Genomic DNA, 144,179 nt, shown 5'->3' with positions numbered 1-144,179 from the left:
GCAGCGGCCATAGCAAACACAGCATTGACCACATCCAATGTTGACGGTGCCACGTTCTATGATAATCCACATGCCAATGAAATGGTAACAATACCGCCCCGTGCCAGCAGTGATAGCTCAACGCCTGGCAGTGCACATCTTTATACCAAACGACAGTCGGCTACATCGGATTCGGTAGATTTGCTGTCATCACCTTCTCCCACATCGCCACAGTCTCCAGCTGCTGCCCTTGAGTCATCATTGGAGCTTCTAACAGCGCCCACAACAGCCAGTGAAACGGAGCTGTCTCCCGACACGGAAGCATCGCTGCCGGACAGCATTGTGATCATTGCCAGCAACGAAACCTCAGACAATGCCGAACCTGATGATGATGACGACGACGACGACGACGATGATGATGCGCCAGCAGTTAATTTGCATGACGATCAGGATCATGCGGTGCAGCTTAATGGCAAGCTTTCTAATAATTGATTGAAATGTTTTAATTGTTAATTTTCTATGGCTTTGCAGACTCAACCAAAACAATGAAGGCCATGGCATTTAGCGACACACAAACTGCCATTAATGTGAGCACGGGTACGGCCACGGGCACGGGCGCTGACTCGGACTCGACGCATAGTTTTGAGGACATACAAATGCAGCTGAGCAACAAAATCAAACCAGAACCAGCTGGCAGTCCGCTTAGCACTGAGGCGCCAGGCAAAACATTAGATACGGTGGATCAGAGCTATTCGTCGACATCGTCAGATATTGAAATCATTTCCAATCCCAACGGGGATTCCAGCACGAACAGCACAGCGACGCGCACGAGTCCTCAAAAATTCAAGGAGCTATGCGGAGCTGCGAGCAAAAGCAATACGCATGGTCTGCATATTCAAAAGAGCAAGGGACACAATCGGGAGCTGTCTGAGATATCGCTGCTCTCAGAGGACTCACAATCGGAGCTGGACAAGCTGGTGCAGCGCATCAGTGAACTGAACCAGGTGATTGAAGCACGTGAACAGCGACTGCTGCAGTCGGAGCGTCAAAATGCGGAGCTGCTGGAGCGCAATCAGCAGTTGAACGCGCATGTGGAGGCGGCCAGGAGCAGCGCCAACAGCAATGAGGCCAACGAAGCGGTGCAGCGTCTCTCGGCGCTGGAGAAAAAGTTTCAGACCAGCATACGTGAACGGGATGCATTGCGCATACAGATACGCAGCCTCAAGGATGAGTTGCTCAACAAAATACCCAAAGACGAGCTGACCGAGAGCAATGAGATGATCGCAGCGCTGCAGTCCGAGGGCGAAAAGCTGTCCAAGGAAATACTGCAGCAGTCGAACATTATAAAGAAACTGCGCGCCAAAGAGAAAACTTCGGATACGCTGCTCAAGAAGAATGCCGAACTGTTATCGTCGATGTCCAGCGAATCGGAGCGTTTGAAGAAATCGCTGGCAGCCAAGGAGGAAATGGAGCGCACTCAAATCGAGGCCGTTGGCAAAATGACCACTGAGAAGCGACGGGTGGATGAAATAAATGCGGAGCAGCGCAGCCGCCTGGAGGATCTGCAGTCGAAGCTGGCGGCACTGCAGTCGAGCTTTGATGGCGTCAAGGTGGACTTGCAGCAGCGCCAGCGTAATGAGCAAAATCAAATGCAGGCAGAAAATCAAGAGTATGTGCAACAGCTGACGGACATGCGGGAAAAGCTGCGCCTAAGCGAGCATAACATGGCCAAGCGGGAGCAGCAGCTGCGTGAAGAGAATCGCGAGCTAATGCGTCGCCTTGAGGCGGCCGAATCGCGTGCCGAGAGCAGCACACAGGATCTAAGTCTAACAACGACGCCGCTCATACGGCAAATCGAATCGCTGCAAAAGACGCTCAATCAACGCAGCGCCAGCTGGCAAAGGGATGAGCAGCAGCTGTTGCAGAAAGTCGAGGACGCCGAGTCACAGTTGCGTTCGCTGCAGCAGCTGGAAACGGTGCAGCAGGAGAAGCAGCAATTGTTGCACACACGTTGCAATCTGCTGGAGGAGAAGCTCTCCAATGCGCTGCTGCAAGCCGAGAGCGCCAAAATAACGTTGCAACAACAGGAGCTGGACGCCAGTCTCAAGGAGAGCGATGCCAAAAGGTACGAGCAATAAATCAGAGCATTTAGCAATTTAGATTTAATGCAACTTTAATTGCAGTCAACTGCAGGCACTGCAGCTACAGCTGGAGCAGCAGCAGGCGCAGGCAGCGGAGTCAACACTTAAGTGCCAGCAGTTGGAGCTGGAGCTGCAGCGCAGCAAGCAGCGCGCATATCAGCCCAGCAGTGAGTTAACCATAGAGGCGGTCAAAGCCAGCAGTGAGCTGTTGTCCAAGCCAGCGCTGCATGCATCACCACCACTTAGTCTAGTGGACGACAGTGCTTCCAACGAAGAAGTGCTTGATGGCATAATTGACTGGCAAGGCGTAAGCTAAGCTTAACATATTCCAAGCAATGGCTAAGCTAACATTTTGTCTTGCAGGATGATTTGGAATGCATCTCAAATAGCGGACGCCAGCCGTCGTCGGGCATTATACAAGGCGTGCACTTGAGCTTCATGTCGGGCAACACCAGCATGCTGGAGCATTTGCAGTCGCTGCTGAAGCAGCGCGATGGTGAGCTTACGCATTTGCAATGGGAGCTGGCACGGCTGCAAGCCGAACGTGGCGTGCTCGATGGCGAAATATCCAATCTAACCATGGAACTAGAAACGGTTAGTCCTATATATTATGCACTATATATATACTCACCCATTTATGTGTCTTGCAGCTCAAGGAGAAAATGGTAACATATGAGGCCATGGAGAAATGCTATGCGGAGCTACAGCATCGCTATGATGCACTGCTGCAGATGTATGGCGAGAAGGTGGAGCGCACCGAGGAGCTGGAGTTGGATTTAGTTGAACTTAAGACGGCCTATAAGCTGCAAATCGATGAGTTGCTAGCGGCGCCGCCACCAAATTTAAATCCAACTCCCAAGCGCACATGATTGTCAAGATCGCTGAATTGTCTGTGGCGTTGAGAAGACATTTGGAGCCATTCCCCCGTTGCAGCCCGTTTTTACTTTTGCTTATTTATACATCAACTTAGTCCATAAAAAATAATTATCCATTGTCGTCACAGCGTAATTATTATTTGCATGTTAAAAAAATTTCTAGTTATATTATGAATATTGATCGATTGTGATAATTTTATTTATATACTTATGCATACATAAATTAAATTATATATACACACACACACACACATATAAATATATGTATAAAACAAACAGTTAACGGTACAAGGTCAATGAAGGTAGTGAAAGCAGATGCACGTTATTATTTATAAATAAATCGTATATAGCAATCAATATGTTTATTTTCTATGTAAAATAGTTGCAAATAAAACTATATATTCGTACATAATAATACTTACATTTTGTTCCAAGACTGAATTATAAAAGTTATAGCCAATCGTAGGCAGTCATGACTTCCTTGAGTGCTTTTCTCACTTATATATAAACATTTAGTTGCTACGTTCACAACATTTGGCTACAATTGTGTGTTCTCATTGAGGGTTTTTGAGGCACGTGTTTATATTTTTTTTGGGGCCAATGTTAGACCATTTCTCCGCAGCATCGCAGCTGCTAAGGGAGTGCGATGATGAGCTTGCTCATCTCAATTGGACACTCGCGCGGCTGCAGACCAAACGGGATGCGCTCGATGGCAAAATTTGCAACATGACCAATGATTTGGAAACGGTAAGCATTAAACTTAAACTAATCTATGCAACTAGCTATGTACATATATTCCCATCTTTGCAGCTTAAACAGAAATTTGTGGCCTACAAGTCAATTGAGTGGCGCTATGGCTGCGATCCACTGCAAGAGGCCAACGTTGATACCTTGATAAAGCAGGCCACAGTTGATACCTTGATCTAAGGATTTTTTATTGCATTATTAACACGTATTGATATCGTATATATATATACATATATAGTGTATTATGTTGTAGTACACATAGAGAATATTAAAATTTGTTGTTGGTATTATACTCTGTACATAAAACTCCGTGCGTGCTTAATGGTAGGATTGACTAAAAACAAATATAAAAAATAATACAGCCATATGCGTTATGCGTTTTATCTAAACTAAAAACTAATACAGGATGGGAGGGGCGGGGCGGGGGGGGAGCAGCATAGCCTTGACTTAGTAATGCGGCAATAGAATGCGCTTGGCGGTCTCCACCAGCGGAAACGCTGGCGTATGAGCCCGCGGACCCATGTAGCCGCACTTGTTCTTGAGATCATCCGTGTTGAGTGAGAATACCATAATGCCGCCCAAGTTCATTGCTTTGATATAATGAGCCTTGCAGGAAATGCTTGCTGCATTCTCATACGAAATCCATTCCATTATAGCGCTCAAATAGGGTGAACAGGTCTGCCTATCGAAGTACAAGTTCGGCGCAAAGAACGTCTTGATGCATTCACAGGTCGCTGTCAGTGTAGTGAAGCCAGCTTCGCCGCATTTGCCAATGCCACGGGCTGGTGCACCCACGCGACTATTGAAGGGACTGACTAGACTGCAAAACATATAGACAAAATGTGTTATCCAAAGCCAAATCAAACATTTTCATTGGTGCTTACGTATAGGAATGTCCAAATGTGGGCAGGCCTACTACCAAGCGTTGCGGCTCTAGTCCATTCTTTAGCCACCAGTTCACCGTATAGTTGATGTTAAAGGTGGCCATAATGGAACTCTCCTTGGCGCGTGCAAAGAGCGGGGCATTCAAGCCGGTAAAGGGCATATCCTTGCGATAGAAATGAAAATCGTAGGCCATTAGATTCACATAGTCCACATACAAATTGATCTGTTGCATATCATAGGCAAAATAGGCAATGCCCTCTGGCGCTGCCACTGCCAAGCTAAGTATATTATCGGGTAGCTTCTCGCGTATCCACTCCATGCGTATCTCATAGAGCAGCTGTGAAAAATGCTGGCGCTCTTTATCGCATGCGCTGGGAAACTCCCAATCCAAGTCGATGCCATCTAAGCTGGGATACTGCTTCAGCACGTCACGTACTGAGCGTATAAACTGCTTGCGTGTCTCATGATTCACTACCATTTCGGCAAACTCATGTCCGCTGTCGCCGCCACCAATCCATAGCAATAGCTTCACCTGCGGATTCTTTTCGCGAAACAGGCAAGTCTCGTTCTGCAGCACTGCGGCCAAGTCCGGTGGTATTTCCAACGTAGTATTGGACAAATTGGCGATGCCAATGTTAATGTGGGTGCACAAATTGCCGGGCACATCCAAGAGGCTTAGCTTAGCAGGACCTGCGCTAGAATAGTAGCAAACTAGACGCTTGCCTGCTGATGCGGCGATTTCGGCATCGTCCGCTTGCTTTTTAGTTAGCGCCAATAGCCCAAACGTGTACAATGTAATGAAAGTAAAAAGCAGCGCAAGGAAACAACAATAATGAAAATAACGATGCCTTTGTTTTGGCTCCGGATGCACTTTTTCGTAGGCAACCATTGTTATTATTATTTTGCAAAACTGATCAACTGATAAAAGATAACAATAACAATAACAAAGCCAAATGCAAGCAGTGTTGTTGTGGCCTTATTTGAAAAAAAAAAAAACAAAGGGGAAAAATCGATTGTCTATCGATAGTGCGCACTGCGCAGGCCCAGACGATAATACTGAGAATATTGCTGCGTTGCAACCCTGTTTGCATGTGCAAATGCGTATCTGCGTAAATTAATTTGTCTGTCTGTTGATTGTGGCTGCGAATTTCTGCGTTCTATAATTTTTTTATGCGTTTTAAGCAAATTTGCAAGTGTCAAAAATGCAAATACAGTGTGTTATAAATAAATAGCTATTGCTGTTGTCAAATCACGTACGTGTGCAGCTCAATTAAGCTGTGTGTAAGTGTGTGAGAGCGTTCGTTACTGTTTTTATAATTTGCCCATGGTTTTCCAAGCATATATGTATGTATGTGTGTGTACGCACATGCATACGTATGTGTGTGTTTGTGTGCGCAGTGTTGTTGTTATTGTTGTCGCCTCGCTTGCGGTGCAAAACAAAACACACCCAAAAGACTTGATTGCTTGTTGGTCCAAATATGTGCACACATACTTATGCATATGCGCATATGCATGTGTGTTTGTGTGTGTGTAAGCAAAAAGGCGCTTAAGGTGTCTCTTGTGCATATGCATGTTCGATTGGGTGTTTACCACCCCACAAATGCACGCAGCCTAAAGTGTGGGGTGCTCAAAAACCGGCGAAAAGTGGAAATTGCCACTTTTACTCATTTCATTTTGGTCGCTCGCCACAATCACGCCCATTTGCATATGTAACGCAATGATATTTGCAAATGTGTATGCATATGCAGAAGTCTGCGTGCGTGAGTGTGTGTGTGTGTGGATGAGTCACTAGATAAACTGCCGGTGGTTCGACTTTGGCACCTTGCATTCTGATGCTTTTTGTATATAACCTTCGGTTTCAATTTGACTCCACATACCGGTTAGAGCGACGGCGCATACATTCTTTGGAGCTCGTTAAAAATGCTAACTAACCTGCTTTTGTTTTATGGTCATTATTATTGCAGTTACAGCTGGCTAGGCTCCCAGGCAATTTCTATACATGAGAACCATGACAAAAGACTACGACTATTTGTTAAAGGTGCTCTTGGTGGGCGATAGCGATGTGGGCAAACATGAAATACTCTCCAATCTCGAGGATCCATCCACAGAGAGTCCCTTCTGCAGTGGCAATGGTAAGTAGCAAATGAAACTTATAAATGAACTGCTCTAACGCCTGGCTGAACTTAACTGTGCAGACTGTAACTCTTATATATTTCAAACGTTAGCGTATAAGACGACAACAATATTGCTGGAGGGCAAGCGTGTGAAGCTACAAATCTGGGACACTTCTGGTCAAGGACGTTTCTGCACAATTATACGCTCGTACTCGCGCGGCGCTCAGGGTATTATTTTAGTATACGATATAACAAACAAATGGAGCTTCGATGGCATCGATCGCTGGCTGCACGAAGTGGAGGAGGCAAGAGCTAAACGCATTCAGAGTGAAATATCCTTAGCTAAATGTTTGTTTTGCACTTGTAGCATGCGCCTGGCATACCCAAAGTGCTGGTGGGCAATCGCCTGCACTTGGCCTACAAGCGTCAGGTGGCAGCCAAACAGGCAGAGATTTACGCCTCACGCAAGAACATGTCCTGCTTTGAGATATCGCCGCTCTGCGATTTCAATATACGTGAATCGTTTTGCGAATTGGCGCGCATGGCACTGCATCGCAACGGCATGGAGCATATATGGCGCAGCAATAAAGGTGGAATAGTTTAGTAATCATATAATAATCAATTATTATAGTATAGTATTCTATTTTACAGTGCTGTCGCTGCAGGAGCTCTGCTGCCGCACCATAGTGCGTCGCACCAGCGTCTATGCAATCGATTCGCTGCACCTGCCGCCCTCAGTGAAGTCGACACTCAAGTCCTATGCTCTGACCACGTCACAGTGCTATAATTCGTTAACACAAAACTCAAAGAGTCGGAATCGCTGCAAGACGCCGACCAGCAACAGTCGCAACAGTTGTGCGATCGCGTGATTGCCGGCTCGAAGGCGGTTCTCGGATCTGCCTACGCAGCAGCAGCTGCGTAAAAAACTATTCTACTTATACTTGTAACTTTAAGCACACACACACACACACACACAATCAAACACACATACACACACACCAAAACATAACTATTACAACTTACAAATCTTTTGGTCATCAGCATTAATATTTATTACCGTTTGAACGCGTTGATTATTAATATATATATTTTTTTACAAAGCAAGTTCTTTTTACACACCACACACACACACATACATACATATTTTTATATATATATCTATATAGAAAATCAAGCATATTTTTATTCTTTAAAATGTTTACCTTTATCACTAAATTTAAATTCCCCCCTTAACTGTAATGTTGTTAATATTATTATATTATTATAATTCTAATATTTAATACACTGATATACTGATACAAGATATTTTTTAATGTCAATTTTTTTTTGTTAAACAATATTCAGAGCATTGTATGTAATTAAAATCAAATCAAAAACGCATACGTATGATATTATGATAATAATGAAGATGAACAACTGCAACAAAAAGCAATGCATGCTATCTCTGTCTTATTTTCATATATATTTCTATCTCACTCTATTTCAGGGAAGCAAACAAGTTTAAAGTGAAAGCTAGAGGGTACATATATATTTATATGCAAATTTAAAGGAATTATTGGAAAGTTTAGAAAGCAGTTATATATTATCAAAAAAAAAACATATAATATAAATTATAATTGTAGTAACGATTTTTGAAATTGTTCTAAATTCAATATATAATCAAGAACTTATAAGTTAACACTAGCATTCAGCGCATTTTGTATATATATTTTATAGCATTATTTTTTTTGTATATATATTTAAATGCTTTACTGGCAAAAATAATATATACCAAAAAGAAATTATAATTGTAACAGATTTAACCAATTGATCTAAATTCAATTGGTTTGTCCATCAATCAACAAACACTTAATTAGCATAAGCAAATGAAAATGCAATTTGCAATATATTGCATATGTATATATATAATTTTATGGCATTATCCAATCCAGGGGCTACCTTGGCGCTAGCTCAAACTGCTCAAAGTTGGAATATGTACATAATTATGTAAAGTTATATTGGATTAGGAATGAATATAAATATGTGTGTAACTAATATTTAAATGGGAGTAGCTTAGAAATATTTTTTTTTTGAGATGTCTATGCATTAATTCAATTATATGTAGGGGAGCTTAGAAATAATGTTATGTCGATGTCTATGCATAAAATAAAATTTGATAACTACTAAAATAATATTTTATTTAAGACACATGTCTTAAATCGAAAATAATGAAAGGCAGCGGATTAAAGTAAATTTAAAATTAATTTCGAACCTAATTGGTCGATTTTGATAAGCATTACGTTAGGTATTAAAGGATTTCAATTACCACAAAAGTATATACATATATATATATATAAATAAATTGTTTTATAAATATATATAAACATGCTTATATAAATAGCTTTGATTTGCTAATTGGTAATCCTCTTAAGCGCATTGTCATAGAACAAACACGAACTAACCGCAATAAAAAAAATATATATATAAAACAATAGAAATTGGCTGCTTAATTAATTAACCACTTGTTAATGTTGTAAGCTGAATGTGCATTTTAAAATTCGCATACTTTTACACAATAGTTAACAATAAAAAAAAAATAAAATCAAATGTTGGTCAATCAGATTAAATTAAACATAAGCAGCTGCTCGACTTTATGAGTGTTATAGGTTAAACCGATCAGGTAGAGAGCATACAACAATAAAATAAGCAATAAAAGCAAAAACAAAAAACTAATCTATGCATAAATTTTTCCATAGTTTATATTGTTGGTATGTAAGCTTGCATTAGTTATTTATTTATTTGCTTTGCTGAAATTTTGCTTATGCTATTTAAGGTGTTGATATTTTGTTTTTGTTGCTTTCTTTATTGGCAAATTACAAATTCGCTTTTAAGTGAATTTAAATGAGAGCTGTTAAAAGCTTTTTGATACAGACAAAACGAAATTAGAAATGTATGCATACATGTGTGTGTGTGTGTGTGTGTTTGTGTGTTTGAGGGAGCTGCGACTGCAGCGCTAAGAACGAGAGAATGGCAAAGAGCGTGAGCTGCGCTCTTAGCTTGGCAGCTGTTATTACAGTTAGCTTAAGATAAGAGAGTAAACTTTGCTATGCAGAGAACTTTATCAGCAAATTAGCTGCTGCGCATTTAATCAAATTTAATGTAAGTGTTATGCAGACTTCTTGGAAATATACCAGAGATCTTTAATAAGCTGGAAGGGCAAGCCATAGAAAGTGATGGAGTTTTAATAGCTTGTTGTCGGCTTTGGCATTGACATGACCTACCTAATCGCACCGGTTTGTCCACGCCTGGCGTTAGTCCATCGCTCGCTCTTTCGGGGTTTTTGTTTTTAAATTTTTTGTTGCCCTCATTATGAAAATGCTGGTCAACGGGTTTTAAAGCCTAATTTAAATTTTTTGTCAATTTGTTGCCAGTTTTGCGGCTAAAATACATTTCAGCCAACAATCACCCCTTCACCCCGTCCGCTCTCTGTGCCATTTCCAATCCGCGCATTAGTGACGAAAGCAAAACAGCTGCGCCGCCGCTAGCGAAAGCCAATAGCCAAAGCTCTAGCCAATTGGGCAAGGCCCTCTCCAAATAGACTCATAATCATAATTGAGCCAACGCGCCGGCTCGTATATAAGGCAGCCAAAGTGTTGACCAAAGCATCAGTTCACTCAACTCCGTTCAATCTTCAGCTTCGTGAAGTTCCACAGATTTCGTCCCCCCAAGCAAGAAACTTCCAGCTATGAAGGTAAGCGCTGCACGCAGCCCAGCACAGCCTTGGAATATATTGAACTAATCACTTCAATTCATTTCCAACTTGCAGACCTTTGTGTGTTTGTTGGTTACCCTAGTTGCTACCTGCTCCGCAGGCATTCTGAGCGGCGGTGGAGGTTACAGTTATGGCATCGGTGGTGGCCATGTCGATCATCACGATCATCATGTGCATCACGAAGTGAAGACGGTCAAGGTCATTCATGAGGAGGCTCCAGTGGTGCATCATGGCATCTCGCATGGTCACAGCTTTGGCGGTCACCAGGAAGTGAAGACCGTTAAGGTCATTCACCAAGAGGCTCCAGTTGTTCATCACGGTTTCTCCCACGGACACGGTTTCGGTGGTCATCATGAGGTTAAGACCGTTAAGGTTATCCACCAGGAAGCTCCAGTGGTGCATCATGACATCCATCACGGACACGGCTTCGATCATCATCAAGAAGTGAAGACCGTTAAGGTTATCCACCAGGAGGCTGCTCCAGTTGTTCACCACGGTTTCGCACATGGTCATGGTTTCGGTGGTCATCATGAGGTGAAGACCGTTAAGGTTATCCACCAGGAAGCTCCAGTGGTGCATCATGACATCCATCACGGACACGGCTTCGATCATCATCAAGAAGTGAAGACCGTTAAGGTTATCCACCAGGAGGCTGCTCCAGTTGTTCACCACGGTTTCTCCCACGGACACGGTTTCGGTGGTCATCATGAGGTGAAGACCGTTAAGGTTATCCACGAAGAAGCTCCAGTTGTGCATCATGGCTTCTCCCACGGCGTTGAGCACGGCTTCGGTGGTCATCATGAGGTGAAGACTGTTAAGGTTATCCATGAGGAGGCACCAGTGGTGCACCATGCTCATCATGGTCACAGCTTTGGCGGCCATCACGAGGTGAAGACCATCAAGGTTATTCACGAAGAGGCTGCTCCCGCGCCCGTTGCCGTGCACACCGAGTACTTGCCCCCTGTGGTGTCTGCCCCAAGTCACAGCTACTTGCCACCAGCACCCAGCGCCTGGAAATAAGCGCTCCCAGCTGTGCACTACAGTTGCGCTCTGTGATTCGAACTGTGTCATAACTGTGACCTCTGTTGTTAAATAGTTTTATAGTTTCAACATTAATTTTTTTTTCCTACCATATAACAAAAAATCATTTTTTTTCCTGTTAAAAAACAATACAAATGCATAATAAATTAAGAAAAAAATTTATATATTTTGTGTGTTTTGCATGGTGGGGAACAAAAGTAAACTAGACAATGATTACGGCTAAGAATTTGCAACTTTCTTTTTTTTTTTTTTGTGTTGTGATAAATTAATAAGCAAATTAATTGTTATAACTGCAAATGCTACACGCGATAAATATTTCCAGCGGGCAGCATAAATTAAGCATCGAGGCTTATTATATAAACAGCTTAATATTTAATATTGATAAATGCATAATTTAATAATTGATATATGTGTGCGCCAGTAGCTGCTTATTAATTATGCATGCTTATTAAACATAAACATAAACTATTGACAAACAGTTGCAGTTGGAAGCTGCAGGCGAGCCTAAGCCTAAGCCTAATAAGCGATTCCATAAGCGATAAACAGCGGGTAGTATTTCAAAATTGTGTGTGTGTGTATTATAAATAAATAAATAAATAGCTGGAAAACTGGAATTGGATTTACTCGTAGCGCCAATGACGTCGCTCCAGACTATTGCTGCTTAGATATTGATGCAGCGGCAGCGGACGTGGTGAGCTGGATGTCACCAGCGTGCTGCTGGGCGGCGTCGGTCGCCACTTGGATGGACGCCAAGCTGTGCGCTCCAGCTGTGGCGCCGTCAGCAGTGGCTGCTGCTGCTCCTTGTGCACACGCAGATTCAGCAGCAGCTCGCCATCATCATCAATCAGATTATACATTTCAATGCCAGCTGCATTATCGCGCAGTCGCGCACGCTCCAGTCGCACCTGTTGCTTTGGCTTGGGCTTTGGCTTGGGGCGCTGCGACCTGTCGTAGGGCGTCATCAGTCTGGAGGCACGATCTTGTGCTTGCAGCTGACGCAGTATGCCCAGTGGCAGCAGCAGATCCGATTCGAAGGGCAGAAAGCCGCTGGCACGCACTTTGATTATGTTGCGACGCAGCGGTGGCAACAACGACGCTTGTTGCAAGCAGCAAAGCCACAACGACAACCAAAACAACAACAGCAGCCGCATCACTCTAGACACTGCACATGTTCGCTTTAATTTAATATCACAAATTGCACTTTGTTTTTATAATTAGTTCAACGTTAAAAAAAAAGGAGCGCTTATCAAAAAATAATTATGGAAAGACGAGCAGCTTAGCTTAGCAGCTTGTTCTATGGCTCGCTGGCATTGCACTAACTGACGCTGACCGACAGACGCATTGCGCTAGAGACCTACAACTGACCGCCGACCGCTGTCAGAGAGTCAGTTCAGCTCAAACACACACACACACAAATGAATTAATTAGAGAAAATTTTCGACGCATGCTTTTCAAAGCGCTCAACTGCACACTGACGCAAAGTGCAATAAAACGAGCGCAAATTTTGTACACAGTGTCAAATAATATGAGAAGCTGCATTTAATTCATTTAAAATATTATTACAAATTAGTAAATTAAATAACTGCATTTAAAATCTTATATAAAATTTAATCAAGTTTTGCAGTTTTTAAATTTTCAAAAGTTAGCAAATTGTTTTCTTTAATATGCAGCTATATATATATATTTGAAATCTATTATAAAATTTTATTAAGTTTTGCAGTTTTTAAATTTTTAAAAGTTAGCAAATTGATTTATTTAACATGCAGCTATATATATATATTTGAAATCCAATATCAAATTTTATTAAGTTTTGCAGTTTTTAAATTTTCATTAGATGGCAAATTGTTTTATTAAATATGCAGCTATATAAATTTTAAATCTAATATGAAATTTAATCAAGATTTACAGTTTTTAAAATTTCAAAAGTTTGCAAATTGTTTTATTTATATGCAGCTATATAAATTTGAAATCTGATATAAAATTTAATACAATTTTGGAGTTTTAAAATTTCAAAAGCTGGCAAATTGTTTTAATATTTAATTTTAAATCTAATATGAAATTTAATCAAGTTTTGCAGTTTATAAAATTTAAAAAGCTGGCAAATTTATTTATTTTATGCGCAGCTATACAAATGTTTATTATAAATTTATATAGTTACTTTTTATATAAAAAATAGTGCATTAAAATCATATATATATTAATAAAATGTATGTAAATATTTTTTTTGAGGTCTTGTTAACCACTGTGCATTTAATAGTCTTGTCTTTGTAATGAAAATACAAAAAAAAAAAGAATTTATATAGTATGTGTATAAACTAACTGCTATGTTTATTGTTGTTTATTGTTTGTTTGTTGTCTGTTGCTTTTTGGCTAGCATTTCAGTTCTTCTATATTATTTTTATAGTCAACACACATGAGTGCGTGTGCGTGTGTGTGTGTGTGTTAGTTTATAAATGATTTATGCTACACTTAGCAAGAATAATTCTTTTAATGTTAATGCCCACAGGTCGCGGGGCACTGGCGCTGCTTTTGTTGACGTGTTTTCGGTGTTAAACTGGTTCACAGCTAAGAGCTTTGGCTCATTATGTTGGCCATAAACGTGAGGCGGCTACTAGCGCTACTCAAAGCCGAAGCGCCGCTGCTGCTGCTGCTGCATCTTCTGCATATGTATGTGTGCGTGTGTGTGTGTCAATTGTAAGCAGAAATCAGAAAATCTGTTTATGCAAATTAGCAATGGAAATGCCAACGGCTAGTGGCATATTGTTTATTGTCTTGCCACAATGGGATAGACAATTTTCACTTTTGCCTCTATGCGCGCCAGTGAACTTTAATAGCGTCACTCTCACTGCATGTCAACAAGGGGTTAAAAGGCTATTATCATAACTAACGGCATATTCATAGCATGACAAGTATGGTCCACTAAGCCTATCAGCAGATCTCACAATCAGTCGATTGCTTAATCATTAAAATTCAATAAGAAAATTTAGTAAGTTTCCAACTGTGGCAAGTAAATTTAGACATCAATTCAAATAATTTAGTTTTTTATCGAAAATTAATTGGGAACAGTCTTGAAGTGTGTTAAATGCATAAAACTTGTTGAATTAATAAACATTTATTCGTTAATTATAGCTGGCAGCTTTGTAATGTAAGCACTTGAAGCACTCGCTGTTCGCCATAGCAGTTAGCTTTGTAATGTAAGCAGGTGCTTAGTGTTGTTTAAGCCAAGTCGAATGGTTCTTGCAGCATCTCCTGCTGGTTAATGCCGTAGTGTATGACGCCATCGCTTACATAGCCCCAGGCCATGCGGCGTGAGGTGAAACTAATGCCGAGCTCACCCTGCGGATCAACAACAATGGCGCCGCCAGTGCCGCCCAAGCGTGCGGTCATGCGTTGGCATTCCTGCTCTGCAGCCGCCTGGGCAGACAGCTGCTGATGCTGCATGGCGGCTAAAATGCGCTGGGCAAGATTATAGCGCATAAGCGTCTCGCCATGGCCGGTGGTGGAGACGCCCCCCATCAGATTGTCCGCATAGGTGCCGCTGCCCAGCACCGGCGTATCGCCAATGCGTCCCGGCCACTTACCCGTAATGCCGCCCGTCGAGGTGCCCACTGCAATGAGTCCTTGCATATCTAACGCCACAGCGCCCACAGTATCACCGCTGGGATCTGTGCGCAGTGCATCCAGCTCGGTGCGCGCATAGGTTGTATCCGCTCCCTTGGCCTGTTGCTGCTTGAACTCGGCCAGCGCCTGTTGCGCGCTGGGCGTAACCAAGCTGCCTGGTGCTAGCTGCTCGCTGCAAGTGCTCAGTGCTAGCTTGAGCGCCGCCTCGCCGCCTAGAAACACATGACGCCGCTGCTCCAGCAGGCGACGTGCCACAGTTATGGGATGCATTATATCGCGCAGCAGCGTAATGCAGCCGGCGCGCAGTTCGTGGCCTTCCATAAAGCTGGCTTCCAGCTCCACTTCGCCGGCAGTGTTCAGGCAGGCGCCGTAGCCCGCATTGAAGGCTTCGTCCAGTTCCATGCTGCGCACTGCTGTTTCCACAGCATCCATGGCGTTGCTTTTGCCCGCCGCCAGCTGCGGCCAAGCTGCGCGCAGCGCATCCTTAATGCCCTTGAACTTGCCCGCCACTCGCGAGTCGCCTATATCTCCTGCTCCACCATGTATGAGTAGCACTGGACGTGGCATTGTCTGTACGTTGCGTTGTTAATTAACTTAAAAAACTTAACTACACACAGTTTCTGCACTTTGTTTACTTGCTTTGTTTTTATGGCGCTTATCTCGCTCTTTTTATTTTGCACTTGCTTATCCGCCGCTGTTGCTCTCTCACGCCAGCGCTGCGCTTGTAGCTTTTTGCTAGCGCATAGCAGCAGATTTAGCTATTTATGGCTAGCTTTTAGCTTTTGTCGCTAGCGAGCTGGCAGCGCTGCTGATCAGGCTTTCGATTTTGTGCAGCGATTAATCGATCTATCGTATTTCAGTGGCCGTTTGGCTATCGTTGTGTGGGTGTATAGAAAGGATCGCCTGCGTGCGTGTGCAATAAATTAATGAATATTAATACAAAAAAGCAGTTAACAAGTGCGTCGCGGCTAACTTATGTATTAGTAATGTGCGTGGTTATTAATTTTTGTGTTAAAGCTAGTTTTGCATGCTTTTAAATGCGTGTGTGTAAAGTGGCGCGCGATACAGTTTGAGCTGCGCCGTGAATGGCAAATGCGCGTGCGTGTGCAATAAATTAATGAATATTAATACAAAAAAGCAGTTAACAAGTGCGTCGCGGCTAACTTATGTATTAGTAATGTGCGTGGTTATTAATTTTTGTGTTAAAGCTAGTTTTGCATGCTTTTAAATGCGTGTGTGTAAAGTGGCGCGCCATACAGTTTGAGCTGCGCCGTGAGTGGCGAATGCGCGTCGGATCGCCGGAGTGCATGTGCAATAAATTAATGACAATTAATACAAAAAAAGGCAGTTAGCAAGTGCGCCGCGGCTAACTTGCGTATTATCAATGTGCGTAGTTGTTATTTTTAGTGTTAAAGCTAGTTTTGCATGCTTTTAAATGCGTGTGTGTAAAGTGGCGCGCGATACAGTTTGAGCTGCGCCGTGAATGGCAAATGCGCGCGTGACAGTTTGAAAGCTATTACTGTGTACTTTTTTTTTGCGTGTGCGCGAGCGCATTGCTCTTAAAGAAAGAGAGCCAGACTTAAAGCAAAATGGCGACTGCTGCGCTGTAATTAAGAGAAACAAGCAAATAGCTTTGAATTTTTTTGTATTTTTTTTGTGCGTGTGCGTGTGCGTGTGCGTGTTAAAGTGTAGTGAAGTGAAAGTGTTAAAGTGAAATTAATGGACTGAATCGAGTTGCAGCAGCTGAAGGCGTTTGATTTTTGCTACAGTTATATGCAAAGTGAGTAAATCAAAATTTGCTTATGTGCGTTACAGTTTTGCGGAAACTGTGCTGCTTTGGTTTCTTGCTAAGCGGCTTGGATCTAGCTTATGCGCATTAGTTCTGTTGCCAAAATCAGAGCTCAGCCTTGCCTAATTAGAGGTGTTCCGTTTGGCAGTGCATGAACTTTTGTTTGAGTGAGGGCTGCGTTGGATGCAATGCGTCCCAGGTCCAGTCGCTGGGGCTGCTTTGTTTGCTTGTTTGTTTGCATAGAAGGCGTCGTCGTCACACGAGCCAAGCCAATTGCAACGGACGGACGAACGGCTTGGGGTTTTGCATAATGGCCTAGTTGCAAGTACCCCCTCCCCACAACCCAACAAACTGCGGGCTCTGACTGTAGCAGGCAGCTTCTCCACTGGCCTCATCGTCGTCGTCGTCGTCGTCGTTATCGTGGGCTTGCATGTACTTATGTCAACATGGTGCATATATTTGCATTGCCTTGGGTGTTGCACATGGACTGCGCTTTTCAACAACAATGACTGGGCCATGCTCTCAGTCTCCATCTCTCTGTCTATCTGTCTCGCTCGCTCTCAGATGCAGTGACAAAGGCGAAGGCTGCTGCCTGCAGCGTTTTCCATGCTCCACTTGCATTGCGCTAAACTTCCGTTGCCGTTGCCGTTACCATGGCCGTAGCCAAAGTCGATGCCAATCTGCATCAAACTACAAACAAGCCGTAAAGTCACGCACGGCCCAGGACACGCCGTTGCACGCTGAACATGGCCATGTCCTGTTCTCCAACAGCAACAAGAGCGACAACAACAATTGAAGTCGTAACAAATCTACATACATTTGTGCCTTAATGATTACAGCCAGCCAGCCAGATAGCCAGACAGACGGACGGACAAAGCTTGAGTTGCTCTTCCAAAGGAAATATCGCTTCAAGTAGATTTTTGAACTAGTAGTAGATTCTACAGTTAATTTAAAAATATAAATTAATTTTTTGTACATTTTATTTCACTTTGACATGTCAATTGCGCATTTCAACTATTGAATTTTATACGCAATAATTTTTTGCGAAATTTCTTTTTATTTGTTTGATTGTGAATGTTTTGTGTTCGACAACTAATAAATGCGCGCATAAACATTTATTATTTGTATTGTCAGTGTGCTTGGCCATTGGGCTTATTTCTCAATTACACAAACATGCCCGTGAGTGGCCACATGGATATATAAAATAAATATATATATATATATATATATATATATATATATTTATATATATGGATACATGAGCGTAGGCAGAGGACTTAACTTGATTGACATTGATTGTTAAATTCAAATAAACACTTTGTAGACTGTCACAAAATAATAAATTGTTATTAACAAAAATTTATTTACATACCCAACAATAAACACTTTGTAGACTGTCACAAAATAATAAATTGTTATTCACAAAAATTTATTTACATATATTGGTATTTAATATAAAGCGACTGCTCGCTAGGACGTTTCGAAGGCGACTGACTGAAGCCTCCTGATTGATCGTTCAGCATTGGACTTTTGCTTGCTTAGAGCGAGTGAGATCAAGAGAGAAAGAGAGCGAGCAAGAGAGAGAGAGAGCCAAGAGAGAAAGAGCGAGAGAGAGAGACAAAAGACATAGGGAGCAGGAGAGAGAGAGAGAGAGAGAGCAAGAGGGAGAGAGCAAGAGAGGGAGAGCAAGAGAGAGAGAGCAAGAGAGAGAGCAAGAGAGAGAGCAAGAGATAGAGAGAGAGAGACAGTGAGATAAAGAGATAGAGAGAGAGCAAGCGCGTGAGAGTGAGACGGAGAGAGAGAGAAAGAGACGGACTCTTGCTTACTAGAGCTCACTTTATATATTTTTTCTTTTATATCCTTCTCTATATATCTCCAACCCCTTCTAAGTTACATGCTGACTACGCCCATGGCATAACTAACATGAGTTATATTGCTCGATGCCACGTTATTTAATTTGAATGGAATTTTTGTTGGCTGCCTCGCACAAAAACGCAAAACTAGTTAAAAACGGCAAATTGCTGTCATTAGCAAAAATGCCAAACACTTTAATACACTTTGTCAAAGGGTATTTTAATTTGTGCATAAACAAGCATTGATTAGAATTCAAATTTAATATATTATATAATTTTTATTGCTGTCAATTTTAAGTAAGCGTATTTTATAGTTTATAATGTTTTTTTGCACCTGCAGCGCTTTTAAAATTTATAAAATTGATTGTAGCCATGTTCTTGCTTTGATTTGCGTTAAATGTTTGTATGACAACTTTTGAGTGCTAAGCATAAAAAACAATAAATTAGAGCTGTACATATATATATTTAAATATTATGCGTACATAGCTTTTGTTTAAACTTATGGCTCATGCTGTAATGAGCGCTCAATTCAAATTGTTGGAATTTGAATTGGCATAGTATGCAAACTTAATGTGATAGGCAATATAATTCGCTTATGTGTGTGTGTGTGTGTGTATGTGTGTGTGAGGGCTGCACAGTTTACAAAGACAAAGCAAACATGCATTGATTGTCCAATGATTTGGATTTGGAGTTGACATATTTCTAGCTTATGCAGTTAAAGCGCATAGAAGTATGCTACAAATGCACTGAGCAAAATGCAGTAGCTGCAATGTAAACAAAGCAAAACAAAATAAAGCAAATAAATGTTGTTAGCAACTTACACTTAATTTATTTAAAGCAGCAAAAATTTCGATTTTCTAGCAATTTACTATGCATTTTAATTTACATAATATAAGTGCAATTTATTTGTTGATAAAATATAATTTATAATTAATAGCTAACATTATAGAAAATCTAAAAATAACACAAATTTCTAAAATTAATCAAAAATAATATTTTTAGCAGTTAGATTTTTGTATTATTATTTTTGATTTTTTTATACATTATTTCTGACTATTTTTCACGACTTAAGCAGTTAGATTGTTTTAGATTTTTGTATTATTATTTTTGATATTTATTTATTATTTTTAGATTATTTTAGATTTTTTCTAACTATTTTTGAAGACTTTAAGTCTTAAACAAATTATTTTTCACATAGAAGCTTATTATTATATATGTTTATTTCTGTTTATTTTTACAAATTTGTTATAATTTAAGATTTTTTGTTATCAAAATGCTGCAAAAACGAAACTAATCGTAGTTTCAACATTAGTTCAGCTTTTAAACAAAAATTAATTAATTGCTAATGGCAACGATTAATAAGAATTACTTAACAGCTACGCAATAAAATAATCATTTATATATTTTTTAAATAATTATTGGGCGTAAAAATTTTCTAATCTATAATCTTCTTATGTTATATATATCTATTATATGCTAAAATTATTTGCTCATAATTATTTGTCTGCAATAAATTGCTTGGCATTAAAGACTGTTGCTTCAATTGGCTTTGCCGCAGTGTGGCACGCAATTTGAGCTTAAGCAATATATATATATATATCTCATTATCCTTACACGTACAGGATTTAAGGCAGGACGATGAGCAAGGCGCGCGCGAATTGAAACAATGAATGCGTAAATCTGTCACAATTAATACCTTAAATCGCGCTCAAGCAAACAGCTCAGCTCAGCCGAGTCGAGTCGAGTCGAGCGATGGAATGTGGCAAACGCGTAGGCGGTTGGGGCATGTGGAGCTTGTGGCGGCGGCGGCAGCGGCAAAGTCAAAAGGAAGCTGGGGCCAAGGGCGTTAAGTTGTCTCTGTCGCGTGCTGTGGCAAGCGGCATGAGGCAAGCGGCAAGTGCGGCATGCCTGTTAGCCGAGGTTCGTTACACCAAAGCGCGTAAAAGTTTGTTGTGCGCTCATTGTCAACAACATGTTGTTGCAATTGCCAAGTGCGTGCGTGCGAAAGAGAGAGACAGAGACAGGGCGTGTGCATGGGCGTGGCACACTGAGAGTGCGAGTGGCTTAGGTGGCCTATTAGGCGTATGGCGACCATTAAAGCCATGTTAATCGATTTTCTCTTGCTTTACACGCACCCACCCCCCCCTCGAACCCAAACGCAACGAGCTGAGCCTGTGCCTCAGCCTCAGCCTGAGCTGTTGCTGACACCAGTACATGCCACGCCCATCAAACTGTCTCTGTGTGTGTGCAAAGTAGAAAATAATCAGCAATGGGAGCCCCCAAGTGCTTTTACTATGGAAATAAGTTCGCTTGTGCCCCTTTGATGACGCTGGGGGTTAGAAAAAAATGCCTTTAAAGAAATTAATCATACGCCTAATAAGCCATTAATATTCAGTCAACTGGAATATCACGCATAAAGCATATGCAGCATATGAAAAAATAACAACAACAAAGCTTAAATAGTTAAATTAAATGCTTACTAATTAGGTGCAACTTTAATTGAAGTGCAAAGAATTTAAATCGATTTTAGTTAGCTAAAACTTTGCGCTTTTAAATATTAAATTAAATTTTTAATTTTTTAAGAATTTATAATACAATTAAATATTAAATTAAATGCTAACTAATTAGCTTTGTTTATTACTGCGCACAAATAATTTGTAAAGAATTTAATAACTTTAAATATATTTAGCGTATAATTAAATATTCAATTAAATTAAATGCTAACTAATTTGATTTGCTTATAAGTGCAAGCAAATAATTTTTTAAGAATTTAATAACTTAAAATATATTTAGCGTATAATTAAATATTCAATTAAATTTAAATTCTAAGAATTTAATAACTTAATATATTTATTTATTTATACAAAATATAATATTGTATATAAATTGTTAGCTTAGTATTTTATTTAAAAAGCTACAGTTTTATTTAAATCCAAACAATTTTAAAGATTTTTTAATCAAGTTAATTCAACAGCTTAGCTTAATTTGTATGACAACAACAATTGTAAGCTAAAGTTTATAAAAAACTTTATTTATTTCTGAGTTTCAAGTTCTTTTGTATTTAATTTCGTCAATTTGTTTTTGCTTGATTTAATGCAAAGCCACAAAGCCCAAAAAGTAACTAAACTAATGTCTGTTGCTTAATACACGTACAGACTGTAGTTATTACCACCCCACACACACACACACACACACACTTACACTTTTTTTTTTATATACAACTTGCTCACATTGTGGCAACTGTTTAAAGTGTTTTAGCATTAAGCTAAAAAACTAACTTGCACCTAACTAAATGACAAAGTTTTGTAACACACACACACACACATGTATACACACACACACACACACACACATATGTTATGCGTGTGAGTTAGAGTAACGACTGCATGGCGGTAATTTAAGGTAAACATTTCTTTCTATGCGTGTGTCTGTGTGTGTGTAAAAGTAACTGTTACCACATGTAAAGCAAAAGGCACGCGCTTCACTCACACACACACACATATACATACATATGTACTGCTTTTTATGTGTGTTGCAAGTCAACTGAGCTCAATAGGCTATGCCAGACTAAAAGCAACAGTTGATAACATTTTGTTTGATTTGCTGTTAGCGCTAACTTTAAGCATTTTTAAGCTAACAATTGTTCAAAAAAATTAATTTTTAGCATTAGTACATTTTAAAACACTAATTCGTTGCTTTAATGCTTTAATATGAGCACAACTTGTAAATATTTCACGATTTTAATAAAAATAATAAAAATTATGCATCCATTTCAGGCTCGACATTTCGTACAGTAAATTTTGCATAACTTTAAAATATTATATTTATTTTATTTTTGAACTTATGATAAACATAATCAGTTAATAAGCTTTTAGATTAAAAAATAGTTAATGGTTTTGTTGCTTAATTTTTGCTACAGTTGAAGCTTGTTTTTTAATATAAAAAAAAATTTTATTTTGTTGGCACGCTTATTTTTTGCAATTAATTAATAAATAAATGATTAAGAACAATTTAATATAATAATATTTTTAAAAAGATTTAATTAAGCAACATTTTTAAAGTAATTTAATTAGTAAGTAATTTACAAATAAATAAATTGATGATAAAAGTATAAAGCTCAACATTTTAAAACTAAGCTCAAGCCAAGCTGCAAATGTAATTAAGCATCTAAAACAAAAATTTGTTATTTAATTTAATGAAATACACTAAGCTATAGCGTATTAGCTAGTTGTGCTGACTATAAAGTTAGTCTGGCTGCCTTAACGATTTGTAGCGCAGTTTTTTTTTTTTTTGCATAATTTTCATTTTTCTTGTTGCTTTTAATTCGTTTTCTTTTTTGTGTAGCATTCGACGTGTGTGTGTGTGTGTGTTGGCTACTGCTTTTGCCACTACTTTAACCACATTTGCGTATGTGTGTGTGTGTGTGTGTAGGCGTAAACGTGCAATACGCTGGCAGTTACAGTTACAGTTAGCTTTGGCACTAGCTGCTGCTTTTGTTGTTGTTGTGTTTTGGTTTTTGTTGCCACACACACACGCACACACACCTACATATCGCCACACCCTCTGTCAGTTGTAACTGGCACTTTACACATTTACAAGTTGCCACTTTATATTGCATAATATTACATGTGCCACCTTTTACTTTTTTACGAGCTAACACCCACACACACACACACACACATGCAACATGCTTGGCGTGGCAAGTCCTTTGTGTGTTAGTGTGTTACTGTGTGTGTGTGTGTGTGCAAAGTAATTCAATAATTACGCTCTTGACATCATATTCGTATTTCTTTTTTCTCACCTCTTCTATGCGTGTGTGTGTGTGTGTGTTGAAGTTTCACTTTGGCTCTTTGCGCAACAAACACATTTTGAGGCAATTAGTTGTTTGTTGTTAAAATATATACATGCATACTATTTTATATACATTTAATTAATAACTATTATGCTATATTAATGTTGAGTTTGTTGAATTTAAGCAAAATTTCATTTTAATAAATTTTAATTCACTTTCATTTTCAACCCACTGTTTATATCTATATCTATACCTATATCTATATCTATATCTATATGTATATCTATATCTATATCTATATCTATATGTATATCTATATCTATATCTATATCTATATCTATATAAAAAATATTTCTTTAACTTTTATTTGTATATTATATACATAAATTGTAAGCAATAAAAAGCTTTAGAAATATTTATTAATTAAATTAATTAAACAAATAGAAATGCTTTCATTTAATTAATAAATATTTTGTAGACTTTTGTATGCTATTTTATATATATATTATATATTTTTATATATGCATATTTTTATTTTATTATTATAAATTTGATTAGAAAGTATTTGTTGTTCTTAGCTACATTTAAATTAAAATTTTATATTAAAAAATTGCTTTTCGTTTCGTTTCCGTTCTCTCACTCTCTCTCCCTCTCTCTCAGCAATAATCAAAATTGTAGCTTTGCGATCATAAATATGACCAACAAATTTTCAATTACGTGTTTGCGATAATATTTTGCGGGAAATTGCAATTTGTCCGACTAACTTTATTCATTCATTTTGGTCTGAAGTTGCTGGCAACACACACACACACACACACACACCCACACAGTCAAACAGCAGCTATGAATGCGCTTTTATGTTCCGTTTTCTTCCATGTGTGTGGGTGTATGTGTGTGTTTGCTTGTGTTTGTAGTTGCTGAAAAAAAAAATAGTGAAAACATTAAAAACAACCAAAACTTTTACAAAGCGCACTGCATACTGAGCAATGCTACAATTTAGTTTGAGCACGACTTAAGATACGCTGTAAGTAGATTTAATAGGTATTCGTACGATATATAGTGATACGAAAAAAGTTTATATGGATGCTATGATATTGCAGCTTAAGAGCTAGTCCGATGATATTAAGTATAAGAATATTCAACTTAACGATATGCAGTTTTACAAATCCTAGTTTTACGATATTCAGTTAATATTCTTATAATATTCAGTTTTACAATTTTTTATTAAGCTTAGAAGTTATAGGTCTAGTAACAAAGCTAATGCTAGTGCTACAATACTCAGTCTTACAATATTTAGTATTACGATATTCAGTCCTAATGTTACCATTGTCAGCTTTACGATACACAGTTTTATAATATTCCCTTTTACGATATTCAGCAGCTTTAGGCATACGCTAGTCAAGATTGCAATTTGCAGCTTTACGATATTCAGCTTTACGATATAAAAATCTTACGATATTCAGTTTAAGCAGCTTTAGGCGCACGCTAGTCAATGTTGCTATTTGCAGCTTTACGATATTCAGCTTACGATATTCAGTTTTACGCCATTTATTTAATTAATAGCGCACATGAGATAAAAACTTGTGCTACTTAATTCATAATTAGCTGACTTTACGTTATTCAATGCTACGATATTCAGCTGTAACACTATTTATTTGATTGACAGGGTATTACTAAGCAACTAGCTGTGGCATCGAGAGCGAGCGAGCGACATCGCGTTAATGGCGGCAACTGCTGCTTGTCGCTCTTTAAGCTATACGCCTGTCTGTCTGTCGCTTTGTCTGTCTACTCATGTGTGTGTGTGTGTTTGAGTGGGTGGTTGCCACTTCACCTGTGTGTGTGTGTGTGTGTTGGTGACGTGCATGTTCTCTTTGACGCTTTGCACGTGTTTTTGCCCTGTTTTGAAATTGTAAAAGTTTCGCGCAATTTTTTCTAATTTTTTTTCGTTAGTTCACTTTACTATATTTCTTTTTTTTTTTTCAGTGTGTTACAGGGCGACCTTTGGGCGCGCTTGGCTGCGGTGCCGTCGCGTCTAATTTTGGGTTTTAAATGCACATAGTTGGGGCTATACAAGCTCATAGAAAATGCAATTAGCTGAAAGTGCGCTAACTTGTTTTTTTTTTTTTTTTTTATAAAATTTGTTGATTTATTCGTACATATTTGTAGAGGCTTAAGGCTAAGAACAGTTGGACATAATTTCGCTTACAAACTATGTAAAAAAAAGCGGCACACAAAGTTGAACAAAATTGAGAGGCAAAAAATGAAAAGAAATGCAAATTTTGGAAAAAATATCTTTCTCTCTCTCTCTCTATCTCTCTATCGGTTTATGTTTGTTACTTTCGCTTGGCGCCATCAGTTTCTTCCTCTTGAGTTTGGTCTCCATCGGGTCCGAAAATATAACTGTCGCGTCCCTGAACTCCTGTGCCGCCGGCATCGCCCAGCCAGGGATAGACATTGGGGCACTCGCGACATGTTTCCATATAGCGTGTGTCGGTTATGTTCTGTTCGGGTATCTTGAAGGGCAGCGCACATGTTTGCCAAATGTTGCAAGGCTTTGGTGCCACAGCAATGTTCTTATCGCATTTCCATGCCTCGATCTGGTTGACATCGCGCAGCTCCTTGGGGTCGGTCATATATTGCAACATCTGTGTTACGGTCAGCACATAGACGTCGGGTCTGCAAGAAGCAAAAATAAATAAAAAATAAATAAAAATTAATTAAAAATTAATTAAAAATTATGCACTGCTTGTGGGTTAAGAAGCAATTATATTTGATTATTATATTGAGTTGGATTTTTGCGTATGCATATGAAATTTTTATAATTAATTTTCATAATTATTGCATAATTAATTTGCATAATTATTATTATTTTCATAATTATTGCAGAATTAATTTTCATAATTATTGCATAATTAATTTTCATGTATTGTGATTTGATATTAGTCAAAAATATTCATAAATATATTACAATAAATTAAATTTTTGTTGGTCTTTAATTTTTTAATTAAATTTAATATTTTTGTTGTTGCTTATGTGCTTTCAATTTGAACTATTATTGATTTTATTATATATTTTTAATTTTATTTTCTATATGTTTTGTCTATAACAAATTATATTCTAATTTTATTTAAATTATTATTGATATAATTTACTATTTTTAATTATTTTTTTTGTATGTTTTGTTTATATTTTCAAACTATATCTAATTTAGATTTTAAGATTGCTTAAAAATAAAACGAATTAAAATATTTTTATATTTTCAGGGTATGTGCAAATAATTTCAAATTTATACACATTTGAATTTTGAGTTTTCTAAAGGGTATGTAGACATATTTTTTAATATATTTAACTATATACTTTGCTTTAATGTAAAGATTCAATGTAAATGCAATTATTGATAAATTGACTGGCTGTAGCTTAAGCGAACAACTGCTAAAGAGCAGCAATAATAAGAAGCAAGTTAAAAGAAATGCAAAAATATCTTTCACATATGCACAGTTTCCCATTCGTATGAAATGTTCGCTCACAGGTGTCTGACTGACAAACGGAATTAACAACAACAACAACAGCAATAACAATAACAAAACAAAGCGAAAGCAACTTGGCTGGCAAAAGAAAACTTTACGGCATTCTTTCTCGCTCTATAGCTATCTCGCTTGCGCAGACTAACGCTGCTGCTGCTGCTGCTGTCAGTGCAAAGTCCTTAACGTGCATCATTCTGGCACGCAAGCAGTTGATGGTTCGCTCTCTCTCTCTCTCTGTTTCGCTCACTCTTTGCTGAGCGAACGTGTAGCGTTTTCAATGTTGAGCGTTTTGTGCTTGGGCGTCGACACCAGCTCAATGTTGAAAGTCATTCACACTAATTAAAAACTTCGCACAATTGTGCGAGAAATAGTTTTGCAGCTGCTGCTACTGCCGACGCTGCTGCTGTTAAGCTTTATGCTGTTTGAAATCTTCTATATACATAAGCCACAACTTTTACACACACGCACACACGCATATGCATATTATATATATGTCCGATCATAATAGCCTTGCCACACTCTGCAGCACACACACACACACATGACAAAACTTTTCATTCTGAGTTGCAATGCAGATGAGATATTGAGCGAGTTACCGCAAGCGGTTTCATCATTTCGCTCACTCTCTCACTCTCCCATTCGCTCAGCTGCAACTGCAACTGCCACCTGTCAGCTTGAATTGTCTGCTACTTCGTTTGTTTTGCAAAATAATTACTGTAGTCATTTTAATTCACTTCAAATACGCATCGCATCGCATCGCATCGTTCTCTCTCTGCTTTAACTTTGACAGCGAATTATTTGATTCCCTTTGTCTGCTCGCTGCTATTTTTGTTTTCAACTTGAAGATGCTGCTGCCGCCGACGCCGCCGCCTGTTTTTGAGGTTAGCTTCAAGTTGTATTATTTAGTTAACTTTTGCACAAGTTTCGCCCAAAATATGTTTTAACAAATGCTTCGAAAACTTTTGAGCATAGTTGAGCTTGTTAGCCGACATTTCCCTTTTCGCTTTAAATTCGATGTGTAAAACGCATTCTCAGCTTTTATTGATAATTTTTTTGCAAACTGATTGATTTTCATTTTAATTTAAGCTATAAATATTGTGGGGCTTAGCAGACTCTAAGCAGAGCGCAGAGCGTACATTTATTTTATGTATTAAATTCGTTTGATTTTTTAAATAACTTTTTTTTATTTTATATATATATATAATATATATATATGCAAGAATTGCATTTCGATAAATTCGTATAAAAACTAAGCATATAAATTCAAATTAAAATAATTGATAGCTCAAAATTAATATCAAAGAAATCGTAATTAAAAAATATCTAATTCGAGAAAGCATTTAAATTAACAAAATTAATTGAAACTATTTATTTAAATTGCCTATTAATTCTATTCTCAAATTCAAATAGCTTTGAAAGCATTTTAATTATTATTATTTTATATATTAGAGTTTAAAATATACATATGAATATAAATACAAGTATTATTATTACACTGGCAACTTGTTCACTCGCCTCGAGTTCAAGCACAAACTGGTCTGACTGTAGCCCCCCACACATTGAACAGAGTACAAGAACTGAAGGAGAGAGCGCAAGCCTCATTCAGAGCGAGAGAGCGAGAGAGCAGCGCTGCTTTCGTTTGTATGCAGTCGATCGACTGCGCTGCTACGACTAAACGAGAGAGCAACGCCGCCGTTGCTTAGAGAGCATTTACCGTAGCATGTGCATGTGTTTTACTTTGACTGCTGCTAAAAACTTTCCATTCAAAGCATGCTGCATAGCAAAATCAAAACATCGGCTGATTTAAAAGCACAGTTAGGTTCACAGCACTGAGGCCATTTGCACATTGGGGCAATTTGTATTGAATATTGCAATTGAATAGTTTAAAATTTAATATTTATTTAAAGAATTACGCAATTGTTGCATAGTTTTGACCCACTTGTCTAATAGTATTAATTAAATAAAATAAGTAAGAATTCTTTTAGTATTTAGCTCCATTGGCAGCTTATTGACATTATTTGTAATTTTTTATAATTAATTTGCTGACAACTGTACTGCTCACTGCTTGTTTAATTAGCAAAAGTTCATGCACAACTGAAGTGCGTGGCCTACGTGACTTAGAACCTGCCAGCCTCACACACATACACACATTGATCTTAGCGCAAGAACTGAAGCTGAAAGAGAGCGCAAGCCCCACTCAGAGAGCGTCAATGCTTGTGCAAATGCTTGCTATGGAGAGACCGCCTTTTGCTGCTGCAGCGCCGCCGTTGCTTGGAGAGCATTTACCGTAGGATGTGTAAGTAAGAGCGCAATACTTGCTCAGAGAGCGATAGTCAATGGCTGGGCTAAGCTTGTAAGCAGCGCTGCTTTCGTCGATCGACTGAGCGGTAGCGTCGCTGCTCTACTGCTTAGAGAGCGGAGCGTCATCTATCGTATGATGTGGCTTGCTTTAGTTTTAACTGCAGTAAACTCCCTTTAGGCTAAGCTGGGGCTACTATTGTGTTTGCATAATTAAATAAAATGTGCTTATTTAAAGAATGTTGATTGGTAGCATAGGTTGCTAACTGTTAGTCTATTGATAACTTTAGTTTATTCTTTACAAACAGTAGCTGTCAATACATTTTTTTTCTGGCAGCAGAACTCATATATATATTTTTTTTTATAGAAAAATTAATTATAATAATTTAATAAATTTATAAAATACTTGTAAAAACACAAGCAAACTTGTGTGAACTTATTTAAACCACAACTAGTAATTGCGCAAATTAAATGTTTAATTCTGAACGCTTAAACAATTTTATATAAAATTGTTAAGTTTCATTGAAGCCTGCAGAGTCTGCATATCGATTTAAACTAAAATCTAACTAAGTTTTGTGCAGTCAAAGCAATTTGTATTAAATACTTTACATATACAAACGTATACATATATATATATATATATTGTAATAATAATACTATTACAAGAGACAAAGTGCCAGTGGAGAGCCATTCAATAGCCGCGAGCCTGTTGTGGCAGAAGCTGCGGCGTATCATGTCTCCGATGACACACACACATTAAATGGCATACGTGTGTGTGTGTGTTGCGTATTTGCGTAGCTCAATTAAGTTGGGAAAAATTATATACTATATATGCAGGCGAACGAGTATTTTGATTTCATTAAAAATTACATACAAAATAATGCAGCGATGCTTGACTGTTCGGGATGAGAGAGCGCTGAGGGGTGCGGCAAAAATTAAATGAGTATACGCAGCGTTGACCGCTTGGCAAGCGCTAAATGCTTTTGCTATATGTATGGCATATGTTAACCCCCTGCGCAGTCTATTAACCCCTTGCTGACAAAATGCGCAGCTATCATCAGCATAACTTCATTACAACGCAAGTATGTGTAGCGCTCTCTCTCTCACAAAATTGCTATCTCTGTCTAGCATTTTTATATGTACAGCGCTTTTTAGTTGTCTTGCTCTGCTGCTGAGCAGCTATATTTTATATATATGTATATATCCAAAAACGAAACTTTAACAAAATTAAACTTTTCTCATTAAAACGTGCGCTGCTTTTTTTTGCTGCTGCTTCTTCTTGCTTTTGTTGTTATTGTTGTTAAACGCTGACCACAGCCGTCGCCTCATTGTTGTTGGCCTGAGATTCGGCGAGAGTTTGTGCATATGGTTGACTGACTAGCGCCACAGTTGGAATTCAGGCCTCTCTCCAACATGTATGCCCCCCCACCACTCCCCTTTCCATTAGAGCATGCAACATATGCCTGCCCTGGTCGGCCGTTTGGCCTGGCCGCTTGTTCAAGCAATTTTTATAGCAATTGCCAATTTTTCGTTGCCTACTTTTTTGCGCTTTTTCATTTTTGTTAAAATCTCTCGCTCTTCACTACACTCTTCTCAGCCTCAGCCTCAGCTCATCTCTTTTTTATTTTTGTCTGTTGCTCGTTTTTGTTTTTGCTTTCTTTTAATTGAATATAAAACTTGCCAGCGGCAAATCGGAAGCGAACTGCAGGAAACGCCAGCTGTATACATGTGTGTGTGTGTGTGCCGGCCGGCCGACTGCTCTGGCCGAGTTTTGGCTTTCAATTAAGCAAACACCAACAACAAAAGGTCAACTCTTCCTCTCAATCTCGCCATCTCGCTCTCAAGCTATCAATCTATGCATGGAGCTAACAAAATTGAGCTACAAAATTGTCTATAAATACAAAGTCAACAAATTTTCTTCTAACGTTGTCACACACATAAAACCAACAAAAAAAAAACACAACTCAAACTTTGTTGTAAATCATATGAAAACACTTTCTTAAATATACGTAGACTATATCTCCAGTATGCTGTTGGAAATTTGTTCAAGTGCCTCACACTTTGTTTGCAATTTCCAAGTACTTTTCGAAGCTGAGCTTAACAAAATTGTGGCAGCAGCATTTGTTTATGCACTAAATACTGTAGAGTTAGCATTATAAATTATAAATAATTTAATTTTGAAATAAATTTAAAATTAATCAGAGCAGTTGGTTGTAGGAATTAGTAAACGAGCAAAAATCCAATTAGCTTGGATATTAACAAAAGTTATTTCGAATTCGAATATGAAAAATACTCATTAGTTGTTGTAAGAATTAGGAAAAATGCAATACCCAATCAAGTCGAATACTGCTGTTGTTTCGAAATTCGAATTCGAATATGAAAAATATAATAAATTACTCATTACTTGTTGTAAGAATTAGGAAAAATTCAAATATCCAATCAAGTTGATTACTAAGCTGCTGTTTCGAAATTCGAACTCGAATTCGAATATTAAAAATACAATAAATTGTTCATTACTTGTTGTAAGAATTAGGAAAAATGCAATACCCAATAAAGTCGAATACTGCTGCTGTTTCGAAATTCGAATTCGAATATGAAAAATGTATAAAATATAATAAATTGTTCATTACTTGTTGTAAGAAATGCAATACCCAATAAAGTTGAATACTAAGCTGCTATTTCGAAATTCGAATTCGAATATGAAAAATGTATAAAATATAGTAAATTACTCAATACTTGTTGTAAGAATTAGGAAAAATCCAATAAGCCAAACAGATTGAATACTAAGTAAAGCTGATGCGAAATTCGAATTCGAATATGAATATTAAGTAACTAATTTAAGATTGCTTTTAAGCTTTGGAAACTTGTTGCCTTTTCAGATTTTTTTTGAGCAAACTATCAACTGATAAAATTTAAAGCACCCTATATATTACCCTGTATACTAAGAAACTGCATGCCTAAAATTAAAATAAATAAAGTAAATCAACATTTTGTTCTACTTACAATTCGAGAGCCCAGTCAATGAATTTATGCAGTCCATTCTCCAAGGGCTTGGTCTGGAACCAGTTGGTGTGGAAGGGCATCATGTAGGGCGCCTTGTTCTGTCCGTAGTAGCGTGAGAAATCCTCTTGGAGCCATTCGAAGACCTCCTTCTCATCGAGATTGTGTAGGACACACTGATCCATGTAGGGGCAGTGGCCGCCCTCGAAGCCATCAACATAGTGCGTATTCAATGGCACCTCCCAGACGCCGGGGAAGGTGCGTGAGGGGCAGGTGCCGCTCTTGCATTCGTGCGAGATCTTAAAGTCGAGCGTATAGGGCCAAACGGGCACGTCTACGGGTGGAACGGTAATGGAGCTATCGTAGATGTAGCCAAAGTCTTCCAGCACCTAAGCATACAAATATATATATAAACATATTTAGTTTAAATTAGCCACGTGTCTGCGCTCGTGTGTGTGTGTGTGTGTGTGTGTGTGGGTTGATAATTGGATTTCCTTTGTTTTCTGCGCTCATGTCAGACGCAGCGAGTGCGAGTGGAGCTGGAGCTGGAGCTGGAGCTGTCCACTTACCTTGTATTGTGTATTACGTCCTGGTTTGAGGAATGGGGCACGCATGCCAACCACATCGTTGGCGGACACATTGGCAAAATGACGGAGAATTTCACGCATGCCAATCATTTCGCCCACCCACTCCTCGTAGCCCTTATCCTGCAGTCCCAGCTGCTGTGAGATGCTCTCTGTGCCAATTTCGTGACCGGCATAGCCCAGATGCTGTATTTGTTGATAGTTGCTGCCCAAGCAAAATCGAAAAAAAAGGACGTTAATGTTAACGATAAACGCAAAAAGAACAAGAAAACAAACAAAATTAAATAAGGGCAAACAATTAAATCGAACAGTGAACAGGAACTATAATAAGGTCAAAGGTTCAAATGAAAGTTAAAGCTGCATTTTGTTTAAAATGTAAAACGCACAAAGCAAAGCGTTGACTGCAGGCAAAGCAGTTAACTAACATATATAATAAATATTTATATACATATGCATAAGCAGTCTAACAATAGAGAAAAATATATGCATGGAAATTAAAAGCAAGCAGCACACTTGATGAACAAGCACAAAGACACACAGCGAGAGAGCGAGAGCGAGAGAGAGAGAGAGAGTGAGCTCAAAATTTTAGTACAATGCGCAGGCAAAGTAACTTTCCTAATTCGAAAACTAACCAACGCACCTGCCCTGCCACACACACACACACACACACACACTACAGTCTTTTGTGTCTATATATTCTACAACTATTTTATATATTTTTTTTGTTTTTTGCCAATTAGAAGAAAAATTTTACAACTGCTACACAACGTTTGAGTTAAAAAACTATGCACAAGGCATTGCCAGCAAAGCCTGCAAGGCAATAAATGCATAAAAATACACACATAACATATGTACTATATAGTAGTATAACGCTTGTTAGCGTAACTTACTTTTTCTCTTTCTCTGCTCTGAGCGCTGAGCTCGGCATGAAAAGCTTAAGCAAATCTACAATTAAGCAATCAATTAAGCAATTAAACAAATTAATATAGCAATAAAAAATTAATGCGCGCAATTTAGCAATTTAGCTACAATAAAAATTAAAGTGACTGAGGAAAATATGCGGAAGTTTAAACTTTTAACCTGAGCAAATTCAAATTTTTGAAGCCAGCGACCTTTTCTTTTTTTCACAATTTTTTAATTCATAAATTTTGAAAACGTCACTTTAAATAGCTTTTTACGTTAACTAGCCAGAATTCCCGCTAGCCGCTAGTTCAGAATTCATACTGCATTCAACTTTTCAAAAAAATAGCCAGATTGGCAACTTTGTTCACTGCTAATTAGTATTTAGCTATTAGTAGTATTATTCTCATTTTGTCATAACAAAAATTTTGAAATATTTCAGCAAGCATAATTTAATTACAAATTGCATAATTAATGTTGTAAAACAAATTTTAATGCAATTATTTAATACATTTGTATGCTTTGTAGCATTAATGCAAAGCAGGCAGCAACAAAATTATGCATTATAATAAATAAATAATTAATTTTCGTTGAAGAAAAAAAAATAATTTAAAAAAGTGCTGTTTATTAACAATTAATTAGTACATAATTATTTGATTTATTTAGCATGCCATAAAAATAATTTCAATGCAGCAATTAGAATTTAAATAATTTGAAAAATTATAAAAAAAAGTTATAATATACAAGCTGAATATTGTTTGATTTACATATTGATATATATAAAAAATTTATAAGAAAAATTACGTTTAAATTTTGTAGCACAAAATGTTGTATGAAAAATATTTTTTATTTTATAATTAACTATTTACTTTATTATTATTTTACTCTTTATTATTATTTTACTTATGCTATATGTTTGAGCTTATAGCCATTTATTTATATGAATTTTAATGTTGTAGGCTTGACGCTGGCAACTGGTAACGCAACAAAGCTAAACAGTTGGTAAAGCGTTAGCACAAATATGTGAGCTGTGCATATGTGTGTGTGTGAAAGACACAGCACAAATAGTTTTCGAGCAAAGAAAAACAAAAACATAAAAAAAGAAGAAAATAAAATTACGAGTTGTGAGTTGTAAAATAAAAAATATTTACGTAAATGCATAAAAAAGATGTAAGACAAAAAAAAAATTGCATGTATATTTATTAAGCATTTGTGTCGCTCGCTCTCTCTCTCTCTCTTATGCAGTGCCTGCCACTTTGAACAAACAAACTGCGCAAATATTTCGCAATGAAATTACGCCCTAAAGTCAAAGTTTTGAGCTACTCACACACACACACACACAGCAACGAAAATGAAAACAATGAAAATAAAAAATAAAAATTGTAAAAATTATGAAAAGAGTAGAACAAAAACAAAAAAAAAAACGCAAAGTAGAAATAATGAATGCGTTGCTGACGCACTTTAGTCTATGGGCTGACATACTGAAGCAGCCACACACACACACACACACAGCGAAAGCACATGCATAGTAACACAGAAAGAGTGTGTGAGAGAGAGGGAGAGGGAGAGTGTGTGAGGGGGGCATACAAACTATCTGACATCGTCAAAAAGTTCATGCAAAAATGTGGAAATGTGAAAAGTTGTTGAAAAGCACGGGCTCAGAAAAAAGACAAACAGACGCACACACACATACGCATAGTGTCGACAATAAACGCATGTGTGTGTGTATGTGTGTGTGTGTGGGGTAGATTTATTGCATGACATTTCAATTGTTAGACAAACAGCTGGACGAGAGGAAAAGCGCATGAGAGCTGGCAAAACTGAAAACTGAGCCGAGGCTATAACGACAAACAGAAGCTGCTGCTGCTGCTGCTGCTGCTGCTGCTGCTGCACTTGTAGCCAAGGCCAAAAGACGCTGCAGCAAGCCACAGTCAACACACTGTTGGGCTCTTGCCCATTGCCAAAGGGACGCTTATGAGTGGGTGAGTGGGTGGTGGCTGCTTGCACCACAAAATGTCAGCAGCAATTAACGCATACGGCCAAGCCAAAGCAGCAAAAGTGTGCTCAAAAATAACTGACAAAACATGACATGCACAGACATGCACACACATGCACACGCACACGCACACGTGTATGTTTGATGTATTTCCTTTTGGCCTTGTCGCGTTTCAAGTGTCAAGCGCCTAGCTAACTTAACCTCGGACTCGGCAGCAGCAACTACACAGCGAGAAATTCTGCTGTTGTTGCTTGAAAAATTGCCACATGCGCTTGTCCGATTATGCGTTGCAGCCACTGTACATAATTTGTAATTTTAATTTAATTTAAAAAATCGTAAAAATATCGAAATAATTAAAAAACGCTGAAAAATTTGAAATAAAGCTGAATTCGCTTTTTTCCCTTAGATTTTCACCCCACACCAATTAGAAAAAACCTCAAATCTGGGGTATAAAACCCCAAAACGGCTAAAAAAATTAAAATAAGTTAGTTTTCAAGCTATTTGCAAATTCTTTAAGCTATTTCACTTTCAAAAAAAAGCTAGAACTAGCTTATAATAAGCTAATATGGCGCTACTGTATCTGATCGCTGTTATGCCTTAAATTGCAATTCATGCTATGTTAATTAACAGTATTGGACAATGTTTTTATAGCATTGTTAACATATGTAGCTGAAATTTTAGTTCGTCATGCTTAGCGCTTTATTTTTATTTATAAATAGCAGCTTATTAATTAAGCGTCTGTGCGCCACAGTGTTGCCAGATTGTTGAAGTCACAATCAATGTAAAAATAAGCTAGTTAGCTATTTAATCTAGCCAGGCTAACTAGTTTGCATGTAATTTTTGATATTTTGATCTCACAATTCGCTCGCTTAGAAATTAAATTTTCTTTCAAGCTTATGTAAAAATCGAAAAAAATAACAAATACATTTATTACTAGAATATGCTAAATTTTAAGCTTTTTGAAAATGTTCTAAGTTAAATGTATAACTTTAAAATGCTAAGTAGTAAGTCTGGATTATGTCAACATTAAATAAAATAAAATAATTATAGTGTCTTGTGTTTTGTTTTTGACTTTTTCGCTTCATAATCAAAATTAGTTTATTGCTTGCTTATATACAAAAATTATTAAATAAAAGCTGCGCAGCTTTTTAGAATTGGCAATGAGTTTATAAAAAAATACATTGGTAGCAAGTTTGCACTATAAACATTTCGGCATTAAATAAAATTAAAATAATTATGCAGTCTTGCATTTGTTTATGACTTTTTCGCTTCATAACCAAAATTAGATTATTGCTCAAAAATTATTTAATAAAACGCAGCGCAGCTTTTTAGAACATCTCGTCAATAAATACAATAAAAAAAAATAGTAACTTGTCTTTGTGTTTTTTTTGGTTGATTATTGATTTATATGCACTTTATTTAAATAGCAAGTTATGTTACGATTTGCGAAAAGCTCAGTGCGGCGCTTTCATTGTTTATGACATTGCTCATACGCAACGTTTGCAGCGCACAAAATGTCAACAGGCCAAACGCCCCCACACACTATTGATAGTTAACGTTTGTCCGTTTCTTCACGTATAGCTGTCCGTCCGTCTCGCTGTCTCGCTGTCTGTTCGTGTTCATTGGTTTTTATTGCAAATTGCAAAAGTTCTGTTTGCTGCAAAACTCTCGCTCGTCTACATTTCTTACGTCTTAAATTCTTTTTGCACGCTTTATATGCACATGTTTTATATGTATGTGTGTGTGTGTGTATGTGTGCTTTGGCCTCTGCTCTCTGTTGCGGCTGCTAACAAGTTCAATTTGCATTTAAAAAGGAAAAAACACATGTAATCTCAACGATTAGAAATTGTTAGCATTGAGAGCAGCCGCACACACCCAGACACACACACACACACACACACACACACACACACACCAGTTGCCATGTGCTGTATATAATACACATGCCCTATATATAAATGAATAACGTCCAGTGCAAAAAGACAAAAAAAACAACAGCAAGCAAAAATAGTGAATTATAAAAAATTCAAAACTTCAGCTGTGCCCTGTGGCAACATCGCAACTATATATATGATATAGCTAGATAAATATTAAGTTTCGTTATTATTTGGCAAAAAGCATAAAATAGTGCAAGTAAATTTTAATTGCTTAAAGTTAAGTTGTATTCATATTCATTGATTGTTTCAAATTAAACTAAAAATATATATAAGCAATTTATATTAAAGCTTAGCTCTGAGTTAAAATTTTTTTTAAATTGAGAATACCTTTACAATATTTTAACATAATAAAGATAAAATTTTTGATTTTGAAATTTATTTCATGATAAAATAAAATAAAATTAATTGAAAAATTTATATAAATTAATTAAATAAGCAAAGCGCCGACGACAACAATAAAAAGTTTAATTAAATTTTAAGTATGTTTGTATAGAGTTATATGCATAAAAATTTAAATATTTAAACGTTTTTTTTTATAAAATTTTTTTATAATAAATTTATTTTCGTGACTGAAATTAAACATAATTTTAAAAAAAACTTACCCACGCTCGACAACAATAAAAATATTATATTATATTTAATTTTATTTATTAATTTTTTTAAATATTCATTTATTTATTTAATTATATTTATTTTATATTTGCGTTTAATTATTTATGTATTTTTTATATTTTGCATGCTTTTATCATAATTTTAATTAAATTTAAAAAAAAGCATTTTATAATTTAAATTAATTTATTTAATTTAATTTAAATTTTTTTATTTTAAATTTAAATTTAATTTATTTATTAATTTTTTTTTATATAAATTTATTAAGCAAGCAGTTTGCACAGCAAATAAGATTTTCTAATTTAATTTTCTCAAATATAAAGCAAATGACGTAGACAGACAGTTATGGCCACGATTAAGCGCATTAATTTTAATACGAAGCCAGGCAGCTTAAGCTCAGACACACACACACACACACTCAAGCACACATACGTGTATATTTTTCTTTAATTTGTTTCGGCCGTTAACAGCTTACTGAGCCGCTGAGGCTGAGGCTGAGGCTGAGCCTGAGCCGTGTGCGCTATATAAAAAAAAAAATAAAAATATGTGTGCAATGACCGCATGCGGCAATTTCTTTTAATGTGCTTTTAAAAGCTAAAAATCTACAGCTTCATTATTGTTGTTGTTGTCGTTGGGCATCGAACAGAGCGAGCGGGCGACAGAGAGAGAGAGAGAAAATTTTTCATAGCAATGAGCTTTTGTTTTTATTATGCCTTGCACCAAAAACTAACTTCATTTGCATGTGCAGCATATTGTGCGTGTGTGTGCGTATACGCGCGTGTGTGTGTGTGTGTGTGCCATGACCGTGCCTAACGAGCTGCCTCTGACTTGAGGCAGCAGCAAGCAAAAAAAAAAACTAGCAAGTCGCTATAGCTGTCGCACTCGCTCTCTCTCCCTCTCTCTCTTTCTCTCTCTCTCCCTCGCATAACTACTAGCAAAAGTCTGCTTTTCAATAAAGCTCTCCACGCAAAGTGTGCGGCATGCTACACTCATAAAGAAAATTGCAAAAGCAACAAGAGAGAGCTGCAAAATAAAAAGCAAAACAAAGTGCAAAAATTGCTGCCACCTCAGAGTGGGTGGGCGCTGGGTGGGCGCTGGCTGGCTAAAAATTATGGCTAGTCGCTGCTGACTTTGGGGCTATGTTGTCGAGCTATGATCATCGTTATTATCAACACCAGTTAGGCAATAACAACAACAATTTGTGGGTGGCTGGGCTGGCATTGAATGGCAGCCTGCAGTTGGTAGTTTGAGCTGCGGTAGTGATTACACGAACGACTAATAAAACTAGACAACTAAAAACAGTAACTACACACACACACACACACACAGACATTGTGCAACACTAGAAAGTAACAACAAAACAAAAGAGAGAAAAAGAAAACAAGGTCTAGTGCTTAGTGTTTAGCTTTGGGTCGAGGCTCAGAATGTAACAAGAGTTTAATTTGTCTTGGCATAAAGGCGACTATGGCATGCGCTAACTTAAGCAATACTTATCGATAACGATAACTTTTATTGCCTTAGCAAAAAGCGCAATGTATGCAAATGTTATAAATATTACTAATAATCGATCATCGATAGCTCAAAGCTGCTGCCACCTAAAGGCAAATTTATCGTTGCTTATCACTTATTGCTTATTTTTTAAATTAAGTTTGAATTTAAATTTATTTTGTTTTATTTTTTTTTTTTTTATAATAATAATAATGCCAATGCCATTTGATAGTTAATTTTTTTCGATTAAATTATGGGCAAATTTATCGTTTGCATGTTTTGAAATAAAGTTTGAACTCAAATTTATTTTGAATTATTTGTCAATGTTTTATAATAAAAAAATGTCACTTGATTGTTACGTTTTTCGATTAAATTAAAGACAATATATCGATTACACTTATTGAGTGCTTAAATGTAAATTTATTTTGAATTATTTGCAACTTGATTGTTACATTTTTCGATTAAATTAAACTCAAATTTATCGTTTGCACTTATTGAGTGTTTGAATTTAAATTTATTTTGAGCTATTTGCTATTGTTTTATAATAAAAAAGCTCAAAAATGCAGCTGCAGCTAACATTATTTAATAAAAATTGAGATTAATGGTACTAAGCAATTATTTCAATGCAAAATTTAAACAAAAATAATTTTTTACATGCACAAATTTCATATTTTGTGCTAAGAATTTAAATCAAAAATTGTTTTCATTAATCAAAAGTAACAATAATTAAAAAAAAAAATAAAGAATTCAGTTTTATTTAATAAAAATGAACGTTTTTATTACTAAGCAATTATTTAGATGTTAAATTTAAGCAAAAATGATTTTTTACATGCACAAATTTCATATTTTAGAAGAATTTAGATGAAAAATGCGTAAGATTAAATTTGTTTTTTGTTAATTTTTTTGCCTGCTGGGCAACAATTGTTTGTTTGCTTAGCAACAAACACTAAAGCCACAGGGAAAATGATTTTGAAAGCACTTTAAGCCACAATCCAGGCATAAACTTGATGCACAGCTGATGTACACCAAATAAACACAGTTATGTGTGTGTGTGTGCTAGTGTGTGTGTGTGTGTGTGTAGTGGGGGCACCTGCAAGTGCTGTTAAAGTGTCGTTGGGCTTGTTGTCATAGTCATTGTCAACGTTGTCGTTATCTTTATTTCACATCAACGACATTGTCATCATCATTATCATCATTACGTTTGCCCATTGCCACAGTTAGGGATGAGAATGGACGACGAAGGCAACAAGACTCATCAGCATTGCAACAACAACAACAACAGCAACAACAACATGAATGCCTTCATCAACAATTTGCAGCAAGAAAAACATGAAAACGCCCCAAAAAGTGTAACACACACTCACATAGTTTGGATTGGCTTTAAAATTTTGGCTTTAAGCTACAAATTTATGTATTGAAAATTGTTATAAGCCTAATCAAGTGTAGACTCAACCTTTGTTTAAATAAATTGCACTGAATTTGGTTACTTTAAGCTTGCCACTTGAAGTTGCGTATACGCAACGTTGAGCGCAACAAGCCTAAATGACAATGAAAAGTTATGCACTTGAGGCAAAGCTTAAGCAGCAGCTGGGATGCTTTACGAGCTCTGCTGGCTGCAACTTGGAAAACTTTAAGGCGTATGGCATGTGGCATGCCGCATGCGGCTGCCTCCCCCTCCCCCCAAAAAACTTGAGCCACACAACTTTAAAGCTAAAAACTGACGACGTCGCCGATATTAGTCTGGCCTAGTCAGCGGCACAGTGGTACGAAATGCATTTTTTAACAGCTAACTTAACAGTCTGTTATGCCTACATAACGCTGTTAAGTTTACACTTTTAGTTAACAGTTTAATATTTTTGTTAGCAAAAGCGTTAATATGCCCCACTGTGCAGCGCTGCGCGCTTAACTGGCAAACTGACAGCTGCTTAGGCTTAGGCAGCGGCTCTTGGTCGCTCTCTCGCTCTTTAGCTGGGGCTAGCCGCTGTTCAGCGTTATTAACTTCCAAGTGTTGCAACAATAATAAAAAAAGCAGCTATAAAAAAAAGTTAAGCAAGCTGCAAAACGTCGCCAGCTAAATGCTCTAGCTTATTAAAAATCGCTTGAAATTAATTAAAGTAACAAAAATTAATAAAATTTTAAGCAAAATTTATATTTATGTAAGAAATATATGCAATTAAATTTAAAAAAAATTGCCACATACCCAAATTTGAATTTATAGCGCATAAAATTTATAAATTAATTGGCGCAACTTATTAAAAATTCTTTTTTTTTATGCTTAGACATAAAATGCTTGTTAATTTGCATTTGTTATCAAAAAAATTGTTCTACATTTTTAAGTGCAAAACTTTGCAAACTCATAAAATGTAGACAAATTGAAAATTAAGTTAAATTTGTAAGTTAAAATAAAAGAATATAATGCGCAAAATTAATGCAAAGAAAAAAGCGCAAAACAAAAATTTTAAATACAATGAATTAGTAAAATTGTAAAAAAATTATTTATGCGAATTTTCAAGTGCCTAGATTTGATGTATTTTGTTTATGCTTGTTAATTTGCATTTGTTATTAAAAAAAAAATTACAAACTCATAAACAAAATTGTGCAAAAATTAAAATAAATATGTGAGCAGCTTATGCGACTTTGCGTTGAGAAAAAATAACAAAATATTTTAACAAAATAAAATAAAATAATAAGCAAATTTTTTAGAAGTAAATGCAATTAAAAAAATCTTAAAACAAATATTTGGCTATATAGTTAAATACAATTAATAAGTACAATTGTTTAAAAATTATTTAATCGAATTTTCAAGTGCCAAGTATTTTGTTTTTAAAATTATATTAATTAAAAAATCTTAAAATAAAAATTTGGCTGTATAGCTAAATATATAAATAATTAGTACAATTTTTTCAAGTGCCTAGAATTTATGTACTTTGTTTTTTTTTTATTTATTAATAAAGAAATTAGCTATTTAATATTTTAAGTGCAAAACTCTGCCAACGAGCTTATAAAAATTACAAACTCATAAAATATAGACAAACAAAATTGTGTAAAAAATTAAAATAAATATGTGAGCAACTTGGGCGACGCGACTTATGCGTAAGTAGTAAAGACAGCAATTGGTTTTAGCAAGACGCTTGCATCATTAGCAGAGAGAGTGGGGGGAGTGGGGAGCGAGCCTTGGGGGCGCGAAGCAGACACAATAGGTAATTTGATAAAGGAAAACTCATGTTGTGGCATGTTGGGGGCTTGAGCTGCGGCTAAGCAGCGCAGCTGATGTCGCTAAACTTTTTTTATTGAAGCAGCGAAGCGTTGCGAGCCCGCAGCGCGCAGGTCACAGGTCACACAGGCAAATTGCAAAAGACTTTAAAGCCTTTGTGCAAAAGAAAAAAAAAAGTGGCAAATGTCAAGCGTTATTTGTTGAACGTTTAATAAGTTGTTGTTGTTGGCTTAGCTGTGGTTGCTGCTGCTGCTTGTTTGATGAGGTCACAGCTAATGAAATGTAAGCTCAAGCTACGCGCCTCACTCGCATGTGGTTAACACTGCGGCTTTTGTTTGTGGCCTGCAGCTTAGCGCCATTAGCCATTAAATATGCAATCAGCTTAAGCTGCAATGAATTTTCTTAGTTTTTTTTGCTGCTGCTGCTCAAAATTATGAATGCAATTAGCGGCAGCATTGTGCCTAAAAATTCATGCAACACACGACTCAATTTCAATTTGGCAGCCCTAACCGTTTATGTCTCTCTCTCTCTCCTGCTGTCTGTGCCTCATGTTTATGCAACAAAACTGTCTGGCACAAACGAACTTGCCACCGAACTTTAGCTGCAAGTTCTGTCTCTTCTGGCCTAAGATTTGCGGCAAGCAGTGCATAGTTTTTAGTATATTGTTAACAAGTAAAATGAAAACGTAAATGTTTGAAAATTAGATTTGGCCCAAGTCGCTTTTGTTTAGACTCTGTCTCTCTCTCTGTCTCTCAGTCTAGTTGCTTGGCTTGTTAGTTAGTTAAAAGTTTTTGCGTGCAATTAAAATGCTGCGCAAAAAGTTTACACTACATTGTTCTTAATTTTTTTTTTTTTTTTAGCTTCGAAACTCTCTTTAGATTTTTGCAGTTTGCTTAAGCCAAATACAAATAAACTGCTCGCATGTGTCGCTCTCTCTCTTTCTCTCTCTCTGTCTCTGTCTCTGCCCAAGTGTTGCAAGTCCTGTGGCAATTGTCTGATTGTTTTCTTAGCCACAACATCATCGTATGGCAAAAGTAAGTTCGTTATCAGTGACATCGCTGACTTTGTTGGCTTAGACTCAAATCGAAGCTTTAACTTCCATTTCATTGTTACTGCAATTGCAATTTAATAATAATTTGAAGCCTTAAGCTTGTTAAGCAAACAGTCAAGTTAAGTTTTAAATGCTAGTACTAAAATTTAAATGCAATTAAAATAATGTTGCAGTGCTTATAAAATTTGTATATGTTCGAATTCAAATCATTTTTGAATTTAATTCATATTGAATTAAACATTTTTTGAAAGCATTAATTTTTTTTAACAATCTGTATTCAAATTACGCGTAGAATAATTTTTTAAGTATTATTTTTATTTAAAATTTACAAATTTCATTGCTAAAAATTAATTAATTCAACGAGCTGCTGAATTTTATAGCAAAATTTGTGTGCACAATTTTTATATTTATTTGGCAGCTTAATTATTGTACAAAAATAATATAATAACTTTAATTTTATTCAAGAAATGTTGCTTTTATTAATTTTGCATTTTTAGTAGGCAAATTAACAAAGTTACAGCTGCTGATGCAATTATTTATACAAATGAGTTGACAAATTTGAGCGCAACGAAATTAAATGAAATCAATTTAAGCAAAGTTATAAAGCTATTGTTGTTTGTAAATAAGCAACAGCATAGCTTGCTTAATTTAAAACAAACAAAAATGTGTAACTTTGATTTTGTCATTTATTTTAAGTCTTAAGTCTGCAGCAAAAGTTCAAAGTAATGCACTTTATATTTTTTGTTGCATGCAACGGAAATGAATTTAAATTGAGCGACTGTCATAAGCAAATAGCAGTACATAAATATCAATGCACACACACACAGACGCACACACATGCGAAGCAGACAAAACTAATTGGCTTAATAGAAAGAAAAAAAATGCATTGCATACTTTGTGGTGCCGAAAGAAATCAAAATCATCAAGCAGCAGCAAAAAAGCAACAGAGACAAAGCGAGTGTGGGAGAGAGAGAGAGAGAGCGCGTAAGCCGCGCATAATGAGTAATAGAAATAAAAGAAATGCTTAACAAAATAAGCTCAAGAGTTGCGAAGCACATTAAATCATTTCCGCACTAAAGAGTTTGGTGGCAATGGCTGCTGCTGCTGCTGCTACTTGTGGCAAGCTCTTTGGCGCGAGCGAGCGAGCGAGCGTGTGTTGTAGTTTACCACTATTTATGTGCAGTTGCTGCCATTTTGTTGCAAATATATTACACACACACACACACACACACACACACACACACACTTGCATTTTGCAAAGTGTATCTCGAAATTTTTTCTTTTCGTTGCTGCTGCCTTTTCTTTTGCAACACAACTCAGCTCGCTGGCTGGCGCTCTCAGGCAGAAGCATAAAAATGATTTGCCCAAAAAAAGGCACACACACACACACACAGAGACTAGTGCATTCATGTGTGTGCATGTGTAACATATTCAGGCAATTACTGCCATTCAGCGCATTTCAATTCAACTTCAAAACTGCCGCCATTTCAGTTGCAACATCTTCAGCTAGTTGCTGCTGCTGCTGCTGCTGTTGCTTCTTCTACTTATGGCTGTGGCAAAAGTTGCAAGCAGCAAAAAAAAAAAGCTTTTAAACTTCACTCAGGATTTTTGGTGTTCACGCTCAGTTCGCAAATTTTTTGACTGTTGCCGCTTACTTAGCGTTTTGCCTGCCACACAGTGGCACAAATTAGCCATAACAACATAATTAGTTAGTAGTGTAGGTTAAGCACTTAAATTAAATATTTTAGCAAAATATTGCAGCAAACAAAATAAATTAATGCAACTTTAATAAGACAAATATAAATAATAATTTTTAGCAAGTCAACTAAAAATATTTAAGAAATGATGACACGTAAAAAATTAAATAAAAAAAATAGCTACATATTTTAAGTTCAATATATAAATATTTTGCAAATTTCGCAACATTTTTAAAATTCAAACAGAGCAATTGAGTTGTCGATTTTTTAAAACATTAAAAAAATATTGCATGCAAATTATAGTAAATTGAATTAAGCTTATAAAAGATAATTATAATATATTTAAATATTTTATATAAGTTGAAAAATAAAAAACATAGTTACATATTTTCATAAGAAATGCTTCAGTTTGATTTATAAATATTTGCAATTTAGGCAACAATTTTTTAATAAATATTTAAAATATTAAAACAAATATTGCATGCAAATTAAAGCAAATTTCAATAAGCTTATAAAAGCTAATTAATATATAAATATTTTATATCTATATTGAAAAATAAAAAATATAGAAATGTTTCAGTTTAATTTATCATCATTTTTTTTTTTATATTTAATATATTAAAAAAATATTGCATGCAAGTTCAAGCAAATTTAATTTATATTTATTATATTAAATTAATATATTAAAAAAGCAAATTAAATTTAATTGAAAATATGCGTAACTAAGCACAAATAATGTTTCAGTTTGAAGCTGAAATGCATAGAGCACATTTAAATTTAAAATAGAAATATGTGCATTAAACATTTTGAAGCAATTGCTAATTATTTTAGCTTGCAATTTGTCTGCTGCTTTTGTCACACTGTGCTGGGGGGCATGTCAATGCTTTGGTGCGAGCTTGCGAGCTTTGCTTTTGTGTCTTTATCTTCAACTGGCGCTTCATATGCTCGACTGTAACTGCAGCTGCAACTGCTTTTTGTACTGACTTTTACTTTGCTATGCATGTGTGTGTGTGTGTGTGTGTGTGTATTGTATATGATGTGCCGTTTTTATAAGTCTGGCAAAATGTAGTTCATATATTTTGGCGAAAATTCGTTTTGCAGTTGACATAACTTTGCCAGCCCCCAATTTATCAACAACAATTAGTAGAGCAAAGGCAAGACAGACGGACGGATAGACAGACAGACAGGCTGTCAGAGTGGCTGGTTGGGTGACTGACTGACTGACGTATGGCAAGTGCTTTTTTGGGTTATTTGGGGCGTGGCAAGTATGTGACAAGTATTTTGCACAACGTTGCACAAAACTTTGCCCAGACGATTTGACTTGCAGCGCAGTTTGTCGTTGTCGTTGCCAAAAAACAGTTGAAGTAGCTGTTGCCAGCAGCTTACGCTGCGTATGCGTAACAAATATAGACTGCAGCCTATACTACTATATTTAATTGCTTACCTGTACTCATGCGATAAGAAGAAAGTGCCACGAATATTGCAACCATTTGGATTCTTGCGTTTGCCATTGAAAATCTTTTGATAATGATGATAGTTATTCAAATTGACAGCGCCATCGAAGGTTAACATAATAATTTGAGGAACCTGCAAAGAGAGAGAGAGAGAGCGAAAATAAAGAATTAATAAAGCATTATGAGCATTTAATACAATTACAATTTATTTTCTAAGTAGTCAAAAATAATCAAAAATAATCAAAAATAATTTTTTTTTAGCAGTTAGATTTTTTTCGTTGATTACATTTAATATAAATATAATTATTATGTATTACTTCTAGCTTAAAATAATTTATTTATTTCTAAGTAGTCAAAAATAATCTTTTTTTTAGCAGTTAGATTTTTTTAAATTTATTTTTTGGTGACTTTTGATTATCTTTGATTTTTTAGATTATTTCTGACTATTTTTGACTATTTAGAAATAATCTAAAAAAGAATTAATAATAAACTTCTATGCTAAGAATAATTGTTTTTTTTTTTTAACTATATTTGACTACTTAAAAAAAACAATTATTTTTAACATAGAAGTTTATTATTATTTTTGATTATTTCTGTTTATTTTTACAAATTTGTCTATTTATAGATTTGTTCTGATTTTTTGTTAACGTAATTATTAAAAAATAATCTTAATACAATCATTAGTTTAGCTTTTAAACAAAAATTAACTAATTACTTATGACTACGATTAATAAACAGCTATGATTTAATATAATTTAAAAAATTAGAAGCATATTTTTATATTAAATCAGTTCACTAAGCTGCTGCTTATGCTTTAATACGCTTAATAAAAATATTATTTCTATGGCTGCTGCTTTGACATTAATTGCATTTATAATTAATTTTGCTTTGACTTCTTTTGCTCGCTGCCAGCTGCACACAAATTTTCTATATTTTTTTATTATTATTATTTGCTGTTGCACTTGCATTATAAATTGCAATAATATTTGTAACTTTATTGAAAGCAAAAATAATCAAAAAGCTGCAATTGATTTGCTTTTGAGCTCAAAAGGCGCAATGGCAATAAAGGAAACGCAAAAAAAGAGGATGCAATGCCAAAGCTGCAGCATGGGCGTGGGGCGTGGTCACATCATTATCGCCGCATCAGTCCAGCTAAGCCAAACACTTAAGCTGACCGATGCTACAATGAGATTCAACGAGCGCTTTTCACACGCCTCTGCATAATTTTGCTCTCACTCACTCTCTATCGCTCTCTCTCTCTCTCTCTTTCACTCTATGCGCTTAGCTGCAAACTGTAGCCCACATTAATATTGAATTTGTACAATAATCCTTTTTATGTGTGCCAACAATGAGCGTTAAGTGCCATCGCCCGTGCCGTCGCTCTTTATGCTCAGCTCAATGTGAATTGCAATTCGGTTAACGCCGCTGTCGCTGTCGCAGTCGCAGTCGCTGCCTCAGTCAGCGGTTGCAACGTAACCATTTCATATGCTGCTTTATGTTGATCGCATTCGATTTTCATTTCAGTTTCATTACATTGGCGCACACTGTTTGAGGCATGTGCAACTTGCAGCAAAGTATATGCAACAATAATTATAAAAAAATATTTTAATGCTTTATAATTGTAGCAAAAAATTATAATAATTATTTTACTATTTTTAATCTTTGCTTATTTTTTTTTATATTTATGCGCTTTTTTTTTTTTATTTCAATAAATAATTTATTATTGCAGCTGCTCTTTTATGCAAGTTTAACAAAAAACTATAATTTTTAAAATTTTTCTACACTAATTATTTTATTTTTTTTGGGCATTTCTATTTTTTTTTATATTTCTAAATATTTGTTAATTTTAGTTTATATTTATGCGCTCTTTTCTTATGATTTCAATAAATTATTTATCTGCAAACAAATTAAACCGAAATATTTGTGGCAAAAAATTATAATAATTATTTTTTTTTTATATCTAATTATTTGCTTATTTTAATTTATATTTATGCGCTCTTTTTTGAGATTTCAATAAATTATTAGGTTTAACAAAACTATTATTTTTAAAATTTTCTTACACTATTTACTTTTTTTTTTATTTTGCGCACATAACAAATATTTTTTTTTATTATGTAACTAGATGCTATATTATTTTTTTATCAAAATAAGTTTAAGTTATTTTTTAATTTACATATCAGTAAATAATTTATAATAAACTGCAAAGTTTTGTAAATATTTTGTTAAATATAATTAATGAAAATTTCAAAGCTTAAGCAATAATTCAAATCAAGCTTATTGCCTCGTTTTGTATAGAAACTAGAACAGGCTGCAATTTTTAACGCATTTCAATTTAAATAAAAAATTTTGCCTACTGCTACTTAATTTTATTTTTTAAATGCAATTCAAACTGTTGCAAATACTTTATAATAAATGAAAATTTTAAAGCTCATGCCAAGTTTATTGCCTCGTTTTGTATAGAAGTTAAAATTAGTTTCAATTTTTATAAGACTGCAAACTGTTGATTAAAATGCAGAATAAACTACAAATATTTTATAATAAATGAAAATTTAAAAGCTTTAAAATAGCTTGTATTGCATTTAAAATTCAAACTCATTTCAATTTAATATGTTTTTAAATTCAATGCAAAACTCTCTTAAAAATGTAGAGTATTTAACTTGTCGTTGCAGCTACAGCATATATATTTTTTTATATTTGGCTGTTGCTTGATTTTTATGTCAGCATCATTTTCTCTGCTATATATTTTTTTTTTGTTGCATTGCGTTGCGTCTACGCGTCTTTGATTATGGAATTGCACTTAAACTGTTGCCAGGCTACACTTTGGGGACACAAACGCAGCAAAGAGAGAGACAGAGAGAGAGAGAGAGAGAGAGTGCGAGAGAGAGTGTGAGATTTCGCCTGCTTTGCTATACATTTTGTGGGGTGGCAATTTTTGTAATGGAATTGCTTTTGCTTGAGCACTCGTTACGTTCTGCAACAAATTATTGCTGCTTTAGCATTGATACGCGCAAATAACAGTAAAAAGGGGTGTGGGGAGTGAGTTTGACAACATTTGTTCAGTTTTGGTTTAGCGGCTTGGCCGCATACTTACTAATTGCTTATTAAAATTGCTCAAGTTTTTGCAAACGTTGCGCATACGCCGCGTTAGTCGCCAGAGCGCTCAACCAGGCGCAACGCAGACAGCGCAAAAAAAATGTATATATATATATAAAAACCTTCAATTAGAGCTGCTGCCACGCCCCCAAGTCACTTGAGCTGCTGTGCGGCTGCCAATGCCAGTTGCATGCCCGACTGATTTTGAGGTCAGCGTTTCACTAATTAGGCCAACGATACGAACACACACACGCACTTTTAGCAGAGAGAGATTATGTCAGGTATATATGCATATCATATAATTAAGCGCATTTGCGCTACTCTCAAGTAAGTAGTTGACATTTAGTTTGCTGCAGCAACCGCAAAATGCGAAATGCAAAATGCAAAACGCAAAATGCAAAACGCAAGTCAAAAGCCACAATTCAAAAATCCACAACAACTCAAACTTTTGCAGCTTAAAAACTTAGTAATTAAGTCAATTGCCAAGTGAGCAAATTAATAACAGCAGCAATCAGTTAGAAGAATGGCTTAGAATTTGAAATATGAATTGGTTTACTATCAATTTATGACTTAATAAATTCAGTCGTAACTTAAGAAATTGCAAAATGACTTAAATGACTTAATTTATGACATTAATTAACTACATTTATTTTTAGCACATTTCCAAAAATTATTTGCATTACTCAAATTTAAAAGATTTAATTGCCATACAAATTAATTCAATATATAAAAGACTCATTTAACGCTTTAAGCTTTAATATTAATAAAAATCAAAATCTTTGTGTTACGCTTTTAAATATTTTATAAAATTATTACAAATTATTTAAATGTTATTTTTAAGCTGCATGTAATGCTTTAAAAATTTATAATAATTCTATGAAATATTCAAATTAAAATAAAACACTTAAAAGAATTTTTTATTGAATTCTTTATCAATCAAAAGCATAAGCAACAAGTTTAATAAATAATGAGCTTATTTTATAAAAAAATTAATTCAATATATAAAAAACTCATTTTATTAATGCTTTAAGCTTAATTGCAAACATAATATTAATAATTAATATTAATATAAATCAAAAACTTTGTGTTACGCTTTTAAATATTTTATAAAATTATTACAAATTATTAAAGTATTAATATTATTACTTTTATAACAAATTGTACCAAATTTTTATAAAATTATTAATATTAATTAATTAATATTAATATAAAATCAAAAACTTTGTGTTACGCTTTGTTAAATATTTTATAAAATTATTAGTACAAAATTATTAAAGTATAGTGAATTTAATGCTTTAATAATTTATAATAATTCTATGAAATATTCAAATTAAAATAACATAATTAAAAGATTAATTATTAAGCAACAAGCTTAATAAATAATGAGCCTAAGCTTAGTACTTAAGCATGCAAAACAAATTAAAAAATTGTATAAATATAGCTTTAAACTACAAGCTTAATTACTATTAATTTTTTTTTGCTACATATTTTTTTTTATATATTTTATTGAAGTTACTGCAGCTTTGTCTATTGGCATAGTCAAGAGTTGAACTCAGTTTCAAGTGCTTTGAAAGTTTCGCAGTCTTTAGTGTTGACAATTCATAAACTGCATATGTAGTGAGATAGAAGGCACATGTGGCACACACACACACATAGAACGCTTGGTAACTTGCTCTGTCTTAGCTCGCATTTGCCTGTGTGTGTGTTTTTTTGTTTGCCAGTGTGTACGTTGATAATTTCTGCTTAATGCGACTCAAGTTTGCACTTCAGTCTTTTGAGCAAATATGGCAGACAGCAGAGCACAGAGCAGAGAGTTGACAAGCACCTTTTGCATGCAAGAGCAGGACAGCGAGAGAGAGAGAGAGAGAGAGCGCGCAAGGCAGCAGTAAAAATGGATGATAGATGGATTTTTCATGCTGCACGTTTCGCTCTCTTGGGTGGGGTTGGTTCGTGGGTGGGAAATTTGCATAGCTTAGTTGCTCAATCGCAGCGACAATTGAGCGGCTCATTGATTGAGTGATTGCAAGGCGGCTGCATAAATGCAGAGGCACAAGCGCAGCGCACAGACACACAGACAGACAGACAGACAGTCGTTTGTTTAAGTTTTGCTGTTGACACTTTTAGTTTGGCGTTACGCAAATCACATTGCAAATCGCATTTAAATTGCATCAAAAGAGCGCAAAAATAAAAGAAAATATGAAGCACAGGAAATTGCTGACGCTGGCGCAAATAATTAAAGTGAAAATGATAAAAATTAAATTATGCATATTACGTATACGTAATATTGACGAAAGTGCGCGCACAAATTAACCTCATGTTTGTGGTTAATCGAGATGATATTAATTAAAGCATTGCAGACACACACACACACACACACGCACACACACACATATATATAATCAAAGCGACAGTCAAGCGCTTGTCGCATATTGAAATTCTGTGCGCTGGTTTGAGTGTCTACACATGTAAACGCTAATAGCACACACACACACACACACACATACAGCCAGCACAATTTCTAAATTAAGTAGCTCACTTGTTTCTCTCTCTCTCTCTCTCTCGCTTTGCTGCATAATTCGTTGCCCATTGGCAAACTTTTGCTGCCTTTTGTCATATTTTGTATTTATCTTTACTACTACTATAACTGCCTTTGCTAATTGCCTTTGTCAAGCTTCTTAGACTTATAATTTATTTAAAAATTCACGCTCGCTAACTTTCGTCATAAGCTGAGCGAAACTTTGTTAATTGATTTGTAGACGCGCGCGCGCTTCGATTCAAATTTGCTTAAGCGAAAACGTTTAACTTTCTCACTAGTTTATTATTAATATAATAATTGTGGCAAAAAATATGAGGAAAATTTAAAAACACAAAAAATCAACACAAACAAAAAAATTATTAATATAACAATTAGTGGCATAATTTTGAAGAAAAAAAATACATAAAAATTTTTAAATAAGAAAATACAAAAAGTGAAAACAGTTTAATACAATTTTTTTTAATTTAAGAATTTGCTTAACAAAATAAATTAATGCAATAGTTTTGAAAACTAATTTACTACAAATTTTTAAATAACAGAAAATACAAGAAGTTAAAACAGCTTAGTAAACTTTTTCTCAATTTAAGAATTTGCTTAAGCTAGAAAAACAAAATAAAAGTTTTACATAAGAAAACATTACATTACATTTTTAAAAAATTAAACTATAAAGTTTGATTAAAAATTTAAAAAAAATTACAAATGCTTGAATAAAATAAAAATTAAATAAGCTCAAGTTAGAAAATAATTAAGCGGACTCATTTATTCATTTTATTTCAACAAAATGTAGCAAAAGTTGGAAATAAAAATTAAAGTTTGTTTAAAAAAAACAATATAGAATTAAATGAATTAAAAAAATATTGAAACAGCCCAAGAATGAAAATAATAAGGTACATTTTAGTGGCAATGAGAGAGAGAGAGAGAGAGAGAGAGAGCGACATATGCATTTGTTTAAAATTTGATTTTTGTTGTGCAGCTCGTTGCGTTTAAAATGCAAACGTAGCCACAACTAATGTGGCCTGTCAATTGACAAGCAAACAGGCATATAGAATATATATATAATCATATGGCTGCAGCTAAATAATCGAATAATAATAATAATTTTGCAAAGAAGCGAGAGCAAAGTAGAAATGTTAATTGAAGTAGTGTTTGGTGAAATAAATTGCTTAAGCAGAACTCATATTACGCATACGCAATGTTAACAAGCAAAGCAAGAGAGAGAGCGAGATAGCGTCATGTTTATGGCTTTTGTGCAAATTTGATTTTCTAATTTAAATTTAATTGCCTTTTTTGTGTTTTGGCAGCCAAAACAAAGTTATTAAAACGGATATAGGAATCAACAGGAATATAGAGAGAGAGGGAGAGAGAGAACTGTATGTGACAACAATAAGAAGCGAAAGGAGCGTAGAACAAATGGCAAAAGACAACAGCACAATTTCCTTATGCAAAGCAAGCGATAACAGACGGACGGACGGACGGACGGACAGAGCCAAGCCAAGCCGCATGCAAATACACAGATTTATGTTGCCCAGACACAAAAACCTGCACCAAAAAAATAAAAAAAAATTTACACACACATACAGCAACAGCAACAGTTATAGCTACTATATATAGTATACTTCGATTCCCCAGCTGTGGCTCTGTCGTAACAATAAAAGCTGTCAATGCACTTGAAATTTATCGCTCTGCAAATTAACGCTCAAAAACGAAGAAGAAGAAGCAGCAGCAGAGCAACAACAACGCTTGGGCTTAAAATTAAAGCATTTTCATATATAGATATTAAGGCCTGACGCCTGCCGCCTGCCGCTTACCTTTTCCATCTCCAGTCCGCCGGGTATTTGGGTGCCGTCCTTGGAGCAGAAACAGTACGGCAGCTTGCATTCTTCCGTATTGCAGCGTTGGGCGGTGTCGGCGGGCGCATCCGTTGCCGGTGCAGGTGCTGCAAAGAATAAAAGCAAAAAAAATATTATATATATATATATAGCAATGCAGTTCAGTCAGTAAAATGAGCACACGCAAAGACTTTCAATTATATTTAAGAAATGTAAGCAGCAGCAATTTATTTAGCAATTTAACTCAAACTCAACTCAAAATGCAATTTTATTGTAATAAAAATTCAATAAAATTGAATTCAAGTTGATTTATTATACTAAATGCAAAAAAAATTGCATTTGACTTAAGCTGCGTTTTAATTTTCGTTATTCAAACTCAACTCAAATTCAATTTTATTGTTTAGCTGCATACAAATAAATTTTTAAATGCTTAAAATTGAATAAATTATTTAATGCAACAAAATTTCATTTGAGTTGAGCTAAGTTTGAGTTTTCGTTATGCTTTAAATTCTTATTATTATTATTTGATTTAATTAATTTATTTTTATGCATTTGAAAACATGCATTTAAATATTATTAAATACTTAAATTTATATCTTAGCTAACTAAAATTTGTCATAACCTTTTATATTTAAAATTAATAACTTAAGTCTTAACCAACAATTTATTAAAATTAAATCATACTCAACTCAACTTCAATTTTATTGCATTAATTAATTTACTTTTATGCACTTGATATTAGTTAAGTTGAGTTAATTATTTATTATTATTATTTAATTTAATAAATTTACTTTTATGCATTTAACAACTAAATAAAAACTAAAATTCTGCTTTTAAGTTACATTTAAATTTAATTATTATTAAATACTTCAATTCATTACTAAATCTAACAAAAATTTTTAATACGCTGCGTTTATTTTTAATGAATAGCTTAAGTCTGTTGATTAAAATTGTTGCTCAACACTTCATAAAATTAGTACGAAAACTTAAAAACAATTAAAATGCAATTTTATTGTATTAATTAATTAAATTATGCACTTACTACAATAAAATTTAATTTGACTTTGAGCTGAGCTTGAGTTTTCGTCAAGATTTAATTTAATTAATTTATTTTTATGCATTTGACACTTAAATTAATAGAAAAACTTTAAGTTTTAGTTACATTAAATTTAAATTAAATTTATTTGCACATTTTAAATGCCAAACTTAAGTCTGTAGCTTGAAGCTTGAAATTGCCATAAAAATTGTTGGGACAAAGCAAAAATCGAAAACTTTGTTAGCTTCAAGCCCCCAAGCCCCTAGCCCATCAGCACATATTGTTGTTGGCTGTTGCACAAATTAGTTTTGAAATTATTTAGAATCTATTTCGTTATGCGCAACTGAATTGAACTGACGAAGTGACTGCGACTGTCGCAAGTTGAAAGTCAACAAAACAAAATACAATGCAATACAAATATCAATAAGCCTGGCAGACACACACACACACACACACACAACAAACAATGTACTAGAAACAAGTTAAAAAGAAAGTTAACAACTGTTGGCAAGAGTGAAATAGAAAAAGAAGAGCGAGCTGCAAATATCCCAAGGCTAAATGCTGGCTACCAAAAGCAATTCAATACACACACACACACACACACACACACACACACACACACACTGATATTTATATAAGCCCCTTTTTTGGGCGCAGCTATTTGCATATGTGGGCGTGGCAGCAGCATTCACTGGCAATACAATTGGCAAAAAAAAAAAAAATGAAAATTCTTTTCTCATTTCACTCGTTTTTGTGCTAGAATTTTTCGACTCTCCCTTGACGTTGCGCAGGTAAATAAAAAAACAAAAGCTGCAGCCTGTATCTGAAACGCATAAAAGCCCAACAGGTAGGCTTATATATAAACGAGAAGCCTTGCAGCAGCAGCAGCAGCAGCAGTTGCTGCCACCCCATTCAAATATTAAATGCATTTGTGGCGCCTCGCTGCATTCAATCAATAGCAATGGCAAAAGTTTTGGCCATAATCAGCGAATTCGTTGCAGCAGCGTTAGCCAGGCCACAACTAAATTAGCTGCAGCATTGATTTGATTTATTTGAGTTGCTTGAGTTTAATTGCCGCCAAGTTGCAGCATCATTTGTTCTTCTATAGCCTTCAAAGCTTTAAGTATCAGCATCTCTCTCGCATCATAAATCAATTTAGCCCCATGGATGGTCTTAGGCTCGCTTGACATTCCGTTGCCTTAAATGCAAAACAAACTAATGATGTCGCCAACTTTTTCCTTCCTGTGGCCTTAGCCTTCAAATCCACAAACTTATCCTTCAGCCCAGCCAATTAATTATCATAAGCATAAGCAAAGCAAAGTTGCCTTTAACTTTGCTATTTATCAACTATACATATATCATATACATATATTTGTTGCTAAGCATATTTTTAACTAATGTATTTTCTTTTCTCTCTCTTTTCATTGCCTACATACACTTTGGCTGTTCATGTTTAGGTAAGTGTGTCAATTTATTTATTTTTAAGTCAAAGCTGCTAAACATGTAAGTACAGCATCAACTCTTGTTGTTAGTCGTTTTAAAAACATGTCCCAAAATGTCCCAAAAATCTAAATGTCCCAAAAAAAATATATAACTTACTTTGAAAACTGCACTTTGTAGAGTTTATTTAAGCAAGCAATGAAACTTTGTCCCAAAAATTTTATTAAAGAAATACCCAAATGCTACATTTCAGTGAAATTCTGTTGTGCAATGAATATAAAGTAAATGACTTTGTACAATTTTTACTTGCATCAGGCTTATTTATATAAAAAATTATTGTGTTATAAAGTGTTATATAATATAAAGTTCGTTTTTGGGACAAGCAAATGTTTCAGGCTTTGTACAATTTTTATTTGCGTCAGCCTTATTGATATAAAAATGATTGTTTATAGTGTTATAAAGTGTTATACAATATAAAATTCGCTTTTGGGACAAGCAAATGTTTTAACATTGTGCATTTGCTTTGTTTATTGTGCATAAAATATAAAACGATTATGGGCATAACATTTTGGGACAAGATAATACAATTTTGGGACAGTACATATTGGGACAATATGTTTTAAATTTATTTTTTGCATTAGTTACATGCGCTTAGTTACATTTTGGGACAATATATATTTAAAAATTGAACATGGATTAATATTGGGACAATAGGTTGTAAATTTATATAAAGACGTTAGCGCTTAGTTACATTTTGGGACAATATATATTTGCAAATTTTGCATGCATTAATGTTTGCTGCTTCGCAATGGATTGTTCAAAGTCATGGGCCAGAAATTCTATTAAAATTATGCTTTTGTTTATAAATATGAGCGAGCAGCCCTTGAATCGAGCTTCTGGGCTTGAATATTTATGCATGCATAGTATATGGAATGGAAGGTGGATTTTTGAGTGTGGCATAAATTTCATGCATAACAACAATATGTGTATTTAATTTCTATGTGTGTGTGTGTGTGTGTTTCATAAAATTGTCGCCTTGTCTGTGCGGCATTTTATTTAATGGTCAGAGCTTGTGCATGCCACACCCACAAAAAATAGATATTGATCAGTTAGCATATTGTAAAGTAAAGTGGCAAATCTAAGATGCTATAGCTATGTATTAGTGTGTGTGTGTGTGTGTGTGTGTGTGTGTGTGTTTCATAAATAACAGCAATGAAAATGAAATGCTGAAGCAATTAATTGGCTTTGGTTGAGACTAGTGCACAGACTTTTTGGCAATGCAATTGCAAAAACAGTCAACATAAATACAAAATGCATGCGCTCTCGCTCACACATTCGCCTGCTCGCTTGCACGCACTATTAGAGTTGAGAGAACAAATAAATGCCTGCAATTTTATTATTTCGCACAAAAGTAACTTTGGCAAATTTGCGCAGTCGAGCAAGTGAATATGTCCAACTCGCTCGCTCTCACTCGCACACGCTCTCTCTCTCTCGACACAGTCAGTTATTGAATAAAATGTAATAAACACTTTTAGTAACTTTGTCTTATGCATTCTACTTGCATTGGCATTGGCAATGACAGTCGCAGTCGCATGCTCGCAAATATGTTAAGAGTAGAACTTGCATACGTTGCGTATACGTAATGCGGACAGTTTGCTGCTTATTTGTTTGCTACACACACATATCCAGACAGTTGCCTGTTACTTCTTTTGCACTCAGTTTCAGTTGTTGTTGTTGTTGTTGTGTAAGCAATATTGAAATGCTGTCATTGAGCGTGCTCACTGAATTATGAAATTGAAAACTATTCAGTGCAAAATTGCTTTGAATTTTCACCCAGCTCGTGTGAGTTTTACACTCGTAAATACGCACATGCTATATATGTATATATATATTTATTCTCTTTTTGAGTTTGGCAGCTGCTTGGACGCTTGCTGTCAATAGCTTCGCAAGCAAACAGCAGCAGCAGCAGCAGCCTTGGCAGTTAAATAAGACAGCAAAACGCAGTTGTCGAGTCTTTATTACAAATCAAAATATTGTAAATTTTTTGAAGCATTTATGTTACTATTATTAATTTTTTGCATTGCTGCGCTCGAATTTCCATTTCTTGACAGCTATACGCTGCGTATACGCAATTTGTCAGCTTTTTCATTTAGCAGTTTCCTATACAATCAGCAGCAAATAACTAACTAACTATATTTTATTTAAATTGAGTATTTATTTATTTTAATGCATATATTTTTTTTGCTACATTTTTTGTTATTTAATTAAATTAAAGCAATTTAGAGCTTGAAATAAATTATATTTTTTTAAGCTACAAAAATAAACGAGTGAATTAACTTTTATTAAATTAGCTAAATTTTTAATTATTATTAAACACAAAAGCGCAATTAAAAAAATATTTATAATAAGCACTAATTGCATAAAAAATATGTGTGTAAGAAAAATTGTAAGCTACATAAATAAATGTGTAAATTTTAGTGATTTTTAGCGCTTCATTTTTTGATTTATAATAATAACAATATATGGAATATTGAATGAATTTATGTAATTTTTTTTATGTATTAAAATGCACATTAAGTGAGCTAAAAACTTATTATAAATTTATTCCGCTTTTGTCTTTTTGTCTCTTTCCTTTCACTATTAATTCAAACTATTTGTTATATATATAAATTTACTTTATGCCTGCTGCTCAGTTTATTGAATCTAAAGCCAAACTTCTAAGTAGTCTCCTCTACTCTTTATGCGGCTTGTAGTTTCAATGTGTGCAAAGCTTTTATGCGCCAACACCCAATGCTCCCCCCACCCCACTCTCTGAATTATTATTACCCAAAAAGAAGCAAAAACTGCTGCGAGTGGCACAAAACGCACAAATTGCCAAAATGGACAAGCTGAGATGCTTAGCAACAATAACAAAAAATTTGTTAGCAGCATTTTTTTGTTGTATTAGTTGTGAATATTTTGTAAGCAAAAAGAAATAATAGACAAATTCTTAGGAGACAAAATAAATTGAAGCAAACAATAGTAAATAGAATTTTATGTATATTTAGACTATAAGAAAATATAGTTAGGCAAACTCTGCGGCGTAGACGTTACAAAATTAAATAAATTTAAAATAAAGCAGACAATATAAAATTGCAAAAAACGAAAATATGTTGTGAATAGCTAAGCTAGAAAAAATATTTATTATATATAAACTTGAAATCAAAATTTTCTTATATATATATTTACTATAGTAAAAAACAAGTGGACAGGTTAAACTCTTTAATAAATTTGGTATATAGCAGAAAATATAAATTACAGAAAATATAATTACATAAATAAATAAATCAATATTTAAACTATAGTGTATAGCTTCAAAATTAAATTTTATTTATATAAAATATATATTTACTATAGTCAGAAAAAAAGAAATTAAAGTTAGTCAAACTCTGCGGCGTAGACGCTTTAAAATTTAATAAATGTAGCATAGAGAAGAAAATATAAATTGCCGAAAAAAATAGAAAATAGCATAGCTTCAAAATATATTATATATTATTATTGAAAATCAAATTTTATTTACTATAGTAAAAGAAAAAAGAAAATTCAGCTAGTCAAACTATAATTAAATAAATTTTGGATATATAAATGGCAAAAACATAAATAGAAAATAGTTAAGCTTCAAAAAATATATATATTATACTATATATTTAAACTATAGTGTATAGCTTCAAAATCAAATTTTATTTATATTTTTCCTATAGTAAGAAAAAAAAGAAAATACAGCTAGTCAAACTATAATCAAATAAATGTAGGATATAGAAGAAAATTTAAATTGCAGAAAAAAAATAGAAAATAGCTAAGCTTGAAAATATATATATATTATATAGTGTATAGCTTGAAAATCAAATTTTATTTATATAAATAATAGTCAAACTCTGCGGCGTAGACGCATTTAAATTAAATAAATTAAGGATATAGAAGAAAATATAAATTTGCAGAAAAATAAATACAAAATAGCTAAGCTTGAAAAAATATATTATACTATATATTTAAACTATATAGTGTATAGCTATATAAGATAACTCTTTTACCTCTTTGAGGTCACTTCTGTGCGTGTTCTGAGTCAGCAGAAAAAACAAAAATGAAAAAAGAAAAGCAGCGCGCAAAGCATTTTTATGCAGAGAGCTTTTGACCTAATCTCTGCCGCCTTTTGGCTTTACTTTTGGGCTAAAAACATTGCGGCGGCTGTCGTCTTCTGTCTTTTGTCCGCTATGCATGTGTGTGTGTGCCTGTGTGTGTGTGTCATTTATGTTATTACTTTTATGTGCCTGACATAGAGCACAGGCACTTGCAGTCGTCGCAGTCGTGAGTGTTAAGCGTGCGACAGAGCGACAAAGCGAAAGAGCGAGATAGAGCTATTTATATGAGACAACATTCCCGGTTGGTATTACGCAAATCCCAAAATGCTTTAGCTGTCGTAGCTTTCTTCCAAGCGGTTGCCCGCTACAAAAACAAAAAAAAAAAAAACTGCAGACAATGCCAAAGTGCGTGGCTAGCAGTTGAGCAGTTGGGTCTCGGTCTCGGGTCTCGAGTCTCGTGTCTCGTCTCTGATGCTGCCAGCCAAGTTTCCATTTACAATTTCACAGCAATTTCGCTAAAGTAACTCATTAAAACGGCTAAAGCGCCGATTACTACAAAGCTCAAAGCTTTCAGCACATATCACTAATTTATTATAATAACTAACTGCAGAGAATTCAAGCAAAATATATAAAATAAACAAATTTAATTTGATATATTTAGCAATATTTATAAAAAAAATGTGCGATAAATTTTGTAATTTTCTTTATTTATTTTTATTTTTTTTATTTATTATTTTATTATAATAACTAACTGCAGAGATTTCAAGCAAAATGCACAAATTTAATTTGGCATATTTATCAATATTTTTAAAAAAATATTTAAGATTAATTTTGTAAGTTTCTTTTTTATTTATCTATGCAGTCATTTAAATGGATATCATAGATAACTATATTATTTTATTGTATTAACTAAGTGAAGAGAATTCAAGCAAAGTATATAAAATGCACAAATTTCATTTGGTATTTATTAAAAAAAAAATGTAAGACTAATTTTATAATTTTCTTTTTTATTTATCTATGCAGTCATTTTAAATTTAAATCATTAATTGATATATTTTTTTTATTTATATCAAAGCTTTGTAGTTAAAATTTCTTTATTTATAGTTGTTCGAAAAATAATTTATTTTTTATTAATTTTTGTATGTATTTTTTTAAATTGCAAGCAAGAAATAAGTATTTCTTTATTTATAGATACTTCAGAAATAATTTAGTTTGCTTATTCCTTTTTTATCCTTTAGTAGTCATATAATCTTCGAATTATGCTCATTATTTCTTTATATATTTAAATATTTCTGTTTTTATAGCTACTCGAGAAATAATTTATTTTTTATTAACTATTTATTTAAATTGAAATCAAAAAATAACTAATTCTTTATTTATAGATACTCGAGAAATAATATTTTATTTCAGAGAGATAATATTTTGTTCTATCGAGAAATAATTTATTTTTTTCTTAATTTTTTATTTTTAAATATTTAAGCAAGAAATAAATTTTTCTTTATTTATAGATACCTCGGAAATAATTTAGTTTGCTTATTCTTTTATAAAAAAATTTAGTATTCATATAATTTTTAAAAAATATGCTCATTTTTTTTTTATATATTTAAATATTTATTAATTTATATCGCTTGGTACGCTATTAAAAAGTAATGAAGAAAATCATTAAATTAAATTAAATTTAATAATTGTAACTACTAATAATTATGCTTAGCTCTATTTTAGTGCGTATTAATAATTCTAAGTAAGAGAGAGAGAGAGAGAGAGAGCCGCAATAACTTTAAGCAACAGCACAGACTAAACTGAGAGACAGTAAAATTTATTAGCCAGCTCTCAAGGCAAGACAACTTAAGCGCCTGGCTCTGGCTCTCTATAGATAAACTATATTGAACGAATTGTTGTGCATTAGGAAGCAATTTTTGTATAAATGTCGCATAATTCATTTATGGCCCAAATGTTGAGAGACAAAACACGCAACGAATTGCAATCGATGCTGCCAGCACTTGCAATGGCTCTCTCGCTCTCTCGCTCACTCTCTTGCTGTCTCTGTCTGTGTCTGTGTCTGTCGCTGGGCTCTTTGTCTTGGGCTTGGTATGATGAATGCCAAGTGCTTTGCTTGCAACGAGGGCACTTCAAATGGTGCACAAACGCGACCGCTTAAGAATAACCAAGTTGCCCCAGACACACACACACGCACACAATAGACACTGCGTGTGTGTGTGTGTGTGTGCTTATGTTTGGGCCATTAAAGTGCACATTTACGATTTAGCTTCGAGTTTTACTATGTGTGCCCTTTAACCCCCAGTTGAGTTTAAAATAAGAGCAAAAAGAAACCAAATCCAAAGCACTAAAGTTCGCACAGTTTGCAGATTTCACTTTACAGTTATGCAGTTTTTTTTATGGCATATTTAGTGCTGGAAATTGTTGTATTAATTAGACTAGATAATATTTAATAACTATGGCTGCTTAGCGCAGTTACAATTATTTCTTTCTGTACTTTAAGCAAATTAAACAAAGAAATATTAAAAAATGTTGTCATTTTAATAATTTTATAATTAACTAATTAAATTTCAATATATAAAAGAAATAATGAGCATAATTTAAAAATTATGAGTGCTAAATTTTTTGTTAAGGAATAAAATAAGCAAAGTAAATATAAAGAAATATTTATATATTGCTTTCAATTTATTAAATAAATATTTAATAATATATATTTATTTTTTGTTTTCAATTTAAATAAATTTTTAATATTAATACTATTTCTTTTTATATAAAAATGAATAAAAAATAAATTATTTCTCAAGTAACTATAAATAAAAAGTTAATAATAAATTAAATTATTTCTCGAGTATGAAAGAAATTATTAACAATTGCTGCTGCATTACTTTTTTATTTGTTAAAGTAATTCAATATGAATTGCAAATACTTTGATTACTTTTAGTTCTTGCTTTACATATAAATTAGCTGCAATTGTTTGATTTTAATTAATTTAATAAATAAATTAAATTAATAAAAAGAATTATTAACAATTGCTGTTGCTGTTTTAATTACTTTTTCTACATTTGTTGAACTTATTCAATGTAAAACGCAAATACTTTGATAACTTTTTATCATTATTAACAATTACTTGAGATCGTTTCTTTATTTATTTAATTTAATTTAATTCATAAAAGAATTACTGTCAATATCAATATTTCAATTACTTTTTCAACATTAGTTGAACTTATTAAACACTTTTAACAATTACTTGAGATTTTTTCATTGGCTACTATTATTTATTTAATTTAATTAATAAAGAAATATTAATATCAATATTTTAATTACTTTTTGTTAATTTTTTGCACTTATTTAATCTAAAACTCAAATACTTTGATAACTTTTAAAGCTTATTGACAATTACTTGTAATTTTTTTATATATTTGACTACAACATTATTAATAATAAACGTTTGTAATTTAAAAATTGAAAAACTCACTTGTTGGCAATGGACCGCACTTGGCTTCATCCTTGAACGTGCAAAACTTTTGCAAATCATCAAAGTAGAGCCCAGAGGGACAACGATTCAAATAGGGATAACCATCGACGCACTGAGCAGGATAAATAAACAAAAGCACAATGAAATTTAATAAAGTGCAAGCTTGGAAATGGTTTAAATAGTTGTGTACCTGATAGAAGCGGCGACAGGTTGCCGGATCGGCAAAGTTGCCATTGCCAACGGACGTGGGGCAGGTAAAGTCCTCCTTATCCTTATTCTGAGCTGTGAATTAAATAAGCAAACATTTATAATTTAAATGGCAAAGGCAGTAGCAAAAGCTTGCAAAGTAAACAAGTTTGTTGAGCAAATCTGTTGTAATTAGTTTGAAGCTTAATAAACTTTGCGGGCAAAAAGTTAGTTAAAGACAATTAACAAGATCAAATGCAAGTTGATCAACATAAACAATAAAGCGGCAGTTAGTTAATAATAAACAAAAGCAGCGCTTAAAGCAAATAAATAATTCAGCATTTGCATTTGTTGAAATGCAGCTAAGCTTCTAACTATATAAACTGTAATCCTTGCAACTCTCTCTCTCTCTCTCTCTCTCTGTGTGTGTGCTGTAAGCCGCTTCGCATACATAAGTTATAAGCATTAAAAAATTGACTTTTTAATTGAGTGGGCGAGAGCTTTGCAATTAATATGGACAGCTAAGCATTTAATGTTTGTAATGCTGTTAAATGGCGCATTATATTTTTAAATGACAGCACAATTAAAAAAATCGTTATAAAAAAAAAAAAATGACAGTGTAACTATTAATTGCATAATTACAATTGGTAATCGCTTATTGTGTAGCATATAATTTTATTAAGCTAAAAATATTAAATTGACTGGCTATAGGCACATAAATTATAATGCAGTATATATAAAAAAAATCAAATGTTTCATAAACAAATAATGGCGCATTAAAATTGATATTATTTGCTGGCAACAACAATTGCCTATATATATATATATTATATAGCCAACATCATTAGTTTAAAACGCTGCGCACACATTGTGTGTGTGTGTGTGTGCGCGTGTGTGTGTGTGTGGGCGTTGTGCTCGGCAATTATTCATAAGCCATAGCCATTTGGCCTAATGTTAATTAAATGCTTTATGCTATTGTATATATTGCGTATACGCATTGTGCGCCATTATCAACAACTATGCTCATACTAATTATAACTATTAGCATTATTACTGCTTTTTTTTTTATTGCTTTTGCATACTTTTAAATTAAATTATTTAATTTAGCTGCGATTTTTCTTATTTACACACGCAGCATAAATTTAAAAAAAAATTGTTGCCTTATTGTTGATTTTGCTGCTTGGCATAAAAAAGGCAACTGCCACGCCCAGCCAGCCAGCTTGCATTGATTTTTGTGCGAATTGCCAGCAACAAACAAATGTGCAAAATAAAACACACGCGCGTTTCATAAATAAAAATCAAACACACACAGAAATCAATAATAAAAATAACAACAACGCAGCAGCAGCAGCAAATTTTAAAGCAATATTTAAATAAATAAATGCATATATTGCATTTAAAGTCAAGCGTCGTTTTTTTTGATTTTTTTTTTGATTTGTTTGTTTATTTGTTTGCTGCGCTGCTTGTGCACTGATAATAATAATAATAATAATAATAATATTAATATAAAAAGCAACGCAGCCGCAACCACAATTTGCGGCATTCAACATTCAGTTAATTTTGGCGCTGTCAATATGTAAACAATAAATTTTATAAGCCTACGCCAGCATAATTTTAAATCAACTCAAGTTCATTTAGTAAATTTAAATATTTTTATTCTTTGCTATTGAGCGCACAACTTATAATTAAGAAATTGTCAATGCGTAATATTCAAATTATTATTAATAACAGCGAGACGCAGCATCTTTCACACACACACACACACACACGCGTACATATTTATTGAGCAAATTTAATGAGTAAACCGCAACAGCGCTGCAAAATTTAAATGAGTAAAAAAATATATAAAAAAATTTGTTTTTCTTCAGCTACGTGAGCTCGCTTTTCATTTCTTTTTGCACCTTTTTTTTCGCTTTTGTCTGTGCTCACAGCCTCATAATTTATTTAACATTTTGAGGCAATTTTAAAGCAAGCAAAAAGTTTAAAAATTTATTGCAACCGTTGCAAATAAAAATCAATTAATGCGCTTTAAAATTAACAACAATAAGCGCTAAATTAAGCAAATGTTTGCAAAGTTAATTTATTTATTTATAAGCAATACTAAATTAAATTATTAAATTTAAATGCAATTTTAATAGTAAAACACAATAGAAAATAAATAAATCAATAACATGCTAAATTTCAAAAAAATATATAATTTAATTATAATAACAAAGTGCGACTAATAAATATTAAAAAAAAAAAAGCTATGCAGATTATTTTATAGAATATGATATGTATATATAATAATTGACTAATTAGTAATAGAAATAGATAAATAAAATTATTTTCATTGATTGTTATTCGTATCGAAACCTTCGCTAATTGCATTGCACATAAAATTGTAAATATTAAATTAATTATGCAAGTCGAGTTATAGATTTTTCAAAATTATTTTTGTGTTTAAAAAAACAGTTTAGTTATTTTTTGAACACATTTAAGTGCTTGATGCACGAAATGTAGTAAGAGAAATAGATAAAGTAAATATTAAATAAATGTTATTGATTTTTCAAAATTATTTTTGTTAAAAAAAAGATTAATTATTTTTCGTAGAGACTTAAATGTGATAAACAAAATGTAGTAATAGAAAAATATATAAATAATTTAATTGCACATGAAATAAATATTAAATAAATTATGCTTTTTATAAATTATTTTTGAGTAAAAAAATTTGTAGAACAGATTTGCGTTAATTAGATAGAAATAGATAAATAAAATATAAATTATGCACGACGAGTTATTGATTTTTATAAATTATTATTGAGTTAAAAAAATAGTTCTGTAATTTTAAAATTTACAGCTATTTATTTAAGTGTTTGCTGCTAAAGTGATAAACGAAATGTAGGAAGCAAGGCAATAAATTGCAGTAAAAGAGGGAAAGAGAGAGAGAGAGAGAGAGAGAGAGAGAGATTGGCAATCGAGGTGTGCTTGAAAAGTTTGAGCAGCATTCGCGCTCACTTGTTCGCTCTTTCTCTCTCTCTTTTGTCTTTCTCTTTAATCTCTTAGTCACTTTCTCCAATTGCATCTTGGTGTTGCCAACTGTTTTTTAAAATGTTGTTTTTTTCTTTTTGTATATATATTTTTTTAAATGATTTTACTGTTGTTTTTATCCGTTGGCATTTTCAAGTAATTTTTCACGCATTTCTGTGGCTGCTTTGCGCCTCATTTTTCACGCCACACACACACACAAACACACACACACATGTGTGTAAGCTGCTTAACTGTTTTATGCCGCTTCCTTTTGCAACATTGCTTTTCGCCTTGTTGTTGTTTTATATTTTATTTTTTATTATTATATACAACGCTCATTGTTGTTGGCTGCACTTACAACACTTAAATTGTAAATAATTCCGATGCGCAAACTGTATGCATGTGTGTGTGTGTGTGTGTGTGTGTATATGTAATGGCCAAAAGCCACTTGCCTTTGTCAACAAATTTGCGTTTAAATGGCGCATGTGTGTGTGTGTGTGTGTGTGGCAACCGTCAAGTTTTGGTTTGTCAGTCGTTTTGTCTTGTTTTTTAATGTATTTTTAAATTATGTTTATTTACAAGCAAATAAGCCTAAGTAAGCATATATGTGTGTCTGTGTGTGTGCCTGTGTGTGTGTGTGTGTGTGAGCTGGCAAGATAAATTTGTTGCCTTAAGCGCCCTAAAATTCTTTTGCTGCTTGTCATAAGCATGCAGACATTATTCTTCTCCCGAAATCTTTTCTTTACTCAAGTTACATTTTGATTTAAGTTTATATATGTGTGCACACACACACATATTAGCTAGAGTGCTTACTCAGCTTAATTAATTATTAAGACAATTGCATGTTTAAATTCTTTGTAGCAATTTAAATTAATTAATTTTAGCCAAGTGTTTATTTGATTGACTGCATTACATGCAATGCAATTTTCTTTAAAATTTATTAAGCAAAATATAAATATTATAAAAATATTACTAGAAAAAGTAAAAAAATTAATATAAATAAAAATAATAAGTCAAAATATAAATAATCTCTAAAATATTACTAGAAAGAGTAAAAAAAAATATATATAAATTATAAATGAATAATAATTTACAACTATGAAAATATGCTCACTACTTTTCATTTTATTTAAATATAACAACTTTTTTTTTATCAAACTATCAAAAAATTATTTTTTAAATTTGTTGCATTTTTAAAAATATTTTATTGCTGTATAACAATTTTTTTTTTATATGTAATTGTAATAAATTATTAATTAAAAATAGTTAAGTTAAGTTGAACTAATCGGTGCTTTTTAATTTTTTTATAGCTAAGCTTTGAATTTTAAACTTTATTTTTATTATTAAAAAAATTTTTAACACTAAATAATTTCAAAATCAAATAATATTTTAAAATAATTCACTACTTAAGCAGCCTTTTTAAAAATTTTGCTAACAATATAACACATTTTTTTGTAATAAAATATTAATTCAAAATAGTTTAGCCTATTACACAAATAATTAAGTTAAGTTGAGCTAATTGGTGCTTTTTAATATTTTATAGCTATAGCTGTGAGTTTTAAACTTTATTTATTTAGCTTAGCTTTGCTTAAAAATTATTAAAAAAAAAAAATCAAATAAAATAATTTTTTTTTCAAATAATTCTACTACGTTAGCAGCATTTTTTTTTTTTAATATTTTGGTTTTTTATATAACAATTTTTTTTTGTAATAAATTATTAATTGAAAATACAACACACAAATAATTAAGTTATTGCGCTAATTTATGCATTTTAATATTTTATAGCTAAGCTACGAATTTTGGCTGCATTAATTTTAAACGATTTATTTAGCTTTAGTTTGAAGCTTAAGCAGATTTGAGCTTTAATTTTGTCGCCCAATGTGCCGTTTGGCATTAATTGTTGTTGCTGTCAATTTAATGAAATATTTGTAAGGAATTCGCTTGAAATGACAGTTACAAAGACTTGAGCTTTGAGCTGCAGCCCCAAGCCCCAGGCTGAGCCCCAGCCGCAGACACAATTGGAAATTGGCTTGCCTGTGAGGCATGCAACTTGAGGTTGCCCTCCAGTTTCAATTATGCAATGCCGCTTGACTATGTGTGTGTGTGTGTGTGTGTGTGTGTGTGTGTGTGGATATGAAATCAATGTCACAATCGCTTGCATAAAATGAAAACTGTGTGTGTGTGTGAGATTTCGATTTGGTTTTGTGGTACAGCATTAACTGTTACGTATACTTGATATTAAAAAAGTACATAATTAATGCAATATGCGGCGCTCTCGCTCTCTCGCTCTCTCGCTCTCTCGCTTACAATAAACAAGTTTTGTATGAAAGTGAAATCGACAGCAAGAAGAAAATATTTGCTGCTTGCTTTTGTTGTTGTTGTTGTTGTATTTATTATTGATAATTTATAAGCGCGCGGCAGCTGATGAAGCAAATATGTTAACTAGTTAAGTTTGACCATGAAATTAAATCAATGCCCTAAGCGTATAAAATGCAGAAATCTAAACGCGCTAATATTTGCATATTCATAAGCAGAGAGCGCGCCACAGCGGGCAAATAATGTTAATTAAAGCAATGGACTAACTAATCAAGTTGGAGGTCAAGCCATTACGTAAGGATCAAGCAAAAAGTGAAAACCGGCCAGGCCAGGACAGCACAGCACAGCGCTGACCTTGCACAGGCAGTTGGTAAACCAGTTACGCTCTCAATTTTTTTTTTTTGGGGAGTACCTTAAGAGCAAAAGTCAATGAAATGCCAACAATGTTACCTAATTCGCGGCGAAGAGATCAAAACAAGAAATACGAGTACAACCGGGCCCAAAAAAAAAAAAAACACTGTTAAGAAAAAGAGACAACGCGCCAGGAAGACAAAAGAGTTGCCAATTGGCAACGTCAACACTTTTTGTCTCAGCATTAAAAGCAAACTGATTAACATTTAACAAAAAGCGTTTCCGCTTACGTGTGCGTTTGCTGTTTAATTTAAAATTAACTATTCTAGCCACTTACCCTGCACTGTGCTCAGCAGCAGCAACAGCAGACAATGCAACAGCATTTTCATATTTTTGTTATTTTAATACTTAATACAAAAAAAAACAGCACAATTGTTGGCGCGTTTCAATAAAAAAAATAATTTATTGCTATATGGCAGCACGAGTTGAAAAGTAGGCGTTTTGTAGGCGTGGCAGCGAGCAGCGATAACAACGTCCGCAATGCGCAAGTGCAAACCGCTAACTGAGCTCAGCGCATGCTCAAGAAATTGCAAGAAGCTTCGTCGAAGCATCGAAGTTTCGAACTCGAATCGAACTCCAAGCCGCCGTCGTCGCCGCCGCTCTCACTTTCATTTCTGTAGCCGGTTTCTGCGCTCTTCGCTCTTTAGCTTTAACCCTTTGGCTTGACCATTAACACTTGTGCGCCTTTTTAATATGCGCAGCCTTTAGCTGCGTTTATCGCTTGCATAGCAATTGCATTTCCTAACGGTTAAACTAACATTCTGGCTACAGCTGCTGCATACAAAATTCAGTTCATTACAATTCTAGCAATTTGATAGTTCTTTGTATTTATTTTTATTTTTGTATGCGTGCGACTCTTTTTTATTTTATAAGCTGCTGCTGCTGCACAGTGGGCTCAACTACATTTAGCTCACAAAAAATACAACGTTTATTTATATTTTTATTATATATATATTATTTTTTTTGCATGCTTAAAAACAATCTTAAAGCTTTTAATTTTTTTTATAATAAATATAAAATCAATTTTTTTCTTATGCTTATATTTATTTATTTTTTATTACTTAATCGCTTACAATTTATTTGTTGCTATAATAAATAAAAAAAATATATGTATGCAATTTTATTAAGTTGTTTTTAAACAATAAAAATGTTATGAAAATATATGAAATACATTTTTTTGTTTTGTTATGACAAAATATTATTTATTTTCAACGCTAAAAATTTATTTGTTATTTTAAGTTTTTTTTAATCTTCAATCTTTTGCTTAATAATAAATATGAAAACAGTTTTTTTTGTTTTGCTTATATTTTTTATACCACAAAATATTTATTTATTTTTTATTGCTTTAAAAAAAATTTTGTTTGTTTTTTAATCTTAAAAACAATTTTTTGTTATAAAAACGCACAAATAAATATGAAATCAATTTTTTTTGTTAATGTTTTTATAGCACAAAATATTTATTTATTTATTACTTTTATTAAAAAGAATATTAATTATTATTAATTTCATATTTTATTAAAAATCTAACTTATAATGCTTAAAATTTTATTTGCACGCCCTATCAGTTAAGCCCACTGTGCCTTGCTATTTATTTGGTTTCTATCCATTGGAAACTCTTACAATTTTCTTTAAACTGGTTCAACTGCCAAACTGGTCAACTGACTTTAAAGTTCTAGAATTAAAATCAAATCCATGCTAAGCGTTTTTATTTGCTTGTGGCTGCATAAATTTTGGTCAAAAGGTTTTTTATTATAATTGGAATTTTGCTGTCATTTGATTTTCTAACGAGTTGCGGCTTTCTGTTTTAATTTCAAGCTCAAGCGGAATTTAAACTAAAAATATAACGAACGCATGTTGAATGGCTCAAAGCCTTGCACATTTATCTACTGCCAACTAAATCCTCAATATAGTCACATACATCACATCGGGCTTATATCATTTGTTACGCTCCACTCAAAAAACAACAACAGCAACAACAAATAAAACCAAACCTGTGCTTGTTATGCTGCTGCTCTGTATATTTTATAGAATTATCTCGTGCGTATAAATTTCTTTATTTTTATTGTATTTTATTAACAACAAGCTCGAATATTTGTTAGTGCTTTAATATTTATTGATACGCATGTGCGATCAATAAGCCGTGAGCTATGTAAGTTAAAATAATATTCGGATCTACAATTCCAATTAGAGACAGTGGGCAATTTGGGCATTTTATTGCAATAGATATTAGTTGAAATTAAAGTCACATGCTAAACTAAATTAATTGTAAGCTAAGCTATATTTAGTTTTGTATATAATAATTATATAAGTAGCTAAAGTGCAGTACAAAAAAAATAATTATTAAAAAAACTAATTTAATAGTAATATATATGAGCATTTATTATTTTATTTTATTACTTTTTTACTTATATAAAAATAATAGTATAATAAAGTTAAATGAAATCTTAATTCAAAGTGAAAATAAAGTTAAACTATATATAATAAAAAAATTAACTTTAATAATTTAATAACATTTTATTGCTAAATTTTTATTTTCTTAATTTTTACTAATTTAAAAATTAAGTTAAATTGAAATTAAACTATATATAATAAAAAAATTAACTAGGCTATTGCTTCAATAATTTACTGAATTAAATACTAAATAAAAGCTAGTTAGGCTCATATTAATGAAAATAAAATCTTAAAATAAAAAAATGAAAAATAAAAATCTTGAAATAAAATATAACATTAAAACAAACATAATTAAAAAACTAACTACGCTATTAATAACTAAATTAAATATTAAATAAAAGCTAATTAGGCTTATATTAAAACTATTTTAAAATTTTAAGAAATGATTAAATGATTTTAATTTTTAAGGCATATTTTTTACTGTGTTTGATTAATAAAAATCAAGCCAAGTTCAAAACCAATGCTAAACTGTAATTTTGACAAGACAAGATAAACACACACACATACACACACACACACACACACACACACACATAGGCGAGCGGCGAAAGAAAAGTTTTATTTTTATTGCTACTGCATTTGCATTATTTTTGTTTCGACAGTTTACAAGGCGTGGGCTTTCAAACTGTTTATGCAAGTTTACATATAACATATATATATATATGTATATATATATATACTATATATTTAAATGTAAAGTAAGTTTGTTTGTTGTGAAAACTACGAGCGAGCGAGAATTTGTTTGGGGCATTTAAACCAATAAATATGTAAATTTTTCATAAATTTAATTAAATTCACCACAAAAGCGGCGTCTTTATCAACAGCAGCAGCAGCAGCAATGACGACTGCAGGGAAAGTTTGCTAACAAAAAAAAAAAAAAAGAAAAATGAAAAGCTGTAAAGTAGAAGCAGCAAAATGCCAAATGGAAAATATGTGAGAGAATAGTGAACTTTTTGATGAATCTAGAAGAACGCGAGCGAGAAGAAAGTGAATAAACTAAAGTAAAAGTTGTGCAATTACTGAATGACTGACTGACTGACTGACTGACTGATTGAATGAATGAGTGACGATTTAATAGACAAAGCCATTTCATAGTTTTGTTTATGTCGCAGGCACTAGAACAACAACAACAACAATGAACGCACTTAAACAATAAACAACGCATTGACAAAAGAGCGGAATGAAAATATAAAAACAGCACAAAAACTGCAAGTTGAGCGGACACGAAAATTAAAAGCAGCTGAAAGCGCTACGCATCGCTGAATCCTTCAACTGAATGATGCAAAAGGCAAAAGGCAGGACGAACGAGCAGACGGACGGACAGACAGACGGACGTTGTGACTTCAACGTGGACACGTGACTCTTCGCGCTGTATGTAAATGAAAATGAAAATGCTTAACGCTCAGAGCGACGTTGAGCGTTGAGCGCTCAGCGTTGAGCGTTGAGTTGTCTTTGCCATATTCAATTAACACTTATTCAATTTTCCAGCGACTTTGGTCTTTTGTCTAGCCAAACCAGTTGCCAACACAATGCAAACAACACACACACACACACACACACATACATAACTGTTGTAACAGGCCGTTAACATAGCAGAGCGACATAAGCTTTTAGCATAAGCCAAAAACTTTTTACTTACTCGACTTTGTTATACACTTTAGCAGCAAATTTACATTAAATAAATATAATATATAGTTATATAGCTAATATATAGCTAGTAACGCTTAATAGTTAACAAGCTTTTTAAACAACAATAATAATAGAAAAAATTTTAAGCATATTTTTTATTATACATTTATATATAGAATATATAGAAAAAATTTTAAATATATTGTTACAACATTTATACAATAAAATATATTACAATTTTAATATATTTTTTTATATTATAATTTATACATAAAATACAATAGAACATTTTAAACATATTTTTATTATATATAGTATTATATATATTTTATTAGTTTTTATCATAACTCTATTTTTTTTTTTTTTATAAAATATAATAAAAATTATAAATATATAAAAAATATTATATATTTTTTTATTATATATTATATATTTTTATTATATTTTATATTTAATAAAATTTTATTATTATTTTTTATATTAAATAATATCAAGGCCAGATATAATCAAGGGTAATGCTACAACACTAAAAACTTTCCTTAGTTAAGTTCAGTTTGCTTAGAATAATAACATTAGCAAAATCTTAGAATTAAATTTTTACTCTTAGAATTTTGAAGCAAAAATATGAATAGAAAAAATTTGATATTATTTTTATATATTGTAAATATTTAATATAGAATAGAATAGAATGCATAGGAAAATTGTAAATATATTTTAAATTATATTAATAATATATTTTTTAATTTGTCGTATCTCTTTTTTTATAAAAATTGAATAGAAGAATTGAATAGAATTTATAGATGAATTTTAAATTTTTTTTATTATATAATAAATTTAAACACTTTTTTTTATCACAATAATAGAGTTCTTAAATTGTGCAATAATTTAATCTGAATTCTATGTCAAATTTTTATAATTTATAATACTTAAATACTTAATTAATTTAATGTACATTTTAATTTCAAATTTTGATTAGTTTAAATTATTATTGCTCAGCTATTTGTCACTATTTAAATTTTTATATGCAGCAAAAACTTTTTAAAAGTATTAGCATTTAAAAAAATTAAATATTTTAGTATTCAGTTAATTTTTGTTTCATTCTTTGCATATTTTTAAGTCTCTAATGCATAACAATAATTTTTTTCTGATTTATTTTTTTCATTCTTTGCATATATTCAAATCTCTAATGCATAACAAACTTAAACTTGATTTATTTTGCTGCAAGATATTTATGTATATTTGCATTTAGTTTTATGTTAAATATTTAAGTTTGTGCGCTTTGGCAAAAAACAGCGGCGCGCATTAAAATCAAACCAAAGCGATTTACCTAATTGAAATTGAAATGTTAAAAAAAGAAAAAATTAAAATACCAAAAAAAAAAAAAAAAAATAACAAAAGTGCAGCAGCAATAAAATAAAAAGTAAAGTTAAGAAAACAAACAACAAACAAGCTGCAGATCAAAAGAAAGTTGAAGAAAGTAAGTTTGCAGTTTTTTTTTTTTTTATAGCGAATTAGAATAAAAGCAGCGCACAGGCTATAGATATATATATATATATAGAAATGCAAAATCAAATTGCAATTGAGAATGAAACGAAACTAATGCGCGCGCGCTCGCTCACACTCACACGCTCTCACTCTCACTCACAGCTGGAACTACAAATTGCATTGCAGATTTGGCGCATTGGCTTTGGCCAATGGTTTGTTGTTTGTTTTTCTTTTTTATTCATGGCAATTCAGGCTGCAAATCAGGCACATTAATTATGACGTAGAGCGCAGCGGGTGGAGGGGGGGTGGCAACGGCAGTTAGCGGTGTTGCGTGTTGTAAAATTGAAATTGGTTTGAAAATATTTGCACGAAAATTCCAATTTCCAATTTTCAATTGATGCGTATGTGTGTGTGTGTGTGTGTGTGTGTGTGGCAACGAGATTGTTTCGTCACGCCAAAACACAACCCCCCGCTACCCTCGCGCCCACCCCCCTTGAGGTCAGTTAGCCGTGGCTCTAACCCTTGGGCAGCATCTCTAGCGGGAATTTTTGTGTAGCCCGTTTTCATTCGCTGCCCGTAATTTTCCATTGGTCATTTTCCTGCCTTCACTCAATTACAGTCCTTTTGTCCTCTTTCTGCAATTGTGCTTGCAACACGGCCAAGAGTGCCCCCGCGCCACACACAGAGAGTTTGGCCGTAACTGAAACCTGAAACCCACGTAACCGAATCGTTTTGCCACGCCCTGCCTACGCCCTACGCCTTGCACGCAACTCAAATTGCGAGTGTCTGTGGCTTGCCCCCCCCGTCTGTGTGTGTGTGTGTGTGAGTTATTTGTTATTCGCTGTCCTAATGGTTACATTCAATTTGTCATGTAATTTGTTGCGTAACCAAAAACATTAAATGCACTTTAAGTAAATAAACAATGTTGCAAAGTTGTGAGTTAAAGATTATTATTAAAGAAAAATTAGTAATATTAAACAAAAAATTAAATTAATATAATCTTGTATATATTTTTAAAATTCAAATTAATAATAAAGCGTTTTATTGTAGCTAAAATTAAAATTAATATAATCTTATATATTTTTTTCAATTAAAAAATTTCTAAAGCAGCAATTACTTTTTTTTTACATTTTACACAATTATTTTTTTTTTTTTTTCAGTTTTTTTAAGCAACATTAAAATGTTATTCAGTTTTTGAGTCTAAGCAAAATGTAAAAAAAAATTATTTGCAATATTTATATATAATTTATTTTTAATGCATAAGCTACAACTTTTTTTTTAAATTTCTAAAGCAGCAATTACATCTTTTTTATATTTTACTTTTACATTTTACTCAATTATTTCATTAACTTTTTGAGCAACATTCAAATGTTGTTTAGTCTTTTAATTTAAGCATAAATTTTAAAATATTATTTGCAATATTATTTATTTTTAATTGCATTAGAAATTAGAAGCAATATTAAATTCTTTATCAACATTTAAAATTTGACTTATACAATTTTAAAATTGCAATAAAAGTTAGCAACAATTTTACATTTTAGGCTGCAATAAGAGTTGCACTTTTTGCAATTTAAAAAATAATTCAAAATTATTATTAATACAACACATTTGGGCAGCAAAAAATAGAAAAATAATTTGTATAATAAATGTAAATTATTCAGCAGCGTATGCAGCAATCGTCTGCATTATTTATATTTTTATTTTAATTGTTTTTTTTTGTGTTTTTTTGCGTTTTTCTCAGTTCAGTTGATTGTGTGTGGCAGTGGCAGTGGCAGGTGAGTCGCTTTAGCTGAAGTGAAGTGCAAAAGCGTTGCAAGCAGTAACAATGCTCATGGAATGCGCCATGCGTCCGCCGCTGATGATGGACAACTGTGGGCTAAAAATTGTGGTTGTTGTTGTTGTTGTTGCTGGCTTCCAGTTCACGTGGTTTTCTTGCTCTTGTTGTTTGTTTGTTCAGATTTATGGTTACAAAGATTGTTGGATAGCTTTTGGGACAGCGGACTGCTTTATTTACACCCATTAAAAATTTGCATAAGTACACTACATAGTGTGTGTGTGTGTGTGTGTGAGAGAGCGCGCATAAACAAATAAATTTGCGGCTTGTTTGTGCAACATGCGTGCAAGTGTAGAGTTCATTGTTTCATTAAATACCCTGTGCAACAAAAGACCGCAACTCAATTTTATTAAAAGTGAAGCGTCAAATATTTATTTTCTAATTTGAATTGCCAGAGCTGTTTCATTTTTAATTATTCACAACTGCTTAAAAAAAAGTTTTTATAAAAATATGTTTTCTATATTTTATTTAAATAAACCTGCATAAAATTCATGATGCTTATGTAAACATTTGTTCATTCTTATAAATTATTTAAATTTTTTAATTTTATTATAAATATTATTATTAATTTGTCTGTATTTTTGTTTTTTATTATTTCAGAGTTTTAAAATTATATATTTTAACGGCTTATTTTTATTTTTTATTATTTAATTAATTAACATTTCTAATTTCAACTCAACAAATGTAATATGATATATTTATTAATATTATTTATTATTATTATTAATTAATTTTCATATTTCACATTCAACAAGTGCACGGCTATAAAATTGTTCTTTTCATAATTATTATTATTATAATTTTTTTTAAATTTCAAATTAGTATAGAACTTTGCATTAAAATATAAGCACTTGGTTTATTTTCTTGATTAATTATTAATTAATTTATATTATTAATTAATATTTTAAGAGCAAACTGCTATAAAAATGGAACTCAGCGCATAAATTATATTTTAAATTATTATTTAATACTATAATTAGTAAATTTTTAAATTTTAAATTTAATTATTATTAATTAATATTCTGATATCAAATTCAACGCAAGTGATGCTTGCTAATTGAAATGCTTGTAAAAATGTTTGCTAAAAAACATAGAAAAATGTGTATAGCTGCGTTTTTGAAGTGCAGTTATAGTTAATGTATTTTTCGTAAATTCTGTAAAAATCTCGATTTAAAAGTAGCTCGCGGACTTTGCAGCGGCATTTGTATTAACGAACCAATAAAAATTTCATTTAGCCCAGGCGCAGGCAACTGAATAATAATACCGAGGGCAAGTCTGTGGAAAAATATATATATGTTTATATATATGTGTACGTATAAATTATTTAATACAAATAAAAAGTTTTTCGATTTATTTTGGGTTGTGTTTTGTTCAAACTTTGCGCATGGCCACATAATTCACTTTAGTCGCGGCCCGCACTTGCAGATGTGGGCAGTGGGCAAGCAGAGTGACTGGTGGGGGGGGGGGGTCAATTGCAGTTGCTGCTGTGGCATAAATTTATGTTGAGCGCGTAAATTTAATATCAATCGACGCGAATAAGCAGCGCAGGCAATGAGATAAGCAAAAATCGCATCGAGGGGGGCGGCGGGTAGTCAAATTTATAGACTGGCCCTAGTAATTGCAGTTAGTAGTGGCTGCCTTTAAGGCTGGCAGCGCTGACAGCTTAACAATAATTTAATATTATTATATGCGTTACGTTAGCTTTGACAACAAATAATGTTTTGCTTTCATTTAAGCTTTTTACAGTGTTTGCAAATATTTGCTACTGAAAACAAAGTTAACTTAAAGCAGCTGTCAACTCAGTCTCTCTCTCTCTCTCTTGGTAGCTCTTTCGCTGAGTTTACTAAGCTCTGTTGGCGGATTATTAATGCAAACAAGTGACTTGAGCTTGGGGCTTGTGCGCTTAACGCGTTTTAAAGCAACTTTACGCTGCTGTTTTGGGGTATTAACAACCAAATTGAAATCTGTAGCATTTAATGATGATATCATTTGTTGTTTTTATTAATTAAGTGACTGACTGACTGTAAGTCAGCACAATTTGCTCAATTAAGAGCGCATATAAATAAATCACAAGTGATAATTTTGCTTGGCGTATCAATCAAAATAAAGCAATAACAATAACAAATAATAGTTGAGAGCGCAGCATTTCGCTACAGCTATAGCTAGCATATATATATATGCTTAGTATGTGTGCTTAGCACTAAAGACTAATTAAGTTTTCATGGCCATGAGTGCTTGGCGTACTCGAGTTAGCTCGTTGAATGAATGAATGGTCAACTTGATTAATTTGAAGCAGCCAGACAAGCATTAATAATCCGGTTAAAGTGTAGGCAAGACACACACACACACACACACACACACACATGTATGTAAACACACTTAAGCAGAGCTTATGGCAGCAGCAGCAGCAACAATAACAACAAAATAATACCGCAGTAAACACAAACTAAGTATAAAAGTCAAAACAAAGCCACAAAGTGTTGGTAGTACACACACACAGACGTAGCAATTGAGCGCTTGCATGTGTGTGGGACATTTTTGTTTATCGCCACGGCTGCCGCCACAAAGTATGCAACATTTTATTTAACACAAGCAAACTTCTTGGCAAACAAACAGCAGCAGCAGCAACTAAAAAGCACAAAAAGCGCAAACAAAAAACTGCGTGTTGAAGCAATGAAAACGCAATTGGATTTTTGTCTATCTTAAGCACCATTTGCGTTGGTGTGCGCTTGATATACGAGACCGCCCCCAAACCCCAAACTAGTCTAGTCTGTGTGCGTTCAGGTTCATAAGTAAGTCAATAAGTCACTTGGTTAATGACAACAGCAGCAGCAGCGGCAACAACAACAACAACAACAACAATAATAATAACATTAGCAACAAGCCAAGCCAAAGACTGAAAAACTGCCCTTAGACAATTGCCCAACGGCTGCACAACTGTTGAGGAAATTTAGCTCGCGTTTTGCAGCTTGTCAGCAAAAGCAAGAGAGAGTGCGCGCTATGTTGCGCAACATTTGTTGCTAGCAACATGCTCAGCTTATGATTGCTTAGCACTTTTTAGCAACTATTGCTCTCACGCCTGAACTTTTGTTTAATTTATAGCATAGCAAATATATTAGCGCTTATAGCTGCATATGCATTATTTTAAATTTTAATTTTTAAAGCAGTATTTTAGCTGAAAATGCAAAAAAATTTGTTTTTATTAGCTTAGTAATATTTAAATAAAATGCTGTAATTAAAACAAAGATTAAAGTTAAATAGTTAGTAGCGCTAAGCTGCATTTGCTACATTCCTATTATAACAAGCAGCTTTGTAGCGTAACTCGCCTACAAGCGCTTATTACACATAGCAAGCAGCTTTGGTGTGGCAACCATTTGATATTCAACCGCCAGGCTTTTGCACTCTCTTAAACTCGCGCTACAGCTGCTTAATGCACATAGCAAGCAGCTTTGGTGTGGCAACCATTTGATATTCACCTGCCAGGCTCTTACGCTCTCACGCTCTTACGCTCTCTTAGGCGCGCGCTCTCAATTTTTCATTTCGGTTCGGGTAAGCAACGCAGGCGCACGTAAAGCGTTTGAAGTGCGCAAGTTGCAGTGATTAAATTAGTGCATCATACTAAACTAAGTTAGTAAAGTGTAATTAAGTGAGTTGTTAGTGTTTTTAAGTCTTAATCTAAGCAATAAGCTGTTAAATAAGTGTGTGAAAAGTGGAGTGAAAAAAAGATGGCGGCTGTGCATAGAAAAAAAGTTGTGTGGGCGCGGGAGCGCTAGCGCTCCTGTGGTCAGTTTCTTACAACGCAATTAGTTTTTTCTTTTCGTGTGCAAGTGTAAGTGAGAAAAAAATAGTGTAGGCGCGGGAGCGCTAGCGCTCCTGTGGTGAATTTCTGCTATTGCGCATTTATTTTTTGTTTTTTTTTTTTGCAAGTGTGTGTGAACATAATTTTTGGAGACGCGGGAGCGCTAGCGCTCCTGTTGTCAGTTTTTTCTTTCTCTTGTGTGTCAATTCTATTGCGCATTAATTTTTTTTCAAGTGCAAGTGACAGTGGTTGTGTTTTAATTTTTATTTATTTTTTTTTTGCGCAATTATTAAAAATAAAATAGTGAGTGCAATAAATATAGTGCGTGTTAATAAAATTAAATAATTGTGAACTGTTAGTAATAAAAAAATAATTATAACAAAAGGAAAGACTGGAGTATGGAGTCTTGTTCCATGTGCTTTATAAGCAGGTTAGTTAAAAATATTTCTTATTGCTATTTAAACAATATGCTGCCCATTGTGCATTTATTTTCCACTGTGCTGCTTGCCGCTGCCCTTGAAAACGAAAAATTCTAAACGCAAGCAAACGAAATTAAGGTCAGCGCAAATGTGTTGGTGCGCTCAGCTTCGCTTGCGCTATTCACCGTTATGTGTTCTTCTCATTGTTTGCCTTCGTCTTGCGTTTTAGTTCACGACGACAGCTGCTCTTTAGGCTCAGCGCAGCGCGACGTCAGCTGCGCTTTCGACCCAGCGCAGAGCGACGTCAGCTGCGCAGTTGACGCAGCTAACTGTGCTTCATGTATTTTTTGAGCGCTATGCGCAGCCTTTTGAGTTTTACAGTTCGCAGCTTTTGTTGCCGTCTTGATCATTTGTGTGCATGCTTAGCAACATGTTGCTAAGAAAATTTGTTGTTTCCCTACTAGTAAGGGAAATGTTCTCTGTTGTTTGCTGAATCTGCCGCTAGGCGTTTAGGGTAATTGTTGCCCAATGACAGCAACTAGATAAGCTAAGCCCACAACACTAAATGTGTGCAGCAAGCTTAGCCTGTCTGCCTGTCCTTTGTTCTATAGTGGATAGATTGGTTTTTTGTACATATTTTATTATTTCACTTTGTCTTTCGTTTGCTTTTGCGGCTTTGCCTTTCGCCGAGTGATTTCAATGAGCCCAGTGCGCAGTCAATTTGATGAATATTTCACGAATTGCATCTTAACGTCAAATTGGCCATTGGCATTATATTTTTTTAGTAGTAGCGTGCAACTAACTTTTCTTTTGTGGCAGCAGCGAAAAGAGCGCAAGAGCAACCGCTTGAGCGTCAAGTGATTGATGCATTGCGCTTGTAAATTTGATGGCGGTAAGCATGAGCAGCGGGGTGAGCAGCGGGGGGCTGAGGTCCGGCTGCATTTGCCAACTCAAACAGTTGCTCTTGCGGCTCTTTGGGCAGGGGCGGGGCGGGGGCGCATGCAAAGTGCGCGAAATTGACTTTTCTTTTGCGGGCGCTGACAGTGGCAACTGCAACAAGGGAACACTAGGAAGGGGCAGCGGGGCAGGCGGAAGGGCGTTTGGGGGGTTGGCAGCTGCGCGCATGATGAATGGAAAATGGGAAAATTGTTAAAGGCAAAAGCCTGGCGCGTGTGTGCGAAAGAGCAAAAGCGAGTGGACGGAGGGAGCGAAAAGAAATTGTGAAATCTTAGTTGAAATTATTATAAATTAATGGGCAATCCTTGTGACCCAGTTACCCCGCAGAATGTTTCGGCATAAGCAGCGAGACTGCGGTTAAGGTGGGCGTCGTAGTGGGGTGGTGTGCTGTGGGTAAAAAATGAGACACACACACACACATACGATGCACATCTTTTAAGGCAGCCTGTCAGCTGGCGCTCTTACTCTCTTCTATGTGTGTCCCTGTCCTGGGTTTGACAGTTGCATTTTTAATGCTCGCCATAATTAAGTTTGTGCAGCAGCAGCAGCAATAACCAACCTCCTCAGTCTTAGCCTCTGCTCCAGTGTCTGTACACACTGTACAGTGAAGCTTAGTTGCATATTTATGATTATACACAATGCTACACCCCCCACCAGCAGCAACATTGTCAATTGCCCTATCGATGTTGACCATTGAGAGTGAACACACACACACACACATGCACATACATATGAGCTACTTAAGTAGCGTAAATTTGATCAGCTCAAGGTAAGAATAGCAAATTGGCTATTGCAGCTTAGTGGACAAACTTTTGAATCAATTTTTATTGCAATTTGCAATTTTTATTATTTTTATAAAAGCTAAAAGTAGAAACTCTGTTTGAAACACAATAATAACTAATAATAGCATATAAAACATTTAAATTTCTTAACACAAAAAAAACATTTTTTACCATAACTATAATTAATTTATTTTCTTTTTAAATTTATTTTCATGTATTATTCTACGAAAAAAAAAGGTAAGTCAATCAAATGACAACAACAACAAATTAAAAGTTTATTGATTTAAAAACTCATTAATTAATTTACAAAAATTTAAAGTATTACAAATATCAAGCTGATGCCTTTTTCACACATTTTTAAATAACAAGCGCATATGAATATATTAATATTTTTTTATATTTTTTTGTTTGCCCAGAGATATTGATGAAGTTGCAATTTTTTATATGCATTTGTGGCTTGCTTGCTTTTTATTATTATTTATTTTAATACATTTATATATATATATATATGCTGTTGTTGTTGTTGTGGCACGTCAAAGGTGCATGCCGCATGTTGCTTTGTCATCTGTTAACAATAAATGTGGCACATCCAGTGCTAGATGCGGCTGCTGCCACAAGCAACGGCGCGCGTGCCACATGTCAAAAGGCGGCAGCGAAATTGTTAAACAAAACAGCAAACAGACGCAGCGTGAAAATACAACAACAACAGCAACAATAACAACAATAACAACGAGCGGCAGCGCAGAAGAAAATTGAACAGCGGCAGCGTCACTGACCTACGTGCAACATGCCACACAGACACATATAAAAATAGTAAAAAAGCTGTCGTTGCTGCCCCCACAGCGCGTATTTCGGCAACATGTGCCGCCGATGTTGCTGCAACAAGCGTGTGGCACGAGTCGCACGACGCGCTTCGGCTGCCCGAGCAAAATGTCGGCCGCAACTTCGTTTGTCAACCGAAAATCTTTGCATGCCACAGCAGCCAGCAGCAGCAGCAGCAGCAGCAGCAACATCAGTGGCAGCATCGGTAGCAGCTTCAGTCTTTGCGCGTTTTCCAATTGCTACACGACACAGTGACGCATGCTGTTGCCGCTGCTACTTGCCACGTGTGGCAAATTTACGTGCTTTTACTGCTTGTGGGCCAAAAATACATTTCGCGTTTTTACCGCTTGCATTCAAATAAAATAAATATATTACTAAAATATTAAATCGCAAAAAAAATAAACTTTTGTTAGTACGTTTAAATATTTAAATAATTTTTTTTTTATATTTTTTTTTGCGCGTGTGTTGCAAGTTTGAAGCGCACTCGGTGGTGCCGCTAAACTCCAAGTGAGCAAAACCTAAAACAGATTTCAAGTGTCCCCACAACTAAAAATTTAGATAAAACACACACACACACACAGTTATATAAATATATATATGAATAAACTATATGTGCATGTGTGTGGGCGCGTGTTTGAACTTTTCTGCGGGTAAGCGTAAAAAAACAAAAACATAACAAAAAATTCCAAGCATAAGCAAAAAAAAAAAAAAGCGTTGAACAAATTATGTGAATTTAGTTTGCTGTGGCAAGCGACTTATGCGGCTTAATTAACGTTGGGCTAATGCGACATTTAATAAGACAAAGAGAACGTTACTAAACTAACAATAATATACAAATAGTTATGAAAAAAAGGCAGTAATGAAGCAAGAAATAATAACGCAGATAAACAATTAATTATGCAGTTGAGAACGCTAGTGATAAATAACAGTAAATAAATGTGTAGTTATATGGCAAAATACATAAATCTAAAAAATATGCTAAATATTATAAATGCAAATATAATGCTTATAATGTATAATTTATTTTGGCTTAAAAAAATGTAGTAAAAAATAACGTGGCAATAGGAATAATAAATAAAATCTAAAAAATATTGAAAATATGTATTAGTATTTTTTATGCGCTAAAATATTGAACTTTAACTTATGATAAATAATGTGGCAGTAACATTTTTTTTAAAGTATTTTAAATATATTAAAATATTACAAATATTCCTGTTTAACGCTATAATAATTCGATTTGCCAAGTATTTTCGCATAGTGTATGCAAAAAATGCATAATAAACACTCAATAGTGATTTGCATTAGCTTACAATGTTTAACACACACACACGCGCACACACACATGCGTGTGCGATTGGCAGCTGCTTTGCATTAATTGAAACTATTAATTTTATATGAATTCTGTGCGCACTCACACTGAATTTATTTAATTAACTTTATGCGCTGCAATATTTTTGCAATTTGCAGTTATTAAAATCATAATAACAATATATGCATTTAATGCATGTTTTATTGCAAATATTATTCAATTAATTGAGATTGTTGGTGAGGCAGCAAAAAAATAAAAATGAAATTTTAATTATATGTCTAGTCGTTTGACGCTCTCTAGTTAATTTACATGCATATTGAAGTTGAAATTGAAACTACAGCAACTTTAAAAGTTAAAGCGTTTAACTAATTAAATACAATTTAAATAATATTATAGAATATTTTTTAAAATTAATTTGAATCAAATAAAATAATAATCAGCACTTGTATTGAAACTTTAGTAGATTTAAAGTACATAATTCAATATAGTAGAAAATTTAATTGAATTGAATTAAAAGCAAAAAATTAAAAATTAATAATTATTTCATTAAACAAAAATTAAATATTTTTTTAAATTAAATTAAAATCATCAATCAACAGTACTTATTGAAATTTAGTAAATTTAATGTGCATAATTTAAAAAAGTAATTCCTTGGAAATTTCGATTTAAACAAACTGAGTTTAGTTTGCTGAAGCAGCAACAAATTAATTTGTTTGTCTGCACTGTTAATTATACGCTTAATTCATAATAACAATATTTATTTGTTTGTTTTTTTTTTTATATTTAATTTTCAAAATGAATTGCACTTGAATAAAATACAACAGGCGCTGCCTTTGGCCTCTCGCGTTCGGGGCTGCCTTTAGCTCTAGACAAGTAGTGCAATTACTGCATAAAGTACTTGCAACGAGGCACTGCCACTGCCACGCTGCTGCTGCTGCTGCTGATGTTGATGCCACTAGGCGCTGCAATGCCCCCCACTCTGGTTTTTCTCTGGCGTCTTTTAGCTCCCACTCTGACTTGTGTCCCGTGTGCCGCACGCTGTGTGCTGTGTGTTGCAAGTGCTGCGCTAATTTAAGGCAATTATTTGTGCCACTCACTGTGGCACACACAGCTCCAGCTCCAGCTCCAGTGGCAGGCAGCAGCAGCAGCGCCAAAAAGAACGAAAAATAAATACCAACAGCTCTAGTCAGTTGAAAATGCAAATATGTTGAGACTACAAACTTTTCGCTTTCGACTTTATTTGATATACACACAGCAGCATTCTCGACAGCAACTTTAAATTTTATAATGCCCCAGCATGCAGCAGTGGAAATTCTTGCCTAAAAAAATGCATTTTAATGAGACATTTAATAATAATTATTAAGTTACCATATGTTGTTGCCTTTAGAGCAAAGCGCAGTCTGTAATTTGCGCAGTATTATTAGCTGAAATTTATTAATTAGTTAGTAATGTTAGCAACATTTCATTGCATTCTAAGCTTAGTTTTTAGCCAAGTTAGCTGCTTAGTCAATTTTAATGCAAGCAAGCAAATTTCTAAGGTTGCTAAAATGTGTTTAATTATTTAATTGAATATTTTTTAATAACAATTAAATCAATTTTGAAAAATTCAGAGAATTTGTCAACTATACTCAGTTATCAAATCGACACATGCTATAGCTTTATAGTTTCCATATAATTGTTGCAACTTGCAGTCTTCATCTTTCTGTTTTTTTTACATATTTGTATTTGTTAGCTCTGCAGCTTATTTACTTAAATTATATTCTGTTTTAATTTTTGTTTAGCGTTCGTTCCTTGTGTTTACATTTAAACACATTTATTCATATTCATTTCTCTCTCACACTCTCTGGTTTTGTAGTTATATTCGTCTAGGGCTTAGCAGTCATTTGCAGTGTCCGTGGCCATTTAATGCACTTATTCATTAAAAAATGCAAAAAAATGGCAAAGCAAAAAGAGAAAAAAGCAATGGCGACCATGTCGAAACAAGAGTGAAAATGAATGAAATAAAAAATGTAAACATAGACAAGTGCAATGCAAATTAAAGCAGACAGCAAAGTGGCTCACCCCACCCCCCTCCAGCACTAACCCACTACAGCTGCGATAATAGAGAGAGAGAGAGAGAGGGAGAGAGAGAGCGAGGAGGTGCCAGCTGAATGCAGCGAAAGTTAGAAGGAGCAACAATGGGCATGTTGAAGCGGGAGCGCCGCTAAAGAGCTGTGTGGTGCAGAGGGGCGGCCGGGGAGGAAGAGGTCGGCGAAGAGGCAATTCATTAGCTTTAATTTAGGTAAATGTCCTTGGGTGCGCTTGTGGCACGTTGCCTCTTGTGTGGTGAATGTTGCAAATGCAACTAAAATGTTGCGGTTACCGCCATTTTCATTTGCAACACACACAAAAGCACTTTATATGCGTGTGTGTGTGTGTGTGTGTGTGGCAAACTCTCTTCATATTTAAAGCAAATGACAGTCAGAGACGCTCAAGTGTGCCAATTTCGAATTAAACAAAGTACTCTAACTACTTTACATATATATCAGACGGACAGACAGACGGACAGACAGCCAGTGAGGCTGACTGATAGACAGACAGACATTGAGACTGGCAGGCCGAGTCTCCATTTGGAGTTCGTGTCGCCTTTTGTTTAGTTCAAAAAGTTCAAACTGAGTACAAGTCATCAGACTAATGAATCAAATGATTGAATTTGAACTAGAAAACGTAAGCTATAGCTTTAGTATTTAAAAAAAAAAAGCTATGCAATATAAATTCTTGACAATTTGTTAGCCAAGATTTTGTACAAAGCAATGCGAGTTAGCCCATTTTTAATTAGTGCGATTTACAAGCAAATGGAAATTTAAGTATTGATATTGTTTTAATTATGCTTATTGTTGTTATGTTTATATTTAACTAAGAAAATTAATTTATTTATTAATTTTATTGTCTTTTCATGCTAAAGTTGTCAATCTATAAGCGCAGCCTATTCTTTAATTAATCTATAATTAAATGCCTAAATTTATGACTAATAAAATTAATTAATTATATTAATGTTATTCAATAATTTTAATGTCTATTCATGCTAAAGTTGTCAATCAATTAGCGCAGCTTATTATTTAATTAATCTGTAATTAAATGACTAAATTATTATACAAAGCAAATTTGCTGTTTGTACTTAAATTTATACGCAGTTTAATTAGCAAATAAATGACTCAGTGCTTGATTGAATTGTTGCACATTAATTGTGGCAGCAACAAACGCGCGCGCCGCACTCAAGTGCAACCTGTTGAGCCGCTAAGCGCGCAGCTCGAAAGTTGCAGCAGCAATTGTGGCAACTTCCGTTACAGTTGCAACAACTGGCTGGACAACTAAAGTTATAGAGCGAGCGAGGCAGCAATAGCAGCTGGGGCGACTTTTTCGAGGTCAACAAACAAATGAATGCAATGAATGGTCAGTCACGTACTAGGCTTGAGATTTATGTGTGTGTGTGTGTGTTGGGGTGTGTGTGTGTGTAAGCCAATGCATTAATGTGAAAACAGCGACGCATTAATATGCAGAAAGTCACAGCCAGAATATAAGAAAATAAATATAAATGTTCCACTTGGTTGTCTGAGGCGCGCGCGTCTCTGTTAAGAGCGGAAGCAGACGCTGCCTATTTATTTATGTTTGCTGACAAATTGAATTAAAAACAAGAGCAATCAGTTTGCTCAACAATAACAAGTGGGCGAAGAGCTGCAAGAAATTGTGAAATTTCTGCGGCAAATTAGACGCTGAGACAAGTGTGAGACAGAGAGAGAGAGAGAGAGACAGAGTGAATGTGTGTGTGACAACTGCTTGAGACAATAAAATGCCAAGCGAGCTGTGGTTTGGGGGTTGGGGGGTGGCGTTTAAAAGGGTTGAAGCAAAAGCAATTAGTTTTACTTTGGCAGCGCACTCGAATGATTTAAATTTAATTGGGGTCAAGCATATGCACGTGAGTAGACAAAGCGACAGCAAGAGCGAGATAGCAATAGCGCCTGCGTGTGCGTGTGTGTGTGAGCCGGACGCCGTCTGTGTGCAAAAGTCAAGTCCATCCGCTTTGTAGTTGTGGATGGGTGGGGGCTGGGGGCTGGGGGCACAGGAAATGACGCGCTGCGTGCTGCTGACATTATCTAATTAGGCTGAAGGGACTAAAGCCGTCGTCGTCGACGTCGCTGCTGCTGCTGCATACGCATGATTTATTTTCTCGCTGTGCAAAGAGCACGCCCACTTTTACAAAAGAGGGGGAGGGGGCGCCAGCAGCAGCTGATGACACTCACTTCAATTTTCAGCTGCATGTTGCATGCTGCAATTGGAGGCACAAACACATAGCTAATTGCTGCTTAGGCTTAAAAGATCAGAATTCGATAGCAACTAAATGTTTATAAATTGCAACTTAGACCTAAGAGCTGCACATTTGCTATAATTATTGCTAATTAACTTTAATTATGCATTTTTATTTTCATTTCATTTGCTAATTTGTTTAAATTTTAAGCATTTTTAAATAAAATTAAAAAAAATTAAAGCAATAAATTTAAGAAGCAAACAATATTTAGTAAATTAAATAACAATAGAAATAGCTTATTAGCAATAATTAAATTAAATATATTAAAATTTTATTTTATTGCTTTTATTTATTTTTATCTTATTTATTTCATTTTATTATTGCTGATTAGCTTTAATAATTAATTTTATTATTGTTTGCTTATTAAATTTATTGCTGATTTGCTTAAATTTTAAGCAGTGTTTTATTTAAATATATATTCAATTTTATTATTGCTAATTAGCTTTAATAATTCATTTATATTTTTATTTAATTTAAATTTATTTAATTTAAATTTTAAGCAGTGTTTTATTTTAATATATATTTAATTTTATTATTTTATTTCATTATGGCTAATTAATTTTTATTTCTTTTTAACTCGATATTTATTGTTTGTTGGTTAAACTTATTGCTGAAATTTGAAGCAGTGTTTTATTTCAATATATATTCAACTTTATTATTGCTAATTAGCTTAAATTATAATTTTTTTTTTCATTTAATTTACTAAATTTATTGCTAATTTGCTTATTTTTATTTTTATACATATTTAATTTTATTATTTCATTTCATTTAATTGCTAATTAGCTTTAATAATTAATTGTTATTATTTTTTAACTCGCTAAATATTGTTTGTTTGTTAAACTTATTGCTTAAATTTTAAGCAGCGCTTTATTTAAATACTTTGCTTATTTTATTACGCAATTAATTGCAGCTTTGGCTTTATCAAAATTCTGCGGAATGCGAAAAATGTTGGCGAATTTTGCACACTTAAGTCTTGATTAATTATTTAGAAATTGAATACGTCAGGGCGCTTAACTCGACTCGGCAGCGAGTTGAACAAAATTAAAGATTATCGCTTTTCAGTCTCATTTGGATTTGAATTTTTGGCTTGCTCGAGTTACACACGCTTTTGGGCAAAAGTGCGAAAATATATTAAATTTGGCAAGAGGCAACAAGATTAATACGGCGGCCGTTGAGTTATCGCATTAGAGGCAAAAGCTCACACTACAGCTTCTTCTTCTTCTTCTTCTGCCTTACGCTAAATACAAACAAATTCTCTCTCTCTCTCTGAGCTGAGCTGAGCTGAGCTCTGAGCAACAAATTAGCTGCCTAATTAATTATAAATTCCGAGCGAGTTGAATGTGGAAGCGCAAAGGCAAGAAGAGGAAGCAGCACAAGCAAGTAGAAGTATTTTTATTTTTAGGCTAAATGGCATGTCTTTAATAAATTTATAGTGCCAGGGCAATTAGTAAGCGTTAGTTTTGTAACTTAAGCAGAGAATGAAAAGAGAGTGAGGGATGAGGGAGAATGAAATATTTTGCGTGCGCTTGATTACTTTTAAATTATTTTGTGGCCAAAAGGCCCAAAAGGCGTTTTTGAAGCAAAAGGACCAACGGACAACGATGACAAAGCTTTTGTTTACACACACACACACACACACGCACACATGTTGAGTCAAGAAAAAGGCAGCAGTGATGTCATATTTAGAAAAAAGCTAAAGCGCTATTTTAGAATTATATATCACTCCATATCAATGTCCAACAAAATGCAAATTTAACGGGAAAATAACCAAAATGACATCACTAGCGTGAGCATATGTTGCATAGGTAGAGAAGCTTGGCAGGCGCACTCTGGGGCATTCGATACGCCTCGGCATTATGTGATATGCTTAAGCAGCACAAAGTTGTTTAATTATTTATGGCATGTTAAGAAAGAAAGAGAGAGCGAGAGAGCGAGAGCGTGGCGACTTTTGTTGGCAATCAGTGTAGCGCACACAGGACGACGCACGTCCTTGTCCTTGCTGCTAAACTTGGTATCCATGTGTGTGGCATGTAGGTCAAAGGGCAGCCCGTCGTCGAATAAAACTATTCATATTAATATTATCTATAATCATAATTAGAGGCAACAACTTATCTGCTTATTCAGTTATCGCCAAAAACAAATCGCGACGCTGAGATAAGGCACATGGAAGAAATTTGCTTTTATTTATAAAATTTTATATATATGTGTGTGCGTGTGTGTGTGTGTAAATTAATGAGCTCGCTTTTGTGGGGCTTGCACGCAATAAAACAAAAACCAAACCCTTGTGACCTTAAAAAAGAGAAAAACGAAACCAAATAAATGCAAATATTTCGTGTAAACAAATTGAGAGTTTAAGAAAAACAAAAATCAAATAAATTAAATTTTATTTGTAATTGCTTTGAATAATCTCAAATTAGACGTGGCTTACAATTTCAGCAACAATTTCAACTTGGAACTTTTTGCGTCTTGAGTTGCGTTTGTGTCTCTCACATAAGCAGCATGTCAACATAATTTAAACATCACAAAAGTATTTCTTTATCTTTTGCTTTTCTTTCACCTGCTCTCGCTGCTGTTGCTGCTGCTGCCATTTTGGCAAATAGTTCTGTCCTAGTTCATTAAGTTGCAAGTTGCACTGTGGCAAGCAGGAAACGGAAATGCTTGTAGCCATTTTTCTTTTTTTTGTATGTCAGCTCTTTTATTTTTTAATAAATATTGCACTGCATCAAATTTTTGAAACATTTCAATGCAGCGCTTTAAAAATAATTTGTCTCTCTCTCTCTCTGTCTCTCTCTAGTTGCATGAAATGCAATTTTATCGCACTTACACTTGAATTGAGTTATAAAATACAAACTCTACATACGCTTGTTGTCCATTTTATAGAAATAAAAAATATACGTATGCTTATCTCTTATGCGCTTTGTCTATATAAAAAACACTCGCTGCCACTTGAATAGAAACAAGCGCTAAAAATGCATAAAAACAAAGCAAAATTCATAGAAAAAAATGCAATAAACAAATTTTTAATTTTGAAGTTCATTTTTTTTTATTTATTAATTAATTTTATGCTAAAATATATATAAACTTTATAACTAATCAATTACATTGACATATAATTCAAAAAATTTCTAGTTTAAATTGAAATAATTTATTGTTTTATATTTTTATAATTTTAATAGTTTTGATTTGCGTATGATTTTTATTTTTTTGCAGTGTTCAACTAAATGTTTTCATTTTTAGAAAATTTATTTTTGAATTTGAATTTTCAAGTGGCTGCTAGTGTATCTCTATGTGTGTGTGTGTGAATGACCTTATGCTATGAATATTTGTAAAAAGTTATTTAAGTTAAGCGGGCTTATATTTAAAAACTCTTTTATGTGCAGCTTAAGCGCACATTAAATGCATTTGGCGAGTGGATTAAGTGCGTGGGAATACGAATTTGGATTTAAGCAAATAATAATGACAAAAATATTTATTTTATTTTTATTGCACAACTGCTATTTAACATGAAGTAAAAATATTTAATATAAATATGCAAAAGTTTTAAAGCATAAACGGCAAATGCTTGTCGCTCATACACATGCAAACAAAGTTGCGGAACTCTCTAGGGTAGGGGGCGTGGTTGGCAAACATAAATGTGGCTAACTGTAAATAATTAGTTGATAACGCTGTTAAAGGCAAACAATGCCAATGTGCAACGCACAATTACAACAAATGCAGCGAAAAATGCGCAAAAAAATATGAAAATCATAAAAGATATAAGATAAATAAATAACATGTCTATTATTTACTATTTAAGTGTGGCCAAAATGCCAAAAACAATTATACGGGGCTATGTAAATAGCTATATATAATATATATATATATTAAAATATATATATGTGGCACTAAAAATGTTGCTAATCAATGGCAATGGCATTGTAAGCGGCTTAGCAGTGCCCCAAAAAGTATGCAATATGTTTGCTCATTTGCATACGCATGTGTGTGTCTCATATAAAATTATGTTTTACAATTGCAACAAATATTATTATGGTCGACAAGCAGGAAGTGTAATCCCGCCCCGCCCACTCTGTGGGCTCTTATATAAAATATTTATTACATGGGCAAATACTATTTGGTACATAATGTGTGGCAGGCTACAGGATAATGCCATATAATTGACAGGCGATTTATGCGACAACAATAACATTAGTTTTGTTTGTGCATCAATTAATTATTTACTTAGCTGTAATGCAGCTCGCACTCTCTGTCTCGCTCTCGCTCTAAAATCAAAGCACAAAACATTAGAGAGCCGAACATCAAAGTCTGCAAAGGGCCGGCCTAATGTGCTGATGGATTATGTTCGACATATATATTCAAATTATGAAGCTTAGTTCGCACTCACCCTAACCTGGACTTGCCTTAAGCTGGCCTAAGGCTATTTTAGGTGAAAGCAATCAAAGCAGACTTAGCAGCAATTAGTATTTGTGTTTTAGTGTAGAAGAAGCAGCAGCTGCAATTAGAATAAAATAATCAAAGACATAATTATGAGCAGTAATAAATATTTAAAAATGCAGCAAGCATATTTTGAATTAAATGAAAGTTAATTAAGCTGCAATTGATTATCGCTTTTAAATAAACAAATTAAAATTTGTTGCCTATAAGTTGCTTGAACTTTGACACAAAGCAAAGCAAAGCACTTGCTCAAATTATATATGCAGCTTGAGCTTGAGCAAAAGGTTTTTGTATTAACTTAATGCACTTTGCAGGCGCATGTTGATTTTTTTTTTGCTGCTACTGCTATAGCGACAATAGAGAAATGCATCAGAGTGATTAAATTATAGAAAAGTTCACTCAGTGCGATGAGTGGGTGAGTGGGTGCTTCGATTGCTTGTATCGATGCAAACATATCCGGCATTAAATGCTGAAATGTCACGTTGAAATGAGAGGCTGACGATGATGATGATGATGCTGATGATGCTGATGATGCTGATGCTGGGAATGAGAATGAGAGGCTGATGTCTGGCTGTCAAAGAGTCTTGCGGGTTTGTTGCCCCCAAAAGCGGCAAGTATGTGTGTCAACTGGCAGTTCGATGCCATTGACGCCACAAAAATGCAGCTTGCACTCTCTCGCTCTCTCTTGCCGTCTCGCTCTGGCGAAATTCCTTGCATAATTTTGCAATGAGTATTAACAACAATTTGAAAAGGCAAAGCGAGTGCCATGAGTGCCGAGAAGACAACTTTGAGGCATGTGGCAAGTGCCGCACACAATTTTTCCAATAAGTTTGCCTAAGGCTGCTACTGCTTGCGCCCATAAGTATGCTAAGTTTTTTTGCTTTCTCTCGTTTTGTTGCTCTCGCCTCGACGGCGCCGCCACGAGGCAAATGACAGAGTGTAAATCTAAGTGGCTCAAATGTGTCGACTATTAGCCTCGTCGCTGCCAATGCGGAAGCGATTTTTGAAGCCCAGCCACGTTTGCGCTCAACAAGGCGAGAGAGCGAGACAGAAAGACAGACCAGAGTGTGAGCAAGAGGAAGCGAAGCTGCCGCTGCCATTGCCGCTGCCTTTTTGCCGTCGATTGTTTTATTTGTTTGCACTTAATGTTGCAGCTGTCGCTGCCACTTTTCAATGCATTTTCATTTATTATGCAAATTGAAGCTCTTTCTCCACTCTCTCTCTCTCTCTCTCTCTCTTTTGCTCGCTACTCAAGCCTTATTTATGTATATATATTTGTTTTCTTATGCTACGCTTTGGCTCGCGTCGACGAGCTACAATTTTTCAATTGGCAAACTCATTTGGCATTGAAATTATTATTATGTTAACCAACACAGCAATTTATATTAAGCATAATAATTCTTAGAAAGGCTTCAAAGAGAGAGAATCGTAGGGAAATGCAAATAATGAATGAATGAATAGTAGAATTAGTAAATAAAATTAAACAGCAAACAAATAAATTTAATTTAAGCACTTAATGTGTTATTAATTAAGCTGAGATTATAGATAAAAACACTTAAGCTAGAAGAAGAAGCAGCAGCAGCCACAGAGAAATTGCAGCTGTCAATGAGCGAATAAGATGAATTGAATTGAAGTTGTAAGCTGCAGGTGAAGTTGAAGGCAATTGCGCTGTGTTAAAGTTAAGAATATATTGAAAAATGATTCAATCACTTGCAGCTGCACATAACAAATTATATATATGTAACTCAAATATTTATTTAAACATTAGGCGAGCGCAAAATTTGCAAATGTTGGCAGCTGCCTTAACAAAAGCAACTTAAAGTCAGTTTGATTTATGGCTAACAGAGAGACAGAGAGAGAGAGAAAATTATGAGCCAACAAATTTATAACGATTGCACTTACGTTAGTAGTGCCACGCCCACTGCTCAATGTATATATATGGCAGCTATATTTATGATATGACCATCAGCTTTAATGGCACTCGAATCAATGAAGGCTGCCAAATGCACTGCTGTCAACTCCCCCCCCGTCCACACACCCGACGCGCTCTCACTTTGAAAGTTGTGCGCGGCCTATACAAAAATAGCTTTGGCTTCACTCTTTTCGCAATTTTGCGCAAAACTAAAATTTAATCATTTCCTTGTGTGTTTCGTACGTTGCCCGCACGCCCGCACGCCCGCACGCCCGCCCGCTAGCAAGACATACACACATGTAGCCCCCCAACGTCTGGCTGGCAATGGCGCCTAAAATAGCCAAAGCGCATAAATAGGCTGAATGTGCTTCAAACTTGTCCAGACACCGAGAACGTTGCTGTTGCTCTCGCTCCGCATCGCAGACAGACAGCGGCAGCATTAGAATCAGTGGCAAGCATATACATTTCCATTTGCAATTTGACATTTTTAGCAGCAGCAGCAGCAAATGATGCGTGGGTGTCACAGCTAAAAGCGGCAAAGCCAAAGCGAACGAGAGAGCGAAGGATTTGCCTCAAAAAAAAAGCAAAATTCGTGCGAATTTTTGCATTAAGTTTGAAAATTCACAAGAAAATAAACAATTACTTTAATATAAATTAGAAACTTAAATATTTTGTTAGCAAATTAAATGAAGCTCAAGCACTTGACGCGTTACTAAATTTATAATTTATTTAACTTCAATGAAACGAGTAAAAATTTAATATTTTTGCTTAAATTGCGCGCGACTTTAAATTTACATATTGTAATAGTAACTTGGCAAGTTTCATGCAATCAATTCATGCAAATAACTATTGAGAGGGCAAAAATAAAGTATGTTCTATATATAAATATATACACATATATATTCATGTCAGAATTGAAAGCTTGTCTGCCAAATCGAATAAGACAATTCATTCGCTTGAGATAATCGAATAGCAGACGACAGAGAGCGAAGCAGTGGAAGAAGAAGAAGAAGCAGCAGCTTAGGTTATTTTAGCCCCTTGGCGTTGTTTACAATCAACTGATTTGTAAACGAACCATGTGAATTCCTATTACAAACTTGCCTCAGGGCCAAAAGCATGCTAGCAAAAATAAAAAAAAAAAATATACATAATAATAATAATAATGATTGCAAAAAAAAAAAAGAAGCGGAATATTGAAGCGCAAAAATAAAAGTAAAGCACAATTTAAATCCGTGTGGATTTTTTTTTGTGACTGAAAAAATAATTAATTCAGCATATGCTAAATCCGGTAATACAAATTGTACACTGCAAAAAACAATTTGAAGGAAATTAATATTAAATAAAATTGACTAGCAAAAAGTTAAAGATATAAAGTTATAGATAGATAAGGAGACAAATAATAACAAATGAAAATTATAACATTTAAATGCGTTTAAAACAATTTCGAAACAACTTGTGCAATTGAAAGTTGAAACTTGTGATGAAATTTATGACGAGCAGCTCGGGTCACTCTCTCATGGCTTTTGCTACGAAAAATTATATTTAACATTTCAGCAACAGACACACAAAATCAAATATATATATATGGTATAGTGGAAGCGATGAAAATTGCAGCATATAAATATACAGTGGGCGTTGAGTGGGTGTGGCTGGGTTGGGAGCACAAAATGTGCAACAGTTTAAAGAGGCAAAAACAAATGTGTGCAGCAGCAGCAGCGCAGCAGCAGCAAATGTCAAAGCAGCGCCCACAAAATGTGTCTGTAACTTCATGTGTATATAGCCATATATATATAGCATAACATTCTATATGCATGATGGCAAGCATATCACTGGAATTCTAATTTGCAAGCGAAATTGAACGGAAATGGCAATTTTCAAAGTGAAATGGCAACTGCAGCGACGACGAAAACTTGCGACAGCTGCAAAATGTGGCGCACACACACACACACACACACACAACTGTCAACTCTGTGTGTGTGTGCGAGCGCTAATGATTAACAAGCATTAAGTCTAACAATTTTACAGCTTTAAAACTGATAAATCTAGTATTAATAATGTACCAAAATAAAAATACCATCAGTCATTTTTACAACTCATTTAACAGCGCAAAAAAATACGCAAAAATTATTTTTTTTTTGTATATAAAAACATTAAAGACATAAACAAACAAAACACAACGCACGCCGCACACTGTTGACAATGAGCCAAGACAACAGCAGCTTGTCACACACACACACACACACACACACACACACAGACAAAGAGACACACAGAGCGTGAGCTGAAAATAATTTGCATATTCGACTTCATTAAGCGCGTGCGGCGCGCGCGATTCAGCAATCGCTTTTGCTTTTGCTTTTGCTTTTGGCCTCGCCTCTTGCCTTTATTTTTGTTGGCGGCTTTGCTTGCTTTTTGCACAATTCGGATCTTTTCTTGCCACTTCATTGTTGGATGGATGAACGCACTCGCTCGTTCGCTCGCTTGCTGCCTGCCTGTCTGTCTGTCTAGCTGTCTGTCTGTCTGTCTGTCCGTCTTGTTTGGTCAGCGGTAGCAGCTGTCTTGCAATTTATCACGCAAAGGGTCGCGCCATGGCCATAACCAAAAATTGCTTAAGCACAATCCACACTTAGGGAAACCCCAAAGCGACCGCATGCCAAGCTAAAGCTGCACTGCAAATAATTCAATACTAAATGCAAATAAAGCTTAATTAGTATAAAATTTAAACGCAATAATCCGCAAAACTATTAATACATTTATTTAAATATTTTCTAAGCAAGTGCAGCTTTATTTTATTTAATTTAATTTTCAGTGATCAGCTTACTAATTTAAATATTACTTAATTAATATTAAATCGTTACAAAAAAAGCAGCAAAATTATTATTATATTTATTTAAATATTTTCAAATCAAGCAACTAAATTTTTATGTATTTTATTTAATTTAATTTTTAGTGATCAGCTTACTAAATTCAAATAAATCTTAATTACTATAAAATCGTAAAGAAAAAAGCAGCAATATTATTATTCTATTTATTTAAATATTTTAAAATCAAGTGCAGCAATTAAGCAACTAAATTTTTATGTATTTTATTTATTTATTTTATAGTGATGAGCTTACTTAATTCAAAGCTTTATTACTAAATCGTAACGAAAAAAGCAGCAAAATTAATATTATATTTATTTAAATATTTTCTAAGCAAGTGCAGCTTTATTTTATTTAATTGAATTTTCAGTGATCAGCTTACTAAATTTAAATATTACTTAATTAATATTAAATCGTAACAAAAAAAGCAGCAAAATTATTATTATATTTATTTAAATATTTTAAAATCATTAAGCAACTAAATTTGTATTTATTTTAATGCTCAGCTTATTACTTTTCTGTCAGTGTAGCATCAACAGACTGAACTGAACTCTGCCTCTGAGTTGCTGCTGCTGCTGTTGTTGTTGCTGTTGTTGTTGCTGTTTTTGCGCTGTGTCTAATCTGCGTCTTGTTGGCAACAGATTGAAATTTATTACGCATAAATCTAGAATTTCATTTGCACCTGACCTAAGCGAGTGCTGGGCTCGAGCGCTACGCAGCGCTATGCAAACTATTTGTGGAAGCAACAGTTTAGCGTGGCGCGTTGTTGTTGCTGCCACATCCTGGGGCAGGTGCCTGGTATGGCAATTGGCGCGTGCAGCAACGCACAAGTGACAATCAGCGCGTGAGACGACGAACTGAAACCACCAACAACGACCACGTGGCAAGCCTTAGAACGTGCCGCAATGTGCGTGGATTGCTGGTCAGATTGTTGCTGTTAACTGGGCGTGGCTAATGGGGGGCCTACAAATAGATTTTCATTTCATTTCGTCTAAGCTCAAGTTTTTAGAGCCTTTGAAATTTGAGCATAAAGCTAGACGTGCGCCAAATGTTTAACTAGTAAGACATACGGGGCATGCCACACACACACACACACCAAAAAAAACGAAATTGGAATTTGCGCCTTTTCATTTTATTTTATTCTACTTTTTGTCTTAACTCAACAACATTTGATAAACAAAAAGTGAGAACTACTTGAAGTATATATATGTCTATATATATATATGACTCAGCCACATATGTACATTATACATATCTATATAATTTAAAGTGCAAGTTGGCTAAGAAAAAAAAACACAAATACTAAAAGTAAAAACATAACGTACAAATCCTTCGATTTATATGTGCAGATATAAAATGCAAACAAAGGAATTTCACACAGAGCGACGACGACAAACAGAGACACAAACGACAAAGGCGATGGCACACTGAGTGCTAAAAGTTTGCGGATTATCATGCAGACAAGTGTGTCTTAAAATTAGCATTAAATTTTTAGTGTTTGCGCTGAGCTTAAAGCATTTAAGCAATATGTACCTATATATATAAACAAATTATGCGCATACAGTACACTGCAAGAAAAAATAATTAAATTAAGTAAATAAATGATCATTAATAAAAATATTTAGCTTAACAAGTTTAGCAGGCAATTATTTAGCTTAAAGCAAAATTTTAAATAAATTTTAAATTAATTAAAATATTTAGAAATTTAGTAACAAGCTTAGGATTTAGTTTCTATTTAGTTTCAAGCAAAATCTTAAATAAATAAATCATGAATTAAAATATTTAGAAATTTAGTAACAAGCTTAAGAGGCAATTAGTTTGTTTAAACCAAATTTTTAAATAAATAAATCATGAATTAAAATATTTATAAATTTTAAAACAAGCTTATGAAGTTTAGCAGGCAATTATTTAGTTTAAAGCAAAATTTTAAATAAATTTTAAATGAATTAAAATATTTAGAAATTTAGTAACAAGCTTAAGAAGTTTAGCAGGCAATTATTTAGTTTAAAGCAAAGTTTTAAATAAATTTTAAATGAATTAAAATATTTAGAAATTTAGTAACAATCTTGAAAAGTTTAGCAGGTATTTGATTGGTTTAAAGTAAAATTTTAAATAAATTTAAATATTTATAAATTTAGAAACAAGCTTAACTAGCTTAAGAAGGCAATTATTTAGTTTAAAGTAAAATTTTAGGAAAATTATTATACAGTGAGAAAAGTTTTTGTTGATAAATAATAATAATTAATTATTGTTTGGCTTGGAATTATTTTTTGCTTACAGCTAATTTCTATTTAATTTTTATTTAATTTATTTGCCTTGTATTTTTGTCCAGTGTATTTGTTGTGCATTTACATTTACTTATAACTTTTACGCGTTTTCGACGCGACTGGAAAATAAAGAGCTGTTGGATATTAGTTTATATTTTTTTTTTACTACTTTGCTTGCTTTGTGTGTTGACTATTTGCAAGGACTATTTGCCATGCCTTTATAGTTTTTTACTACGTCAGTTCTGCTGCTCTGCTATTTTCATATTGTTTGACTTTGGCACATGTACACGCTGCTTTTCATTTCTCTGTCTCTCTCTTTTTTTGCCTGTCGTCGTCTTCTTCTTGTTCTACGCCTGCCTGCCTTTGCTCTTTGCATATTGCTAAAAGTTCATAAAAGGCAACTTAAAATGACACTAATACTATAACATACCAGGCCAAAGAGCTGTCAGTCAACAAAACAGACACAAACACTCACAAACACACACATGCGAGCACACACACACACACATGCATAAATATTCAATGTGTATGTGTGTGTGAGCTTTGAAAGGCAACGCGTAAAGTTGATTTTTTGTACGCTTTTCATGGAAGTAAGCCAACTGTTGTGTTGGTTTTTGCCAAATATTTTAAAGACTCTTAAAGCTTATTTTCATTGGAATTTTTGTGCTTGAGCTTAGCAATTTTAATGAACTTTATTTTAATAATATTTAATATTTAAAAAGAAGCTTACATTATTTAAATAAATATTAAAATAAGCTAACAAAAAATTCGTATGCATAAATAAAAAAATAATATGCATAAATATATAAAATATTATTATGCATAAAATAAAAAATAAAATTTATAAATTAAACAGCTTAGCTAAAAAAACTCTTATGCATAAATAAAAAAAATCTTATGCATAAAATAAAAAATAATTTTTTAAATTAAACAGCTTTTTTTGTATAATTTATGCTAAGCTAAAAAAAATTCTTATGCATAAATAAAATCTTATGCTTAAAATAATAAATAAATTTTTAAATTAAACAGCTTTTTTTTGTAGAATTTATGCTAAGTTAAAAAAATTCTTATGCATAAATAAATAATTTCTTATGCATAAAATAATACATAAATTTATATAATATTTTTTTATATATATATATATTTTTATATATATTTTTTTGTATAATTTATGCTAAGCTAAAAAAATTCTTATGCATAAGACAATGAATTTGTTTTAATGCTGATTTATGTGCCTTTCATATGTTTATATAATTAATATTAATATATATATAATGTAAAAATAATAGCTCAAATTATTTCTTTTACGAATTTATATTCAAAAAATTTATAAATTATTCTTGATATTTTATGCACACAGCTTAGAGTATGTAGCTTGATATCAGCAAAGATATATATATATATTTTTTCAAAATTTCTGTTTGTTCTGCTTCTCGCTTTGTTTGCTGCTGCTGCTACTGCTGCCCCTTTCTATCTCTTGCTGTTCTTTCTTTACATTGTTGATGGTGTGCTCAAGTATTTTTGCTGCTACAACAGCTCTGTTAACTGCTGATGTGTGTGCGTGTGTGTGTGTGTGTGTGTGTGACCTTCGTTACGTGTTTGGCAAGTTCATTTTTAGCGCGCCCAAAGTTAACTTGGCTTACAACAGAGAGTGGCAGCCAAATAAACACACAGCGTGTTTGTTCAAGTAGTTGCAAGTGCTGACTACGTGTATGTGTGTGTGCTAGTGTGCGTGTCTGTGGCACACACGCGGCCCATTATATGTTTTATATATATGCTTTATTATATGGCGCGACATACAGCAACAAAAAAAGCAAAAAACGCAAACATCAACATGTATAAGTAACTGTATAAGTTTGTACATATGTGTGTGTGTGCGTGTGTGTGTGTGTGCTTGTTCAAGTGTGTAAGTATTTGACAAAACTCATTGTACAGCATTGTGGCAAAAAAAAAGAAAGAAAAATGGCAGCCAGCCCACCCAACTACTCCACCCACTCAAACATTACGCTTTGCTGCTAATTTGGCAACATTGCGGATTTCTTCATTTTTCATGCATGCTAATGTTGCATATTTTGACAGCTATTGGCCACGCCCACTTTTTACACCTACCACCAGCCCCACATTAACGCAATTCCCTTTGGCATCGCATCTTTGACAATTTTTAAGTGGGTTAGAGATTAAAACATAAAGTGACACAAATTCCAAAAGTATTTAATTCCAACAAAATGTTAAAATAAAAAAATATTTAATATTGATATTAATATTGCTTAGTTTAGTTTTTTTAAGTGTAGCAAAATCAAAATATATTACTTTTTTAGTTTTACTACAAATTTGAGGAATTATAGAATATACTTTATACAGTATTAAAAAACTATCGTGTAAATGTATCGATAGTATCGATAAACATACAATATTATTGCATATTAAATATTATTATTGCATATTAAAAAGATATCGTTGCTAGCACATACAAAATGTATCGATAGTATCGATAACAGTGCTCGCTCCGCTCCAATTGACAGCTGGCATGTTTTTGTTTTTGTTTTGCATGTTTTTGACTTTCATTAGAAATGACCTTCGACCTATGCATACATAGCAAAGCAATATTCTACAGCTAGCTGCATACGAGGAGCTGTCAGCTGTTGTCTCTCTGCTTCATTTCTAATCAAATTCAATAAAGTTGCGTATTAAAAATGCGCATAAATTGTTATTCGGCTGCTGCTGTTGCTGTTGCTGTTGTTGACGTAAAATGCAAAATCGAAATATGTTTGGATGCATTGAATGAAGGTTGGCTGCATAAATACATAAATACATGAGTGTGTGTGTGTGTGTGTGTGCATGTGTGCGTGTGTGTGTTGGATTGATATAGATGCTAACAAATTCATGCATATGCAAACGGGGCGTATGAGTTACCTATGAGCCACAAACCCTATTTGCCGGTTCAAGTGGCGTAACATTGACAGCGGCGGTTAATTCGAGATGTGACGAGCAACAGCAGCACAGCAGCCAGCAGCGTGGTGGGGGGCGAGGGGCGTTATATGCAGCTCATAAATATGAAGCGACATTGCCGCAGTGCGTTTTGATCAAACAAAGATGGCGAGCAGCAAATACGCGCACATCATGAGAAAGCGAGAGAGAGCGGGAGCGGGAGAGAGCTGCGGAGCTCGTTTGAATAGTTCGCGGTTTCACTTGTTCACAGTGGCTACGGCTTCGGTTGCATTTGATTTGCATAATCTCGCTTTAATGCTGGTGTTGCCTTGTTGTTGTTTATTTCGCTTGTTTGTTTGTATGTTTGTTCGTTTGTTAGCGACAGAGAAAACGAGCGTGAAAGCAATTGGCTAAGGCTGCTGCTGCTGCTTTAAGCTTAAGGCCTAAAGACTCAACTAGGCAGACCAAGTGACATGAGCAGGCAGCAGCAGCATCGACTCTCAAACTGTTTAAAATATAGAAACACACAACTCTTGTAGCCAAGTGTAACACACACACAACAACAACAGACTGCTAAGCATAGAGCGTATTTCTTTTTTGTATTTTTGACAGCCTGCGTTGGAATTTGAAATGAGTTGGTAAAACTTTTTGCTTGGGCAACGTCGTCGTCGTCGTCACCCCTTATATCTACTTTAAATATATTATATTATGCACATCAGCATAAGACAATTACAAAAATACATGTGTACATGTCAATTTGCCAAACAACATTTATTTTTCATAAATTGTTGAACACGCCCAAATTGAAGGGTGACTTAGGTCGACACAGCTGTGGGGGGCAACGCTGCTTAAGACGCAAAATATTAAAGAGCTTTAATGCCAAAATTGTTGCTTCGACATATGGCAGCGAAATTTTAATTAATAATAAATGTAGTAAATATATTAGCATTAAAAATAATGTTTAATGCTTTTATAAAAAACTAATAAAAAAAATAATGTTTAGTTAGAGCAAATAAATGTGCGCAGCTTTAATATTTTTTATATATATATATACACACAGCTGCTGCTAATAATGCTTGATAATAATAGGTGGGTATTATAAGGAGCAGCGGGAATAGTTCTGTGGAAAAATAAAGCACAGATTTATATATAAATACTATTTTCTGAGTAGCTCTTATTAGCGGCAGTAGCTGCAAGAGCTGAAAGTCGTCGAGGTTGCGCTGAAAAGTATGCTACTCATTAAATATAATAATGCTTTTAATTCCCTTGAAGTACATTTGCTTTTTGCTCTCTCGCTCTCTCGCTCCTTTTCGCTCTCAATTGTTGTTAGCTGCATACCTATGGCTTACCACTCACTCCCACTCTCCCTCTCCCTCTCTCTGTCGCTCTTTTTATAGTTGTGTTTGTTGTTGTTTTCATAGTGCTTATGGGCAAAGCATATTGCTGCTCATTATCTCACAGGGATTAACATGTTATCCCTGGCACGCGCAGCTACGACTAGAGCTGCTTGTTATTGTTGTTGCTGTTGCTGTAGCTTGTGTTGATTTTTTGAATGTCGTTTGCTTTTCATACACTTTGTTGCATATATAAATAAAAATAAGGCGCAGCCATTACCAAAGCTTATTATTTAAATGCATAATATATTTCAAATTTATATAAATTTATATTAAATTCTAAGCTAAATTGCAGCCACAAAGGAAACGAATTTTATGCAATTTCTTTTTTTTTTTGTTGTGCAATTTGACTTTAGCCACTTAGAATGCCACGCCCCCTGCAGGTATTCGTCTTAAGGCTTTGCTCCACTGTCTGTGGCAGTGTCTTGAGTGCATGTGCAACAGTTTTTTGTGGCTTTAAGCTTTTGTGGTGTTGCAATAGACTCAGCGGCAGATTGCCCATACGCCGCGTTGCACAGCCAAAAGGCTTTTGACTATGACTACACACCTCTATTTACATAGACTACCCCCCACCCACCCCCTGCCCACACAGCTGCAGCTACGTGTTTTAATTTCTTTTGCCTTGCCGCTCGCTATCTCTGTCCCTCTTTACGCTTGTTTTTGGGCAGCAGCTTGTTTTTCTTTTGCTTTTTAATTTTCTTGTTGCGGGTTAAGCGGCCCTTGGCTTTTGGCTCAATGTATTTACCTTTGCGCAGCGTTTCTCACGCTCCAGCCCCAGCATTTTTTTTTTATTTTTTTTTGCAACTTTGGTTTTTGTTTAACAAAGAACGCTGCTACTGATACAATTGCAGTGCAACAACAATAACAAAAAGCCAAACAAAGCACAAAGAAACAACAAACAAAATAGAAAAAAATGGCAGAAAAAAAATTTAAAAAAATAGCTTGGGCTTTGGCTTCAGCCAAGTAAACACACACACAGCAAAAGAGAGAGCGAGAGAGAGAGAGTGAAAGAGAACACAAAGCGTTGGGATTGATTGAATTTCGAATTTTTAAGCATTTCGCCGCAGTCTAAAATTTCGTTAGCCAAATTGCAAGTGCACAGAACCGAAAATTGCCAAAAAAAAAAAAACGAAACAAAAAAAAATAATAAAAACAAATATAACAGCATAATAAAAAAAAGTGCGCTAGGCGCTAAAAAAAAACACAAAAAATGAAATAAGCCACTTCAAACGGAATATATTTTGGGCATTTTCTTCTTTGCCTGCGAAGCGGCGAACATATTTAAATTTTTTTAACAGCTGAGCGCAACTGAAGCGAAGCGCAGCAGAAATATTTTTATTTCAATTAAAATATAAGCTAATTAAATATATAAAAAAATTATAAAAAAAAATATAATATAATTTATTAATTTTAACTTTGCTTTAACAACTTTCTCATTGCTTGTCTTTCTCTTTGCAGATATTCTAAGGTAAGAGCGCATAGTTCTAGACAAGTGAAGCTTAAACTCCAGTGCAGGTAAATTTTAAATGCAAATCGTGCTAAGCCTCTAGCATTGTCTGCCCGCCCACGCTTTAGACAAAGGCACGCCCAATTGTGGACACTAAGTGCTGTTGCATCTTGAAGAAAGTTGCATGAAAAAAAAATGCAAAACAAAAGAGCAACAGAGAGAGAGAGAGCGAGAGCGAGAGCGAGTGCAAGTTGCTGTTGCATATTGAATTACGCGACAAGTGGCAGCAAGTTTGAGGCTTTTTAAACTGTTTATGCTTCAATAGCTAGAGAGTGCCAACTGAGCTAAAGACTGCTTGGCGTATATATATATGTGTATGTGTGTGTGTGTGTGTGTGTGACTGGCTGTATGAACGCCTTTATTTTGTTATAACAATGGTAAAGTTTTGTGCAGTGCCCACGACCGCAGACCCCGCTAACCGCCCCGCCCCCTCAACACCCGCGCTGCAAACACTTAACACAATCAATAGACACACACACACACACACACAGCCATACACACACTTGTAGCCGTATTTGCTGCAGTGAAAATGAGTGAAAGAAAATGAGTTAATGGAAATTCTTAGCAACTATTGTGATTTGACAGCTGCGTGTAAACTTGGCGCACAAAAGAAAACCAAACCGGCCCCAGCAACGAGCAAGCGCCAAAGAAGTAAAAGCGCAAAAGCTCTTAAACCATTTTCACCAATGAAAACTGCACACACGCAAAAATACAAAAAAATACAAAAAAAATTAAATTTACTAACAGTTTAAAGAAAATTGCTTAAGAAAATTGCTGTGTCTCCATCGCTCTCGCACTTTGGCACTGGTCAAGCTACTTGTCTCTTCTTCTTTTTGTTAATATATATTTTTAAAAAAATACTCATTTTTACCACGAAAAATATCAAGTGCCAAAAGAGTGCTGAGCTGCAAAAGAATATAGCATAAAGAACTTACACACACACATACGTTTCTTTAGCTTTAGCTATGTGTCTGTGTGTGTGTGCTAAAAAGAAAAAACGCTCGAATTGTTGCGAAAACTCCCAATACACAAACGCATCATTATCCATTGGCATTTGTGAACAACCAGCGTAGTCCACAGAGTCGAGAGCAGAAGAGAACTGAAGTGCCAAAAAAAAAAAAAAAAAAAAAAAAAAAAAAAAAGGCAACTAAGAGAACGTGTGGGAGTATATAGCAGATTTATAGCCCTTATATAGAGCGGGCTTGGGATTAATTCTCGAGACGACCAACAGTTTTCATTATTCATGCAGTTCATACGCTTATTCATTGAGTCATTCAGTCAGTTGCAGTAAAGTCAAGTGATTTAGTGAAAAATTATAGATTTTAGTCTTACTTAACACCTTAGAGTTGCATTAGACAGACTATCGATAGTATCGATAAGTTAATAGAGCAGCAAAGTAAAGTCTGTGATGCAGTAATGAAAAAATACAGCAAAAATTATAAATTTTAGACAAAATGGCTGTTATTAGTTTTTACTTCGCTTATTTAAGTTGCATTAGGCAGACTATCGATAGTATCGATAAGTAAATATTGAAGCAAAGTTAGGTAAGTGATTCAATAATGAAAAAAATGCAACAAAAATTATAAATGTTAGACTAAATGGCAGTTATTAGTTTTTACTTCACTTATTTAAGTTGCATTAGGCAGACTATCGATAGTATCGATAAGTTAATATTGAAGCAAAGTAAAGTCAGTCAACAAAAATTATAAATTTTAGACTTAATGGCACTTATTAGTTTTTACTTAACACCTTTGAATTGCTTTAGGCAGACTATCGATAGTATCGTTTGGTAAATAGAGAAGCAAAAACTATGAGCGATGTGTAATTTTGAGTTATGATAACGTAGCTGCTGCATTTTCTTGCTACAGCGACTGCCTTTTGTGCATGGGTAGGCTGGGGGGTGTGGTACGGGTGGGACTTTAACCAAGTCCAAGTAGACTGAGTTCAGCTATGCGGCGTTGGCCTATGCTAGTCCCCACAGGCTTTAGGCTTTGATTAATGATCGACGGCATTGCTGGCTGCGGTGCCATAAAGACGCCAAACATAACTAAAAGTAGTTTAGTAGTGAGCGAAAGAGAGAGACGAACATACGTATAAATTTCTTTTGTTTCTTTTTTTGTAAATTTGTGCGTCAGCTTGTCGCCGCAGTCAATTAAGTGAGAGAGCAGCAGCAAAAGTGAGAGAACGTAGCGTGAAATGAATTTATCTAAATTATCGGCATTATTAAAATCTAATGCAGACAACTTGTAATTCTCGTTACGCGGCGCTGCTGTCAACGTTGTGGGCCTTTCTATATTTTTTTTTGTCGTTGCGCGTTTTTAACAAGAAATTATGGCCGCATTGTTATTATCATTCGTTGTTCGTGTCGAGGCGAAATACGCGCGCGTCTTTTATGACTTCCGTTTTGGCTAAAACGCCGCACTGGGGTTGCCGCCGCCTGCCCCCCAAACGTGGCATCCCCAACGGCGGCGGCAGCGGCGGCGGCGACTGCATCAACTCAACATTTTGACTCCATGCTCGAGTGCGTTGCTTGCTGCTTGCCATTGTTATTTGTAGTCGCTGCCACGCCCACAAATAGACAACGCAGCAAACAGCAGCAGCAGAAAAACCAACAAACGAAAATTGTAATGAAAAGCACAATAAACTGTCAGTTTAAATATGAAAGACGCGCTGTCTGCGTTTAGTCTTCGGCTCCAGGTCTCAGTCTCAGTTTCTCAGTCTCAGTTGCTCCGTTGCTCAGTTGCTCAGTCTCGCTAGACGGCAGTCCCAAGTGGCTACTGCCGTTGCCTTTGCCTTTGCCAGGCGAGTCAAGTGGCGTGCATTGAAAGAGCAACAGCAGTAGCAGCAGCTGTGGCACAGTTGCAAGCACAGTTTGTCCCACGTTGCGTATACCTAATGCTCTGTGGCAATGTCTTTTAGTTTACTCGTATCTTTGTCTGTTTGCTTGGCTTGTCTATCTCGGCTGTTGCAAGTCCCTAGACTTGGCTCCTTCCTTCGGCTTCAATGCGCAGCTGGGCGTTAGCCTGAGGGCTCGCTCAAGCTCAAGCTATAACAAGCTATGGGTCACTCTATAAGTATTTCGCAAGCTGATTACAATACCAATGCCCAGCAGCAACTAAACAGTTAATTAAATCAGCATTAGTGTCGCTCTATCAGCAGAAAGCTTTCAAGTGCTTTCAAAGCTAATGAGCTCACTTTAATATTTGAGCAACAATTGAACTTGAACATTGATTGATGCTCAGCTAATGTCACAATTAAAATTTAGAATATGTAAAATACAATAAAATATACTACATAAATTAAATATTTGATACTTTTCTATAAAGCTCGAAACTTGCTTGAATCTCATTTAAATAAATCAAATAAAAAATACTTAAGCATAAAAAATACTTAACAATTATTTCAAAAATAATTTCTACTTAAGCAACTATTTATTTATTTCAAAATTTGCTTGAATCTCACTTTAATAAATCAAATAAAAAATACTTAAGCATAAAAAATACTTAACAATTATTTTAAAACTAATTTCTACTTAAGCAACTATTAATTTGATTCTTTACATGCATAAATCCTTAGCTCTGAAAAATTCAGAAAAAGCAGCAATTGGATTAAAAATAATTTCTAATCAATTCTTTACATTTTTAAATCTTTAGCTGTGCAAAATACAGAAAAATCAGCAATTGGCTTACAAATAATTTAAGAGAATATAAAACTTAACAACTAAATATTTAATAAAATACTTAAAAATATTTATATTCGTAAATCTTTAGCACAGCAAAATTCAGAAAAAGTAGCAATTGGATTAAAAATAATTTAAGACAATATAAAACTTAACAACTAAATATTTAAAAAAATACTTTAGAACTAAAAAGTAACTAAACACTTATATATTGAATTTAAACTGATTTTTAAGCCGCTATAAAATATAGCTAAAGCCTGCTTTAGTTTTTTATATAAAATACTTAAAAAATAATTCATTTAAATGTAATTTTGCACTTATTAAATTTATTTAGCATAATTTAATTGGATTGGATTAGTTAGAGCTTGAGTTATTGAGAACTTTAGAAACTAACCTGGCGCTGGCTCTGGGCGCTGGCGCTGGCTCTGGCACTTAATTTGAGGCAGTTGGTCTTAGCTTACAGCCATCAGCATTCAGCTAGTTGTTGCAAGCACTAGGGGAGGGGGAGGCAACGTCCAAGTCCGGGACGTGCAGTGTGCAATAAAAATAAGTTAAAATGCTATATAATAACAATAACAGTAATAATAAGAGAGCGGAGCAGGATGTGCGCCTCTGCCGCCTGCTGTGGCACTAACTTGACCATGGCCGTTGCCTCGAAATAATTAAATGGCAGCCAGCACAAACAAGCAAAACCAAAAAACAAAGCCAACAAACTGAGAAAGAAAATAGAATGAAATATATAGCAAAATATATATATATATATACTAAATATAGTGAAGCAAAACAAGCAGCATGAGAAATGAAATGAAAAGCAATGAGACTAAACAAGCTGCAGCAGTTGCAACTGCTATCTGCATTTGTATGTGTATGTGTGTGTGTGTGTGTGTAACAGGAAATGCGACACTCGCATGTGTTACAAACGTTATGCAACACTGTTGCACAATCAAAATCAAAAGCAACTTTTTGCTGCACTAACTGCCTCGCATGTTGGTCGCTCTCTCTCTCTCTCTCTCTCTGTCTCTCTTTGTAACTCTATACGCTTTTTCTTGCTTTGTCTGCACATTTATCAACATTTCGTTGCGCATATAATTTGTATAAAGCTATTGAATGGCACACAACTAAATGCAACACATTGTTGCAAGCGCTTCAATTACTTTCCAACGTATGCATTTATTTCTCTTTCAGATTTTATTATATATAGTTGTCAATATTGTGTGTGTGTGTGTGTGTGTGTCTGGCTTAGAATGATTACATGTGTCAGTTGGCATTCATATAAATAAATACTATATACAATATATATAGTCAAAGTCAAATGATTGATTGACAGCTGTCATGGAATTTTGCAGCAAATTCACAGTCTGTGCATTTCATTTAATAAATATAATTAAAGCTATTTTTATGCAACATTTTAGTTTAGATGCGTGTGAATTGCATAAAAGAAAAGCGCATTAGTTTAATTAAATTAGCTATGCACTAAGATTGTTGCAAAATTATGTGAGCAAATGCATTAAATTAAATAAAAATGCAAAATAATTAAATTAGCCATTTAAGTAATTTACCCTTAACTATTAAATTTTTTAAGATTTAGTTACAACTAATTTAATTGAAATTAATGTGGGTGAGTAATTTGCTTAAATTAAATAAGCAACGAGCTTAATAAGCAAACTGCATTAATCTAAATAAAAATGCAAAATAATTAAATTAGCCATTTAAATTGTAAATTTAAACTAATTTACTTTAACTATTAAATTTTGTAAGCTTTAGCAGAGCTTGAGAATTTGATAGTTGCAACAAACTTATCTAAATTAAATGCATTAAATTAAATAAAAATGCAAAATAATTAAATTTAATTAATTAAAAATGCAAAATAATTAAATTAGCCATTTAAATTGTTATTTTAAGTAATTTACACTAACTATTAAATTTTGTAAGCTTGAGAATTTGGTAGTTGCAACAAACTTAATTAAATTAAATGCATTAAAATAAATAAAATGACTAAATAATTAATAAAGTTTAAAATAAAAGGCAAAATAATTAATTAGCTTTAAGGTGAATGAAAAATTAACTAACTATTAAATTTTGTAAGCTTGAGAATTTGGTAGTTGCAACGAACTTAATAAAATTAAATGCATTAAATTAAATAGAAATGCAAAATAATTAAATTTAATTGAAAAAAATATATGAGTTGACATAGATATGTTTTATTTAAGTAATTTACTAACACTATTAAATTTTCTAAGCGCTTGAGAATTTTGCTAGTTGCAACTAACTTAAGTGAAATTCATGTGAGTGAGTTTTAGTGTGGCCAGCGACAATGTTGTTGAAATAAATTGCAAACTATGTGTGCAACAACGACAGACACACACACACAAACACACTCAATGTGCATGTGTGTGTGTGTGTGTAAAAGTCATAAATCTCAACGCCTTAGTCTTGGCTCATTTGAAGCAGTAAATGTTCGAAAAGCAGCTGCAATTAAAAATGCCAAATGCCGAACTACATAAAAATGCGCTATGCACTCGACTCTAGCAGCAAAGAGCACTTAGAGAGTGGCAGAGAGAAAGAGAGAGATCAGTGATGGGGGGGGTTTATATGGAGCAACTCTGTTGCCCAGTTTGCTGCTCTTGTCGTAAAATAAGATGAAATGAGAAAATGACATAATATTCTATGTGCACCACAAGTTTGCAACACACTCGTGTGTGTGTGTGTGTGTAACTGGTGTAAATGTGTTTCGACAAGATTATCTGTTGCGCTGTAAAAATAACTGTCAATTTTTATGAGTGTAAAGAAAAAAGTTTGCGCGCTCTACTAAATGCATAACACTTACATTTGTTGCTTGCAACTTAGAAGAAGAAGAAGAAGCAGCAGCAGCGTCGAAATTGCGCATACATGGCGTATACTTAATATTTTAGCAGCTATTTAAAGCGTTCATTTGAAATGCTCTCGCTCTTAGTTAAACCACACGCCATAGCGATTAAAATTCAACACAACAATTTACTCAATTTATGAGCAAACATTATTTTCGAGACTCAATAAAGCAGCAAGAGCAGAGCCAAAGCGAGCAGCCAGACTCAGAGTCGGAGTTGGTGGCTGACTGGCTGCTTGGCTGGCTCTTTGGCTTGTTAGCTGCTCTTGATTGTTGCCATAGGCAAGTGGCGAGTGTTATAAAACCGAAATGATTCTATTAAAATGAGATTTGTGCCATTCAAGCGTGAATCAATCTGCTGCCAATGCCGCTGTCGCTGTCGCTGTCTCTTTTTTTCATTGTTTGTTGTTCGTTCGCGTTTAAATCATAAATTATTTTCGCCCACCTTGTTGCCAAACGGAGGGCGCAGCCAAAAAATTGTGTGCGTTGTTGAAGGCAAATAATAAAATATTCATTGCCTGTTTATTGAATGTAATTTAACAACAGTTAACCCGCTCTCTGCGGCTGCCGCCCCCCCACTTCTCGCCCTTTTGCATTGTCTACTTTTGCCAATCACAGTCAAGCCTTGCAATAATATAATGGCCTGCTGCTCATAAAGTGTAGTCTACACTGAGCGCAATTTTTGAAATTTTTAGCAATAAAATTGCAAACAAATAAATTGTTAAGCTGAAACTTAAGCATAGCAAACACACAGCTATGTAATAGTTGCTAAATAAATGACTAAAAAATAAGCTGCATTGAATTTAAATTTAAATTTACTCTGAACATAATATTTACATTTTATAATATTTTCCTAAATAAATGAGTTTATTAATAACTGAATAGTTAAAAAAATAAGCAGCATTGAATTTCAATTTCAATATAAATTTACTCAGAACGTAATATTTAAATTTTTTAATATTTTGCTAAATATTTAAAAAAAAATTAAGCAGCATTGAATTTCAATTTAAATTTGCTATTGAGCATGAAAATAAAAAATTATATATATTTTTAAACTGAAATTGCCAGAACGTTTTTTATATAAATAAATTTTCTACAAATTTTTTCTATAAATTTTATGCAAATAATTATAAGCTATGCGCTTTATTTAATTATTAAATTCTAGTTTTAAAATTGTATTTATATTATGCTCAACGCAGCATAAATAATTATATATAACAATATAATACTTAAATTGATTTTATTTTTATTTAATAAATTTAATATATATAATTTTAATTATTTTTATATATATATATTATATATAATTTAAAAAAGAATTTATTTGTTGTGGACTTAAGTCAAGTCAGATAAATAACAACTATATATATATTTAAACTGATATAATTATCTTAAGATTTATTTCAATACATTTTCTGCATAGAATTTAGTTGAGTTAGTTGCAAATTTGTTACATTTATTTGCAATAGATTGTTGCATTATATAATTTATTCATTAGCTGTCATAAATATATTGCAGTGTAGCAAGAAATGACGAAGCTGGTTACAGCTTGTTGTGTTTACCAGTAATCCAAGGGGATCTATTACGTGGTATTTAATCAGATTTTTTACGAGCGACCGACAATAAAAATGTAAATAGACACGAAAGGATTGCCCCATTGACCATTTCAGCCCAGTCGCCTACATTTTGTTTGTATATTTTTATCGTTTGCTACAAGTACTATGGCGTATATATACTCCCCATAGTCTCGATACTGATGCCCCCAGTTGAAGTCGTCGCCGTCGTCGTCAAGTTCGCAAGCCAAAGTTAGTTGGAACCAAACGCGTTGAAAGCAGGACACGCAGCTGGCCACTAAACTTTTGTATACACTTTGTTAAAATAAAAAGCTGGTAGCTTAAAGTTGCGCAATGCGTACGCAACGAGTTAATTCATTTGTAAGCTTAAGCGCGCTGTTAATTTTTTGCTCAAGTGTATGCACTAGTTGGCTGCGCTCATTGCTACACTTTGGCCACTTGATTATTTTTTTTCTTGTGCTGCTGCTACGTTTAACGGCATTTGCCCTTAAGCGCTTCATTTTACGCTGGCTTCGTGCTTTTGCTTTTATTTTATTTTTGTTTTTTTTTTTATGAGCATATGCCATCGATGGGTCATAAAAAATATTGTTTTATGAATGCCAAAAAAGTGGCAAGAGCCGCCACACAGCGTAGACTGAGGCTGAGGCAAAAGAAAAAAAAACGCTTAAGTGAATATATATTCATCGATAAAGGCAATCAGTCAAAAATTTCGATTTACGCTGCGCAAAGTTTTTCACTCTCTCTCTCGCTCTTTCGCGGTTACATTATATATTATTATTTATTTGCCTCAATTTGGCAGCGAGCTCAATTATATGCAAAATAATTTCAATATGCAAAGCGACGAAAAAAATAAAATAAACAATCTGGTCATTTGTCTTGCGTTTAAGTGCGTGCCACGCCCACAAAGCAGCGCGCCAGCTTAGCACTGCTTGTGGTTGACAATTTTTTAGACTTGGAGCGGGGCGTGGGTAGCGCTGTCACTTGTTTGACTGTCAGGTAAACTGGCAGCCAGTTGACAAATAATTAATTTCTACACTAAAGCTGTAAGGCAGGCAGTGACTGGCTGGGGAGGGTAGGGGGGTTGGGTGGTTAGCATGTAAAAAGAAAGCTCTTACTACGTTTATTAGCTTGTTGCTGTCGTTGTTGTTGTTGCTGTTGTTGTGTGTGAAGGCTGTCAAGCTCAGCAAAGTGCCATGAGCAATATAAGAATTTACCTTTCAGTTAGCATATTGTTAAATAAGCATAATTAATTAACGCGCAACGGTAACGGCTGCGAAAAATCTCTTTGAAAAGTTCCAATCGGTAAAAGTTTTCGCTCCAGGGCTAAAACATGTGAATTAGCAAGAATTTTTATACCAAAGCAGCAAAATCTTTAACTCAAAACTAAAAATTCACTGACTGCTAACAAAACAAAACCAAAAGTGTTGAAATGCGTGCGCAGACTTTGAATTAAAGGGCGAGTTAAATTAAGTATACGCATATTATTTTGAAAAATTGGGCGAAAAAAATAGTTGCATGAAAATAACATACGAATTATTAATAATAATACATAAAAGTTCAATTACTTGAATGTAGTACAAATTTAACAAATTTAAACTTCAAAATAAAAGTGAGCTAAATTAAGTATACGCATATTATTTTGAAAAATTCGGTTGAATGAAAATAAAATGTGAATTATTTATAATAATACATAACAATACAATTATTTGAATTTAGTAAAAAAATTTAGTTTTAAAATCAAAGCGAGCTAAATTAAGTATACGCACATTTTTTGAAAACTTGGGAAAAGCAATCGAAGGATTCTAATAAAATTTAAATTATTAATAATAATACATAAAAATTAAATTAATTGAATTTAGTAAATAATTTTAGTTTTTAGTGCGTATATATTTCATAAATTTTGCATTTGAAATAAGAGCGCCAAATTAAGTATACGCATATTTTTTGAAAACTTGGAAATATAAATAATAATAATATTAATAATTCACATAATTAAATATAATAATAAAATCGGAACAAAAATAGTTGCATGAAAATAAACAATTTTTTTAATTTAGTAAATTATTTTAGCGTGTGAATTAACAAATGTATTAGATAAAGCTTTAATTTTAGCTAATGATTTTAATTTTAATTAAATGCTAGTGAATTACATGCTTAATTTATTATTATTATTATTCGCTTAAACTGCATTTTACTTAGTTTGCATATTTGACATATTAAACTATTAATTTAGACACATAAAACAATTAATTTGTTCATGCTAATGGCTCAAAAAAAAAAAAGGAAAAGGAAAAGGAAAAGCGCAGCGCTATTTTTTATGTCTGGGGTTACGTACGTTGAAATTTGCTTATTTCACGCTTTATCGTTGTGATCTACAACAAGAACGGGCGTGACTAACGGTACATGGAGTTGCCACAGCAGACGCAAGCAGCCGACATTCAAATTAGCTTTAGCTAACAAGCAAAGACTTGCTTTATCTGCTCACACACACAAACACACACACAGACACACACATATGCACTGAGGCGAAAGCAGCAGCAGCAAGAGCTGAATAAAATACGAAAATAATACGTAAACATAAATATAACTGTAACTCGGTGTAACATTTTCGTGTGCCCCGTTAGCTGCTGCTGTTGGCTTTGTTTTCACTTTGATTGCTACGTGTTGCCAACGCCCCACACCACCCCGCACTCACCCACGCTCTTTCACTTTGTCACAGTCAGAGAGAGAGAGAGAAGCCAGCAGCATTGCATGCAGGCAAATTGGATTTTCATGCATACTTGGGCAACAGCCCGCGTCGCCACGCCCCCTTTTAGCCTACCACATACAATACACAAAAGGAATAACAAAGCTAAAGCCAAAGCCAAAGCCAAGAGTAGAGAGCGGCTTGGACACAGTCGACGTCGACGTCGTTACAGTTACCGTTAACATTACTGCTGCTGCTGCTGCTGCTATGCGGGAAAGTGTGATAAGCGCGAGGGAGTGAGTAGTGAGGAGGGTGGGTGGGGCCAGGGTCAACGCTTGTCGCCGCCGCTGCTGTTGTTATCCCTGCCCAGCTTCTACTTTGCCTTTGTGTGTTGCTGTCTCCATCTCCTTCTCTTTAGCCTTTATGCCGCCTGCATTTGCGTTTATGTTCGTTCGTTCGTTCGATTTGTTGTCATTTGGCGCTGGGGCCATAAATTTATTATAAAATAATTTGCATAATTCGTTATTACTCAGCATAAATAAAGTGAAATTAAGACGAATACAGTCTTTGTGCCTGTGCCAGAAAGAGACAGCATGCTTGCAGGCTTACGCAGGTGAACTAGCCCCAAATCCAAATTGTAAATCTATTTACTAAGCTGCGAACCCAAAGCAGCATCTGCTGCTTGTTCGCTCGTTCGTCAAGATTAAGTTTAAAATAATTGAGGTAGACATGCCTAGGCGTGTAATCGATTATTTATCGATATACATAACACACTTATGTTTGCTTTGTTGCGCTCACAAAACTTGCGGCCCCAAACTTTACTGTTATTGTCTTCATAAATTGTTGACCTCAACTGCTGCCCATTTTGCATACACACACACACACACACACACAGACACACAGACACACTGTGTGTAGCGTTAGGTTTTTACTCTGGGGATTTTTTGAACTCGTAACTGAGTTTACTTTTCAATTTGATTTGATTGTCTAAGCAAATAACTTAGCTAGCTCACAAGTATAAACAAGTGTATAAAAAGCACAAACACACACACACAGTGAGAGTGTGTGTGTGTGTGTGTGTGTGTGTGTGTGTGAGCTGCAACTTTAAGAGCCACTGTGTCCGGCTCGCACTATTTATTATGCCAGTAAGTAAATGTTATTCACCTTAACTTGTACAAATATTGCAGCACACACACACACACATACACACACAGCTACACACATGTATACATCTATGCCCGAACCGCTTGAGCACAAAGCAAAGCAAAGTGCGTGGGCTCCACTGGCTGCTCTTATATTGTTAACTATGCACAAACATTTATATACATATATATGCTATATATATCTGTATTATCTTATTTATTGCCCCTACGCATAAGCTTAGCACACTTGAGAGTGTTGAAAGATTACAAAGCAAATGGCAAATGCTCAAACGTGAATTTGCTTGTTTGTTTGCTCAGATTCAAACTGCTTTACATATACATATATGCTATATATATTCTATACTTGTCATACTACTTATTTTGTTTATTTGTTGTGCCCAGCCTCAGAACATTTAAAACTGTGCTGCACACAGCTTTGATTTTTTTTTTATTATTTGCAAGCAACAACTTAGTTTTAATTATTTTCAATTTTTATACACATTTTTTAAATATTATATATATTAAATTTGCTAAGCTTATTTTGATTTTTTTATTATATACAAGTAACAATTTAATTTTATATATTTTTAATTTTTATACATTTTTCAAATATTATATATAGCAAATTTGCTAAGCTTATTTTGATTTTTTTTATTATTTACAACAACTTAATTTTATATATTTTTAATTTTTATGTACATTTTCTAAATTTTATATATATTTAAATTTGCTTGCGCACGTTTTTCTTTACTTAACTCAATTTTATTTTATATATTTTTTAATTTTTATACTTTGTTTTTCAACTTGAAAATTGACAAACGGAAGCTGAAGCTGTTTGCCTAAGCTAATTTTTAGATTTTTTTATTATATACCAGTAAACAATTATTTATATTATATTTTTTAATTATATACGTCTAATATAAATTATAATATTAAATTTGCTGCATTTGCTTATTATTTGCTAAGCTTATTTTGTTTTAAATTGCATTGATTAACAGATTTAAAATTTAAATTTAACAAGCGCGCTCTGCTTAATTATTACAATATATATGCAAATAAAATTTTTAATGTCTTTTGAAATTAGCAGCAAGTTGAGCGTGCCACACACACACACACACACACAGACACAGACACAAGCCTACGCAAAGAGGCAAATGGCTGCACTCACTTTATTACGTATACGCACATTAGACCCACACAGAGCGCGCTTTGTTCTGTTGTTTTTGTTTTATTTAATTACACATAATTTGCGCTAGGTTTTTAACTACGTGGGTGTGTGTGTGTGTGTGTGTTTTGTTTGTTTGTCGCATAAATATGCTAAAAGTGTTGCCTACTTGTTGGGGCCAGCTCGTTCGACTCGTTCGTCTTGTGCGTTCGTTTGGACATGACTGACTCTAAGCTTTTGCCTGTCTGTCAGTCAGTCTGTCTCACTGGCTGCGTGTGAGCGGCAGAGCGTGCAAAATTAGCCAACACACACACACACACACATGCTTGACTGCGCTCATTAGGCACACAATGTTACTTTTCATGCCGCTTGGGCTTGTTCTACTGACTTTGGCATTCGTCGTCGCTTCCGCCTGTTTTGACTTGCAGTTTTCCACTTCCAAATGCTCAAGCTCACACACACACACACACACACACACACGCACATAATGTGTCTGTCTGCCTGACACTTGTTTCAATGTTATTATTGTTGTTGTTGTTATGTTTTGCATAACTTTTTCTCATTCGTTTTTTTTTGCTGCTGCTTTTTATTGCTGCGCGCGCTGTCTAAAAATTTCGACGCTTTGTCCTTGTCTTTATTAAAAGTTGCGCAAAGTTAACAACGCACACACACACACAAACACACACGCACACACACAGAATAAATGTAAGACAATCTAAGGATGTTATGAATTTGTTGTTGGGGAAGTGTATAATGTTCAAAAATGTAGCAGACACACACACACACACACACACACGTACACACATGTGCATTGTTTATAAGCTAGACTGAGTATTTTGAGCATAAACTACGTTATTTATTTTAATGTGCACGAATGAATGACAGAATCGTAGCTAGAAAATGCTATAATTGTTAATAATAATTATACAAATATTTATATCGTAGCTTCTGCTATTTTTAGACTTTGGTGTTTTAAAAATTCTAAAAAAAATGTTCGCTGCTTAGTTTTTAAATTCGAATTTTGTTTACTACTTATTCGAATTTTTTATGATATATGAAAATATTTATTGAAAGCGCTCTCTGAACTATTGTTAATGCAGAAATAAAATTCTAAAAAAATGTTTGATGCTTAGTTTTCAAGTTTTTGTATTAATTATTTATTATATAATTAATTATATAATATTATGCATATAATATGTTTATTCAAAATGCAATTCGAACTTTTGTTGATACAGCAATAAAATTCTAAAAAAAATGTTTGCTGCTTAGTTTTCAAATTTGAATTTTTTTCACTTTTTATTCGAAATTTTGCATAAGTTGCCCAAATATTTATTGAAAGCGCACTCTGAACTTTTGTTGATATAGAAATAAAATTCTAAAAAAATGTTTTGCTGCTTAGTTTTCAAATTGAATTTTGTTTACCACATATTCGAATTTTTTATGATATGCCCAAATATTTATTGTAAGCGCAATCTGAACTTTTGTGGAAACAGAAAAAAAATTCAAAAAAAAACTGTTTGCTGTTTAGTTTTTAAATTCGAACTTTGTGAGCTTTTTATGCGAGTTTTTGTATTAATTATTTATTATATAATTATATATATTAAATTATGTATATAAAATATTTATTCAAAGTTTTATTGATACAGCAAGAAAATTCTAGAAAAATGTGCGCGGCTTAGTTTTCAAATTTGAATTTTGTTCACTTATTCACCGAAATTTTGCATAAGTTGCCCAAATATTTACTCTGAACTTTTGTAGATATAGAAATAAAATTCTAAAAAAAATGTGCGCCGCTTAGTTTTTGAGTTGGAATTTTTTTTAACATTTTATTCGAATTTTTTATGAGTAGCCCAAATATTTATTAAAAGCTTAAACTGAACTTTTGTTGATACATATGTTTTGAGTCTTGTTGTTATATTTGAGATACTTGTAGAGTTTACAAACTTGTGTTTTGTTTTGCATACAGTTGTGTGTGTGCGTGTGTGTGTGTGTGTGTGGCTGCAATTTGTTGAGCGCCGCAGGCGTGCAACCAAACTGTGTGTCCTTGCTGAGGACTAACGGGTCTCTATGCATGGCAGGCAGTTGACCCACGACCTTGTCTTTCAACTTGACTTTGCTGCCTCCAACGAAGTAAATGCATTTCATATTCATGGCAACATGGGGCAGCTACATGTGCTGCTACCGAAAAGAGCTGGCCACAAGCACTTGTTACACACACACACACACACACTTACAGTTGGGCCAACTCTTGAATTTTCTGCTACGTTTGTTGTTGTTGTTTGTGAATTTTTCTTGCTTTCTGTTTTTTTTTGCTTGTGGCGCGCGCACTTGTCTTTGATTTTCTTTTGGCTGCCGCGAGCGAGACCCAAAAAGCAAGCGCAGCCAACAGTGAAGAGCGTGTAGCAATAACAACAACAACAAGCCAGCTCAGTTGGGTGGGTGGGGGGTTGGCTGGTGGTTGGCTGGGCTGACTGGCTTTTGTTTTATTTTTTAACGTTTATTACTTTTACGCCAAAAGGCAGTTGGCTTACGCTTTAATGAGCGCGCTACGATTTTATTAGCTGCTTTAACATTGTACACAACGCCACGCCCCCAAAACGCCTGCCGACTTTGTATTTAAAAAAAAAAGGAATATTTGGCATATTTTTTGCACGCCCCCCGCCCCGCTCAGCCCAGCCAGCCAGTTCACAGCCAAAGGCAGTTATAATAAAGCTGACCATACCACACACACACACACACACACACACGTGTGTGTTTATATTTAACACACTTGAACAAGCTTTTGTTCGTTCATTTCGTTTTCATTTTCATTTTTATACTTAGAGCGCTTTGTTCTTGTTCTTGTTGTTGTAACTGTTTTTCTAACTGATTTGACTTGCGGCTGAGCATATTATTATGATTAATGCTCATTTCTGTTGCTGCTGACTTGTTCACTTTTGCAGCGCTGTGCAGCGCTCTGGGCGCATGTTAAGCATACGCCACGTGTGCTTATTAATTAGCCAAGCTTAAATGAAGCGAGCTATATACACATGTGCTATATATTTATTTGTCATTAACTAAAGCAAAAAAAAAAATATTATCAATAAAAATAATTTTCAATTGAGCAAAAGTGCGCTAAATATTTATAAACAAATTTCAAAAAGAAAAAAATTGCCAAATTTCTAAATTATATGTTCAACTTAGAAAAAATGCGCTAAATTTTTATAAACAAATTTTAAATTTAGAAACAATTTGCTAAATTTAATAATTAAATTTTTAACTTATAAAAAGTGCGCCAAATTTCTACAATTAATTTTTCAATTTAAAACAAATGCGCTAAATTTTTATAAACAAGTTTTCAATTTAGAAAAAAATTCGTTAAATTTCTATAACTAAATTTTCAATTCAGAAAAAAATTCGCTAAATTTCTACAATGGAATTTAATTCCGCTAAATTTCTATAATTAAATTTTCTATTAAGGAAAAATGCGATTAATTTTTATAAGCAAATTTTCAATTTAGAAACAATTTGCAACATTTTTATAAACAAATTTTCAACTTAGAAAAAATGCGCTAAAGTTTTATAAACAAATTTTCAATCAAGAAAAAAATTCGCTAAATTTAATAATTAAATTTTTAACATAGAAAAAGTGCGCTAAATATTTATAATTAATTATTTTTAAGCAATATTTTATTATACGCAGCAGTTTGGCTCAAAGTTCAATTAACAAAGTGTATGCCGTAGTCGTGTATGTGTGTGTTGCTAGCCAAAGACATTTTACTTAGCTGCGGCTATTTAGTTTTTGTGGCATTTTTGTGACTGTCGTTCACTCATTATTAATATCATGACCCCCACGCTCAAAGCTTGACAGCTGAGAGAGCGAGAGAGAGAGCGAGTGAAAGAGATAGCGCAAGCATTTGACAAGCTTTCTAATTTGTTTTTAATTTAACGTTTTTTTGCGTAGCACCTTTTGCGCCTCGAAAGTTCTCGCTCTCTCTCGCTCTCGCTCTCACTCTCGCGCTATCTCTGTCTTAAAAATGAGCTTAACACGCTTTTGAATAACGTTTGTCGTTTTCACCTACAACTTGCTGCTCGGCTCGGCTGCTCAGCAATGTTGTTAAAAAGTTTCGCTGCCACGCCCAGACGCCCACGCGCGCACGACCAGACACTTGTGGTTTTTTTAGAGCCGTCAGTGCCGCCGCCATTTTAATTTGTGCCAAGTTTTAAGCGCCGCCGCCTTTTGCGCCATTCCGCCAGCTGTTTAACAGTTTTGCAGCTTCTGCTTTTTGTTGTTGTTGTTGCTGCTTTTGTGTTTATTGCGTGCTATTTTGGCGTTAGAACGACTTATGCCGACCTTCGCTGCTGCTGCTTCGCATTGTCCTTGGCTCTGCTGCTCATTTGGCGCCTAATTTCCGTTTTAATTTGTTGCGTTTTATGCAAAAAGCGAAAACCCCCCTAAAGAATAAAGAAAACCTTTTGCTTTTCTTTTGAGCTGCACGTTCTGAAGGGCGACGCGCCTAGAATTTTTCGACTTGAACTTGGACGCTCTTGGACTCGAGTCCTCGGACACTTGCCTCACATAACAATTAGCTGAGCAGTTGCTCGTTTTTCGATTCGTTATGCGTCCAACTAGTCGCTGCAGTCGCGTCGCAGTCGCAGAGCCTTGTTTGCTGACGACAGCACAAATACACACACACACGCACACACACACAAAGTTCAAGCTCACGTATGTGCGTGTGTTTGCGTAAAAATTTCATACGCTAGCAAAAAAATTTATTCGCGCGTGCATCCTATGTCTCTATCTCTCTCACTCTCTCTTTCCTACTGTCTCTGTTTTTTTTTTTGTCAACAGTCACATCCTGCGCTGCGCCGTTGACAAGCTTATGACAAGAAATTTAACACACAAGAAAACAAAAACGAATTAAAGCTTAGCTAACAATAAATTATTATTAAAATTATAGCAAAATATTTCTAGCTTGCTCTACTTAGCCTAATAAACTCTACATATTTTTTTAAACATATAATTTACTTAAATTATTTTAAATAAAAAATTTAACACACTAAAAACCAAAAACGAATTAGAGCTTAGCTAAAAAAAATAAATATCGTAAAGAATTAAAATTATAGAAAAATATTTCTTGCTTGCTCTACTTAGCCTAATAAATTCTACATATTTTTTTAAACATATAATTTACTTAATATATAATTAAATTATAGCAAAATATTTCACATAATTTACTTAAATTATTTTAAATAATAAATTTACCACATCAAAAACAAAAACGAATTAAAGCTTAGCTTAAAAAATTAATATGCTATAGAATTAAAATTATATAAAAATATTTCGCATATTTTACTTAAATTATTTAAAAAAAAAAACAAAAACGAATGAAAGCTTGCTAAAAAAAAAATAAAGTGATATACAATTAAAATTATAGCAACATATTTCTTGCTTGCTCTACTTAGATAAATTCTACATATTTTTTAATCACATATTTTACTTAAATTATATTATAATATATTATATATTATATTATAAGCTTAAATTATAATTTAGTTTTACAATACAAATGATTTTTAAAAATATAAAAGTCAATGGAAATTAATTTAGCAGCTAAAATGAATTTAAAAAAATGCGTAAAGAGTTCTCTTCCCTCTCCTCTGTCATCTTTCTATGCTCTCATCTCTCGTATTCCCTTCTCTCTCGTCTCTGTCTCGCCTCAATCTCTCTGTCTCTGTCTTGCCTCTCTCTCCGTCTCGCGTTCTCTCTCTCTCTCTGCCCCTCTCGCGTGCTAATCTCTGTCTCGCTCTAGCCTCTTCTGTCTCTGTCTCCTGATTGAGCGGCTTTTGTGTTATCTTTTAATGGCAACGTGATCTCTCTCTCTCTCTCTCTCTCTTACAATTGTTGCATGCACTTAATTTAGCTTTTGAATGTTTCTTTGCCTTGCTGCAAAAGTGAAATTTGAAATATTTAATTTTAACTCAAGCAAATGCAATTTCCAATTAAAAATTATGGCATAAAGTTTGTTTTATTAGACAGCAGCCAAGGCAAGCAGTAAGCCTATATATATATATATATATATATATATGTATAAACTGAACTCTAGTAGTAGCTGCTGACAGCTCGCCACTCTCTTGATCTGTCTCCCTCTTGCTCTTCTTTGTGTATGTCAGCTGTCAAGTCTTGTAAATATTTTCGACCTTTGGCCCCAATGCTCTGCTTGCTTTGTTGTCAAATTTTGCTCATCGTTATATTATTTGTTGTTGTTGTTGTTGTTGTTGTTGTTGGTCGTCAGCATTTTTGTCTTGTCGACATTTCAAGCTGCCAACTGTATGTTTGTGTGTGTGTCTGGGTTTGAGACAGGGATTGGAACTAATGTCGTCTGCTTTGTCGCAGAAACTAATCAGAAAATGTGTTGATGTTGTTGTGCTTATTATTGTTGTTGTTGTTGTTGTTGTCATTCACTATTACAAGCACACATAAGTTGAGTAACAAAATAGAAAGAGACAGCAGCAACACGAATACGTGCATATGTAATTTACCGTTGTTATTGCTGCCAGCCCTAGACATTCACTCATACAGTCAGTCAGTCAGTCATTCAATCATTCATTATGCTCTTGAACTGCTTGAAGCTTGAGCTATAATTAAATAAAAATTATAAGTAATTTTTTATGCTAAAATTAAAATAAAAACAAATTAAATTAAAACAAAATTAAATGCATTAAATATAATTTAAAAAAATCATAACTAATTTTTTACATTTAAATTAAAATAAAAACCAATTACATTAAAACAAAATTAAACATATTTGTCTGTAATATAATTTAAAAAATCGTATGTAATTTTTTACATTTAAATTAAAATAAAAACCAACCAAAAAGAATTAAATTTCAAAATCTATTTTCAAAATTTGCAAGCAACAAATTAATATTCGAATATAACAAATAATTTAAAATAATGCAAACTTTTTGTTGCATTTTTTTAAATAAATAATTTTTTAAAATAATAAAAATTATTACATAAGTAAAAAAGCTAGGAAATGCTTTAAATTATTATTTATATTATTATAAGCGTAGCAAATATTATATAAGTCCTATGCAATTTTTAGCTAGCTATATATATATATATATATTTCTAAAAAAAAATTCTTAAAACTTTAATTTATATTATTATAAACTTATATTATATATTATAATTTTTATATAATTTTAGTTGTTAGCGTATGCAGCATTCGCTTTAAGCCACATCCAATATTCATGCTATATAAATTACCGTTACTTTTGCTATTCATTTGAATGCGCTGCAATTCGCTTTGGCTTTAGCTTTGACTTCTCGTCACCCCTTTGAAGCGTAATGCAAAATATTGACTGACATTGATTATATGGCAACTACGCATGTATATGTGTGTGTGTGTGTGCGTTACAAGGCTTATACCCTGTTTTGGGCAAAAGGCACAAACCGACAGTTTGCAAAGAGTTTTTCTTGTTTTCAACTGTTTTCTTGCTTGGCGATTTTTATGTTTTTTTTTCTATTATGTTATGGCATGTGCTGTCTGCTATCTCTTTATCTAGCTATCTCTGTCTAGCGGCAGAGAGGCGAGACGCATATTGTGGTCGAAGTGCGGAGTTCGATGGGGTCTAGGGGTCGCCGGTTAAGTTTAACAGTCAAGGACTCAGTTTTGTTGTTGAAATGTTGATTTTTGTTGATTTGGCTTTAGTGGCTGCCACACTCGCAATACAACAGAGCCAGGGCAGCAGCAGCAGCAGCAGCATCAGCAGCTGTCTTTATGACTATGTGTGTGTGTGTTTGTGTGTGTGTGTTGGCGCCAAGTCCAGTGGCCAGCAAATTTTCTAAAAGCAACTAAACTGCTGATGAAATGGATTGTCATGTGCGTTTCAATTTCCGCCAATGACATTCCACACACACAGACAGACACAGCAATGCGTATGTGTGTGTGTGTGAAAAGTTTGCACAGACTTTGCGCATGTGTGTGTAGCCATTAAGTGCCCATTGCATGGGCGCTAGAGCGAACACTTTTGGCCCTCAGGTTAGCGCAAGAGTGGGGGGGAGTGGGCGTGGCGCTGCCTTTGTGCAGCAGCGTCGTTCTAATGAAAAGCATAATAAACTGTTATTCGGCGTGCCCAGCTTGTGTGTGTGTGTGTGTGTTTGGTTCGATTTGCAAAGTGCTTAATACACAAAAATTCTTATTGAATTGCAATGCATTTGCATTAGGCGCATGTCAAAAATACAAAAAAAAAACAAGCAGCAAGTTTTTAATGAGCTAAAGTTTTGCACTTTTTTAGCAGCGAGCTTAAATTTTATTTATTTAACTACTTTTTGTCACTTAACAATATTAAAAGCACTCATTTAACATTTAGCATTTGCTTTATAATGTAAAATAATTAGCCTTTTTTTTTTTTTATATTTACTGTTTTTAAAAAACTAAATAGCGCTTTAAAAAGCATAAATTGTAATTAAATAATTTTATTTATTATTAAATGTTTTTTTTTAGTTGCAAGTTTAAATTTTATTTATTAACAATATTAAAAGCACTCATTTAACATTTAGTAAAATTATTAGTACCTTTTTTATTAATATTTGCTTTAATTTTAATTGAAAAAATTTAATTTATTTAATTTGATTTTAGTTTTTTATTTAAAAAACACGCAACAAAGCGCATCAAAAAGAATAAATTGTAATTAAATAATTTTATTTTATTTTTCAGTTGCAAGTTTAAATTTTATTTATTAACTTAACATTATTGATTAAACATTTATTAAAATTATTTGTTTTTTATTTTATTTATATTTGCTTTAATTTTAATTGAAAAAATTTAATTTATTCAATTTGATTTTAGTTTTTTATTTAAAAAACGCGCAACAAGCGCATCAAAAAGAATAAATTGTAATTAAATAATTTTATTTATTATTAAATGTTTTTTTTTAGCTGCACGCTTAAATTTTATTTATTAAACTACTTTTTGTCGCTTAACAATGTGCAAAGCACTCAATAAACATTTAGTAAAATTATGTGCATTTTTATTTTACTTATATTTGCTTTAGTTTTAATTTAAAAAACTAAATTTATTTAATTTAATTTTAATTTTTTATTTAAAAAATACAAATCAAGAATAAATTGAAATTAAATGTTAGTTAATTAATTTATAAGCTCTAAAATTTGTTTGGACTGCAGCTCAAATTTAAATGCGCTTCAATTAGCTGCAAGCAATTAAAAACTAAAACCAGCAGCTTAACTAAAAACTTCAAGTTGAAAAAGTTAAGTTTGGAGTGCAAGTCGAACTCTTAAATAAATGAAGAAATCTGAACATTATATAGATAGCAGTTAAGCTCAAAGTACACGTACTTAATCTGCTTACACACACACATGCACACACATATTTTTATTGTATGTGTGGCAGCTACACTTGAAACTTTGTAGGGCTGGGGGGGCGTGGCAAATGTTGCAAGTTGTTTAAGCAATTTGTTAGAACTATTTTGTTTATGAAAATTACACGCTGTTAACGTTTGGCCAATGGTGTCACTAAATATTCGATGATGACCCTCAACTCAACTCGAAGCTAAGACGCAAACTTTAACTGAAGTTGCTGCACTTGAATGAGAGCGGGAGCGGGGGCGGGGCTGCTGAGAGTTCGCACTCAAGTTGAGTAAGTTGAGCGGCGTCATCGACGACGACTTCCGTTTGTGGCAAGTGGCAGCTGCAAGGCAAAGTGGGGCGCAGACTAACGGCAGTTTCAGTTTCACTACCCAACAACACACACCAAAAATTCTTTATAAATACAAAAAAAAATTATGAACAAAAAAAATTTGTTATGCTATTCTTGTTGTTGCTTGTTTATAAACAACAACAAAAAGAAATCGAAACTGCAAAATGTTGAAGCGGCGCTGGGCGAGAGCGAGGGGCGGTGTGGGCGCCAAGGTTGGCTGCAGGGCAGTCAGCAACCAACGGCAACTTTTGCGCCACATACACGCGACTCTCTCTCGCTCTCTCTCTACTTTACACACTTTGGCATTCAGTGCCGCCGCCGTTAGGAAAAGCGCGCAAAAGTAAAGTTTTTGCTTTGCAAACAACAACCAATAAAACTTTAAGCAATCTTCCACAGCTCGAGAGCGTGTAGCACCAAGGCGGACATCCTAGCACACCAACACACACATGCATACAGTCAGGCAGCGTTAACAAGTTTTTTTTTTCTTTTGCGCTTTTGTTCTTTTCCTTTTTTTTTGGGGCATTTTTACCTTACATACGTTTTGCTTTGTTGCTGCTGCTTTGGCTTTGGCTTTGGCTTTGGCTAAAGCTTGCCCAGTAGCTAATAATATTTATTTAAATATATAATGTTTCCCACACACAAAAACTTAAGCAAAATACTTACAACAAAAGAATGCGCAGTTACTAAATTAATATCTTTGATTTCAATATGTTTAAGTTTTACACTTTATTTATTTTCTTTAGCAATTAAAAGTTAAATTAATTTATTATTTCAAATAAAAATTCATTTTAACGCAATTTCTATTATAAAATTTAGTTTTTTTTATATAAATTTGTATTTTTTTTGTGTAGTTATCAATATGCAGCTAAATCTTTGATTTAAATTAAAATTATTTAAATTAAATTTATTTATTTTACTTAGCAATTTAAAAGTCAATTAATTTAGCTTTTAAGCAGCTAAATTTGGCTTTGCAATTTTTGCTCACACAAAACTTGAACAAAAGAAAATGCTAAAAATAATATAAATATAAATTTTAATTTTGTATGTAAGTATTTTGAATTAAAATAAAAATTTTTTTTATTTTATAACAGAAATTCAAAAGTCTTTGGCTTTGCAATTAATTAATAAATTAATTTTAACGCAATTTCAATTATAAAATTTAGTTTTTTTAATATAAATATAAATTTGCATTTTTTTGGGTATTTATTTTATATCAATATGGTGCTAAATCTTTATTTTGCAATTAAAAAAGTTTATTAATTTAGCTAAATTTGGCTTTGCGATTTTTGCTCACACAAAACATGAACAAAATGCTTAAAAAAATGCAAAGTTACAAAAAAAAATATAAATATAAATTTTATTTTTTTTTTATGCGAGTATTTTGATTTAAATTAAAATTTATTTATTTTATAATAGAAATTCAAAAGACATTTTATTTCTAGCTCAATTTAGCTTTGCAATTTTTGCTGCTATCAAATATTAAATTAATTTTAACGCAATTTCTTTTATAAAAATTATAAAGCATGTAATTTTTTAATATAAATATTTGCATTTTTTGGTGTAAATATTTCATATATTCATATTTTCAAATTCTCTGATTTAAATTAAAATAAAAAAATGATTTAAATAAAAAATTACATTTATTTATTTTATAATAGCAATTAAAAAGTCAATTAATTTATTTGGCTTTGCAATTTTTGCTCTTATCAAATGCAAAATATATGTAAACGCAATTTCTAAATAAAATTTATAAAGCATGCAATTTTTTCTTGCAGTGCATGCACAGCTACAGCAGCGTAGCTACGTTTGCTGCTACGTTTTTCTTCTATTTTTGGTTGCCGCCGCTGCACTGATATTTGTTTTAGTCTTGCTTTAATTTATTTTCTCGCCCAAGCGGCTCTTGTAGTTCTCTTGGCCTCACATCACATAACGAGTTGAGTTGAGCCTTTGAGCGGCCGCCAAACGAGCTACGTTATGAGTGTGTGTGTGTGTGTGTGTGTGTGTGTGTGTGTGTAAGCATTGGGAAGGAAGTTGTAGTAGCGGCGTTTTCCGGTTTCCGTTTTCGCTTTTTCCCAAATACACACACCCTTTGCTTGTTAGCAACTCTTTCTCTCTCTGTCTCTTTCTCTGTCTCAACGTTGCGCTCTACTTCGCTCTCTGTCACTCTTTAGCTTATTTTAGTTGCAAGAGTTTTATTTTATTTGGCTGCCAGTTGATGTTGCAACACAGTTTGCCAATCTGCATGCCAGCTTACCACACCCCGCCACGCCCCCGCCCCCCAGCTGCATGAGCGTCTTGCCGCTTGCCTCTTACTGCCTACACATTATTTTCTTCAACTATCTTTGGCGCTGTAATTCAATAAAAAAAAAGAAAGTAGCGGAATTCAAATAATATTTGAGCTAAAATTTGTTTTTGTTTGGCAAGCAACGTGTTTTTAAATTTATTTTGAAGTTAGCTGCGAACTACAACTTTTGCCAATGCACAAATACATTTGCATATGTGTATGTGTGTGTGTGTGTGTGTGTGTGGCAGCTTTGAGTTTTTTGCAGTTGCACTGCTTTCAGCCTTTCAGTAAGTGCTCTTTAGCACTTACCGTGCCCAAAAAAAGAAGAAGAAGAAGCAGCAGCAAAAATATAGACACACACACACACTCGCACACACACATTTACATACTATATGCAACCACTGAAAGCGAATCTCGAGGGCATACAATGCCAGCCATAAATATGTTTCCATATGCTAAAGCAATACGTAAAAAAACACACACACACACACACAAACATTCTTAAGCCATGCAGCTTAAGCTACTGCGCTGACTAAAAAAAATGTCTATGTAGTACTTAGTTTTAAGTGTTAAGCCATAAGCAAGAGTGTGAGAGAGAGAGAGAGAGAGAGAGAGAGAGCAGCGCAGGTTTGAAAACAAAAATATTTGTGCATTTTATTTTGACTTTTAGAATTCTAGAATGCATTTAATTTATGCCAAAACTTAAGCTTAATTTTTATATAATATATATAAATTTAATGTTATTTCAACAAAACGGTAATGCTGAGCTTAATGATTTATTTAAATAATGAGGTAAATTGATAATGAAGGATAGATGTACGAGGTTGGCTAACTATAATCTAAATAGTGTATGGATTTTCAGAGCAGAATTTATGTATAATGATTTTAGAGGTAAATAGCGAAACGAATAAAGAGGAATAGGCTTAGCAGAGTTTTGGTGAGTGTAATAAAGTTAAATGATATATGTAAATGCCTTAAATTCCATTGCAAACAAATTAATTGCATTTTAATAAACAATAAAATAACTTCTTTTGTCACTAATTTCGAAAAATAGCTTTAAGCCGTAATTAACATTGAAAATGTTTATAATAAATTTGTCGACGACAACAGGCAAACAATTTAATACACATAAATTATAAGAATTTTTATTAAGCTTAAAACAATTGTTTGATTGAATTGATGACTAAGCAAAAGATTTTTTTTTATATGAAGCCTGGCAGCTGTGGCTGCAACATAAGCTCAGCTCAGCTCTGTGTGTGTGTGTGTGTGTGTGTGTGGCAAGCAACTATTTGAACTGCCCTCGTGGCAGTGGCGCGCCCTTTGGCCTTTTGGCCTGTGGCGCTTACCTGCAACTTAAGTTACGGTAAATTGCCTCGAAACAAAATATGAGAAAACGTATTACAAGGCAAACACACACACACACACACACACACACAGTTATGGAGTTAGCGCACGTATGTGTGTGTGTGTGTGTCAGTGTTTGTTGAATCAAAGTTTTGGTCTGTAAGATCTGCTGCCATTTTCTTTTTTTTTTTCCTTTTTTTTTGCTTAAGGTGTCTGGCGTTGCTTTTATTCTGTTTGAACTCTCTAGTTTTATGTTTATTGGCTGGCGACGACAAGTTTTCTAGAGCGCCACTTGAGCACACACATACACACACACACACACACACACACAAGCATAGTGGGAAAAAGTTGTATTACATTTATGACACTTGTGAAAACTTATATGTGTTCGATCTCAACTGAACTTAGAACTAAACAAAACTGATTAGATTTGGCGAAAAATGTAGCTGCAGTGCTTGCATTAAATGAAGCTAAATAAATTAAATTAAAATACAATTTAAATAAATAATTATTTAAAATGATTAGTTAGTAGACAGTAGTTATGGTTTTGTTCTTAATAAATTTGATTCTATTGATTGATTCTATTGTATTAAATTCGTTCCGAAATTTACAGAATTTAATTATATATTCATTAAATTTGCACTTTGTTTGAATAAAAGATAAAATTGAATTAAAATATATTAATATTTGTTTGCCATTTTTGTTTGTTTATTTGCTTATTACTTATACGAATCGCTTTCTCTCTCTTCATCTCTCTTTATAGGCGAAATAAATTAAGCGAAATAAATTAAATTAAAATACAATTTAAATACATAAATATTTAATTATTTAATGCAAAGTTGGTAGCTTGTTTTTTATAAATTCGATATTATAAAAAATGTGAGTCTATTTTTCTAGCTGCTTTTATACTATTAAATTATTAAATTCGTTACGTTCGTTTACAGAATTATTAAATTAAATTAAAATATACTATTTACTTATTTTTAACATTTTTTTTTGTCAATACGTTTTGTAATAAATTAAAATATATTATTTACTTATTGGAAGCTATACAATTCGCTCTCTCTCTCTCTCTCTCTATCTCTCTCTCACTCTCTCGCTCTTTATAGAGCAAACTGATTAAATTTAGCTACAGAGTTTGCACTAAATTAAATTAAATTGAAATACAATTATTGAATTTAATAAATTCTATATTATGACAAAATATTACTCTATATATCTATATACTTTTATTTGTGTGTATTTAAGGCGTTTTAAAATTAACTTTCGTTAAGTTTAAACTAATTATAAATATTTAATAATTCTGCATAAATTTAAATTTATTATTTACTTATTTTTGCCATTCTTGTGTGTTAATTTGTTTTGTTTATAATAAATTGGAAGCTATACGAAGCTCTCTCTCTCTTTATATAGCAAACTGATTAGATTTAGCTACTGAGCTTAGAGTTCAGGCTACAATTGAGCTACAATTTACAACTTCAGTGTACATAAACTTATATTTGTTTGCTTGCCACGCATCTTTTGTGTGTGTGTGTGTGTGTTTCAGCTGCTGCTGCTTCTTGCCACAGCACGTACGCTGTTTTATTTAACTCGCCATTACGTTTTTACAACCCTTTCTAGCTCAGTCACTCATTCACTCGCTTTGGCTCAACTCTGACAGTGTTGACAAAGCGGAAAAGGCAAACAAAACGCCACGAGTGGGTGGCTGGCTGGGTGGGTGTGTGGGTGGCTGCTGGCAGTAGCGCCATAAAGTAGACAAACATTTTAGCTGGCGACATTTCATCAAAATGGACAATGAGTCAATTTCAGGCGCCCAAGCCTCAGCCCCGCCCACGCGGCCCCAGCAAACGCACTTAATCAAAGCATACTTTCAGGCAAAGATTTTTCAATCGACAAATAAAATAAACAAACGTTTCTTGCATATTACTGCAAATAGTCGTAGTTCTGTCTATTGTTTGAGCTTAACAAACTAAATTGAACTACTGTTGTGCATGGGCGTGCGCTTGGGGGGGTGAATTGGCTGTCAATTTGATGGGGCCATGTAAAATGCATGACATTGACAAATCAATTAATAGCACACAGTCGTCTACGCGTCCTTAACAGCAAATATTATTTATTTATTAATAATGTGACACGTCAATAAAGTTTAGTACACATGTGTGTCAATTGGTTGCATTAATTATGCAAACAGCAATTTAATCCAGTGTAGCATTTAAAATTTAATAAAAAAATATATAGCAATTTATATTAAAGGAAAAATTTGTTACTTTGACTTAATAGATTAATTTTTATTATTTAAAAAATACGAGTTTGTACTTTATATCCATACAAAATAATATTTTCATTATTTCCATGTTTCATATTTTTAAATTATTATTTTAAATTATTATGCAACTGCAATTTATAAATAAGCTTCAATTTTAAGCTGTAATTAGCAAGAATTTTGAAGCTTAAGCTTCTTACTTTCAATTGCATATAGCAAACTAAAATTGTTTTCAAAATCTTTAATTAAAGTGGCATTAAAATGATTTCCATGTATTATTTGTATGCGTAGCACTTGTGAATGCTTTGACAGAGTTTTTGAGGCAAGAGTAAATTGTAAAATGCTCAAGTCTTAAGTCTCGCTGGCAAGGGCTTAATTGCATTTGAGTAATTTGCAACTGATTTGATTTGTTGCTTAGCAATTATCTTTACCAACATATGTGAAGTATTTAAATTAAAAGCAGCACTTGAAATAAATTGCAACAAATAAAGTAAAATAAATTGCGTGTATAAGCGAAAGCAACAAGCGCCACAAAATGAGGCAACAAACACACAGACAGACACACACACAGACAGATGAGACCGCAAAGAGCGAGATAGATAGAGAACTACTCGCTGTGCTTAGCATTTGAATGAAAATTGCTTGTGAACTGATAAAATACTGACAACATCCGTTTAACGGAAATGTCCTGGCCGTCCATTCGGACTCGACTCGTGCCGCACGTGCCACGGCCATCAATTAGCAGCGAAAAATCAGGTGCATGCAACAGTAGCCTGCAACACAAGCAGCAGCAGCAGCAGCAGCAACAATGCGACAAATGAAAACATTCTAATGTGTATAATTAGCTGTGAGTGTTGCCTCTAATTGTTGCGTTTGCAATTCATGGGTAAACTGATGCCAGCTTCTATGTGTGTGTGTGTGTGTCACGAAATTCGTCAATTAGCAGCAACAATCAGTTTGCTGTGCTAGTTGCTGCTTTAATATGCTTAAGCTAGCCCAATTAGCTATTTATATAATATTTATATAATATTGAACAGCTTAGCAGCCAATTAGTAGCTGTTACTAAGGCTAAGGAGTACAATTGTTATAAATAACGCATATAAGTATGCTATGTTTTTTGTATAAATGGCGCTTAGTAACTTCAAATACAAAACTTTGAACAGATTGTTAAACACAGCAATCATTTGTGAATTTAATATGCTATATAGTTTAACAATTAACAAAATCGGCCATAATTAGCATGAAATTCACATAAAAATAAAATTCCAAATTACTGTTGAGCAACAAGAGCTTAACAACTTTTAATATTTTATTTTTTTAGTTATTGTTAAGATGCTCATATTTTAAATATAATTTATAGTCAGAAATCAGAAAGTCAATTCAATATGCCTATCTTTTCATTAGAGAATTACAAGAGACGCAGCTGCTACTTTATAAATAGATATAGAAATTAAATGTGTTTCAGAATTTTCATTAATTTAATTAATTCTTTATTTTTTTTTTCATTTTTGCCAGAATCGTTCAGGTACACTAAACACATTTAATTTGTATTTATATTTTATTAAATAATTAAAGTATTAAGAAGCTAGTACAAATGCCTTTAAATTATATATTTTTTTATATACGCATGGTATAAACTAAATTCGTCAAGTGTTTAGTTTCAATGAAAATAAAAGACACTAGAAATCTACTACGCAAGCAATTTTTGTAAAAGCTTTTAGTAACTTCACTAGCTTAGCTTACAAATACAGAAATTAATTTAGTTCAACAATTCATAGCAATTAACAAAATCAGCAATAACTAACAAATCGGTTATAAGCATTTTATATAAAACTCACAAGAAACTTGTGTAACAAATTCAGTCCATAAGGACAATTAGCATTGTTTAAATCAAAGCATGTTTTACATTGTTTTAATGCACACGCAACTTAAACATTTAAAACTATAAATAAATCAACGAATTTTGCAGCCACATGCAATTCATGCAGCTTTAAGTTTACTTTGCTTTGCTTTCTTAACTAAGTAGCTGCTGCTGCTGCTGCTGCTGCTGACAGTTGGCAAGTGACTCAAGTGAAGTGTATTTAAGCCAGTCGGCTAATTAATAGAGCAGAGCGCACTTATTAAAGCAAAAACAACTGCTGCTCCGGCATCTTGATAGCATTAGATAAAGCAATAGAGCTTGCTCATGTGTGTGTGTGTGTATGCGCGAAGGCGTGTCACACACACACACACACATGTATATTTTCAAGTGTTTGTCATTGTGCGCTGCTTTTGCTAATGGCATTCATTTATTTTATTGACAGCAGTTTTTTTGGCCCCAGCTCCAGCTCCAGCTCCAGCTAAAGTGTGCAAATTAGTTGATTTTGATGTTGTTGTTGTTGTTGAAAAATGATGTGCGCTTATGTAGCTGATGATAGTCGAAAAAAATGCAGTGCAAGTCAAAAGAAAATATAAACAGCAGCGCAAAAAAAATTAATATTAAAATGAAAAGCAAATTTAAATGAACAAATTTGATTGTAAATATTTTCAATACTTTTTATAGCAGCTGAAAAAAATAAGATTTAAAAAGGCATAGCTAACTGCGATATACACTTTGAATTTATTATATGCAAATTTTTATAATATTAATAAAAACAATAAATATTTTATACGCTCGAAAAAAATGCAGTGGAAGTCAAAAGAAAATATTAACAGCAGCGAATAAAAATTAATATTAAAATTAAGAAAATTATTAAAGTAAATTAAAATGAACAAATATGATTGTAAATATTTTCAATATTTTTATATAAATTTATTATATGCAAAATTCATATTTATAATATTAATAAAAACCATAAATATTTTATATGCTGCTTAACGCTTGTAAATAAATAAATAAAATAATATTTTAAATAAATGAATAAAATGCAATAAATATACAAAATAATTTAGTTTTAATTGTCAACATATTTATGTGACTTGCAAAAAATTTAATTAAGCTGCTTGGCTATGATATAAATTTTATTGTGTGTTATTTATTTATCAGTCAGCAAATCTTGTGTGAATATGAATTTGATGAATGCATGAAAACTGAAACCAATTAAATGCAATAAATGTGAGCAATACAATTTAGACTTTGATTGAAACAAAAAACTCAACACTCTCTATGCTATGTCAATAAATCTGCACAATCGACTTGATTTACAAATTGTGTGGGAAAAGTAAAATGTGCAATTTAAAGTTTAATTCTTGTGGCTTATTGCAGCATAATTAATTTTTATTGTATTTTTATTTGCAGGTAAGCAAAGTAAGATGAACAATAATAAATGCACACAGTGCATAAGAAATGACCAAAGCGAAAGCGAAAGAGAGAGAATTATACCTGAAACTGATTGCTGAGTTATTTGCCTGCAATTGCAGCTGTTTCACCTCCCCCCGCTCGCTCGCTCAGCTTGACTGTCATAATTGATAATATTGAATGCAGTACATTCGTTGCGTGCACCAAAGCCCATTAGTAAGTATCAATTAAGCCTTGTATAAATCATTAAAAGAGCATTTTAAATATGAAAGCGAAATGCGATACGAAAATGAATTCAAATTGAAATGCAAAATGCAAAATGAATTGAAATTCAAACGATTGTGTTGAGCAACTTCACATTGTGAAATCTGTGACATTTTCAAGTCAACGTTTGTCTCTCTGTCTCTGTCTGCAGGCAGTTAAAAATTCTTATTGTTGTTGTTGCTGTGTGTGTGTGTGTGTGTCTGCGAGTTTTAATTGAAGCTTTTACATTTTGGCTTTTGTGGCCAACGATAATATTAATAATTAAAGGCGCTGGTAGCGCCAAATGGCGAACGTGTTTATCCATCCATTTAACATGGCCAGGCCCAAAAATAAAAGGAGCTGCAAAGCAGAAGAAGAAACATATATACATATGTACATAAGCCAGGGCTGCCGAACAAACTACAAGCTAAAAGTTCGACGAGCAAAATGAGCGCAGAAAAATAAATATAAATAAAATATAAAAATTGAAAACAAAATTAAATAAAAAAAATTTAGATAAATGTAATGCATATTTTATAGCTTAATGCATAAAAACAAAATATAATTTTTAGCTATAAATTAATTACAAAAATAAGCGAATTTAATTTTAAAAACATTTAGATAAATTTATAGCTATGAATAAAAACAAAATACAATTTTTAGCTATAAATTAATTACAAAATTAAGCGAAATTTAATTTTAAATAAAAACATTTAGATAAATAAAATGCACAACATAAATGCAAGTCATGCAAATATATTTTAAAGCTATAAAAACAATGCATAAAAACAAAATGTAATTTTTAGCTTAAATTTAATTACATAATAAAGCGAAATTTAATTTTAAAAAAATATATAGCTATAAATGAATAAAAACAAAATACAATTTTTAGCTATAAATTAATTACAAAATAATATTTTAAATAAAAACATTTAGATAAATAAAATGCAAAATATAAATAAATATTTATTTATTTATTTTATAGCTATATATTTTAAAACAATGCATAAACACAAAATATAATTTTTAGCTGAAATTTAATTACAAAATTAAGCGAAATTTAATTTTAAATAAAAAAATTAAGATAAATGTCAGCCAAATTTAAATGCAGTTATTCAAATATATTTTATAGCTATAATTTTATTAACTAAAGTCAAGTTTATTTAATATTTAATTTTGAAAAATGTCGTTATAAATTTAAGAAAATAAAAAGCAAGCAATTTGCTTAGATTTTAATTTGCTATAAATAAGAATATAAATAAATAAGCTAAATTTAATTTAACTAAATTTTGTATATTGAATGTAGTTGAGCTTAAAAATGTTTTATTGCAGCCCTGCATACAGCCAAGAGCAAAAACAAAAAACAATTTTTAAGCTCAGGCAACAACTTTCCACATTGCAACATGAGACGCCACACACACACACACACACACAAATGTTGTGGCTCAACCGCAAAAGCATAATATGAATATGTATATATGTATGTATATATATATGGTATATATGCATATAAACTGTAGCCAGTTTGCCCCGTTTGAACAATGGACATGCACTTGGCTCCGGTCTTCGGTCTCTGGTCTCGTTCGCTGGCTCTTTGGGCTAGTAATTGCAGCTGGTTAGCTGCGTTACCAAAAAAAAAAAAAAGAGAGAGACACACACACACACACACTAATAGAAGTGTATAAACCGCAGGCAAATTGAAACTGCTGGCAAAACTATAATGAACGCTATATATATAAAATATATATTTGTTGTTACACTTTTGTTGTAATATTATAATTTACGACATTTTGACAAATGAGCGTGTGTTTGAAGCTTTTGTGCAAACAGCAAAGCGGCGCATGCATAAATTTTGGACTCTCCTCGCTCGGCAATAAGCCGGCAATTTCAATAAATTAATCATTGCAAGACGCTACATGCCACAATAAGCGGTTTATGCCACACAGCGTAGGCAGCGGCAGCGCCAGCAAAATGGAAAATCTTTTAAAATCAAACGTTTACAACATAGAGTGGGGTGGGGTGCCTACATTTTAGCCAAAAAGTAAGAGTCTGAGCCTTGTCGTCGGACCGACTCCATGTAACAACAGCTGTTGTAGGCCATGTTTTTATGCTGTCGGGGGGGTGTGGGTTGGGTCACAAGTTTTCCATTCAATTGAAACGTGCTGTGCGGCAAGCCTTGTGGCTTTTGTGTGTGCCACACACACACACACTCGCACGCATATGCTCGTCATTAAAGCCTACGAAATAAATATTTATTTTTGTGCTTGAAAAATCGAAAATACAATTTGTATTTTTAAATCAAGCAACGTACGAACATTTGCAGCTTTTGCAACTAAAAGTTGCAGACTCTTTGGATTGTATGCAATTAAATTTTCTAGCTCTCTGACGTCCAGGCAAATGTCCTTTTGCACACAAACAACAACAACAACAACAACAAGCATTAGCAACTCGAGCTGTGCCAACAAATTGACGTGTCTTTATCAATTTCCGTTCCATTTGACATTCGAGGAAATTGCTTGAGCTGCTGCCTCTTTACCTTTACCTTTAGCTTTGGCTTTGGCTCTCTCTCTCTGTTAGTTTTTGCTGCCTTTTTGCAAAAGCCCAACTAATTATTTCTTTTTTGAAATGTGCTCAAGTTTGTGTTTCACTCTCTATGCTATGGCACATTTAAAGTAGCAACTAAATAAGTGTAACGAAAGTTCTTGCATTTGATTTTTGTTTTAAATGTTGCGTAACTAAAACTGATTTAGTACATTTTTAATTTTAAGAGCAGCACATAATAAAATAAAATGACATGCTCATATAATAAAGTCAGTAGTATATTTAAAATATTCAAAGAATTATAATTTATTTTAAAACTAATTATTTATTTTATTATTATTATTATAAAAATGCTTGAGCTACTTTTGTTAAACACTTTGCATTTTTATTTTGTTTTCTTGCTTAGAAATTTTTAATAAATATTTAAATTTTAATAAAATATATTTAAAAAATATTAATTTATTTTAAAACTAATTATTTATTCGATTATTATTATTATAAAATACCTTGAGCTACTTTTTTCGTGCTTAGCAATTTAATAAAAATTTTATTTATTTATCAGTTTCTAACTTTATCTATTTATTTTTATAATTTAAAATTGTTGTTTTCTATTTTGTTGCATATCATAACGCAAACATCTAAAGCTACAAATTTTGATGCAATGTGTGTGGTGGAGTTGGCATCAGAGCAGCTGGCAGCTCTCAAAGTTGCAATCGTAATCGCAATTGTGGCATTTGCAACTAAGCACAAATTTATTTGGCATGTGCAGCGGCGAAAACGGCGAAAAATTAATTCTTTTATTTTTACACACACACACACACACATTTATACTTTGGCTGGCACAAAGCAAAGTTTGTGTAAGAGAGCAAAGAAAAATGAAAAGAAATAAGGTAATTGCTGCGAAGCTCATTTCTGGCCATCGGCAGTGGCAGTTTGGAAGTTTTGCGGCAAAAGTCAAACAAAAACTTGGCAATTTATTATGTCAGAGCAGTGAGTCCGATAAGCGGCCGAGACGCAAGGCGACGCGCGTTGTGTTTTAGGCTAAAAAACAAAAGCTTAGGCCAAATGTAAATCTGTTGCTAAATTGGTTTTTACGAAACACACAGAAAAAAAAATTAAAACAAAATGCGATTACAAGTTGATGAGCCTCAGTTGATAGAGAGAGAGAGAGAGAGAGATGCTAAAGCAAAGTTGAGAATTGCATTTATGTAAATTCAGCTACAAGTCGAAATGAAATCTTCAGCCAACGTCTCTCTGCTCATAACAATAACAATAACAATACCAGTTAGAGCGCCAGAGAGTGAGAGCAAAATAGCAGCATAAAATTGTATGTAATCCATTTATTTTAAGCGCTGCTGTCACATTTTCTTCTGCGCTGGTTACAAATTCCAGAGCACAAAAAAAAAAAAATGCTCATAAATTCTTAGCATATAAAATGCGAAGCACCCCAACACGCCCCTCGCCCCTGTCAGTCGCCGTCGCTGACGCGGCGT

General features: G+C 33.7%; 7 protein-coding genes across 9 annotated transcripts in view; 3 read left to right on the top strand and 4 right to left on the bottom strand.

Moving 5' to 3' along the window:
- LOC108605138 (TATA element modulatory factor) overlaps positions 1-3,384 on the top strand; it is a 3,764-nt gene extending 380 nt beyond the window's left edge. Inside the window, exons 1-5 of the mRNA XM_017994709.2 lie at positions 1-451; positions 511-2,104; positions 2,163-2,427; positions 2,484-2,714; positions 2,771-3,384. The exon at positions 1-451 is cut by the window's left edge and continues 380 nt beyond it. Of these exons, the coding sequence (XP_017850198.1) occupies positions 1-451; positions 511-2,104; positions 2,163-2,427; positions 2,484-2,714; positions 2,771-2,989 (2,760 nt within the window). The 3' untranslated portion in view covers positions 2,990-3,384. The remainder of the gene's footprint in view (positions 452-510; positions 2,105-2,162; positions 2,428-2,483; positions 2,715-2,770) is intronic.
- A 529-nt stretch (positions 3,385-3,913) lies between these two features.
- Positions 3,914-5,592, bottom strand: LOC108605159 (chitinase-3-like protein 1). Its single transcript, XM_017994741.2, has 2 exons — positions 4,627-5,592; positions 3,914-4,562 (listed from the first exon to the last, which is right to left on the bottom strand). Exons 1-2 carry the CDS (start codon positions 5,514-5,516, stop codon positions 4,190-4,192), a joined length of 1,263 nt encoding a protein of 420 aa, XP_017850230.1. The 5' UTR covers positions 5,517-5,592; the 3' UTR covers positions 3,914-4,189.
- Positions 5,593-5,731: 139 nt separating this feature from the next.
- LOC108605175 (ras-related protein Rab-40C) lies at positions 5,732-7,813 on the top strand. 3 transcript variants are annotated; one of them, XM_017994763.2, is made up of 5 exons: positions 5,732-5,908; positions 6,592-6,759; positions 6,853-7,046; positions 7,109-7,331; positions 7,393-7,813. In XM_017994763.2, the coding sequence occupies exons 2-5, from the start codon at positions 6,627-6,629 to the stop codon at positions 7,608-7,610; spliced, it is 768 nt and encodes a 255-aa protein (XP_017850252.1). In that variant the 5' UTR covers positions 5,732-5,908; positions 6,592-6,626; the 3' UTR covers positions 7,611-7,813. The 3 variants fall into 3 exon arrangements, with proteins under 3 accessions (XP_017850252.1, XP_017850250.1, XP_017850251.1); XM_017994761.2 differs by having other exon boundaries at positions 5,734-5,908; positions 6,823-7,046; XM_017994762.2 differs by having other exon boundaries at positions 5,862-5,880; positions 6,823-7,046.
- A 2,514-nt stretch (positions 7,814-10,327) lies between these two features.
- On the top strand, positions 10,328-11,549 carry LOC108605184 (histidine-rich glycoprotein). Its single transcript, XM_017994776.2, has 2 exons — positions 10,328-10,471; positions 10,547-11,549. Exons 1-2 carry the CDS (start codon positions 10,466-10,468, stop codon positions 11,510-11,512), a joined length of 972 nt encoding a protein of 323 aa, XP_017850265.2. The 5' UTR covers positions 10,328-10,465; the 3' UTR covers positions 11,513-11,549.
- Positions 11,550-11,953: 404 nt separating this feature from the next.
- On the bottom strand, positions 11,954-12,922 carry LOC108605185. Its single transcript, XM_017994777.2, has one exon. It carries the CDS (start codon positions 12,682-12,684, stop codon positions 12,154-12,156), a length of 531 nt encoding a protein of 176 aa, XP_017850266.1. The 5' UTR covers positions 12,685-12,922; the 3' UTR covers positions 11,954-12,153.
- Positions 12,923-14,557: 1,635 nt separating this feature from the next.
- On the bottom strand, positions 14,558-15,858 carry LOC108605170 (probable isoaspartyl peptidase/L-asparaginase CG7860). The gene has a single exon (XM_017994755.2). It carries the CDS (start codon positions 15,719-15,721, stop codon positions 14,750-14,752), a length of 972 nt encoding a protein of 323 aa, XP_017850244.1. The 5' UTR covers positions 15,722-15,858; the 3' UTR covers positions 14,558-14,749.
- Positions 15,859-25,701: 9,843 nt separating this feature from the next.
- LOC108605166 lies at positions 25,702-76,939 on the bottom strand. The gene is made up of 9 exons (XM_017994751.2): positions 76,872-76,939; positions 71,064-71,098; positions 65,055-65,146; positions 64,865-64,976; positions 54,778-54,905; positions 47,331-47,473; positions 32,980-33,199; positions 32,414-32,799; positions 25,702-26,264 (listed from the first exon to the last, which is right to left on the bottom strand). The coding sequence occupies exons 1-9, from the start codon at positions 76,937-76,939 to the stop codon at positions 25,922-25,924; spliced, it is 1,527 nt and encodes a 508-aa protein (XP_017850240.2). The 3' UTR covers positions 25,702-25,921.
- Between the last annotated feature and the right edge of the window lie 67,240 nt (positions 76,940-144,179).

This window comes from Drosophila busckii, chromosome X (genome assembly GCF_011750605.1).
Source record: "Drosophila busckii strain San Diego stock center, stock number 13000-0081.31 chromosome X, ASM1175060v1, whole genome shotgun sequence".
Classification (NCBI taxonomy): domain Eukaryota; kingdom Metazoa; phylum Arthropoda; class Insecta; order Diptera; family Drosophilidae; genus Drosophila; species Drosophila busckii.
This window is presented reverse-complemented; position numbering and strand designations above follow the sequence as displayed.

Bases quoted from the DNA above. Each gene is read 5' to 3' on its own strand.
- LOC108605159 (XM_017994741.2), bottom strand. From the start codon at position 5,516: ATGGTTGCCTACGAAAAAGTGCATCCGGAGCCAAAACAAAGGCATCGT. The intron at 4,563-4,626 runs GTAAGCACCAAT...TATGTTTTGCAG, and splicing joins ACATTTGGACATTCCTATAC to TCTAGTCAGTCCCTTCAATA.
- LOC108605175 (XM_017994761.2), top strand. From the start codon at position 6,627: ATGAGAACCATGACAAAAGACTACGACTATTTGTTAAAGGTGCTCTTG. The intron at 6,760-6,822 runs GTAAGTAGCAAA...TTAACTGTGCAG, and splicing joins TCCCTTCTGCAGTGGCAATG to ACTGTAACTCTTATATATTT. The intron at 7,332-7,392 runs GTGGAATAGTTT...TCTATTTTACAG, and splicing joins TATATGGCGCAGCAATAAAG to TGCTGTCGCTGCAGGAGCTC.
- LOC108605185 (XM_017994777.2), bottom strand. From the start codon at position 12,684: ATGCGGCTGCTGTTGTTGTTTTGGTTGTCGTTGTGGCTTTGCTGCTTG.
- LOC108605170 (XM_017994755.2), bottom strand. From the start codon at position 15,721: ATGCCACGTCCAGTGCTACTCATACATGGTGGAGCAGGAGATATAGGC.
- LOC108605166 (XM_017994751.2), bottom strand. From the start codon at position 76,939: ATGGAAAATTACGGGCAGCGAATGAAAACGGGCTACACAAAAATTCCC. The intron at 54,906-64,864 runs GTGAGTTTTTCA...TATTCTTTGCAG, and splicing joins GTGCGGTCCATTGCCAACAA to CACCTGCACCGGCAACGGAT. The intron at 47,474-54,777 runs GTAAGCGGCAGG...CTCTCTTTGCAG, and splicing joins GCGGACTGGAGATGGAAAAG to GTTCCTCAAATTATTATGTT.